Below are 141,837 nucleotides of genomic sequence, written 5' to 3' on the forward strand. Positions count from 1 at the left end.
TTGAATGCTGATTTTTTCTTTGTTTGCAGCCCATAAATATGCTGTTTTGAAATCTTTTAGTTTCAGCTTTATGTCTCTATATGCTGCATAGTTTGTCAGTACTCGAATTCTTGAGAAGCGTGTTGTTGGTCAATATGTTTTGTTGTAATCCCGACCTGGAACTTGGCTGACACTTTTGCTACGAATCTTGCCTCATACTTTTTAATCCCCCAGCTAGGACCAAACATATGGGCGAAGTTTCAGCGGCTAACAATAGGTTTATTTCCTTTTTTCTCTACAAACTACCAAACTTTATTTTCCACTAATGGGTTGTTTCCGATTTCATTGCCTGATACAAGTTTTAATCCCTAAATGCTTCATCAATTGACCCAGGTGGTTTTCATTTGTTCAGAATTTCCACTAGAAAGACTACCGGATTTAAATCTCTCTCATCGTCAGACTCTTGTTGACTATCCCCTCGTCCCTTTCTTGACTTCAAAAACATTCCTTTCTTTTTCGTTGAAAGCTACATTCCGATATTTTCTAACCTTAAGTATCCCTTTGATATTTGGAATACCTACGAAATAAGTCTTAGTATTGTCTGAAGACCCCAAAAAAAATTCCGTTTTGATAAGTTCTATCAATGTTGTCTCGGAAACTTTTTTCAACATCAGCAAAAGCTGTCTGATTTAAGTTTCTTTCTGCACATTGCCTCAAAAAATGTCTTTTGAATACCTGAATGGAATACTTAAAAGCTTTTAATTTCTTTTGAAAAAATGAGCGCGTCCAATCTTTTTTTCTAAATTTGACTGCTCTAAAACAGATCTAGCCATTGAAAATATGGTCCCCCAATTCCTCTCAATTTTTTTGTTTTCTTGTGGTGTATACCGTGCCAAAAATTGCAGTCTAACACCTTTTCGTCTACATAGTTGTTTTATGTTAATTGATACATATTCCCCTGCCCCATCACAAACTAAGGTTCCTGGTTGTTCCATATCCTTAAAGGACTCTTTGATTTTTTCAATGGCCTCATCTCTAATCCTCAAAAGTAAAGATATCCGCTAAAACTATCCACCAACCCTATTGCATACCTGTGGCCATCAACCGCTTTTGATTGGATGGCCCCTAACATGTCGGCATAGACAATTTCTAGGACTTGACTCGCTCTTGTTGCTGAGTCTTTTGGAATTGGAAGTTATTCTTATTTAATTAGATGACATGCTTCAGTTTGTTAATCCTTCTCGCTTAGTTTTAGTTGTACTGCGTGATCGTTTTGTTTGTAAATGTCTCCAACATTCAAAAGGGCCCAAGCCCTTATGCCACAAAATAAAGGGATCTCCATCTGCTAAGTTGCACTGCTTGGAGGACTCTTGGTGTTAAAATTTGTTCCATATAAACAAACTATCTCTTTCCTTAAAAGGGAAAATTGTTCCTTTGTAGTTCTTTTATCTAAAGTCCTACCAAAGAACAACTCATTGCCTGTTGCCCAAATTTTTCAAACTACACCAGATTCCATGTATTGTGGGGAAAAAAAGCAACGCGTTATCTAATCTCAATTTTTGCTTTTCACTCTGAACCACTGGAATGCAAAACTCTGATCTCAAATTTTCATTTCCCATTAAAAAAACTTTTACTGTTGTTTGCATTAGTGAGGTACCAGAAAACGCCTTGATATAAAAATGAATAAGCTTTTTGTCTTTAATCATATGACTGCTAGCAACTGAACACAAAACTAGCTCATTTGCAAGGTTGTTTACCGAAGTTTGAAAGAAGCAAAAGAAGTTCCTTCTTCTAAGTTCTGCTCCCCAACTAAACTTTACAAACCCCACTGAGTGGTTCTCCTGCTTTGACTTACAAACTGTTTCTCAGGTTTTTGTTGCTTTCTTCAAAATTCGAGTGTGGCTATATATCACCACACTTCAAACATTTCATTGGGGAAGCTTTGGTTTGTTCATGAATTGCTTTCTTAAGCCTACACTCTTTTGCTAAATGCCTCATGTCCCATCATAATATAAATATACAAAACGATTGCCACCTGGGTCGCGAAAATGAAAATTTGATCTGGCCAAGCTGTATTGCTTGTGGATTCTAGTTGCATAGTAAAGGAATTCACTTGCCAAAACTTTTTAGGTAGAGTTCAAACAAGGTAATAGTATACTCCACCTACCAGTAATAGAATATAAGCAAGACAGGGGTGAAATGATGTCCCTGCGAATTAACATTAGGTATAGCCTATTTTCATCTCATTTCCAAAGATGAACCTGAAAAGGAGAGTGAAAACAATAGATCTGTCATATTATCATGCTATACCAGGTGCAATCCGTCCAGTTGAGATAATTGATATTCCGCCCTATTGCTTTTCAGCTAATCTTTTCTACCTGAAAAAGTATCTCGGCAAAAATTTTGTTTTCATACAATTTATTTGCGCAAAATCATTTCAATTATCACGAATTTTTTTATATTAGATTACAACTGAATTTTTCTGAAATATGTTATTTTTTTAGGAAGTTTTTAACAAACACATCTTTAGAAAATTTTTTTGAAGTTTTCTTTTTTTTTCAAATGCCAGCATGCAAAAACCGTTTTTTAGCAGGTTCATTCGGTTTTTTTTGGTCTGATTCTTGGTAAATTTAGTTTCGAAAACCTGAAGTTGTAAAGCAGAATTTCAAGATAATATTGTTTTACTTGTGGTTCTTCAAGAGGTGTTGCTGTTGATTGAGTCTTTTTCCATAGAAATAATTTTCAATTTCTTTCAATATGTCTTCTTGTTTAAAGTCATTATGCATATCTATTCTTCATTTTTCTTTGTTATCAAGTAGCTTACCTTCAAGTAAAATTGTAATAACATACAGTGCGAAAACTTTTATAATTATCAAGTGTTCATATATTTATCCTTTTCATCTATGTAATCATTCTTAACATAATTGAAAATAGGATACTTTTTAATTGAAATTATTGTTATCAATTTCCTGTTTTATTTTGTCAAATATAGAGATATTGTCACTAGCTGCTATTTACAACATTGAAAAGAAATTTAACTTGGAAATTTTTTTGCGAATGATAGTCAATTTGTTTGTGTTTTGATCATAATTTTAAGACTTGGCTAGATGAAAACGTTTTGCACCTTATACACCAGTTGTAAAATCCTTCAATGTTCCCTTTCGTAACTCAATTATTTTCCTCTTTAAAAATTTGATGTTTTTATTTGACGTCGTTAAGTCATTATCACAACATTTTTTTATTAACAGCTTCTTTAAAATTTCTTGGAAAAGGTAAGTTCCTAAGACTAAGTTTTTTTCTTAATATCAATATTTTAATTAATGACTTTCATTGATAATAGTCGTTTAGATATTTTCAACATCTCATCTTTCAATCTATCATAGCCAGTTTTTGTTTCTAGTATAAGTAACTCTGACCGATCCAATAAATCGTCAGGGTTAAAACTTTAAATTGTTGTCTTTCAACCTTGTAAACAGTGTAGTCACTGTTATATTTTTTTGGCGAAAATAAGACTAGTCGTTACTTTTTATTAATATTTGATCTTTTACTCTTTTTACCTCCGTTTTGCCTGTATTCGATATCCAATAGAATTATTTTCATATTAAATTTTGCACCTGTATGTCTATTTCGCTTATCTTGTCTCTAGTAATTAACATAGTGAAATCGTTTGTGAAATCTTAAATGTTTTTTTTTTAATTTTATATCATTAGGTGTTAGAGATACGTCTATACCGTTTATTTTAAAATTTTTGAATATACATCTTCGTGTTTCGAACTTATTTCTTTGTGTGTTTGTTTTCCCATTAAGAATAGAATATCAACAAGGAGGCTCGGTAATGTACGTACGCACATAAAGTTCCGGCCCCGCTCATCCACATTCTTGACTTAATCGGCTACCAAATGATGAAGATTTTGAAAACCTTCAAAAACATACATATCGTTCCCTAAACAACCAATGGAAAACAATAATGCCACACTAGAGGGTCAGTCGACGTTGTTGATAATATAATTACTAAAAAGGACAATAATAAATATCAAACAACCAACATTTTTTACGACCAAATCTCGATTTCTATAGTAAATAAAATCAAAACAAAATCAATCTCGCATCAGATAAAATCTAATTGGAACAATTTATAGCCTAGACATCATTAGAAAAAAGAGGAAAACTGTTCTCAATGCAACCGTTTGATAGGTCGACGAAAAGAGCAAAGAGCTGGGAAGTTCAAAAAAACGTTTCCATTTTTGAAAGGAATTAGTTTCACTGAAAACCATAAGAAATTCATTTATATCTCTATAATAAGCAATTGAGACATGCCATCATCCAATTTAACTGCTCAAAAACTCAAAGCTAATTGGAACTTCGTTTATTGTCATAAATTAGAAGGAAAACAAAAATCCTATAAAATGTCAATTACAAAAAAAACTCAAACAATCTATGAAATCTCGTAGTAACAGCAGTAACAAAACACAGAAACAATTGTTCGAAGCAAAAACATTTATAGAGAGTAAATTATAGTTCATCGGAAACTGTTTGTGTCTTGCGTTTACGAATATTGAGCTACAAATTGACCTAAAAATTATTTAAAAATGACGAGCTCAAACCCAATTATGTTTTTGACAACAAATATTTTCAAAAGTCATAACAGACTTCAAAAAGATTTCAAAAAACAGCACTGGATTAATTTGCAATACTTCAGGAAGCCACTTGTTCATCTTAATAATGAGACTCAGTCACGACCCCTCAAAATAACAACACATATAAAAAATAGCAAAACCTCCAAACAATTTTGCGAGATCAAACTGTTCAAGGCACTATAATTACGAAATGTTACCTGCCAGAACTGTATATCATCACTTTTTCCTCACTTTAACATCAAAAAGAGTCGTCCTTCTAAAGGAGATTACGTAGACATGACAAAAAAATTTATCCAGAAATTGAACAGTTTAGAAACCTCGAAAAAAAATTTTAAAATTATTGGTCGAAGCAATCAGTCACAACGTATTACCAAAAATGATAACCCAATTGTATTGAAAAAAGCAAGAATTGACAAAAGTAATTGAGATTTCGAATTTTAGAGATTAAGCCATATTGTTACCAAAAAGAAAGCAAAAAAGATACAGTTGAAGAAAACCTTATTTACGACCAAAACTCGATTTCTATAATAATTAAAACCAAAACAAAATCAATCTCGCATCAGATAAAATCTAATCAGAACAATTTATTGCCTATACATCATTGGAAAAAATAAGCAACCTGCCCTCAATGCAACCGGTCGATAGGTCGACGAAAAAGAGCAAAGAGGTGCGATGTTCAAAAATACATTTCTATTTTTGAATAGAATTAAATTCATTGAAATCCCTAAAAAGTTCATTTATATCTCTATAGGAAGCAATTGAGACAAATCATTATTCAATTTAACTTGGCAAAAATTCAAAGCTAATGGGACTTAGGATTGTTGTCATAAAGTAAAAGAAAACAAGAATCCTATGAAATGTACAAATGCAAAAAAAGACAAACATTTTATGAAATCTCGTAGTAACAGCAGTAACAAAACACAGAAACAATTATTCGAAAATAAAACGTTTATATAGAATAAATTATAGTTCATCGGAAACCGTTTGTGTCTTGCGTTTACGAATATTGAGCAACAAATTGACCTCAAAATTATTTAAAAATAACGAGCTCAAAAACCCAATTATGTTTTTGACAAGAAATATTTTCAAAAGTCATAACAGACTTCAAAAAGATTTCAAAAAACAGCGCTGCATTAAATTGCCATACATAAGGAAGCCAATTGGGCCTGAGACTAAGTCACGACTCTTCAAAATAACAACAAATATGTAAAAAAAAAGACAAAATATTCAAACAATTTTGCGAGATCACCTTTTTCAAGGCACTATAATTGTGAAATGTTACCTGCAAGAACTGTATATCATAACTTTGTCCTCATTTTAACATCAAAAAGAGTCGTCCTTCTAAAAGAGATTACGTAGACATGACAAAAAAATTATCCCGAAATTGAACAGTTTAGAAACCTCCAAAATTATTGGTCGAAGCAATCAGTCACATCGTATCATCAAATGGCCAAAAACGATAGCCGAATCGTATTAAAAAAACTTGAATGGACAAAAGTTATTGAGATTTCGAATTACTGTGATTGAGCCGTATTGTTACCAAAATGAAAACAAAAATGATACAGTTGAAAAAAACTTCTTTTTTCATTTCAGTTTGAAAGTCGTTAAATCAAACATCTGTGAACTAAATTCTTTGACTAGGTTCAATTAAACGTCCTTGGGAAGCAATTGAGACTTTTCGTCATTAGCTATATGGCGCATAACAACAGAAATAAATGCAAACATAGGCAACAACAAAGAAACAAGAATCCATAAAATTTTAAGAGAAAAATGTGTCTCAGCCCAAAAGGCATAAACTGTATAACAAAAACGTTTAAAGATTCAGATACGCAATTTTCTATCATTTTGTTTTTTCCCTAATTTTCTTTTCTTCAATTGCATTTGTCAATAAAGCGATAATAAGACAGGGAAACAAACAACTCAAAAAATTTGCCGTTATGCACAAAAAATTGAAAAGGCGTAGTATCAAATTAAAAAGACCAATAATAAACGACGAACATAAAACCGTTAAGGACAGTAATTTGTAACCCATCGAAAATAAATTGTTTTCTACTTGTTTTTACTAAGAATGCTCCGAAGTTGAGATAAATAAGATAAAATAGTGACAAATTTCAAAAATTAACCGATGTTTTCTTAAAACAAATATATATTCAAAGTCATAACAGACGATAGATAGCAACTGAAAGAAGTGTCAAGGTTCAATTATACCTACTAAAATTATTTGGATTGTTGACTGGGAACAATCAGTTATTGGGCTTAGAGATTGGGCAAAAAAGATAGCAAAAGAAAGCAGATTTCAAGAAAAACATTAAAAGTTTTTTTACGAAAATAATTGGTCATAGCCAGAGAAACCACGCGCTTAACTCTGCAACCGTAATATAATCATGCTGGGGTAATATAATCTCGTTTTCTGGAAATAGTATCTGTTATCAAATGGGCCCTGCTTTCAAATTTTTGTAAAAAAAAATTGACCATAAAATAATTTTCATAGTGGAAATATTTTGAATAAAAAGCCGCGCCCCTTTAAAATCCATAAACAATTTAATCGTAAGGATCCATGGCGAGAAGAAGATCAGGCCACGTGTTGCTGCCCGTCTAACCAAATACTCATTTGTTCAAATGGTTGCAAAATAGATCAGATTTTCTCACAAAATCTTTCTGTTTGTCAAAAAAAAATGCATTTTGTAAATTTATTGAGTTTAAATTTGCAAAAAAAATGGCTAAATTATAACTCGAGAAGACCCTTAAAGCCAGTGGGTGTACAGCTATTTCAATTGTCAGCTTAAAAAAGAGTATGACTGCAGTTTTAAGTTATACTGCAGGTCGGCTGAAAAGCAAATTTGGTCCCAGTTTTGGTCCCACAAAAGTAGAATTTTGAAAAATTGAGCACAAGTTCTAGCCAACAAACTAAGACCCAACAATTCAGCAACCCTCCTCTATCTTTAGAAATAAAATTTATAACCTTACAGTTGACAATTTGAGCACATTTTATCAAAATTGACGAAAATTAGGTCAAAAATACCGTAAAAGTGAACTTCTTTTTTCTAATTTGTTTATTTCTTTTAGTGTTTCTGGTTTACTCATATTTTAATCAATCAAAAAATTTTGATTTAATTTCTTAATCTCATAAAAATCAATCTTCGTTTTACCATATTACTCTTGTTCAAACAAAACATTTCTGAGTTGTGAAATAAAATATCTGCGAAGCAGGTTCCCTGAAAATCATTAACCAAGAATTAGATTCTCATCGTAAGAAGAAATTTGAGAATGTTTTTGTGACTAATGTACCCTATGTCAATTTGCAAAACAACTTCCTTGGACAGTTTCATTGATCTGCTCTGATATACCGTCAAATTTTTTGACTGATATATGCTTTGATAGCTTCTGTATCGAACTGAAGCTTATGTTAAACGATTATAAACAAGGGCACATAAAACGTCTGCTCAAACAAAATTGTTTTAGAATTTCTTTTCTAGAATGTTCTGAATATTCTAGAAGAGATTTTGAATTTAGTTTTTTTTGTGCTACAAGTATGCTTAACTTTTCTTTTATCCTGGAACACATGTTGCGCAGTTTTCTTTTCATTGTGTTTCAGATTTTATTACACCAATAAGTGTTTCATTTAGTTAACTTTATTTATTATTATGCGTGAATCTTCAAAAGTTCATGGTAAAAGACCTTTTTATTAGAAAGTAGTGAGTAATAGTACATTCAAGAGGTCAAAGTTGGGAAGTTTGCTGTTTAAATAAATTTTAGCATATTTTGTTATTGATGAACAAAGTATTTTTGTCTGCAATATTTTTTTTTATAATTCTATCTGCTCCTCTCTTAACGCTGCGTCATAAATCAGCTTTTAATGTTGATATTGGGGGAAACAGAGGTTTCTACGGCAACCAATCGGGTGAGCTGAGGGACTGTATCAGCGACTCTAAGTTTTAAAATTTTTCCTCCGTTGAATATTGACTTTTCGACAATCTGAAAATTGCATAAAGTATAAATATTGGGCCATGGTGGAACGAAAACTGACAAGAAGCACATGAAAAGGCACATTTGAACTCGAGGGGTCCTCCACTACCAGCTCTTTTGATTTGCTGTTTACTCTGGTCGACCTTAGGAGAGTGAATTTTCGCAAATTTGTTTGAACTATGAATTTTTTGAAAAGTAGGATTTGACTTGGAAATCAACTTTCAAGTGTAATCAAACTCTTGTCCAGAACATGTATCAATTATAGACTTCCATTCAAAATTTCCCATTACTAAAAAAAATGGATCAAAACTTGCATTTACATCTGCCTAGTACTTATATTTGCCTGGCTTTGGGTCCTCGTTTAGTAGTAGTACAACAGGCTTCAGGAATCATTTTAACCATTGGTTTGTAACCAATTGCTCAGTTTATTGAAGTTTTTGAGTTGTCCACTGGCATTGGTTTGCATGAGCCGCAGTAGCAGTTCATCATCCAAGTACACGAGTTCGTTTCACTGTATTTCTCAAAATATTTCTAGTACAAACAATTTCGAATTTCTTGCAAATTTCATGCATTTTTTACAAAGGCTTTTGACGTTAAATTAACAAGAAACGCAATTCTGATAAAGAGGTCTGAAATTGATTTCTTAAGTCTGGTCTTTGGTACAACCAACTCACTTCGGTTACCTTGTCGCGTGTTGGTCCCAGTTTATTATCCAAGGACACGAGTTCGATTCGCTGTATTTCTCAACGTATTTCCAGTGCAAAAAAGTGAAGTCTTTCTTGGAAATTGCATGCATTTGTTCTCTAAAAGCTATTAAAGTTATTTTAACAAAGAACGCAATTCTGATAAGGAAGTCTGAATTTGTTTTCTAAAAGCGGGTCTTTGGGACGACCAACTCATTTCGATCACAGATGGTTGAGAGAAATCGCTGATATTGATATTAAAGTTGCCTCTAGAAAAGGATATGAGCTGTTGGATGTCGTCCATTTCAACATAGAGAGACGGTGGCAAAAGTCCTAATTTTCTGAGTCGTTCTTTGTAGCTTAAATATGCTCTTAGTAACCACTGCGTAGCGTTTCTCTGAACTTTTTCAATTACTCGTAAAATCGAGTTATTATAGTGAGACACAGGGGACCGTAAACCGTTATTGGAACCACGTACCTGGTATAAGCATTTAACTTTGTCGTAATTGGACAGAACTTCGATAAACTACGTCTGATTGAGTATAGAGAGCCAATAGCTTTCCTGCATCTTTCATAAGTATTTCTGTTCCAAGACCGATAGGCGTTTAATATTAAACCCAAGTCCTTTTGAGAAACTTCTGGTGTAACTGGAGTACCGTTTAATTCCGCCTTGACTGGTTCCTTGAATTTTGCTGGTGCGCATTTTCCTTCATTTAATCTCGTGCAGCTCACAGAGCACCACAATGCAATGTTTTAACAAATTTTGCATTGATGTCTGATCTGTAGATATAGCTCTAAAGTCGTCCGCGTAGCCGGAGTCGTTGTCCTCATAGCCTTTATAGTCGTCCGCATAGCTGATTGTTGTCACATTTATTAAGCTGGCTGTTGATGTTAATCTATCGTTTACTATTTTCATTTGTTTTTGACCATCTTGCAATCATTTATGGATTAGTTATCTTACACGTTACCGGAGGTTTTTGAGTGTGAACTTCACCTCACGCTAGTAAACAGTAATTAACTATCTCGAAATTTAGCTTACAATATTTGAATGCAAATTTTCGCATAACAAATTGTAACTCTTACAAAATGAAGTTTTCTTTTTTATTTTCAGTCGATCCAAATTTGGTCGGCAACATTACCTTTGTCGAAATAAAACATACGAAATTTTAACGTCACACATTTTTTAGCAACATACTGTGATGAATTGTTTTTTGAGTTAAGGCGACAATTTAAAAACAAGGTGAAAGAACGAATTTAATTTTTTTTGAACAAATATGACAGTTCTCAGACTGAGATCTCAGACCAACGCTGGCATTTCCACACATCCCAAAAACACAAAGATCCCTATTATCGTGTTTCCAAAGCATATCGTGCGTTCTCCATGCATTCAAAGTCACCTATGACCCGATTTTCGTGCGCTCAATTTTGCCCATATTCAGACCTTCGTGCGTTCGTTCAATTTTCCAGAATGTGTAATTTTGAACGCACGACCCCCCTTCTCTAATGCATTCATTTCTCTCACGGCATATCAAAATTTCGTTTTGGGGCAGCAGCCTGGGTTTCTTATAACAAATTTGTGATTGTAAGGGAAAGATTTAATTGATCAGCTTGGGATTACTTTGTAGAATTTTTAAAAGTGATGCTAATATTATTGAAGTCAACCATGATAATAAATACGATACTTCTAATAGTCATCGTCATAGTAATTGTAATCGTAACAGAAATCATAATCGAAGTATATATCGTAAAAATAATCGTAAAAGTAAACGAAGTAGTAATTTTGTCTCTTCAGAATGTAATCACACCCAGGAAAGCCGATGTTCCAGATGTCGGGATATTCATTGACATAAACGCCCGTGACGTTATTGACGTCAGGTCCAGGCGGATCTACTCCTTTCGTATTCTTTTTATTCAAAACTGGAGCCAGAATTGCAACCAGCCCTACCAAACCGACCAAACAACATGTTGCAAATATTCCCCTTTTTGAAAGTAGGAACTGCTTGGTTCTCCTCTTTTCTCCCTCAGAAATTTCGGGTTGGCCTGTGGGAACGGCAGGAGCGATTGATGTTTTTTTATCTTTTGTTGGCGCCACAGTCGATTGTTTTGGAGATTTTCCATTACCGCCGGTCTTGTCCATATTAACTATTATATTCCAGCTTGTTTTAGCAAAAAAAAGTTTGTGAATATGCTGTTTTGATGCATGTCGCGAGTTCTGCCTAGATAAAATAGCAAATGTATGTCGAGATTTGCCTGGGAAAATGATAAAAGGCAACGTGCCGACAAAAGTAAACACCGTTGGTTTGACGACATCAACTTAAGACATTCTATGTTGACTTATTCGTGGTTTTTGCAGATAAAATGACTTACTGCTCCAGGCTTTAGTCAGATTTTCTCCCAAATTGTGCTTATTTAAATTATATATGCTATGATCATTGCATGAATGTGAACTAATAACATCTTATCAATTCAAATGGGCCACTGAAAATCTGTTTTTGGTACATAACATTAAGCCGGAGAAGAAAAATATTTAAATTTTTTCTGATAATTTTCTCAAGAAATCATTTTGCAATCGGTTTTGGTAGTTACCAACACTTCTGCAGTTCATCGCCCTATTTTTGTCAACACTGAAACAGCATCAAAAATATTTTTTTAGCTGTTCTTCTTTTGGACAAAACGATAGGGGATGGGTTTTTTAAATAGTGTTTTTGTATCAGATTTTCATTTTACTAAATAGAATCAAATAATTATCGGGAAAAAATTTATATCATAAACATTTTTTCTTGCTTTCAAAACGAGCGGTTACTTTAACGCACTATAAATATGTTAAAAAAGAACTCAAAACAGCTCTATTTTTGCTTGTGATACCTACTCCTCCTTCGCCGACATTTATGAGCGACATGTTGCGTCAAAATTTAATCATCACTCGAGCTGATTATCGAGATTTCTAATATTTCCTTGAGTTTTTTTGTGCGAGTTTCCTCTCAAATGTGTCATAATAAAGATCCGACATTCCAATTGTGATATGATTGGAAGTCATACTTCAGGAAGAAATGTTCAAGGAAATTGTGACAATCATAGTTTTTGTTGTCCTGAGTTTTGTTTTTGTTCGTTCCATTGAAAAAAAAACAAAGCAGGCAGATGTTACTTAGTTCACTCAAAAAAAAGCCAGAAACCAACTGAAACACCCTATTTGTTCCACCAAGTTCAGTGAGGAGTAACTATCTACTCAACTGATTCTTGTTTTTGTTTGCTCAATTTTCGCCGATTGATATACACATCGTAGAGGATTGTGAGTGGTATCATTAGAAAACTTGTCAAGCGTAAAAATTCAAACAATTTTTTTTTCGAATTTTACCTTTTTCCGAGAAGTTACGGAGGTTCAAAGTTTTGTGAACTTTAGGATCACTTCCGTTGTTTTGTTTACATTTCATTTCTGGTTTCAAAAAGTTGCATCAATTATGCCTATTTGTTCCGCTTTGTCCATTTTTTCTGGTGTTGCAGACGTGAAATCTTACATAATAAGATATGTGCTAATTATACCTCCAATTTTTATGAAAGTCTTCTGGGAATAAACTTTTTACGGTTTTTCGCTGATTTAAACCGATAATTATAGTAAAATTCATAGTTTATTTTTTATATGTTATATTTTTCGTTTGCCAAAAAAAACTATTACCCAAGTTTTTGGTACAAATGAGAATTCTAAGAGCCGTGCAGTGATAGTAAAGTTTTTTCATTAAAGAGTTCAATTAATAAGAGTCCATTTATCCTCCAATAAGTTCCGGTCGGAGAATAATTTGTTTTATGAGAAAGGCTCTTTCTATTTTATGGTTACGAAACTTGTTTTGTTAATTTTTACTTAGTTTTAGATTATTGCCATCATTTGATTAAATTTTTGGTCGTATGGCTGCGTCTATATTATCAAATATCTAGTCTGGAGCTTTTAAAATTTTTTTAGCGCTTTCAATTGATAAATAATGTTAGTATTTCTCATATTCAGTTGATACATAATATTTGTTTCTTAACAATACTCGATAGGTATCCAAATTTAATCCTTTTTTATGTCAAAGAATTTTGGTCAAATTAACTCTTTGCGCAACATTTGGAACAATTTTTTATACTGGCGATGGAGCAACAGCAAAAACACTTTTGGTTCAGTTGTGGAAATTTATAGTTCAAAATATAACGGGATTGTAATGCGGCGCTTCATAAATTATTTTGAAACATTTTTGCCTTTGTTTTTTATGTTGATTACAGAGCAGAATGATTTCAAATCAAACCTCAATTATTCACTAATCAAATTTACGCACAAAAAGAGGCCAGTGAACATTCACGTTAATTTGATCGGAAAGCTTATTCTTTTTTGGGTCATCACCAATTGCATAAAGTTGTTCTTGAAATTTACCGTTTTGCTTGTTTTTGGTGATAATGTGTAGTCTTTTGAATTTGTCTCACCAATTACATGTACAATTGGCCTCATAAGCATCAAAAAGTTAAACTATCTGCCATCTTTAGATTGCATGCTTACAGTTGTTAAGTCTTAAGCTTTTCTTAAAAAAATTCGGTTTCAAAAGAAAAACAGTAAAATGAGATTTCCCGATTTTCATCTTTTCTCTGCAGTTTTCCAGCCTAGTTCCAACAAAATGAAAAGCTGCATTTTTTATAGTGAATCATAATGTAGTTCTCGGTTCTGGTTCTTTAAATAATGATTTTTCGGCATTGAAATTACAAGTTTTTGTGAATTTTTTTATAATATTTTCCATCCAACAATTGATGTTCTTATTTGCGAATTTTCCGGATCATCACTTTAACGGCTCATTTAGTACAAGTTGCATACAGACTTATTGACGCTTTAGAAATGCAAAATTGATTATATTCAACAATTTATTTTTTTTCACACTTGGTGAACATTTTTTGATCTTAGAGGTTTTGACACGTTTTCCTCGCAAACTTGAAAAAGCTTTTTGTTTTTTTACTTGTGTTTGCACTTTTTAGTAGTGCAAAGTTTTCAAAAAAAACGAGTCTCAACGTTTTCTATTTTAAAATTTTAACGAAACCAATGAATGGTTTCAGTTGATAGCTAATTGCTTTCATGACTTTGGGTATAATTGGAAAGTGTGACCGGATTTTTCTAAATTTTAGCTTTCTGTTTTCTGTCTATTTGTTTGTTATTCTCAGTATTAGAGATATTATTTAGTTTTATTTAGAGGAAAAAATCTCAGCACCAGTATCGACTAAGTAAAACTGTTTGGAAAAACAAAAAAAAATTGGTTTATAAGCAACAAAAAAAATGGTTTATAAGCAACGAAATTTAGTTTTTCATGAAATTCAAGTCATTTGGTTAGTCTTATTATCATTTAATTTTTTTTTATTTTTTCATTAGGTTTTTAATGTAAGAATAGATAGACATTGATTTTTATTCGTGAATAAAACTAGTTTTTTATTTGATTTTGTTGTTTTTGTTGTCTTATACTCTCCTTAATGGCAGTTAGCATTGCTTCTCAATTGAGGTATTGTTTGAGGTATTGTTTCTTTTTAGTCGTTAGAGCCTCAAGAGAATATTTAAATCAGTACACCATTTTTTCGAAGTGATTTTTTAAAGTTTTCTATATCTTCATATTTGTTGGACAATTATTTCACTTGGCACAGCAGGGTCGGAATGTTAGGAGTAAAAGCGCATTACCGATCCTCCTCTTAACTTGTGAAAATCAAATCAATCGCAGATACTATAATTGAAAAATGTATAGCTAGGTCATCTAGTTCTCAAGAAAACCAATTAAATAGGAATTAATACCTGATAGTAATTTTGATTGAAATTCTGCTATTGACAAAGCATGAACAACAAAAGACCTTCGGCGATCCAGATGTAAAGGAAAAAACGGAGCTTTCGGACCGCTGATACCCTGATACATAGTAGAAAACCGCCCCCCTCACCTCTGCAAATTAGCACAGTATTAAATGGCCTTCACTTTAGACAGCCGAACATCTGTTTAAACGCAGCTGCTGTTCAAAAATATGCCTCTCCTGCGTTCGTGAATGTAATTCGGAAATAGCGTGTCGGTGATTGTGGCAAAAAAACGCTCGTTAAGCGCGCCATGTGGACGGCCAATCGGATTTTTTCTTGTTTTGCATTCCAACCTGGGTAATTGCTATAGCGTGGCCTGTTATTTCTGTTCAGCTTGACACAGTATGCGCAATTGCTGAAAATTTGTGAAGAATTATTAATCTGCTGGCCTATTTTCTTTTCAAATCACGCCCCATTTTCAAACCAGGGCGTGGCTTGTTGGAAAAATTTCGAAAAAAAAACAAAAATTGGGCTAGCACGGAATAATAATGCAGTTGATGGGCTATCACAAAGAGTTTTTGAAAGATCAAGATTGATTTGAAACGGTGGTGGGAAAATTGTTTTTTGTTTTTGATGTCAACTGCGTACAAATCACCCTGTAGCGTATCTTAACCTTGAGCAAATGTTCATCACTCAAATACTTCAACCTTGTATTCTAACTTACCTCCCTTTAACCAATTTTTCCTGATCGCTTTCACTTACAGCCATACCATGACAGAAAAATCAGTTTTTATCAGACAATTGCGGAGGACAACAACTCTGTGCTTTCATCCAGTAGCGCTGCTTCAGATTGTTAAGTTTAACTTTTCAACAGCAAATTGACAGCGTAGGGGGAAAATTTCAGCACCAGTATCGACTAAGGAAAATTGTTTGGAAAAAAATCGTTGAACCGAACATCTGTTTAAACGCAGCCGCTGTTCAAAGTCATGCCTCTCCTGTGTTGTTGAATGTAATTCGAAAATAGCGTGCCGGTGATTGTGGCAATAAAAGACTCGCTAAGCGCAATATGTGACCGGCTAATAGGATTTTTTTGCATTCGAACCCGGATACTTGCTATAGCATGGCATACTTTTTCCTTTCAGCATGACACAGTATGCGCAAATGCTGAAAACCCGTGATAAAATACTAATCTGCTGGCCTAATTTTTTCTCAAATCTCGCCCCCATTTTCAAAGGAAGTCGTGGCTTGTCGAAGAAATCCGAAAAAAAACAAAATTTGTGCGAGCACGCCATAATAATGCAATTCATAGGCTATCACAAAAAGTTATTGAAAGATCAAGGTTAACTTTAAACGGTGGCAGGCAAAATTGTTCTTTGTTTTTGACGTCAACTGCATACAAATCACCCTGTTACCTATCTTAACACTGAGCAAATGTTCATTACCCAAATATTTCAACATTATATTCTATCTTATTTTCCTTTAACCAATTGTTCCTGATCGCTTTTGCCTACAGACATAACATTACAGAAAATTAGATTTTATCAGAAAACTGCCGAGGACAACATCTATGTGCACCCATCCAGTAGCGCTGCTTCAGATCGTTAAGCTTATTTTTTCAACAGCAAATCGACAACCTAGGGGGAAAAATCTCAGCACCAGTATCGGCTAAGGAAAATTTTTTGGCAAAGCAAAAAAAAGTTGAACAGGATAGCCAACAACTTGAAACAAATGGGAGGCTGCGCTCAAAAAAATGGTTCATAAGCAACAGAATTATAGTTTTTTGCAACCCCATACAAGTGGACTGATAGAAATTACGTTCCTTGAAGCACCTTGAATTTTTTCTTTCTTTTTCTTTTATTTGCAGAGATTGGGTGTATGATTGTAGTCAAAAATTTTAACCAGAATATCACATTATTAGAGGAAATGTCTTCATGATTGACAGGTTGCCTTAATATGAAGCGGACCTGAAAGCGAGAGCGTCAAGAAGAAAAAGAATATTTTCGTTAACTAAGATTTATCAAATAAGTAATCCTCATATATGCCTGTGGACAACATTGCAGACCTCGAAATACTTGATCCAAAGCTGATAAGAAATCATGCAACAGATAATCTACAGCCTACAGCTAAGAAAGTTGGTAAAAACTGAAAAATGAGCTGACGGTGAGGAAAAACGCGACTTGTCTAAAAACATGACTTATATTTTTTGTTGTCCGACTTTCTATTTCAAAAAAAGTGTTATATTTCATGATTAATAATAGGAAGAAGCCTTGAATCAGTCTCCCTACTACCATTTAAAACTTTTTATGTAGGAAAAAATTAAATTTCTTTTTCCTTTCAAACAGAGTGACATAAAGCAGCTCTGAAAAAGCAGCTCTGAAATTAACAATTTTTTGTAAGGTATACTTTCATAATAGTGTGAGACTTTTTTTCATGCGATGTACTCAGTTGCTACAAAAAAAATTGCGTTTTTTCCTAATTTGCTGAAGGCATGATGTTTCGAATCTTTTGGAAGAACAATCAAAAACTTAATGGTTATAAATTTTCTGAGTGAAAATGGGGTTTTGTTAGTATTTATTATGTTAAATTATGTAAAATTGTATCAACCAAAACAATTTATTGTTTCCTAGAGAGTAAAATTTTATTTGCAAATCAAAGATCTTATTATAAGCAAATCTCCATCAAAACGTTAGATCAATACGTATAAAATTTGATTATTTTGTGGCATTTTTATCAGTTTTACTCGTTCAAGCTTTAGTTATATGTCTAACTGAAACATGGGTGAGACAATGCAACATTGACAGTTTTGCACTAAATGGCTATCAGAAACTGAAACGAAAGAGAGGCGATCCGCATCTAGTTTTCAGAATTGTACCAAATGGCACATAAAGTATCAAGCCTTAGCTAAAGTTTTTATCAGGTTTTAACTCTAAAACAGGAAGACAAACTCATGAATGTTTCAACAACAAACACTTACCTGAAAACAAATACTTCTAAATAATTTCAGCGATACTTCAGGAAAAACTATACTAAGTTTAGTTTAAACCTCTGGATACTCATTTCCTATTTCTCGACCTTCATATCGACCATACCCCAGGCGAGACCGGATGGTTATCTTGCAAGATTCTGCCAGAATCTTGCAAAAAACGGTTATCTTGCAAGATTCTGGCAGAAAAATGGTTATCTTGCAAGATCTGCCAGAAAATGGTTATCTTGCAAGATTTGCAAGAAAAGGGGTGTAATCTTTAAAAAAGTCATAACAGTGTAAAATTTTCTTTAAATAGAGGCACGAGAGACAAGATACATTTTTACTACTACTATTCTGAAGGAAATTACTATTCTGAAGAAGCCTTCTATGACTTTGACACTACAAAGGCAGGACAAAGGACAAATCACCAGCAAAAGCACCATCTATGTTGCATTTGGTAGTCAAGACAATAAAATAACTGTCATTGGGACTATTCTCAGTGACCATTATACGGTCTGATTCCAATAAAAGATTCACTCCAAACAACAACTTGATTCAATGCAACTCTTTATTGTGCGAATTTGGTAAAACTCTAAACGATTCGGCAATTTTGACAAACACGAATTATAAAATTTTCAAGCAATTCTCTCGAATAATCTCCTGGCGTAGATGTTTTATTTGCGGACTTTCTTTACGAATTTTTTTGGCTGGTTTTATACAAACAAACAAGCAAGCAACCAATTAAATACTCGAAGCTGGGTTCGCAAATAAGATACATATTTTGTTTCCTGGGAAAACCTTTATCTTAAACGTTCTTATGTGACAAAATAAAATTAAATTAGGAGTTTAAAATATGATCGGGTGAAAATCTGGTTAAATGTCATTTTGAAAAAGTAACGTAATTTAATCAATTCATTTTATCGAATATCAATTCAAACCCATAGCAAAACATTGAAAATTTTTCCAGGCAGTTGGTGACAAGGAGGGAAACCCAAAACCTACATTAAGCATTGAATAGAGCCCTGTTGAATTGTTGAATGGGATTCTTGTAAAGTTGTTTTTTAGATGACACCTACTTGCGCCACTCAAAACAAAAAAAATGAGTTCCGATGGATTTGAAAAAAACAATGGTGTTGATATATGTAAAAGAAACAATTGTGTCAGAAAGTGTTCAAAAATTGCCTAAGAAATTTTCAAGCGCTCAAGTCTTTGTCAATACTTTTTTTTTCTCAACAAATTTGAAAAGCTATCTTTGGGACTATTTTCAGCAACCATCATACGGTTTTATTCACATAAAAATTTTACTCAACACTGCATCTGGATAGAAAGCAACAATTTATTGTTTGAACCTTGTAAAACTCTTAAAGATTCGTCAGTTTTGACAGACACGAATTATAAATTTTCACGCAATTCTACCAAAAAACATCTGGGCGATGATGATTTAGACGCCAATTTTCTTTATGAAGTTTTGTTTGCTCACTTAGGCTATGCACAATTTGGTCAAATTCTAAACCAGTTTTCAAACAAGCAAACCAACAAACAAAGAACCAATTAAACAAGCACTCGAAGTTGGGTTAGTAAAAAGGTTTTACTTTTTGCTTTCTGAAAAAATCCAAACATTAAACGTTTTTACGTAACAAAAAAGAAATAGTTCAAGTAAGTACAATCGGATAAAAATCTGGTTAAATATTGTTTGAAAAAAGAAACTTAATTTTATCAATTCAACTTAATGTAACTCAAAATCAAACGCAAAGCAAAATAGCAAATGTTTCTTCAACGCAGTTGTTGAAAATTAGGGAAACCGAATATTAACATCAAGCTTTGACCAGAGCCCTGTTGAACTATTTAAAGTTCTTTTTGTAAAGTTGCGTATATGTTGACCCTTACTTGCACCGTTTTTTTGCAAATGAACACAAAAAGGTCAAACGCTCAAGTCTGATTCAAAATTTTTTTCTTTAAAATTTAGATTTTCATTTGTCCATAGACTGGCTGTACTCTTCAATGACTGCATCAGCACACGCAAGTTACTGTAATGTTTGAAGTTATTCCACTCCACGAATTGACTCAATTTGTTGCTCCGACAATTTTAGGATCATTTTTGTCCTACATACAGACAAAAAATTTTATGAAAGAAATGTTGTTTGCTCAAATAAGCAGTTTCATTTCAAAAATTATGTTTTCTTTATGGCTTGTAGAAGAAAAGCGTCCGCAGTTAAAGGTTTAGTCAAGCTAAAATCTGCAAAAAAAACGTCATGCAATATGAACAAACAGCATAAAGGCAACAATCTTGAACATACAGATGGCCTTTGATATCGTAAATTAAAAAAACTTGCGAAATACAGTTATGGGATCTGGGCCTCGGATTGGCGGCCCAGGAACACAACAGAAGTCAGAGAGGTGAGGTAAGTAATCTAGTATCATCATGAGAGACCACACAGATTGTGTGCCACACGGTTCAGTTCTGGGGGTTCAGTTCTCTTCTACTTTTCATATTATTTAATAATGAGGTCACTCATTTTTCCATTCATCAGAAAATTGTAGTTTCGGCTGAAGGACAGTTCTTCTGCATTGTGTGCAAAAAAACAAAACTATACAATATCGTTGTCGGTTCAATGAATTACAAAATCAGAACCATAGACTGCAGGAAAAACTGGAAGTTGTCTTCAGTAGAGGTAACAGGATTCATAATTATGTCGGAAAACTATTGAAAAACTACTTTATGTAGAATACATTGGATTAGTTATTGATAAAAACTTGAAGTTTAAGGAGCATATGCAATACTTTACTGAATTACTGAGCAAACTCAGAAATCGTTTTCATCGTACGGAAAAAATACTGGCTTTTTCCGATTTACAAATTTTTATATAATCTATACACAATCGTTATTTCACTATGCTGTGCTTTTATTTGAAAAGGAGTGTAAACAACGCTGCGGCCGCTGGAATATAGATTGAATCAATTGACTGGAACCATATGCGGTTCGGAAAAGGTCAACCCTGTTGGCACTCCGGGAGAAAAAAAGTCAGAGTATAACTGCAAAGATGCTGCATTTGATTAAAATTTTTAAATTTTTAAGCTCATTGTTCAGGAATAAGAGCCACTGAAAGAAACTAATCCAGAATAACTTTTGTTGAAATTGAAAAGCTGTCGAAATTTAGAAGAACAGGTATATTCCTCAAACAATCGATTAACGCAGTTGTGTGTAGTTCCAAGTCTATTGGCGTAAGGTTGAAGACAGTTTTCAATATCATGCTCAAATACCATTCCGAATTTTAAAAAAGCGTTGGACATTATAAACGGGATTGATTTTTTTTCTAATGATGGTCTGTGTTACATTGAAGGCAATACTAACTTACTTTCTGTTTAATGACAATTTTTTCCTATTTCATTTAGCTTCCGTCAACTGATTTTTTGTTCTTTTTTTAACAAATAATGGAGAATTGATGTTTTTGAAAAAAATTTTGGCGAAATACCCTTAAACTGACTTTAGTCATTACTACACTATGTGTCCCTAAAGCTTTTTCACTTCCTCCGGAACTGATTGTTCTGTGTTTGTTGAGTGAATAGCATTTCCTTAGATTTTGAATATCAATATTTATTATTTTATTTCAAAGGCTGACGAGCGTTTTTTCGACGGACGAACAAACTATTGGTAAAAAACTTTAGGAAAGAAAGGAATAAAAACTGAAATTTGGGTAATTACTAAGGAGATAGACAATTTCACGACAGTTTCAAACGTTTTTTTTAACAGAAAATTAGATTCAATTAGTGCCTGAAAACTTTATGTTTTTTTTATTTGAACCAAAGAAAATTACAAGTTTCCTATAAAAGGAATCCTAAACCGAGCAAGACAAGTTTTTGGTCGGGTCACACTGTGAACAAAGCTCCTGGCCTGGTCTCAGTGCTCTAGTGTTTTGTTTTTTTTTGCAAAGTTAAAATCGGTTGTATATGAATAAGTAGATAAAGCAGGAAATTGAAATTGCAGACTTAATTGAATTGATTTCATCAAATTCATTGTGGATTAGTTAGTGAAAATAAAGCAATGCTCCTCCGCAACTTTTGCAACTTTGCCAAATCGTATACCGTTCAATTTCATTCAAATAATTCAAAATCAAATGACTTGGGACCACATTTCGTGATGGTAAAAAAACGTAGACGAAAAAAACTGATGAAGTCAGTCTATTGGATTACAGGTAGCAGTAGATAACTGATACTGTTTATAAATCTATCACTCTCCTAGTAGTCGACACGTTTAATGAAATGTAGCAAATTACTGCTCAAGCGGGTTATAGCACCTTGAGCACAATTTATATAAAATTTGTTTTTTTCTTCAGTCATTTTTCTTTTATGTGTAGCAAAAGAAAACGAGACGTTTTCCGGTTATGTCCAGATAAATGTGTGATTTGAAAAGCACAATGTTAATTTTTTTTTGCAAGTTAATTTTTCGCACAACAATAAGAAATTTTTGAGTCTGAAGCCTGAATGTTTTCCATCTGCATAATTTAATTTTGTGAGTGTAGGCTATTACGAGTGAATTATTTTGCAGGTTGAGGTTTACCGGAATTGTTGAGGTTTACCCTGTTGGCTCTTGATACAGTAAATCATAAGCCCCCCCCCCCCCCGTATTGTATTTCGTAATCTGCGCCTCCGATTGCGGAAACTCATGTCCTCCTAGCTATCTTACATAAGTCAGGAATTGATGAAAAGTGTTCTACTACCATCGTGATAGAACATTTAGATGGTGCGCCGGAGGTTTCAGTTCTGGGGGTTCAGTCCTCTTTACTTTTATTTTATTTAATAATGAGGTCACTCAAATTTTTAGTGGTCAGGAATTTTTACTATTCGATGAAGGACAGTTCTTCTGCAGAATGAAATAAACAGAAGTGTACATAATCAAAATGCGTAATTGATATTGTCGGTTAAAGGAATCATAAAATCATTATTATAGACAGTAAAAACTTGCTAAATTGTTTTTAGTAGAGGTGTTACTATTCATCAATATATCGGAAAAATATTAAACGACAACCTTATATAAACTACAATGGAGTAGTTATCGATAAACACATGAAAGTTAAGAGCCTTGGCAGTACATAATTAAATCATTGAACAAATTCAGAAACTAACTTTCATCTTTCGGAAAAAATAATGGGGGTTTCTAAATTACTGTTTTTAAAGTTTTATACAAATCGATATTTCAGTATGCTGTGGTTTTTTGCACTGGAGTGCAAACAGCGCCACAGCCGCTGGTTGGTTTCTAAATTGAGTCATTCGATTAAAACTAAATCTAGTTAGAGAAAACACAACCCAGTTCACACTGTGGGAGAAAGAGTCATAGTAAATATGCACAGGAGCTGCATTTGAGTAGAACTTAATAGTCACATTGTTAAGCGTCAAGAACCAATGAAGGAAACCAATCCAGAATAAGTTTTGTTGAATTTGAAAGCTCTTGAAACTCAGAAGAACAGGCAGATCGCTCAAACCATCCATGTAAAAAACTGTCTGTAGTTCCAAATCTATTGTCGTACTGTTAAAGAAACTACTCAGTATCATGCTCAAGTACCATCCCAAATTATGAAAAAAGAGTCAAAGCGTTGGATGTTAACAAACGGGATTTTTTCCAATGATAATCTGTGTTACAGTTAAGGCAATGCTGACTTACTTTCAATTTTCTGACAATTTCATTAAGTTTCTTACATCTGAATTTCTGCTGAGTTGATTTTTTTAGCAATAATAGAGAGTTGTTAGATTTGAAAAAAAATGGCAAAATACTCTTAAACTATTTCTAGGCATCACTATACTAGGGGTCCCTGAATCCTTTTGACGATTTCTCGCAACTGAGTGATATGCTTGTGTTGAGTGAATAGCATGTCCTTAGATCCTGAAAGTAAGTTTGACTTAAATTAAAGTTGGACAAGCGTGTTTTCAGCGGACGAAAAATCTGTTTGAAAAACCTTTTTTTATTTAAAAAAAAGAATCGCTGAAATTTGGGTAGTTGTTTAGAGAAATTACAAAATTTTCAACAGTGTCAGCTAGTTCATCTTTTGAAACCAATCAGATACTTAGAACCAATCGACCCCTTAAAATTGCATGTGTCAATTACAAATTTATAGAAAAAAGAATCCAAAATCCAAGAGAACAGTTTTTTAGTCGAGTCAAACTGTGGGAAAAATTAATTTCCTGATACTAACTCACTCTTCTACATTTTGTTTTTTGGCATTAATGATATTTTTTGCACCTGACTAAGTGAATAAAACAAGACAGTTAAATTGCAAGACTTATGTGAAGTGAATTCATGAAATTAATTGATTTTGTTTGTATAAATACAGTTATTAATAAGCACCCGAGTAAAGTGTTTCGTAATTTGGTCCTCCAGTTACCGCTCCAGGAATTTATTTTTTCCTGCCTTTCTTGCAGAAGTCAGTCAATTGATATAAGTTTTTTACTACCAACATGAATAAACATTCAGATGGTGCGCCAGTGGTTTCAGTTCTGGGGGTTCAGTACTCTTTTACTTTTCATTTATTTATTAATGAGGTCAATAAATTTTCCACTGGTCAGTAATTTATACTATTAGCTGTAGGAGAGTTCTTCTGCAGAACTAAATAAACAAAGGTTTACATAACCAAAATGCTTAATTGACATTGTCGGTTAAATGAAACACAAAATCGTTATTAAAGACTGAAGAAAATTGCTAAGTTCTTTTAGTAGCGGTAGTAGGATTCATCAATATATCGGCAAACTATTAAAAGACAACTTTATATAAAATACAATGTAGTTATTATCGAAAAACATATGAAAATAAATAGCATGGGCAACATATAACTAAATTATTGAACATATTCAGAAATTCATTTTCATTTGTTGGAAAAAAATAACTGCTTTTACAGAATTCCTTTTTTTAAGTTCTATACACAATCGATAATTCAATATGCTGTGCTTTTACTTATAACGGAGTGCAGACAGCTCTCCATACGGTGGAATCCAGACTGTTTACGGTTCGGGAAAACACAACCTATTTTGCACTGTGGGAGAAAAAATCAGAGTAAAAATAAATAAGAGCTTTATTTGAGTGAAATTTAATAGTCAGATTTTTAGGGTTGAGAGCAACTGAAGAAAATCCAACCGTAATAAGTTTTGTTGAATTTGAAAGCTGTTGAAACTCAGAAGAAAGGGTAGATCGCTCAAATCATATGTTAAGGAGGTGGTATGTAGTTCCAAGTTTATTAACGTACTGTTAAAGAAACTGCTCAATATCATGCTCACGTACCAACCCAAATTATAAAAAGAATCAAAGCATTGGACATCAAGAAACGGAAATTTTTTCCAATGATGTTCTGTTACATTTAAGGAAATGCTTTCAATTTTCTGACGATTCTTTTCTATTTCCTTTAGCTTCATTCAACTGATTTTTTGCTCAGGTGATATTTTTTACCAGTAATGGAGAATTGGTAAGTTTGAAAAAAGATTTTTGGCAAAATAACCTTAAACTGCTTCTAGACATCACTATACTAGGCGCCCTTGAAGTCTTTTGACGACCTCTCGGAATTGAATGATATGTTTGTGTTGAGTGAATAGCATGTCCTCAGATTCTGAAAATCAATTTGACTTAAGTTAAAGTCGGAGGAGCGTATTTTCAACGGACGAACAATCTGTTTGAAAAACGTTTTTTTGAAAGGAAGAAATACTGAAATGTGGGTAGTTGTTTAGGAGAAAAGACAAATTTTTCGAGAGTTTCAGACAGTTTATCTTTTGAAATCAATCAGATAATTAGAAACAATCATTGCCTTAAAAATGCATGATGTCAATTTTTCAGATGAACCAAAAAAATTTACAAATTTGCAGAAAAAAGAATCCAGAAACAAAGGGGATAGGTTTTTGGTCGATCCACACTGTGAACCAAACTACTGGCCTGATACAATCTCACTGTTCAACATTTTGTTATTTTGCGTAAGTAATATCGGTTTTTCTACTTGACTAAGTGAATAAAACAAGGCAGTTAAGTTGCAAGACTGGATCTTTTCAACAATTGCCCCCCCCCCCCCCCTTTGGTACCTAGTAGAGAATTGCCACCCCTTTTGTGCTATACTTTACCACAACATTACCTGGCCTACAGTTTAGATAGCCGAATAACAGTTTAAGCTCAATTGTGGACCACTGTTCACGGCCATGCCTCTCACGCGCTGTGGGATGTAATCCGAAAATCGCGGGTCGGTTATCGCGGCAAAGCCGCGACGCGCGCGAAGCGCGCCCACCGACCCGCCAGTCGGAAATTCTTTTCGCTTTGTATTCAATTCGGTTAATTGCCCTAGCATGGCGCATTTTATTCTATCCAGTTTAACACAGTATGAGCATACACGGAAAGTTTAGTCGTCTCTGATTGGTTAATAAATCGCTCGCTTAAATTCTATTCAAGAATAGGCCCCCCTTTTGCAAAGGGGGGGGGGGCAATTGTTGAAAAGATCCGCAAGACTTATGTGAAATGGATTCTTGAAACTAATTGTTTTTAGTAAAAATAAGGCAACGCTCCTCCGCAATTTTAGGGGACAAAACGAAAAGATCCCAACTTCTTGCTATCATGCATCGTTTGACATGCTTAATGACGCGCAAGTATAATCTGATTGTCTATTATAGCAGAACTCGTAGCATATATATTGCTTATGGTGACAGTAGGTCGCATGGCTCCAGTAATGAGACAACTCAATCAAATTTCAATCTTATTTCACATCAAACATTTTAAATGCTGCAATTTGTCAGTGCAAATGTCGATAACATTGTTGCGCTGGCCCTCCGGAACAAACCCAAACAAAACTCTCAACCTCACCCATGAAATCAAACAGACCTTGAAGCTATAATAAGCCAAGAGTTAATAATCCAGCAATTTGGTTTATAATTATAATTACTAACCATATCTGTAAATTAGTTCTCACCCCTTATTATCTTTATGTTTATTTTGGTTTGATGCCAAATCCTAATTCGGAGACTATTGGCCGACGGTGGGTTTAGCCGATTACCAAAACTGCGATTTATTTGATATTCCCATTAAAAATCTTATCAACTATCGCCCCTAACTTACAACAGGCGGAAATATTAATTTTAGCTACAAATTTATTGACCAATCACATAGCAGAATAAGAGCGTGTTCGCATTCTAATCAATTGAAGCGATAAGAATATTGGCCGACTTATTAATTAGCCGACAGTTCAAACTAGAAATTTGCACTATAGTATTACAATAGTTTTTAGCAAATCTGATTGCTATCAATAAATCACTTGTCAAATAAATTCAAACGCGCTAGCGATTATTAACTTTTTACATTGAGCCGAAACGTAATGAATGTTAAAATAATATCGGTAGCTCTGTGAAATTTGGCAATTTGAAGTGCAGGCTTAGTAACGAAAATTGAAAATTATTAAGCATAAGTGGGGGGGGGGGGGGGGGGGGGTAGTAGTGCATGTAAGCGATAAGCGAGCTGGAGGGAGCAATTTGAATTAGATCTTTTAATATATAATATATAGTTTTAACCAATTATAGCGGTATTTTCTAATTCTGGCCGCTCAGCGCTCAGAAGCGTGAAATCGCCTAAATGCATCATCCCCCTTTATCTGCTTTAAACATAATGTCGGCCAATAGTTATTGCGGTGCTATGAATATCTAGCCGACAGGGGGGTTTAGCCGGCAAGAGTAAAGTGCGCAACTTAGCCGACGCTTAATCATGATTGTCGGCTAAACCCCTTGTCGGCCAGTTCGTCGATCCTCGGCTAGCACATACTTTTTCTGCAGGTGCTAGGAAAATTGGCCGACAGGGCGTTTAGCCGACAACCAAAAATGCGAAATTTTAAGCGGACAGTTTAAGTAAATTGAGCGATAAAATATTGCTCATTTTACTTAAACTGTCGGCTAAATTTCTCATCTTATGGTTGTCGGCCAAACGCCCTGTCGGCCAATACGGCGGCCACCCTTTCTGCATCTCAGGTTTTCATCCTAAAAATTAATCATTGATTAGTTTTAATTATTTATAGACTGAAAAGTAAATAATGGTTAAATTGGCCCTAATTTAGAGCTGTCTGTTTGAAAAACTTCTGAAAAATTGGCTTTATGTTCCGTTACTGTTATCGGTCAATAACCTCTCTGCCAGTCAAGATCTGTTGTGAAATATTAAAGTTCGTCTCTTTAATTTCATGCTCATTTGCGTGCCGCCAAATTTGAGCTCAAATTCTCGATTTCTTTAGTTTTTTAAGTGTACAACTTTTATAATTTTTTGATCAATAACTTCTTTTATATATCTTGCAGAACCCTGAAAATATCCTTTTCTGCTATTGCAAACATCCCGTTTTACACTTTTTTTTCAAATGTGTTAATATATTGCTGCAGCGTATTTGTCTATAATTTGGTCAAACTTTGCTAACCAAGTGAAAAACAAGAATTTTCATCCACAAAAAAATTGCGAAGTTGTTTCAAATAATTTGTTGATTGACTAGGGCGAGACGCACTGACCGTTTGAAAACCGTTATAATCTGATACCTCTGTTATATTTTACTATTCACCGAATCGTTATTTAACATTGTAATCAATGGCGGTGGATGTGTCAGATGAGAGAAACGGAAGTGTAATCCACCTGAGTGGAACCAGGTGGCAGGACTGGATGACAGTTTTCCTACTTTTCCTCACTTTTGGACCCTGCAACGGAATCCTGTAAGTGTTCAAAAGCAAGGACAAAATCATTGAGTTCCGATGTCTCTTTGTTTATTGATTTCACACATTCCCTTTCAGTCCCCTTAACGGAGAGCATTTGAGCCACCCCGCCGCTGATGTCCGAGTCCAGATGTCAATGCTGACTATAGTTTGTGGTCAGAACAATTTTAATCTCTGGATCTTAAGCATTTTTTCTAGGTTCAGTTTTTCTAAGTAGGAACGAGCTTAATGCTGGATCAGAACTTTTCAGTTTTCATGTTTTTTCTTGACGTTAACAAGCTAAATTCGAGCATTTTGATTTGCATTAGTGTTTTCATAAGGAATTTTTAACGAGCACGAAGATTTTGAAGGAGCCGAACGCTTGATTAATGGTCATTTTGATCTGCTGGATTAGAATCCTAGAGAAATTATGAATTGTTGAAAAAAATTAAAGTGATTTAAAAACGTTGTCTTTACTCTTAACGCAATTTTTGCGGGATCCTTGGACGGTCTTCAAAGTTGGTAAAAATGTGTCTGTCGTTGATACAGAAGATATTTTTGGTTTTATTAAAACTTTGCTGTTGAAACCTTCAATTTTATAAAAATGCATTCATATCTCTAAAGAAATTTATAATTAGAAAGTTTTTGGAATTGGAATGGAATTTTTTTTTGGAAAGCAGTTGGATATTTTCGCGTAGCCAATTATTTAGTTTCCATCATAATCAATTTAAAGAAAGATACAATTATACATTCTGTTTTAAATTAAATATTGTTTAAGCAATTTATCATTTCTCAAAATATTTTTGGTTCATTTAGTTTTGGTTCCTAATTGAAGTAAATTTAAAGTTTTCTGATTCAGTCAAAAATGGAGCGTTTTCATAGCTAGGACAGAGTTACTAGTTAGTGTATAATTTGGAAAATCTTGTTTTCAACTTCTAGAGGGCAATTATAACATTAAGATGTGAAAAGTGGATAGTTCTTTTTATTTTCTCAATTTTTCTTTCGCCAGTCTTTAAAGAGTGATGTATAGATATAACATTCCAATTTTCCTTATCATACTATAATTTTTATAGAAGGGGCTGAGAAACTATTTCATAGGTATAGGCGGAAATGAACTGGAAATGTTTGGGTTCAGACGTTGACCGATTGATTAATTGCTAGCGTCAGAAGTCTGATGCCGCTTTTATTTGGTTGAATAGCTTAAATGAAAGTCAGCAAAAATTAAAGATGTCGTACAGGTCAACTGATTCTTTACTTGAGGTCAACAAATTCTACGTAAGAAAAGCTGAATTGAAGTAGTCCATAGTTGCAATGTGAACAAATTCTTTTGTTATTGTCCATTATTGTACATTGTTGATTGATAATTTACTAAGGAGTGGAACCGTAGCATTACAACAAAAGGGCCATAACAGCGATGTAGTGTAGGAGTTGATCTGTAAAGAACTTGTGAACGCAAAAACATTGTCGAGAGAGTTGAACCAACTTAACAGAACCAGAACACCGGAAAGCGACGATGAGATCAGGCGGCATAATTCAGAGATTTGGTAGAGAGATTTTGTTCTGATAAAGACAAATATCAATCTTTTGAGTGAATTTGGTTACAAAGAAAAAATTGTGAACCATCTTTAATAACTAAAACGTTGTGGAATTTTCGTTTCTTTCAGTAATAATTTCAGAAATAACTTCTGCGCTGGCGCTTATGGAGGTGTTTGATAGACTTCTGGACATTTGGAGTGGTTTGAAGGCAGTGATGGTTTCAGGTAACTTTGCAGGAGAAGCGACGAAGTAAAGTAGAGTAGAATAGGCTAAAGCGACAACGAAAGAAAAGAAACCTGAGGACCGAGTCAAGTTTGAGCTTGACCAAGAAAGAGAGAGAGAGAGAGAGACTATGTGTGAATGTGTACGTGTGTGCAGCAGTTTGGGAGTTGAATTCGAGCTCGAAGCTGGTATTGTTATTTTGTTACAGTATAGTATTAGCGTTCTGAGTGAGAGAAACTTGTTACAGGAGCTCGGCCAAGATTATGCGAGGCAAGTTTGACAGAGAGAGAGAGAGAGAGAGAGAGAGAGAGAGAGAGTAGTTAGAAATGAGATTTAGTGCTCGGTAGAGTACAGGGAAAAGCAGAGTAAGATAGTAAGATAAGGACTGTCAGTGTTAGTAATTGGTTTTCTTGAAGGAAGAAGACCAGTTCAGAGTATCTAGAGTTTTGGAACAGGAGGTTGATAAGCTGATATTTGGCAGGTGGCAGATTCAAATGTAAAAAAATTAGAGTAGAGCAGAGAGAGACATAGAAGGTCTGAAAGGTTTTATTTTTCTTCCAAACTGGAGGAGCAGAAGTCTGAGAGTTTGACTCTTAGGGAATGAGCAGGGAGAAATTTCAAAAGTAATTGTGCAACAGCAACGAACCGATAGATTTCACGGGGCACGAGTCAGTGAATTTCAAAGGCCGATAGTTGTCGATAGAAGAGGGTCAAGGCGAACCAGTAGTGAAAGATTGAGAACTCTTCTCAGGCGAAAAAGCAAGTGAGGGTAGCATTAAGTAAGCGTTGAAGGAGGAATAGAATTATTAACATGAGGAATAGAATTTAGTAGGAGAAAGTTGGGGAGTATGGATCAGTGTTATTCCCCATTTGCGGAGTATTTTCCGTCACACCTGAAATGGGCGGTATGGAAAATATACTACCCTCCGGTTGTAGATGTTTTACAATTGAGTGAGGAGCAGGCGATGAGGTCTATGTTTTGCTTTCTTAGAGTTTGGGCGTTAAATGTAGTAAGTGACTTGCCACCCTGTTTTTGGAGATGAGCATCAGCTCAGATCAGTACAAGATAGTAAGAGGCACAGTAATGGGTTTGCAGAACCATCTGACAGACAGAAGGATGAGGTACGCGGGAAGATAAAAGAATGTGTGTTTGGTTGAAAACTTTGTCGAAATCATTGAGGCCAGTGAAAGTGAAGTCGAGTAAGAGAAAACAGGTTGTTGTACTAAAATTTCTGAGATGTAGACCGTTAAGCAAATTGTGGAGTAACTACAATTGAACGATGAGCAAGCAGAGAAGTATGTTTGGAGAGATATGCGGAGAAGGGAATGTAGCATAACATAAGGGTTGGTGGGAAAACCGGGCAAGAATTGATTGTACTCCCAACTGAATGGTCGACAACAGATTGGAACTTGAATAATTCCGAGCGAGAAAAGGAGCTAATGGATCATAATACTGTGGAACAACAGATTGAGGGAAACAATATTGGATGGAGAGCAACATCAACTCTAGAGGAAGGAGCGAAAATTAAGGGGTTCGGTCACAAGAGGGTGAAAAGGAACGAGAAAATAATTACTCCTGATGATTTTTTGTTTTATGTGAACCGCTCATCACCGTCTGATGAAGAATGGCTCCTGTTTTTTGAGAAATTCTGAATTTGAAGGTTCTGATGATGAAGATGAGGAGGTTGAGTTTTCCTCTGGGCATAATAGGTTGGTTGGATGTTCTCAGGAGACAGGAAGCAAGGACTTAATTTTTCTGGAAACTGGGTTTTTGTCTCTAGACGGTGGCCAAACTGGTAGGAAGATTAGGTACATCCATAAGAATTAGTTCCTCATAGAAAACAGACGAAGAGGGAAAACGAAACCTTGGGGAATTAACGTATTCAATGAAGAGCAACATTGTGTTGTTGAGATCAGAGGCCGTGTTGCGAATAGAGTCGGAGAAATTTCTTTGAAATCAAATGACAAATTTGCGAGGCAATTGATGGTTGTTCTGGTCACAACCCAAAGGAGGGGTAGAATCTTAACCAGTCTAGAATAGTAAACCTGTTGGACACGTTCAGTGGAGAAGCAACTCGGTGGTCATGTATTACAATAAATCTGTTTTCTCTTCTGATGAACTGCAGGTGGATCAGATCACACAAATTTTGGGCCATCGGAGAGAAAAACAGGGTTCCAAATGCTATAACTCGTTAGGACTGCAGATGCGCAGACTGCAAACTTCTTTGCGTCCAGCAGGAGCAGTTCGTATTGAAATCAAGAAGTTTTGAAGGGATTGCGTCTTAAAATACAGAAATGCTCATAAGACCCAAACCACCTTGGGAATTCCTTGATATGATATGGTATTCAGATGACTGTATGTCGATGGAGAAACTGTATGTCGATGGTAAATAAAGATAGAATTGAAGTGCTTACGTGGGCTAGATTTGATTGTTTTCATGTAGTGTTAGAAATATCCTTAGCTGAGAGTACTGAAGTTCTAATTGTTGAACATGTTCTAACAGATGCCCTAATCGAGGAGAACGCAAGGCCTGTAAATGAGTTTGAGGCACTTGATAGAGGGAAAATTCAAAGTACTAGGCAAAGCTTGTAATGCCCTTGTGTTGTGGGAAGGCTACATCAGATCTCATTCCAATCGGCACAGTTGGCGTCAGTTCACAGACAGGGTTCTTAGGTACAATGAGATAGTAGAGACTGTCAGTCCCGTTCATTGTGTAGAAATGGGGGGAGTAGAGAGGATACAGGTATGCACACCAATGCAAAATGCAACGTCCAACCCTTGACTTGTGTGGTCTGTGTTCGTAAGTTTTGAGGTTTATTTAGAGATTATTTAGATCTTGCTGGTTCTGATCGTGGGTATATTGAACACTTCTCGGAAGATGAAAATAGTAGACGAGTTTCACAACGTTGCAGTAAGACCGCATACGCGGACTAAGTAACGTCAATACCTTGCAATAAGAACGAATACGAGGACTAAGTTTAGGATCTTGCTTGGTAGAGTGAAGACAGTTGGGACAAGAGGCAGGTTTGAACCAGAGTAATCCAGAGTTTAATGATTACGTTTCTAAACCTCAAAACGAACTATTATTTCATTAAGCGTTAGAGACATTAAAAAATTTTACATTTACTGAAAGTCTGCTAAGATGTGAATCTGAATTCAAACGACCAAATCAATTTGCAGGTAGTAATCAGAGTTTTGGATGCGCGGCAGGCGTTGATCCTAACTGGGAAAAGCTTGGATGAGGCAGAAATGCGGATGAATTAATTCGGGAGGTGTCAGCGATATCGATCTGTTGGAGGAAAAAGACCCAGACTTTAATGCATTTAAACTGGGAGCGGCTTGTCACTTTCCCAGTCAGGTTTAACGTCTAAGAGCCAGATTTCAGGCATTATGATCGATTTATCCACCAACTTTGACATCAGAAGGAAGTACATTCAATTCTGGATGCGTGATTTCCACTAGTTGACTTGAGTGGTAGAGTCTACTGCAGAAAGGAGGAGACGACTCAGCAGTCTAATCGGTTGATGAGTGACAGCATCGATTATCTAAAGAGATTTTCTGGCGCGGGTGAGGGTGGCTTAGAACTTGTCGGAGGGAGAGATGGAGTAGGCTGAAGCTGACGAAGAGAAGTTGCTGGAGGAGAAGACTACCCCATTTGAGGTGGCAGTCAGGTCCGGATATTGGAGTTCATTCATTTTTGGTATCGGAGGAAGAAATCTTTTTGATTTCAGTCATTTTAAACATCCCTTCTAGTCATTCTACTAAAGTTTCTTTGGTACTGAAAGAAAGGAATCTTTTTCAGTCATTTTAAACATCCCTTTTAGTCATTCTAGTATAGTTTCTTTGTTTCCTTCATGTGCTTGTGTTCATTCACTGACCCATAGAGTTATATAGTTAGTTTAAAAGGCAGGTTTGAAGAAGAGTAATCCATAGTTTAATGATTACGTTTCTTAACCTCAAAAGTAACTGATGGAGACATTGGAAAGTTTCACATTTACTGGAAGTGTGCTAAGATGTGAATATTGTTTCAAACGACCAAGTCAGTTTGCAGGTAGTAATCCGAGTTTTGGATGCGCGGCAGTCGTTGGTCCGAGCTGGAAAAAGAATGTGTGACATAGCGAAGAACAGTTCTTTGCGAGGAACGTCAAGTGAATGATGTTTTAAGTTCGGTAAACGGCGATGTATTAGCTGGGGGGAAGGTATACAAAAAGATACTTAGTGAAGCTGGGGAAGTTAGAGAATAGGAACAAAGTAGTTAGGCCTGAATTAGCTGAAGAAACAGAACTGTGCTTTGTTGACGAATCTTTTGACTATGGGGAAGTAATTCGATCAGAGGCCTTGATAAACAATGACTTCTGTGTCTCCACAACTCAAGATTTGCCACATCTGCTGGACCTCGAGCGTGAAGCCTGACATTTGTCGTAGGACTCAGAAACCATTGATGACAGTAATGGGGGGAAACTGAACGACAGACTTGTAGACCCTAACTTGAGTGCTTGGATGAGGAAGAGAAATGTGGATGAGACAATGAGGGAGGTTTCGGCGACATCGATCTGTTGATGGAGGAAAAAGACCCAGATTCTAAAGCAATTAAACTGGGAGAGGCTTGTCTCTTTCCCAGCCAGAGTCAACGTCTAAGAGCCAGATGTCACGCATAATGCTCTGACTTCTCGGCCAACTTTCACAACAGAAGAAGTACATTCAATCTGGATGCGTGGTTTCCACTAGTTGACTTGAGTGGTAGAGTCTACTGCAGAAGGAGGAGACGACTCAGCAGTCTAATTGGTTGACGAGTGACAGCAGCGATTATCTAAAGAGATTTTCTGGCGCCGGTGAGGGTGGCTTAGAACGTGTCGGAGGGAGAGACGGAGTGGGCTGAAGCTGACGAAGAGATGTTGCTGGAGGAGAAGACCACCCGATTTGAGCTGGCCGTCCAGTCAGGAGATTGGAGGTCATTCGTTTTTGGTACCGGAGGAATAAAGATGCCAAGATATGATTTCAGTCATTTTAAACATCCCTTCTTATCCTTCTAGTATAGTTTCTTTGTTTCGTTCATGCCCTTGTGTTCAATCAATTACCCATAGAGTTATATAGTTAGTTTAATGAGTTGCGTTTGTCTCATCGATTGTAACTTGAACATTTCGTATTCAAAAGACAGTTGTTGAGAGCAAGAACGATTACCAGTACTTGTATACAGGAACTTGTTTTCGTTAGTAATATTTTACTATTAATGAGAACCAGATATTCACATTGTTTTATATGTACTTACCATGGGATACTCATAGAATTATACGTTTAACCAAAATAGTTGAGTTCATGGTTATCGGTATTTTTTAAAGTAGAATTTCTGTTGACATTGCCAGTGTAAACGTTGGAAGTTTGTTGTTTCAACCAACCAAACCGATGTTGTTGAGAATTAACGAATGAAACGTTGAGTTGTCTCTTTGTGTGTAGATTTTATATCATCACCACATGGATAAATTTGTAATTCGAGTAATCATTTTAAAAGTAGTGTTTGGATTTATTGATTTCTTTTCAGTTGCTGTAAATTGATAAGTGTGGCGCAGTAGTTGTTTAATGTACTAATTTTTGTCATTTATTATTAGCGATGGTTCGCAAGGTAGCATGATAGGCGAAATTTGAGAGGAAACAATGTGATAGTTTGTGTCTAGGACTAAATAGTGAGTTGGTGAAACTAAATAGTGAGTAACTAAATAGAGTAACTAAAATAGAAACTAAATAGTGAGTAAGGTGTTATTGAAACGAAACTGTATCGTAACAGGAAAACTTATTAAGCCAAACAGAAGTACTATAGAATACAGAGTAGTTGTTGTTTCGAACGATAGAGAAATAGATTTTGGCAATTAATCGGGAGAATAATAGTGTAGAAGTGAGGAGTTTAGAATTAGGAAAATCTGATTTTCAACGTCCAGAGTGGCAGTTGAACCGTTTATATGACAGAAATTGGATAATTTTTAATTTCTCAATTTTCTTCAGCCCGATATTAGAGAGTGATGTATGGATAAAAATACCAAGTTTCCTTATGATACTACATTTTTTAAGGAAGGGGACTGAAAGTAATTCATAGCTATACTCTGAAATGAACTAGGAAATTTGAGTTTAGAAGTTGGCAGATTGACTAAGTGTAAGCGTCAGAAGTCTGATGCTGCCTCTGTTTTGGTTGAATAGCTTAAATAAAATTCAACAGAAGTTAAAGAAGTTGTACAGGTCAACTGATTTTTTACGTGAGCTCAACAAACTGTACGTGAGAAAATTTGAACTGAAGTGGTCCATAGTTGCGACGTGGACAAATTTTTTTGTTATTGTCCTATTTTGTAAATTGTTGCTTGATCAGATACTGAGGATTGGAACCATAGCACTACCATAACAATACCGTAACCGTGTTGGAGCTTAGGAGTCCATCTGTAATGAACACGTGAAAGCGAAAATATTGTTGAGTGAGTTGAAGCCGAACAAAACCAGAACACCGGAAAACCGCGATTGGGTCAGACGGTTTAAATCAGAGATATTGTAGATAGAGTTTGTTGTAATAGAGAACTGTATCTATCAATTGAGGGAATTTGGTTACAAACATAAATCTATGAACCGTCTTTAATAATAAAAACTTGTTGAATTTTAATTTCTTTGTAATCCTTTACGTTTCTTGTGTACACATTTTATGATGATTACTCCAATCACTTCATAATTTCAACTTTGTTTTCCAACAGTTGATAAGTGCACTATGGGGACTCTAGTGCCTTCCAATAGAAGTCTGAGAGCCATCAAACCACCTTTCAATTTGTTAGAGTTTTGGGCGCTAGTCCGTCCGTCCCCAGCTAGTCAACCTAAGCAAAAATTATACGTTAAATGCAAATTTTTAAATGCTGCTGTTTGATGTCATTGCTATGTTTTTGTTGCTATATAATCGTTCAAGTACAGTAATTGCGTGAATAGTTCTCCATTACGATTATTTTGTTGTAGTTTGAAATTAAAAAAATTATTTTTCAGTAATGTTTTTGCAGATTTGTAAAAGTTCATTCCAAGATGTGCAATCTACTTGAATGTGTTTCAAACAATCAATCTAAAGAATGAATTTTTGCCAAAAGTTTTTAAGGTCTGTGTCTGCTCATGTATTAAATTTCAAATAGGTTCTTCGTTGTACTTGATGTTCTCATTTTTTGTTTAAGATGCAGCTTACAACCCAAGATGTCTGAAAACTCGCATATCAGGATGTGCAAAATTCTGTCTGCGATAATTTTGAACATGCATTATCTTCAAGTGATATAGTAGTCAGTTTTTCACAAAGAAATTATCAGTCGCATAGTCTGTCAAAAAAGACAAGTCAAATTGAACAAGTTTTCTACGTGAAACTCTAGATTGAGTTTCAAATATTGCTTTTACAGGTTACAAATCTAAGTTGAGAGACCTATCTGTTTCACATTGCAATAAGTACCTTATTTTTGAAGGCTATCTTCATTATCTTTGACGGTCAAATTCTGGCTAATGTAATTTTTTTGTTCATGGTTAGTAAGTATTGTTGGTTTAAACGTTAATGGTTTGTACATTGTAGGGACATCATAATTGAGGTCTTGTTAAATGAATCGGAAGCCGAAAAACACTATCGTTAAATTTTTGATTTTGTTATTTTTCAATTTTGTTAAAAAGAAAATTTAGAGTTCTCCGGTATGCTATATAGGTTTTGAATATAAAATGTACACCATAAACTAATACGAGACTAGGAGATGATAGTCAACGGGACCACAGGTCCGCAAAACTATACACCGGACGATCAAATCACAAAGCGAAAATGTAATATCCTTGTATTTTAATATTCTAATAATTTGTATGAAAGTTTTAATGAAAATATAGCTCTCTGAGTGAAATATGAAATTTTATCAAAGGCGAGAAACTGAAACAAGCGTAAATCAGAACACCATATTCAATAACTGAATCCTGGATCAACTGGTGGCTAGGTAAGTAATCGCTTAGCTTACAAACAATTCCACGCTGCTTCGCGAGTCTCCTAACTTCCTTATCAATATGGATAATCAAAGATAACTTACAGTCCCAACGTATTCCTTAAAAAGGTATAAGTTTTGCAAACAAGTTGGACAGAAACTGAGCAAACATTTTTTGGGATACACTGGCTCTTCTATTCTATTGAATCGTTTGTTCTGAACTTAAATCTAATCAGTTCACTACCAACCAATTGTTTGCTGCATTAAATTTTTTTTGTCTGTTTTGGGTACATTAGTGCTGGTACATTAGTGTCATCGGCAAAAAAATTTATCTCTGTAATTTTGCAACAGTTTAAAAGGCGATTGATTTCTATAATGAATAAAAGGGGCCGAGAGGTAAGCCTCAAGGAACAGCAGGAGAAACTTTAAGCCTTTTTGAAGATACTTTATTCAAATCAACTGTTGATACCTATTTGATAGATTTGATACAAACGGTATATGCTTAACGTATAATTGCGAAAAATTTACGAGTCACGAAACGACACGAGGCCCGTGTTGGTGATCGCAATGGAGTTTTTCTTTACTTCAAGCTCGCATGCCAATTTTCTCATTTATGACAACTAGAGTCAAGCGACAGGGTATTGGATAAAAAAGATTTCATAGATTCCCAGTTGTTTCCGAGTTTTGAAATTTCGAGCAAAGTGGCCTTGAAGTCGCTTACACGTGTCTCAGACTTCCACAATCGAATAAGCACTCTTTTCTGGAAGGAAAACACTTAGAAAATAAGTTTAAGTTTTGTGGGAATTGGTCGTAGAAAATTACTTGTCACAATTTTTGTCTGCATTTTATTCATTTCTTCCCCAAATAATTGATAAAGGTAAGCTGTTTTCTATGCAGTTTGCCTAATGCTAGCATACCAAAAAAAACTTATGTGTGAACCATGGGTTAGTTGAATATGAACAAATTGGTTTAAGTAAAATGGTAACACTAGTTTCCCCACATTTTTATGATTTCTAGCCAAATTGTCTTTTGGTTTGTCTTATTCGAAAAGCAAGCAGCAGTTTTCGCATTAACAATGCATTTCAGAAATACGCCGGCTTGTTTTTAAACTGCTTTAACAGAATGGACAAATCTATTTAAAAATAAATGTTTTGATTTCCTGACGTTATTGTTGAATATTGTTACAATCTTAAAAATGTAAAATTGCTGAAAAAAAGTACAAATCTTAAGGATGTTTATTAGAGTTTTCCTGTTGTATCAGTATACTTATAAGATATGCGAGCTCAAAGAATATTTTCATGTTCATGTTTTGTTTTCGCGTCATTTCTACGGCACTATGTAAATTGTTATGCTCAGTGTTCAAAAGTTGTTTTTCCCAGTTTAAAAAGTAACCTCTTTTTGCAGAAAACCTCTATTGAAAAAGTTCTTCGAGTTTTTCCAAACCAAACAGATATTTTTCTTTAAAGTTAGATTTCATCATTCAGTTGGTATCACAGATGCTGATAGCTAGGCTGTTTTCAAAATCTTTTTTAGTGATTTTAGAGCTGCGGATAAACCATTCAGCAGCTCGTTAATTTAGCACATTGTAAACTCTCTGTGCATGATTGTTGTTTCTGGAGTAACTTTAATTTAGCAGAATAATGATTTTTTTCGAGTGAATTCTTGATGAGTAAAACGATGGTAAGATGCTATTGATAGTATTCAATCGATGTTAGATTTTTACTCAACATTTGTAAGCAATCAGATGGAATTACACGCAGCCAATTTTTCTACTTCGTGAAAAAATGTTTTCTGGAAGCAAATTAGTTTACGCGAATAGAAAATGTACGCAGTCATTCAAAATTATAACTATCAACAACGCACATTGCGTATTAGTTTTTCTTTGTTATCAGTTTTTAGCACTTGGAACGTATTTTCGCTTAGGTGTTTGCTCTTACACCAAAACCGCGATTAATCAATTTTTGAGTCACCCGTACATAACTCCAAGTGCTTTTCAGTATAAATGCAATTGCTCATCATTACTGAATCATTGTCTGATTCATATCACTTTTTTGACTTGACAGACGTGCGTTCATCCTGATTTTACAATGGCCAGACTTGCGCCAATTCTGATTTGTTAGATGACAGACTGCGGCCAATTCTGATTTTAGAATAGCCAGACTTGCGCCAATTCTGATTTTTTATTCGCCAGAAGCGCCATTTCTGATTTTTTACATAAAAATACGTCAGCAATAACCGGAAAAAAACGGCAAAAATAGCCGGAAAAAACGTCAAAAATACCCGGGAAACGTCGAAAATAGCCGAAAAATTGTCAAAAATAGCCAAAAAACGACAAAAATAGCCGGGGAATCGTCAAAATTATCCGAAAAAACGTCAATAATAGCCGTTAAAAAACGTCAGAAATAGCCGGAAAAGAAACGTCAAAAATTGCTGGGGAAACGTCAAAAATAGCCGAAAAAACGCCAATAATAGCAAAAAAAACGACAAAAATAACTGGGCAATCGTCAAAAATAGCCGTAAAAACGTCAAAAATAGCCGGAAAAGAAACGTCAAAATAGCCGGGGAATGTCAAAAATAGCCAAAAGAAAATGTCAAAAATAGCCAAGAAACGACAAAAATAGCCTGGGAAACGTCAAAAATAGCCGTAAAAAACGGAAAAAAACAGTAAGTCAGCACCCCGGTGAAGTCCATTTGCCCAAATCTGGACCGATTCAGGGTATTCAGGTGTTCTGAGCCGTTTTAAAACGGCGCAGAACACCTGAAATACCCTCAATCGGTCCAGATTTGGGCAAACAGACTCCACCCGGGTGCTAACTTACTTTTTGGTATGCCCCTGGCATCATTTCATAGCACCCCGGAAACGTGACCAAATTAAATGCGAAAATCATGGCACGTTATAAGATTTTCTGGAATTCGAAATTTTCACTTGATTTTTGTTCGAAAAGTTAATTTTTGAAAAGAATTACACTTGGCAAGTGGGAATCACTTGCCAAGTGTAATTCAAGTCTGATCTGACTAATACACTTGATATTGTAACGATTCCGTCTTGATCTTTTTAGAAAGACTTGAATTTATACTGGCCCAGTACTGAAACACACTTGGAGTTAGATACGGGAAAGTTTTGGTTCAAATTGAAACTTGAAGTTTTTGAGCTTTTGTAGAAAGCTGCTCGAACACAAATGTGTATAACAGTCCAAGCCGCGAGTTTCAAAAAGTTGATTGAGATTGAACACCAAAGCAAAATAACTAAGCTTGCTGAATTTTCTTAGATTAAGTTGTTAAGTTTTGGAAACGGTGGTTATCAAATAAGTTCACCTCAAACTTGAACTAAAGATTAGATAACTCGATGCTCTTTCTGAAAAGTCGGCATCTTTTGAAGGCAATAGTTGTGGCCTCGTTTTATGCGAGGATGATTTGATTGGAAATCTTTGAAATTGAGGACAATTCTAAGCCGCAGGTATATATGCAATCATTCCTCAAACTCATACATACATCAAAATATGACCTCTAAATGAAAGGATAAAAGACATTCCAAAAATTGGAGTATAGCTCGTCTAATAATAGTTGACCGAGGAACCAAATTGGACATAATTAGCCAGAGTTCATCATTAGGGAAAGTCATAAGATACTCGAACTAGAGTTGATAGTTAATATTACCTGAGAAAAGCATTTTTAGTTCAAAACCACACATTTTTGATTTCTTTTTCGGCAAACTATGCGATGAGCACTATAATCGTCAATTAATTCTTTTATTTTGTGCCCTTAAAATTGCTCCTTAATTAAAAGCTATGTAAGGTTTTGAAATTCAATGGGCGATTTTATTTTGACACAATTAGCGTAGAAATGTTCTTTCCATTATATCCCCTCCGTCAAATTATTACATCACTTCCGGGACTGTTTGTTTCCCCTCATGAACAAAGTTTTTGTTTTCATAATCATCGGTTTGCTTAGCTAATAAATGGCTCGGCTATCTATAACATTTTATATCTGATTAATACTAGTTATGATTGGGAATAGTCGTACGGGGGTGGCGGGTCAACAGTTCCAACTCTCCTTCATAATTTGTACAACGGCTTTTGTTTGGACTCTTAAGTTAAACCACTATAAGGTGGAGGGAATATAATGAGAAGCAACTCGTGATTCAGAATGGTCTCAGAATCTTCAGATATTTTAAAGCAGCGATTTCGGCTAACGGGATACCCCTTACACGACTGGGTCACTGTTTTTACTATATTCCTTATGTTCGGACTCTGCAATGGAAACTTGTAAGTATTCACACAAACAGAAAATTAGGACTTACAAATAATAGAGGCTTTTATACTACGTTTTTCTGGCATTACTATTCAGGAACGTAGATGACAGAGGACGAGCCCCAATTTGAGTGTGTTTAGTGCGGCTTTATATTTTGAGCACCCCCTGCTCTCTTTATGATGTACTAAGGATGTGCCCGAGGCACGCGAAAAACTGAATAAGACTTAATGCCGGTTTTTCATTTATGGTTGGAAATGGAGTATGTTTTCTCGATAAAAAAGATTTGTAGAGCAAAACTCACGGAAGCAGCTAAATTATCGATATAAATCCAGGATTAGTCAAATCGAGACAAAATTTTTAGAGAGCCAAGACAAGGTCAGCATCAACGGTCAGAAAGTTTTGGTGTGTTAGGTCTTCTACGCATAGTTGTATAGCAGCGTAAGCTTGCCGTTGTATTGTGAAAATATCAACTTTGGCTGTTAAATTTTTCATCAAATCTTTTAATTATGTTAATTGTAAAGGGCTACTATCGCAACGGTACAATTTTTAAAAAAATCTACTTTCGAGAGGGTTTGAAAAAGCTATCTATTGTTTTAAGTTAGTCCAATAGCTTACTAATTTGTACGAGCGTGTTAAAAATTGAAGACTCCTTCTGTATTGCGCTGTTGAAATACGATGATACCACAGCCTTTATCAGACAATGACCTGGAGTTAACCGAAAGTTGTAAACTTAGAACTTTTCATTTTTGGATCATTAATTTCATAGCATAAAAATTTATACGAAATTGGTAGGGTTAAAACTTTGCCATAGAACGAAGTAGTGTGATTAAAATTTTTCAAAGATGGGATTGAAACTTTTTAATAACAGGGAAGTTCTTTGATAACAATAACTCCATAAGCCATATTTTAAAGAGGTCTCGTAGATCCTCTTGAAATTCTCAGCCCACCAATTGTTCCGGATAAACAAGAAGAAACACAGAGCACCAAGATCACAGTGCAAATGCACAGATATCACATGAGCAGCCGGCCCATAAAAAGCACAAGGGTGGTGAAAAGAACGTCGTTTTGAAATTTCTTTTTTTCAAGTTTCAATTTTGCAACAGTACGAAGCGGAACGAAAGCGTGATTGACGGCACGTCGAGCGAGCAACGCGCGGCGAAAAGGGATCGGGACCGACGGTTCGCTGAGTGAGCACTGTGCGACAAAACGGAAGCTCGCCGGACGGGACGTCAAGCAAGCAACGAGCGACGGAACGAAAACAGCACGGATTGAACCTCAAGCGAGAACCGCGCATGCAAATGGAAACATCGCAAGCAAAGGAAAGATGATTATTTTAACCAAAAAACAATTTTGGACAAATTTTCTACCTCTCACTGAATCCTGCTCGAAGTCAAATTTGAAAACGGTGATTGTAAAACACTGTTACATAAAATAATAATATTCGTGGAAACGAGAAATTTTAAGATATTTTAATAAGGACTCAAAATGCATCAATACGCTTTTTTCTATCAAAAGCAATTATCCAATAATTTTTTCAACTCTTACTAACTATTGCTCATGGTTACACTTCCAAACATTGGTTAGAACACAATAGTAAATTAAACCATGGGATAATTTGGTATTTGAAATTTGACTCAAATTTGAAATTTGACTCAAATTGCGGTATTTGAAATTTGACTCAAATTGCATCAACAAGTTTTTGTAATAAAGAAAACTTTTGAACAACTTTTTTTCAACTGACTAAATATTGCTCAGGATCACGCTTTAAACGGTTGGTACTAACACGCTTATACCTTAAAACAAGAATATATTTGCATAATTTGCGACATTTTTTGAAAAGGACTTAAAATGCGTCTATAAGTCAGATTTTAAATCAGAAAAGTAATTTTTGAACAAGTTTTTGAACTCTGACTAAATCATGCTCACTGTTACACTCGAAAACATTGATTATTACAGACTATTACATAAAAATGTGAGTATACGTGAATAGGAGATAATTTAAGAGATATTTGGAAAAGGACTCGAAATACTCCAACGCGTTTTTTTAAATCAGAAAATCAGTTATTGGACAGATTTATCATTTGACTATTTTTTTTCACGATCCCATTGAAAACCGTTGGTGCAAACACATAATGACTAAATGTTGCTCACAGTTGCACTTGAAAACGTTGATTATAACAGACTAGTAAATTTACACACGAATATCCATCAAAAGGGATATAATTTAAGAGATATTTGAAAAAGGATTCAAAATGCGTCAACATTTTTTTCAAATCAAAAAATCAGTATTTAAACAACGTTTTCAACTGTTAAAACATTTTACACGATCCAACTGGAAAGTATTGGTACTACCACACGATTGCCTTAAAAAATGAACATCCTCTTTTATGAACTAAACAGTTTGAAAGAAATATATAACACGGGACTCAAAATGCATCAAAACGACTTTTTTAAATCAGAAAAGTAATTTCTGGAAAAGTTTTTCACCTCTGATTAATTCTCGCTCGCATTCGCACTTGAAAACTTTGGTCATAACAGACAAGCGCATAAATTTTAAAAGATTTTAAAGTTCTTTAGTGGGCCCTCTTAAAATTCTTAGACCACTAATGGACGGTTCCGCAGCTAAGGCTTCTACATTAGCAGTCTAAGAAAAATTTACGTTCTAATATAGCTATTAAGAGACCAAAATTGTTCCAGATAAGCCAGAACTGTAAAACAAGGAGAAGTAACACATATAGAACCAAGATCACAGAAGAAGAGAAACAGAGACAGATATCACACGAAAAGAAGGCCCATAAGGGGCGCAAGAATGGGAAAAAACGCCGTTGCGAAAAATCATTGTTTTCAGGGTTTTGACTTTTTTTGCAGTAGGATGAAATGGAACGGAAGCGTGATGAACGGAACGTCGATCGAGCAACGCGAAGCAAAAAGGAAGCGAGACCAACGATTCACTGAGCGAGCAACGTGCGAAAAAACGGAAGCACGAAGGAAGGGATGTCATGTGGGCATCGAGTGAGGGAACAAAAAACGTTACAGATTGAACGTAAAGCAAGCAGTGGGCGTTGAAGTGGAAAGAATGCAAGCAAAGGAAAAATAATTGAAGGATAATTACTAACGAGCTAATACCTAAGATCACAAAATTCGTGAATAAGAGATAATTTTAGAGATATTGGAATTAGGACTCAAACTGCACCGACAATTTTTTTTAATCAGGCAAATTTCAACTCTCACTAAATTCCGCTCTTAATCACACTTAAAACCGTTGTTTTTTTGTTAACAATTTTTTCAATTCTGACTAAATATTGCTCATGATCAATCTTGCAACCGTTTGTTAACACTTTAGTGCAACAAATCACCAGTAACCTTCACTAGTGCAATAAATAACTTTTGGAACAATTTTTTCAATTTAACAACTCTTTCAACTCTGACTAGATATTGCTCATGATCAAACTTGCAACCGTTTGTTACAATGCTTTAGTGCAACAAACCACAAGTAACCTTCACTAGTGCAATAAATCACTTTTGGATTAATTTTTTCAATTTAGCAACTCTTTCAACTCTGACTAAATTTTCAAACAACTTTTTTAACTCTGACTGATTATTGCTCACGATCAAAATTGCAACCGTTTGTTACAACACTTTAGTGCAACAAATCACAAGTAAACTACATTAGTGCAATAAATCACTTTTGGAACAACTTTTTCAAATTAACAACTCTTTCAACTCTGACGAAAATTTTAAAGATATTTTTCAACTCTGATCAAATACTGCTCATGATCAAACTTGCAACCGTTTTTTACAGCACTCTAGTGCCACAAATCACAAGTAACCTACACTAGTGCATTAAACCACTTTTGGAACGTTTTTTCTGCTCTGACTAAAAAAAGCTCATGATCATACTTTAAACGGTTGGTACTAACACACTTAAACCTTAAAACAATATACTTTCATACGAAACAATTTTCAAGGTATTTTAAATATAACCAAAATGCATCAGTACTTCTTTTGCTAATCAGAAACGCAATTTTCGAACAATTTTTCCGACTCTGATGGAATCTTGCTCATATTAGCACTTGAAATAAATCTGACTGAAATTTTTTCGTGATCCAACTGGAAACCGTTGATACTAACACACCATTGCCTTCAAACTTGAAGATTATTGTTTTGCAAACAGTTTGAGATTTTTAGAATAGGACTCAAAATGCAGCAAAAGGACTTGCGTAAATTAGAAAGGCAAGTTTTGAATAAGCTTTCTAGCTCTGACTAAGTCTTGCTAACATTCGCACTTGAAACCTTGGTTTTAACAGATTAGTACTTAGAAACAAGAATATTTAATGAAAGGGAAATTATTTGAGAGATATTTGAAAAAAGACTCAAAATGCATCAAGACTTTTTTACATCAATTTTACATTCAAATCTTACTGTGCTTACGAAACATTTCTGATAGCATCTCAGACAGGACTCAAATTGCATCCCTACGACGTTTGTCAGAAAAGCACTTTTTGAAATTTCTCTGTTCTCTTTAAATTTTTCCCACAGTCACGCTCTCAAAAAGTTGCAAGTGATTACAGATACAAATATCATCGAATAGGGTCTAATTTAAGAGAAATTTGAAGGAGGACTCAAAATGCATCAACACGTTTTTAGTAAAAAAATCAACTTTGGAAAACTTTTTCAGCTCCGACTAACTTTTGTTCACAATCACACTTGAAAACATTGGTACTAACTCATCAATGCCTTGAAAATGATCATCATAGCATACGATGAAAATGATTCTAGAGATATTTAAAAAACACTCAAAATGCATGATTGCCTCTTTTTTTAAATCAAAAGCAATTTTCGAACAAGTTTTTCAACTCTGACTAAAAATTGCTACAGATCACACTCCGGAACATTGAACCTAATACACAAATACTTCAAAACATGATTTTACTTGTATGCAAATTAATTTTAAAATAAGAGTTAAAATGCCTCAATAGATCTTATTTAAATCAGAATAGCAATTTTTGAACAACTTTCACAGACAAAACCTTGCTCTGCGATACTGGCAAAAGTTTTGTAACAAATTTACCTACAAACACGATAAACTGCGATTACGAGATGAATTTTAAAATATATGAAACAGGTTTTCATCAAAACGATTTTTTAAATCAAAAAAAGCAAATTTGGTAGATTCTCAACTGTCACTAAATCCTGCTCACTGTCACACTTCAAACGTTTAGTAATAACGCATTTTTTCTTTAAGTTGAGCGTAATATTTTATTTGCAAAGTTTCCACCATTCGCAATAGCTTCTGCCCTAACTTGTTGTACTTGTTGTTTGTCATATGTAATCCCATCTTCTTTGAACTCTTCAGGCATTTAGAACGTCGTATAATTAGGCTTCATTTTTGTTTTTACTCAACCAATTGTTCAACGTTATATTGACATCAAAAGACGCATCCATAGACGTTAGACAATTTAACACCCTGCAGATGATGAGCCTCGAATTGTCAAAGTTGCGAAACTTCTGAAGTTGGATTTGTTGCCCTGCACTTGTTTTATTCCCTCATAATTTCGAAGAGTGTCTCATGAATTCGCTCTCAAATTATTCCCACCGCTGAAAATCACACTTTGTGACATCAAATGCGTGATTTGATCTCGAGTCGCAAAATCAAATGTGCCCCGCCTCTTGCAATAAATGTGAAGTTATTCGGGAATTCAAAGATTCGACTCTTTTTCTCCAGATGGGAGTCACCCAAAACCACAACACTCGACATCTGAAAACTGCTTCTCGAAAGTGCACCTATGTAATATATTTTCGAGAAGCACTGGGGTTGGGAGAATAATCTTAACGTTGGTCTACTTAGAGCCATGGCGGTCTCCGACCATTCTTTTTTTGGCGCTGCATCGACCCTGGAGGTTGAAGTGATCATTTGCAGGGCCAAAATTGACCACCTGAATTTCTGAAAACCCCACAGAAACTATTTTTGGGGAGCATCATTCTTTCATATGGGGTTAACGCACCTACAAACGAGTTCAACTTATCGAAGAAGGATAAAAGAAAAAATACGTCATTTACTGGGTTTTAAGCAGAGTTCAAAGTGAGTTAAAATCAATTTTTTCAATTTAACAACTCTTTCAACTCTGACTAAATATTGCTCATGATCGAACTTGCAACCGTGTTTTACATCACTCTAGTGCAACAAATCACAAGTAAATTACACTAGTGCAATAAATCACTTTTGGAACATTTTTTTCAATTTAATAACTCTTTCAAATCTGAGTAAATTTTCAAACAACATTTTCAACTCTGACTAAATTTTGCTCATGATCGAACTTGCAACCGTTTTTTACAGCACTCTACTGCAACAAATCACAAGTAAATTAAACTAGTGCAATAAATCACTTTTGGAACAACTTTTTCAAATTAACAACTCTTTCAACTCTGACAAAACTTTTCAAGAGCTTTTTCAACTCTGATCAAATACTGCTCTTGATCAAACTTGCAACGGTTTGTTACATCACTTTAGTGCAACAAACCACAAGTAACCTCCACTAGTGCAATAAACCCCTTTTGGAAAAATTTTTTCAATTTAACAACTCTTTCAACTCTGACTAAATTTTCAAACACCTTTTTCAACCCTGACTAATTATTGCTCCCGATCAAACTTGCAACCGTTTGTTACAACACTCTAGTGCAACAAGTCACAAGTAACCTACACTAGTGCAATCTATCACTTTTGGAACACTTTCTGCTCTGTCTAAATAAAGCTCACGATCATACTTTAAACGGTTGGTACTAACACACTTTAACCTTAAAACAATATACTTCCATATGAAACAATATTCAAGGGATTTTAAATGTGACTCAAATTTTATCAGTATGTCTTTTTCTAATCAGAAACGCAATTTGCGAACAAGTTTTCCGACCCTGACTGAATTTTGCTCATATTCGCACTTGAAATAATTCTGAAATTTTTTTGCGATCCAACTGGAAAGCGTTGATACTAACACACAATTGCCTTCAAACCTGAAGCTTATTGTTTCGCAAAAAATTGGAGATATTTAGAATAGGACTCAAAATGCACCAAAACGACTTGCGTAAATTAGAAAGGCAGGTTTTGAATAAGCTTTCCAGCTCTGACTAAGTCTTGCTCACATTTGCACTTGAAACCTTGGTTTTAACAGACTAGTGCTTAAAAACAATAATCTTAATTGAAAGGGAAATAATTTGAGAGATATCTGAAAAAGGACTCAAAATGCATCAACACTTTTTTACACTAATTTTTTGTTCAAACCTTAAACCAAAAGTATCTCTGCATCCGAAACATTTCTAATAGCATCTCAGACAGGACTCAAATTGCATCCCTACGACGTTTGTCAGAAAAGCACTTTTTGAAATTTCTCCACTCTCTTCAAATTTTTCCCACAGTCACGCTCAAAAACTTGCAAGTGATTACTGATACAAATATCACCGAATAGGGTCTAATTTAAGAGAAATTTGAAGGAGGACTCAAAATGCATCAACACGTTTTTAGTCAAAAAATCAACTTTGGAAAACTTTTTCAGCTCTGACTAACTTTTGTTCACAGTCACACTTGGAAACTTTGTCACTAACACATCAATGCCTTGAAAATGATCATCATAGCATACGAAATGATTCTAGAGATATTTAAGAAACACTCAAAATGCATCAATACGTCTTTTTTAAATCAAAAGCAGTTTTTGATTAAGTTTTTCAACTCTGACTAAATATTGCTACAGATCACACTTGAGAACATTGAACCTAATACACAAATACTTCAAAATATGATTTTACTTGTATGCAAATTAATTTTAAAATAAGAGTTAAAATGCCTCAATAGATCTTATTTAAATCAGAATAGCAATTTTTGAACAAGTTTCACTGACAAAACTTTGCTCTAAGTGATACTGGCAAAAGTTTTGTAACAAAATTACCTACAAACAAGATAAACTGCGATTACGAGATGATTTTTAAAATATATGAAACAGGACTCAAACTTCATCAAATTTCTTTTTTAAATTAGCAAATTTTGTAGTTTTTCAACTGTCACTAAATCCTGCTCACTGTCACACCTCAAACTTTTAGTAATAACGCACTTTTTCCTTAAGTTGAGCGTAACGTTTTATTTGAAATGTCTCCACCATTCGCAATAGCTTCTGCCCTAACTTGTTGTACTTGTTGTTTGTCATACGTAATCCCATCTTCTTTGAGCTCTTCAGGCTTTTAGATCTTCCTATAATGAGGCTTCATTTTGTTTTTACTCAACCGATTGTTCAACGTTCTTTTGACATCAAAAGACGCATACATAGATGTTAGACGATTTAACACCCTGCAGATGATGTGCCTCGAATTGTGAAAGTTGCACATTTCTGAAGTGGGAATGGTTGCCCCGCACATGTTTTGTTCCCTCCTATTATGCAAGACTGTCTCGTGAATTCGCTATCAAATTATTCGCACCGATGAAAATCACACAAATTGTGACTTTCATTGCGTGATTTGTTCTCTCCGCTTGCAATAAATGTGAAGTTATTCCGGAATTCAAAGATTCGCCTCTTTTTCTCAAGATGGGAGTCACCCAAAACTACAACATTCGACATCTGAAAATTGATTCTCGAAAGTGCCACTGTGAAATATGTTTTCGAGAAGCATTGGGGTGGGGAGAATATTCTTAACCTTTGTCTACTAAATTAGAGCAATGCCGGTCTCCGACCATTCTCTTTGGGCGCTGCATCGACCCTGGGATAGAAGTGATCATATGCAGACCCAACACTGACAACCTGAATATCTGAAAACCCTACAAAAACTATATTTGGGGAGCATCACCCTTACATATGGGGTTCAACGCACCTAACAACGAGGTCAACTCAACTTCTCGAAGACGGATAAAAGAAAAATACGTCATTTACTGGGTTTTAAGCAGAGTTCAAAGTGAGTGGATAAATCAACAAACAGATCCAGAACCGGTTTACTCTATGACGTCGAAAGCGCAAAACCCAGTAGGATACCAAAGAACAAATTTGACTTATAGCGATTGGGGCTTCGATAAAAGATACTATCATTCCTCAGTAACGCCTGAAAGAAACCACAGCAAATTTACCAGGATTAAAGTTGGGCTCAGGTTGAGCTGAATTCAGCAAACAGATGGAAAATCGGTTAACGATATGACAAGATATTTGCAAAACTAAGTAAGGCACGGAAGTCCAAAAGACCTATTACGATTGACGTTAGGCTAAAACACTATTTTAAGCTTATCCTGTTTTGGATCACTATAGCAATTTAACAAGGCCCCAACTCAAACCAAATCGACGTTTATTATCATAACCAAGATTGTGTTGATCTCCCCAAGAAGCCAAGCCGGCTGTATATTTACTGGCCATTCGCTCAAAAACGGCAAAACAAAAAAAATGCTATTTGTACAATTTCAAGCACTGCATAAAATTCACCATTAAAAATGAGCCCAATCAGTGCCTTCTACAGGGAGGTATAGCAAAAAAGGTACGGTATCAAATGACCATACAGGAGAAAATTGACAAAATACACCATGTTCTGAGTCGAAATTGAACACCTGAACCTTTAAAAACGCTATATAATGTAAACATATTCGGAATCTACGTCAAACGAGCAATTTAAAACACTAATTCTTCCACCCAAAATGATACGCTTCAAAAAGTGACCGGATGGCGTCCTGCGTTTCTAAGGGGCAAACTCGGGAGGCATCGCCTTAAAAATGAGCACCATCGATGAAATCTAGGAGAAGTGATAACAAAGGTGTCTAATCTCATCTTCTATGAACTCACGCATTTAAAACTTCCTCTAATGAGGCTTTTTTGATTTTACTCAATCGATTTTTCAACGTTCTTTTGACATCAAAAGACGCATCGATAGACGTTCGACGGTTTAAAACCCTGCAGATGATGTGCCTCGAATTGTGAAAGTTGCAAAAATTTCCGAAGTTGGAATGGTTGTCCCGCACATGTTTTGTTCCCTCCTAATATCCAAGACTGTCTCGTGAATTCGCTATCAAATTATTCGCACCGATGAAAATCACACAAATTGTAACATTCAATGCGTGATTTGTTCTCTCCGCTTGCAATAAATGTGAAGTTATTCAGGAATTCAAAGATTCGCCTCTTTTTCTCAAGATGGGAGTCACCCAAAACTACAACAATTGACATCTGAAAATTGATTCTCGAAAGTGCCCCTGTGAAATATGTTTTCGAGAAGCATTGGGGTTGGGAGAATATTCTTAACCTTTGTCTACTAAATTAGAGCAATGCCGGTCTCCGACCATTCTCTTTGGGCGCTGCATCGACCCTGGGATAGAAGTGATCATATGCAGACCCAACATTGACAACCTGAATATCTGAAAACCCTACAAAAACTATATTTGGGGAGCATCACCCTTACATATGGGGTTCAACGCACCTACCAACGAGGTCAACGCAACTTCTCGAAGACGGATAAAGGAAAAATACATCATTTACTGGGTTTTAAGCAGAGTTCAAAGTGAGTGGATAAATCAACAAACAGATCCAGAACCGGTTTACTCTATGACGTCGAAAGCGCAAAACCAAGTAGGATACCAAAGACCAAATTTGTTTTATAAAGATTGGGGCTCCGATAAAAGATACTATCATTCCTCAGTAACGCCTGAAAGAAACCACAGCAAATTTACCAGGATTAAAGTTGGGCTCAGGTTGAGCTGAATTCAGCAAACAGATCGAAAATCGGTTAACGATATGACAAGATATTTGCAAAACTAAGTACGGCACGGAAGTCCAAAAGACCTATTTTGATTGACGTTAGGCTAAAACACTATTTTAAGCTTATCCTGTTTTGGATCACTATAGCAATTTAACAAGGCCCCAACTCAAACCAAATCGACGTTTATTATCATAACCAAGATTGTGTTGATCTCCCCAAGAAGCCAAGCCGGCTGTATATTTACTGGCCATTCGCTCAAAAACGGCAAAACAAAAAAAAAACGCTATTTGTACAATTTGAAGCACTGAATAAAATTCACCATTAAAAATGAGCCCAATCAGTGCCTTCTACAGGGAGGTATAGCAAAAAAGGTACGGTATCAAATGACCATACAGGAGAAAATTGACAAAATACACCATGTTCTGAGTCGAAATTGAACACCTGAACCTTTAAAAACGCTATATAATGTAAACATATTCGGAATCTACGTCAGACGAGCAATTCAAAACACTAATTCTTCCACCCAAAATGATACGCTTCAAAAAGTGACCGGATGGCGTCCTGCGTTTCTAAGGGGCCAACCCGGGAGGCATCGCCTTAAAAATGAGCACCATCGATGAAATCTAGGAGAAGTGATAACAAAGCTATCTAATCCCATCTTCTATGAACTCACGCATTTAGAACTTCCTCTAATGAGGCTTTTTTGATTTTACTCAATTGATTGTTCAACGTTCTTTTGACATCAAAAGACGCATCCATAGACGTTCGACGATTTAAGACCCTGCAGATGATGTGCCTCGAATTGTGAAATTTGCAAAAATTTCCGAAGTTGGAATGGTTGCCCCGCACATGTTTTGTTCCCTCCTAATATCCAAGAACGTCTTGTGGTTTCGCTGTCAAATTAGTCCCCTCGATGAAGGAAGGACCTACACGCACATTGTGACATCTTATGAGTGATTTTTTCTCTAGCCACATACTCAAGTGTGGCCCGCTTCTTGCAATAAATGTGAAGTTATTCAGGAATTCAAAGTTTCGACTTATTCTCTCAAGATGGGAGTTACCCAAAACGACAACAGCGGACATCTGAAAAATTAGATCTAAAAACTACAACAATAAAAAAATTCGAGAAATAGTAGGGTTGGGAGAACAATCTTAACTTTCGTCTACTAATTTAGAGCCGTGCCGGTCTTCAACAATGCTCTTTGGGCGCTGCTTCGACCCTGAGGATCGAAGTGGTCATATTCAGACCCAAAATTGACCACATGAAATTCTAAAAAATCCATGAAAATTTAATGGGGAGCTTCACCATTACATATGGGGTTCAACGCACCTAATCGTGCAACTACGATCAACAGATTTTGCTACTGTGAAACGTGAAAGGTACCGGTCGCTAAAGTCAAAACAAACCTCTGTGTCTCAGTCAATTTCTCGAAGACGGCTAATAGAAAAAATAACGTCATTTACAGGTAATAAATTAGGGTTCAAATTGAGTTCGAATAAACAAACAATCCAGATCCGGTGTACTCTATGATTGGAAAGCGCAAAACCAAGTAGGGTACCAAATACCAATTTGACCTATAAAGATTGATGTTTCGCTGAAAACACTTTTTTTAGGTTATCCTATTTCGGACCACTATACCAATTCAACAAAGCATTAATTCAAACAAAATCGACGTTTATTATCATAATCATGGTGGTATTGATCTCTCCAGGAGGCTGAACTTGGTGTAATCTTTTTTGCCATTTTCTACAAAACGACAAAGCACGAAATGCTCTTTGTACAATTTGAATCACTGCATGATCTTCACATCATATTAAAAAATGAGCCCGAACGTTGCCTTCTACAAGAAGTTATAGCAAAAAAGGTACTCTATCAAATAACCATACAGGCGAGCTAAACAATAACACGTTCGGAGTCAAAATTGAACACCTAGACTTTAAAAACGCTATTTAAAGTAAATAAATTCGGAATCTACGTCACACGAGCAACTCAAAACACTAATTCTTCCACCCGAACTGATAAGTTTCACAAAGTGACATGATGGTGTCCACCGTTTCTGAGGGGTCAAACTGGGGGCAACTTTCGGGGTCAATTTCCCCAAGGCTGCACAAAACACGCCCCTGGTACAGTTTGTGGCGCTGGTTAAGACACGCATCGTGTTCAAACATTAGCACAATCGGTGAAATCTAGAAGTTATAGCAGAAAACAGTTATGTAATCCCATCTTCTATGAACTCTTCAGGCATTTAGAATTTCCTATATTGAGGCTTCTTTTTGTTTTTACTCAATCGATTGTTCAACGTTCTTCCGACATCAAAAGACGCATCCATAGACGTTAGACGATTTAACACCCTGCTGATGATAAGCCTCAAATTGTGAAAGTTGCAAATATTTGGAAGTTGGACTGGTTGCCTCGGCACATGTTTTATTCCCTCCTAGTATCCAAGAGCATCTCCTGGTTTTGCTGTCATATTATTCCCATCGATGAACGTGTCTCACACACATTGTGACATCTAGTGACTGATTTGTCCTCTAGCCACATACTCAAGTGTGCCCCGCTTCTTGCAATAAAAGCTATTAGGGAATTAAAATACTCGACTCATTCTCTCAAGATGTTAGTTACCCAAAACAACAACACTGGACATCTGAAAATTTAAATCTCAAAACTACAACAATAAACAAAATTTTCGAGAAACAGTGGGGTTGGGAGAACAATCTTAGATTTTGTCTACTAATTTAGAGCCGTGCCGGTCTTCAACAATGCTCTTTGGGCGCTGGTTCGACCCTGAGGCTCGAAGTGGTCATATTCAGACCCCAAAATTGACCTCATGAAATTCTAAAAAAATCCGTGAAAATTTAATGAGCTTCACCATTACATATAGGGTTCAACGCTCCTAATCGTGCAACTACGATCAACAGATTTTGCTACTTAACAAAAAAAATGTGAAATGTACCGGTCGCTAAAGCCAAAACAAACCTCTGCGTCTCAGTCAATTCCTCGAAGACGGCTAAAAGAAAAAATTACGTCATTTACACGTATTAAATTAGGGTTCAAATTGAGTTCAAATAAACGAACAGATCCAGATCCGGTTTACTCTATGATTGGAAAGCGCAAAACCAAGTAGGGTACCAAATACCAATTTGACCTATAAAGATTGATGTTTCGCTGAAAACACTTTTTTTAGGTTATCCTATTTCGGACCACTATACCAATTCAACAAAGCATTAATTCAAACAAAATCCACGTTTATTATCATAATCATGGTGGTATTGATCTCTCCAGGAGGCTGAACCGGGTGTAATCTTACTTGCTATTTTCTACAAAACGACAAAGCAAGAAATGCCCTTTGTTCAATTTGAATCACTGCATGATCTTCACATCATATTAAGAAATGAGCCCAAACGTTGCCTTCTACAAGAAGTTATAGCAAAAGAAGTACTCTATCAATTAACCATACAGGCGAGATAGAAAATAACACGTTTGGAGTCAAAATTGAACACCTAGCCTTTAAAAACGCTATTTAAAGTAAACATATTCGGAATCTACGTCACACGAGCAACTCAAACACTAATTCTTCCACCCGAACTGATAAGTTTCACAAAGTGACCGGATGGCGTCCTCCGTTTCTGAGGGGTCAAACTCGGGGCAACTTTCGGGGTCAATTTCCCCAAGGCTGCACAAAACACGCCCCTGGTAGTTTGTGGCGCTGGTTAAGACACGCATCGTGTTCAAATATTAGCACAATCGGTGAAATCTAGAAGTTATAGCAGAAAACAGTTATGTAATCCCATCTTCTATGAACTCTTCAGGCATTTAGAATTTCCTATATTGAGGCTTCTTTTTGTTTTTACTCAATCGATTGTTCAACGTTCTTCTGACATCAAAAGATGCATCCATAGACGTTAGACGATTTAACACCCTGCTGATGATAAGCCTCAAATTGTGAACGTTGCAAAAAATTGGAAGTCGGACTGGTTGCCTCGGCACATGTTTTATTCCCTCCTAGTATCCAAGAGCATCTCCTGGTTTTGCTGTCATATTATTCCCATCAATGAACGTGTCTCACACACACCTTGTGACATCCAATGACTGATTTGTCCTCAAGTCACATACTCAAGTGTGCCCCGCTTCTTGCAATAAAATTTATTAGGGAATTAAAAGACTCGACTCATTCTCTCAAGATGGGAGTTACCCAAAAGAACAACACATCTGAAAAATTAAATCTGGAAACTACAACAATAAAAAAATTTTCGAGAAACAGTGAGGTTGGGAGAACAATCTTAACCTTAGTCTACTAATTTAGTGCCATGAGGTCTCCGACCAATCTTTCTGGTCGCTGCTTCGGCCTGGGGGGTCAAAGTGGTCTTATGCAGACCCAAAAATTCCACCCACCTGAAATTCTGAAAACCCTATAAAAAGTTTATGAGTAGCTTCACCATTACATATGGGGTTTCAACGCACCTATTTGTGCAACTACGATCAACAAATTTTGCTACTTCACAAATAGAAACGTGAAACGTACCGGTCGCTAAAGTCAAAACAAACCTCTGTGTCTCAGTCAATTTCTCGAAGACGGCTAAAAGAAAAAATTACGTCATTTACAGGTATTAAATGAGGGTTCAAGTTGAGTTCAAAAAAACAAAAAGATCCAGATGTGGTTTACTCTATGATTGAAAAGCGCAAAACCAAGTAGGTTTTCAAAGACCAAATTTGAACTATAGCGACTGGGGCTGCGATAAAAGACACTATCATTCCTCAGTAACGCCTTTAAGAAACCACAGCAAATTTACCAGGATTAAAGTAGGTCTCAGGCGGAGCACAATTCAACAAACAGGTCGAAAATCGGTTAATTTTATGACGAGGTATTTTCAAAACAAGGTACGGCACGAATGTCGGAAATTGACCTATGACGATTGACTTTTCGCTGTAAACACTATTTTTCGATTATCCTGTTTCGGATCACTATAGAATTTCAACGTAGCCCCAATTCAAACCAAATTGACGCTTATTATCATAATCATGGTTATGTTGATGTCCCCAGGAGGCTGAATAGGGTGAATTTACTGGCCGTTTTTTTCCAAAACGGCAAAAAATTCCCTTTGTGCAGTTTGATGCACAATATATTTGATGTACACACATCATTAATAATGAGCCCAATCGGTGCCTTCTTCAAGGAGTTATAGCAAAAAAGGTACTGTATCAAATGATCATACATGAGAGATTAAATACACCACGTTCTGAGTCAAAGTCGATGAACCTTTAAAAACGGTATATAAAGTAAACATATTCGGAATCTACGTCACACGAGCAACTCAAAACACTAATTTTTCCACCTGAACTGATAAGTTTTACAAAGTGTCCGGATGAAGTCCTCCGTTTCTGAGTGGTCAAACTGGGGGCAACTTTTGGGGTCATTTTCCCAAAGGCTGCACAAAACACGCCCCTGGTACAGTTTGTAGCGCTGGTTAAGACACGCATCGTGTTCAAATATGAGCACCATCGGTGAAATCTAGAATTTATAGCAGAAAACAGTTATGTAATCCCATCTTTTATGAACTCTTCAGGCGTTTAGAACTTCCTATAATGAGGCTTCTTTTTGTTTTTACTCAATCGATTGTTCAACGTTCTTCTGACATCAAAAGATGCATCCATAGACGTTAGACGATTTAACACCCTGCGGATGATAAATCTCAAATTGTGAAAGTTGCAAAAATTTGGAAGTTGGACTGGTTGCCTCGGCACATGTTTTATTCCCTCCTAGTATCCAAGAGCATCTCCTGGTTTTGCTGTCAAATTATTCCCATCGATGAACGTGTCTCACACACACCTTGTGACATCCAATGACTGATTTGTCCTCAAGTCACATACTCAAGTGTGCCCCGCTTCTTGCAATAAAAGTTATTAGGGAATTAAAAGACTCGACTCATTCTCTCAAGATGGGAGTTACCCAAAAGAACAACACATCTGAAAAATTAAATCTCGAAACTACAACAATAAAAAAATTTTCGAGAAACAGTGAGGTTGGGAGAACAATCTTAACCTTAGTCTATTAATTTAGTGCCATGAGGTCTCCGACCAATCTTTCTGGTCGCTGCTTCGGCCTGGGGGGTCAAAGTGGTCTTATGCAGACCCAAAAAATTCCACCCACCTGAAATTCTGAAAACCCTATAAAAAGTTTATGAGTAGCTTCACCATTACATATGGGGTTTCAACGCACCTATTTGTGCAACTACGATCAACAAATTTTGCTACTTCACAAATAGAAACGTGAAACGTACCGGTCGCTAAAGTCAAAACAAACCTCTGTGTCTCAGTCAATTTCTCGAAGACGGCTAAAAGAAAAAATTACGTCATTTACAGGTATTAAATGAGGGTTCAAGTTGAGTTCAAAAAAACAAAAAGATCCAGATGTGGTTTACTCTATGATTGAAAAGCGCAAAACCAAGTAGGGTTTCGAAGACCAAATTTGAACTCTAGCGACTGGGGCTGCGCTAAAAGACACTATCATTCCTCAGTAACGCCTTTAAGAAACCACAGCAAATTTACCAGGATTGAAGTAGGTCTCAGGCGGAGCACAATTCAACAAACAGGTCGAAAATCGGTTAATTTTATGACGAGGTATTTTCAAAACAAGGTACGGCACGAAAGTCGGAAATTGACCTATAACGATTGACTTTTCGCTGTAAACACTATTTTTCGATTATCCTGTTTCGGATCACTATAGAATTTCAACGTAGCCCCAATTCAAACCAAATTGACGCTTATTATCATAATCATGGTTATGTTGATGTCCCCAGGAGGCTAAATAGGGTGAATTTACTGGCCGTTTTTTTCCAAAACGGCAAAAAATTCCCTTTGTGCAGTTTGATGCACAATATATTTGATGTACACACATCATTAATAATGAGCCCAATCGGTGCCTTCTGCAAGGAGTTATAGCAAAAAAGGTACTGTATCAAATGATCATACATGAGAGATTAAATACACCACGTTCTGAGTCAAAGTCGATGAACCTTTAAAAACGGTATATAAAGTAAACATATTCGGAATCTACGTCACACGAGCAACTCAAAACACTAATTTTTCCACCTGAACTGATAAGTTTTACAAAGTGTCCGGATGAAGTCCTCCGTTTCTGAGTGGTCAAACTGGGGGCAACTTTTGGGGTCATTTTCCCAAAGGCTGCACAAAACACGCCCCTGGTACAGTTTGTAGCGCTGGTTAAGACACGCATCGTGTTCAAATATGAGCACCATCGGTGAAATCTAGAATTTATAGCAGAAAACAGTTATGTAATCCCATCTTTTATGAACTCTTCAGGCGTTTAGAACTTCCTATAATGAGGCTTCTTTTTGTTTTTATTCAATCGATTGTTCAACGTTCTTCTGACATCAAAAGATGCATCCATAGACGTTAGACGATTTAACACACTGCGGATGATAAATCTCAAATTGTGAAAGTTGCAAAAATTTGGAAGTTGGACTGGTTGCCTCGGCACATGTTTTATTCCCTCCTAGTATCCAAGCGCATCTCCTGGTTTTGCTGTCAAATTATTCCCATCGATGAACGTGTCTCACACACACATTGTGACATCTAATGACTGATTTGTCCTCTAGCCACATACTCAAGTGTGCCCCGCTTCTTGCAATAAAAGTTATTAGGGAATTAAAATACTCGACTCATTCTCTCAAGATGTTAGTTACCCAAAACAACAACACTGGACATCTGAAAAATTAAATCTCAAAACTACAACAATAAAAAAAATTTCGAGAAACAGTGGGGTTGGGAGAACAATCTTAGATTTTGTCTACTAATTTAGAGCCGTGCCGGTCTTCAACAATGCTCTTTGGGCGCTGCTTCGACCCTGAGTGTCGAAGTGGTCATATTCAGACCCAAAATATTCCACCCACCTGAAATTCTGAAAACCCTATAAAAATTTTATGGGTAGCTGCACGATTACGTATGGGGTTCAACGCACCTAGTCGTGCAACTACGATCAACAAATTTTGCTACTTCACAAATAGAAACGTGAAACGTACCGGTCGCTAAAGCCAAAACCAACCTCTGTGTCTCAGTCAATTCCTCGAAGACGGCTAAAAGAAAAAATTACGTCATTTACAGGTATTAAATTAGGGTTCAAGTTGAGTTCAAAAAACAAACAGATCCAGATCCGGTTTAGTCTATGATTGAAAAGCGCAAAACCAAGTAGGGATCAAAGACAAAATTTGACCTATAGCGACTAGGGCTTCGATAAAAGACACTATCATTCCTCAGTAACGCCTTAAAGAAACCACAGCAAATTTACCAGGATTAAAGTAGGTCTCAGGCTGAGCTCAATTCAACAAACAGGTCGAAAATCGGTTAATTGTATGACGAAGTATTTGCAAAACAAAGTATGGCACGAAAGTCGAAAATTGACATATAACGATTGACTTTTCGCTATAAACAATATTTTTAGGTTATCCTGTTTCGGATCACTATAGAATTTCAACGTAGCCCCAATTCTAACCAAATCGACGCTTATTATCATAATCATGGTTATGTTGATGTCCCCAGGAGGCTAAACAGTGTGTGAATTTACTGGCCCTTTTTTCCAAAACGGCATCGATGAACGTCTCACACACACATTGTGACATCTAATGAGTGATTTGTTCTCTAGCCACATACTCAAGTGTGCCCCGCTTCTTGCATTAAATATGAAGTTATTCGGGAATTCAAAGACTCGGCTCATTCTCTCAAGATGGGAGGTACCCAAAACAACAACACTGGACATCTGAAAAATTAAATCTCGAAACTACAACAATAAAAATTATTTTCGAGAAACGGTAAGGTTGGGAGACCAATCTTAACCTTAGTCTACTAATTTAGTGCCATGAGGTCTCCGACCAATCTTTCTGGTCGCTGCTTTGGCCCGGCGGGCCAAAGTGGTCATATGCAGACCCAAAATATTCCACCCACCTGAAATTCTGAAAACCCTATAAAAATCTTATGGGTAGCTGCACCATTACATATGGGGTTCAACGCACCTAGTCGTGCAACTACGATCAACAAATTTTGCTACTTGAGTTAAAAAAAACAAACAGATCCAGATCCGGTTTACTCTATGATTGAAGAGCGCAAAACCAAGTAGGGTATCAAAGACCAGATTTGACCTATAGGGACTGGGGCTTCGATAAAAGACACTATCATTCCTCAGTAACGCCTTAACGAAACCACAGCAAATTAACCAGGATTAAAGTGGGGCTCAGGTTGAGCTCAATTCAACAAACAGGTCGAAAATTGGTTAATTGTATGACGAAGTATTTGCAAAACAAAGTATGACACGAAAGTCGAAAATTGACCTGTAACGATTGACTTTTCGCTATAAACATTATTTTTAGGTTATCCTGTTTCGGATCACTATAGAATTTCAACGTAGCTCCAATTCAAACCTAATCGACGCTTATTATCATAATCATGGTTATGTTGATGTCCCCAGGAGGCTAAACAGGGTGTGAAGTTACTGGCCCTTTTTTTCCAAAACAGCAAAAAAATTCCCTTTGTGCAGTTTGAAGCACAATATATTTGATGTACACACATCATTAATAATAAGCCCAATCGGTGCCTTCTGCAAGGAGTTATAGCAAAAAAAGGTACTGTATCAAATGATCATACATGAGAGCTTAAATACACCACCTTCTGAGTCAAAGTCGATGAACCTTTAAAAACGGTATATTAAGTAAACATATTCGGAATCTACGTCACACGAGCAACTCAAAACACTAATTCTTCCACCCGAACTGATAAGTTTTACAAAGTGTCAGGATGATGTCCTCCGTTTCTGAGTGGTCAAACTGGGGGCAAATTTCGGGGTCATTTTCCCAAAGGCTGCTCAAAACAAGCCCCTGGTACAGTTCGTAGCGCTGGTTAAGACACGCATCGTATTCAAGTATGAGCACCATCGGTGAAATCTAGAAGTTATAGCAAAAAACAGTTATGTAATCCCATCCTCTTTGAACTCTTCAGGCATTTAGCACTTCCTATAATGAGGCTTCGTTTTGCTTTAACTCAATCGATTGTTCAACGTTCTTCTGGCATCAAAAAACGCATCCATAGACGTTAGACGATTTAACACCCTGAGGATGATAAGCCTCAAATTGTGAAAGTTGCAAAAATTTGGAAGTTGGACTGGTTGCCTCGGCACATGTTTTATTCACTCCTAGTATCCAAGAGCATCTCCTGATTTTGCTGTCAAATTATTTCCATCGATTAACGTCTCACACACACATTGTGACATCTAATGAGTGATTTGTTCTCTAGCCACATACTCAAGTGTGCCCCGCTTCTTGCATTAAATGTGAAGTTATTCGGGAATTCAGAGACTCGACCCATTCTTTCAAGATGGGAGGTACCCCAAACAAGAACACTGGACATCTGAAAAATTAAATCTCGAAACTACAACAATAAAAATTATTTTCGAGAAACAATGAGGTTGGGAGACCATTCTTAACCCTAGTCTACTAATTTAGTGCCATGAGGTCTCTGACCATTCTTTCTGGTCGCTGCTTCGGCCCTGTGGGTTCAAAGTGGTCATATGCAGACCCAAAATTTTCCACCTGAAATTCTGAAAACCCTATAAAAATTTTATGGGTAGCTTTACCATTACATATGGGGTTCAACGCACCTAATAGTGCAGCTACGATCAACAAATTTTGCTACTTCACAAATAGAAACGTGAAACGTACCGGTCGCTTAAGTCAAAACAAACCTCTGTGTCCCAGTCAATTTCTCGAAGACGGCTAAAAGAAAAAAATACGTCATTTACAGGTATTAAATTTAGGTTCGAGTTGAGTTGAAAAAAACAAACAGATCCAGATCCGGTTTGCTCTATGATTGAAAATCGCAAAACCAAGTAGGGTATCAAAGACTAAATTTGACCTATAGCGACTGGGGCATAAAAGACACTATCATTCCTCAGTAGCGCCTGAAACCACAGCAAATTTACCAGGACTAAAGTAGGGTTCAGGCTGAGCTCAATTCAACAAAGATCGAAAATCGGTTAATTTTATGACGAGGTATTTTCAAAACAAGGTACGGCACGAAAGTCGGAAATTGACCTATAACGATTGACTTTCGCTATAAACACTATTTTTTAGGTTATCCTGTTTCGGATTACTATAGCAATTCAACGTAGCCCCAATTCAAACCAAATCGACGTTTATTATCATAATCATGGTGATGTTGATGTCCCCAGGAGGCCAAACAGGGTGTGAATTTACTGGCCCTTTTTTCCAAAACGGCAAAAAGGTACTCTATCAAATGATCATACATGAGAGATAAAATATGCCACGTTCTGAGTCAAAATCGATGGCCATTAAAAACGCTATATAAAGTATACATATTCGGAATCTACGTCAGACGAACAATTCAAAACATTAATTTTTCCTCCCGAAATGATAAGCTTCAAAAAGTGACTGGATGGCGCCCTGCGCTTCTCAGGGGCCAACCTGGGAGGCATCGCATTAGAAATGAGCGCCATCGGTGAAATCCAGAAGAAGTGATAGCAAAAAGGTATCTAATATCATCTTCTATGAACTCTTCAGACATTTAAAACTTCCTCTAATGAGGTTTCAACTTGTTTTGTCGCAACTGATTGTTCAACGGTCTTATGACATAAAAAGACACATCCATAGACGCTCGACGATTTAAGACCCTGCAGATGATAAGCCCCAAAATGTGAAAGATGCAAAATTTTTGAAGTTGGACTGGTTGCTTTGGCAAATGTTTTATTCTCTCCTAGTATCTAAGAGCATCTCATGGTTTTGCTGTCAAATTATTCCCATCGATGAACGTCACACACACATTGTGACGTCTAATGAGTGATTTGTCCTCGAGCCACATACTCAAGTGTGGCTCGCTTCTCGCAATAAATGTGAAGTTATGCGGGAATTCAAAGACTTGACTCATTCTCTCAAGATGGGAGTTACCAATAAAGACAACACTGGACAACTGAAAAATTATATCTCAAAACTACAACAATGAAAAATATTTTCGAGAAACAGTGGGGTTGGGAGATCAATCTTAACTTTAGTCTACTAATTTAGAGCCATGCCGGTCTCCAACAATGCTTTTTGGGCGCTGCTTCGACCCTGAGAAGTGGTCATATTCAGACGAAAATTGACCACCTGAAATTCTAAAAACCTATAAAAATTTTATGGGGAGCTCCACCATTACATATGGGGTTCAACGAACCTATTCGTGCAACTACGATCAACAAATTTTGCTACTTCACAAATAGAAACGTGAATTGTACCGGTCGCTAAAAAGTCAAAACAAACCTCTGTGTCTCATTCAATTTCTCGAAGACGGCTGAAAGAAAAAATTACGTCATTTACAGGTATTAAATTAGGGTTCAAGTTGAGTTCAAATAAACAAACAGATCCAGTTTACTCTATGATTGGAAAGCGCAAAACCAAGTAGGGTACCAAAGACCAAATGTGACCTATAGCGACTGGGTTTTCGATGAAAGACACTATCATTCCTCAGTAACGACTGAAAGAAGCCACATCAAATTTACCAGGATTAAAGAAGGGCTCAGGTTGAGCTCATTTCGAAAATCGGTTAACTATATGACGAGATTTTTGCAAAACTAAGTACGGCACGGAAGTTGAACAGACCTATTACAATTGACTTTGCGCTAAAAACACTACGTTTTTAGGTTATCCTGTCTCGGATCACTAGCAATTCAACAAGGCCCCAATTCAGAGCAAATTGACGTTTATTATCTTAATCATGGTGATGTTGATCTCTCCAGGAGGCCAAACTGGGTGTAAATTTACTCGCCATTCGCTCCAAAACGGCAAAACAAAAAATGCTTTTTGTACAGTTTGAAGCACTGCATGATATACAAATCATACTAAAAAATGAGCCCAATCGTTGCCTCCTACAAGGAGTTATAGCAAAAGAGGTACCGTATCAAATGACCAGAGAGTAGAGATAAAACACACCACGTTCGGAGTCAAAAATGAACACCTGAACGTTTATAAACGCTATATAAAGTATACATATTCGGAATCTACGTCAGACAATCTCAAAACACTATTTCTTCCTCCCGAAATGATAAGCTTCGAAAACTGACCGAATGGCGTCCTCCACTGCTGAGGGAGTCAAACCGGGGGCGACTTTCCGGGCTTAGTTTTCAAAGGCTGCCAGAAAACGCCCCTAGTACAGTTTGTAATGCTGGTTAAGACACGCATCGTGTTCAAAAATGAGCACCACCGGTGAAATCTAGAAGTTATTGCAAAAACATGTTTGTAATCCAATCGTCTTTGAACTCTTCAGGCATTTAAAAATTCCTTTTCAGGCAGTTAATGCCTATGACGGGGCTTCAAATTGTTTGTAATCAACCGGTTGTTCAACATTCCTATGATATCAGAAGTCGCATCTAAAAACGTTCGATGATTTAACACCCTGCGGACAATAAGCCTCAGATTGTGAAAGTTGCAAAAATTTTGAAGTTGGAGTGGTTGCGTCGGCACATGTTTAATTCCCTCCTAATATCCAAGAGCATCTTCTGGTTTCGCTGTCAAATTATTCCCAGCTTTGAAGGTCTCTCACACACACATTTTGACATCTAATGAGAGATTTGTTTTCTAGCCACATACTCAAATGTGCCCCGTTTCTTGCAATAAATGTAGAGTTATTCGGGAATTCAAAGACTCGACTATTTCTCTCAAGACGGAGTCACACAAAACTACAGCACTCGGCATCTGAAAATTAATCATCAGAACTGCCTGAACGCATCGTATTCAAGTATGAGCACCATCGGTGAAATCTAGAAGTTATAGCAAAAAACAGTTATGTAATCCCATCTTCTGTGAACTCTTCAGGCATTTAGCACTTCCTATAATGAGGCTTCGTTTTGCTTTAACTCAATCGATTGTTCAACGTTCTTCTGACATCAAAAAACGCATCCATAGACGTTAGACGATTTAACACCCTGAGGATGATAAGCCTCAAATTGTGAAAGTTGCAAAAATTTGGAAGTTGGACTGGTTGCCTCGGCACATGTTTTATTCCCTCCTAGTATCCAAGAGCATCTCCTGGTTTTGCTGTCAAATTATTTCCATCGATTAACGTCTCACACACACATTGTGACATCTAATAAGTGATTTGTTCTCTACTTGCATTAAATGTGAAGTTATTCGGGAATTCAGAGACTCGACCCATTCTTTCAAGATGGGAGGTAACCCAAACAACAACACTGGACATCTGAAAAATTAAATCTCGAAACTACAACAATAAAAATTATTTTCGAGAAACAATGAGGTTGGGAGACCATTCTTAACCCTAGTCTACTAATTTAGTGCCATGAGGTCTCTGACCATTCTTTCTGGTCGCTGCTTCGGCCCTGTGGGTTCAAAGTGGTCATATGCAGACCCAAAATTTTCCACCTGAAATTCTGAAAACCCTACAAAAATTTTATGGGTAGCTTTACCATTACATATGGGGTTCAACGCACCTAATAGTGCAACTACGATCAACAAATTTTGCTACTTCACAAATAGAAACGTGAAACGTACCGGTCGCTTAAGTCAAAACAAACCTCTGTGTCCCTGTCAATTTCTCGAATACGGCTAAAAGAAAAAAATACGTCATTTACAGGTATTAAATTTAGGTTCGAGTTGAGTTGAAAAAACAAACAGATCCAGATCCGGTTTGCTCTATGATTGAAAATCGCAAAACCAAGTAGGCTATCAAAGACTAAATTTGACCTATAGCGACTGGGGCATAAAAGACACTATCATTCCTCAGTAGCGCCTGAAACCACAGCAAATTTACCAGGACTAAAGTAGGGTTCAGGCTGAGCTCAATTCAACAAAGATCGAAAATCGGTTAATTTTATGACGAGGTATTTTCAAAACAAGGTACGGCACGAAAGTCGGAAATTGACCTATAACGATTGACTTTCGCTATAAACACTATTTTTTAGGTTATCCTGTTTCGGATTACTATAGCAATTCAACGTAGCCCCAATTCAAACCAAATCGACGTTTATTATCATAATCATGGTGATGTTGATGTCCCCAGGAGGCCAAACAGGGTGTGAATTTACTGGCCCTTTTTTCCAAAACGGCAAAAAGGTACTCTATCAAATGATCATACATGAGAGATAAAATATGCCACGTTCTGAGTCAAAATCGATGGCCATTAAAAACGCTATATAAAGTATACATATTCGGAATCTACGTCAGACGAACAATTCAAAACATTAATTTTTCCTCCCGAAATGATAAGCTTCAAAAAGTGACTGGATGGCGCCCTGCGCTTCTCAGGGGCCAACCTGGGAGGCATCGCATTAGAAATGAGCGCCATCGGTGAAATCCAGAAGAAGTGATAGCAAAAAGGTATCTAATATCATCTTCTATGAACTCTTCAGACATTTAAAACTTCCTCTAATGAGGTTTCAACTTGTTTTGTCGCAACTGATTGTTCAACGGTCTTATGACATAAAAAGACACATCCATAGACGCTCGACGATTTAAGACCCTGCAGATGATAAGCCCCAAAATGTGAAAGATGCAAAATTTTTGAAGTTGGACTGGTTGCTTTGGCAAATGTTTTATTCTCTCCTAGTATCTAAGAGCATCTCATGGTTTTGCTGTCAAACTATTCCCATCGATGAACGTCACACACACATTGTGACGTCTAATGAGTGATTTGTCCTCGAGCCACATACTCAAGTGTGGCTCGCTTCTCGCAATAAATGTGAAGTTATGCGGGAATTCAAAGACTTGACTCATTCTCTCAAGATGGGAGTTACCAAAAAAGACAACACTGGACAACTGAAAAATTATATCTCAAAACTACAACAATGAAAAATATTTTCGAGAAACAGTGGGGTTGGGAGATCAATCTTAACTTTAGTCTACTAATTTAGAGCCATGCCGGTCTCCAACAATGCTTTTTGGGCGCTGCTTCGACCCTGAGAAGTGGTCATATTCAGACGAAAATTGACCACCTGAAATTCTAAAAACCTATAAAAATTTTATGGGGAGCTTCACCATTACATATGGGGTTCAACGAACCTATTCGTGCAACTACGATCAACAAATTTTGCTACTTCACAAATAGAAACGTGAATTGTACCGGTCGCTAAAAAGTCAAAACAAACCTCTGTGTCTCATTCAATTTCTCGAAGACGGCTGAAAGAAAAAATTACGTCATTTACAGGTATTAAATTAGGGTTCAAGTTGAGTTCAAATAAACAAACAGATCCAGTTTACTCTATTATTGGAAAGCGCAAAACCAAGTAGGGTACCAAAGACCAAATGTGACCTATAGCGACTGGGTTTTGTATGAAAGACACTATCATTCCTCAGTAACGACTGAAAGAAGCCACATCAAATTTACCAGGATTAAAGAAGGGCTCAGGTTGAGCTCATTTCGAGAATCGGTTAACTATATGACGAGATTTTTGCAAAACTAAGTACGGCACGGAATTTGAACAGACCTATTACAATTGACTTTGCGCTAAAAACACTACTTTTTTAGGTTATCCTGTCTCGGATCACTAGCAATTCAACAAGGCCCCAATTCAGAGCAAATTGACGTTTATTATCTTAATCATAGTGATGTTGATCTCTCCAGGAGGCCAAACTGGGTGTAAATTTACTCGCCATTCGCTCCAAAACGGCAAAACAAAAAATGCTTTTTGTACAGTTTGAAGCACTGCATGATATACAAATCATACTAAAAAATGAGCCCAATCGTTGCCTCCTACAAGGAGTTATCGCAAAAGAGGTACCGTATCAAATGACCAGAGAGTGGAGATAAAACACACCACGTTCGGAGTCAAAAATGAACACCTGAACGTTTATAAACGCTATATAAAGTATACATATTCGGAATCTACGTCAGACAATCTCAAAACACTATTTCTTCCTCCCGAAATGATAGGCTTCGAAAACTGACCGAATGGCGTCCTCCACTGCTGAGGGAGTCATACCGGGGGCGACTTTCCGGGCTTAGTTTTCAAAGGCTGCCAGAAAACGCCCCTAGTACAGTTTGTAATGCTGGTTAAGACACGCATCGTGTTCAAAAATGAGCACCACCGGTGAAATCTAGAAGTTATTGCAAAAACATGTTTGTAATCCAATCGTCTTTGAACTCTTCAGGCATTTAAAAATTCCTTTTCAGGCAGTTAATGCCTATGACGGGGCTTCAAATTGTTTGTAATCAACCGGTTGTTCAACATTCCTATGATATCAGAAGTCGCATCTAAAAACGTTCGATGATTTAACACCCTGCGGACAATAAGCCTCAGATTGTGAAAGTTGCAAAAATTTTGAAGTTGGAGTGGTTGCGTCGGCACATGTTTAATTCCCTCCTAATATCCAAGAGCATCTTCTGGTTTCGCTGTCAAATTATTCCCAGCTTTGAAGGTCTCTCACACACACATTTTGACATCTAATGAGAGATTTGTTTTCTAGCCACATACTCAAATGTGCCCCGTTTCTTGCAATAAATGTAGAGTTATTCGGGAATTCAAAGACTCGACTATTTCTCTCAAGACGGAGTCACACAAAACTACAGCACTCGGCATCTGAAAATTAATCATCAGAACTGCCTGAACAAATAAAAAAATTTTTCGAGAAACAGTGTGGTTGGGAGAATAATCTTAACCTAAGTCTACTATTTTAGAGCCATGAGGTCTCCGACCATTCTTTCTGGCTGGTCGCTGCTTCGGCCTTGGGGGTTGAAGTCGTCATATGCAGGCCCAAAATTGACCACCTGAAATTCTGAAAGCCCCATAAAAATTTATTTGGGGAGCTTTACCATTAAATATGGAGTTCAACGCACCTATTCGTGCAACTAAGATCAACAATTTTTGCTATTTCACAAATAGAAACTGGAAACGTACCGATCGCTTAGAAGTCAAAACGAACCTCTGTGTCGCAGTCAATTACTCGAAGACGGCTAAAAGCAACGCCTGAAAGGAACCACAGCATATTTGCCAGGATTAAACTAGAGCTCAATTCAACAAACAGAAAATCGGTAAACTATATGACGAAATATTTGCAAAATTAAATATGGGAGGGAAGTGCAAAATTGACCTATGACGATTGACGTTTTGCTAAAAACACTATTTTTGTAGGTTATCCTGTTTCAGACAAATATAGCAATTCAAAAAAGCCCCAATTCAACCCAAATCGACTTTTATTACCATAATCATGGTGGTGTTGATCTCCCCAGCTGGCCAAACAACGTGTAAATTTTTTGGCTAATCTCTAAAAAACGGCAAAACAAAAAATGCACTTTGCACAGTTTGAAGCACTGCATGATATACACATCATATTAAAAATTGAGCCCAATCGTTGCCTTCCAGAAGAAGTTATAGCAAAAAAGGTACTCTATCAAATGACCATACAGGCGAGATAAATTATACCATGTTGGGAGTCAAAATTGAACACCTAAACCTTTAAAAATGCTATATAAAGTAAACATATTCGGAATCTACGTCACACGAGCAATTCAAAACACTAATTCATCCACCGGAACTGATGAGTTTCACAAAGTGACCGGATGGCGTCCTCCGCTTCTGAGGGGTCAAACTGGGGGCAACTTTTGTGGTCAATTGCTCAAGGGCTGCACAAAAGACGCCCCTAGTACAATTTGTAGCGCTAGTTAAGACACACATCGTGTTCAAAAATGAACACCATCGGTGAAATCTAGAAATTATAGCAAAAAACAGGTATGTATTCCAATATTCTATGAACTTTTCAGGCAGTTGAAATTTCCTATGATGAGGCTTAAAATTGTTTGTAATCAAACGGTTGTTCAACGTTCTTATGACATCAAAAGACGCATCTATAAACGTTCGATGATTTAACACCCTGCGGGTGATAAGCCTCAAATTGTGAAAGTTGCAAAGTTTTTGAAGTTTGATTGGTTGCCTCGGCACATGTTTTTTTCCCTCCTAATATGCAAGAGCTTCTCCTGGTTCCGCTGTCAATTTATTCCCATCGATCAAGGTCCAACACACATAATGTGACATCCAATGAGTTATTTGTTTTCTAGCCACATATTTTAAGTGTGCCTCGCAATGTTAGTCGGAAATTCAAAGACTCGGCTCATTCTCTCAAGATGGCAGTCATCCAAAACTACAACACTCGACATCTGAAAAATAATCAACAAAACTGCAGCAATGAAAAATATTTTCGAGATGGGGTTGGGAGAATAATCTTAACCTCAGTCTACTAATTTAGTGCCATGAGGACTCCGACCATTCTTTCTGGTCGCTGATTCGGCCCTGGTGGTTGAAGTCGTCATATTCAGGCCCAAAATTGACAACCTGAAATTCAGAAAAAATCCATAGAAACTTTATATGGGGTGCTTTACCAATATATATTGAGTTCAACGCACCTATTTATGCAACTACGATCAACAAATTCAACAAACATCAAAACGAACCTCTGTGTCGCAGTCAATTTCTCGAAAAAGGTTAAAAGTAACGCCTGAAAGGAACCACAGCATATTTACCAGAATTGAAGTAGAGCTCAATTCAACAAACAGATGGAAAATCGGTAAAATAAATGACGAAATTAAGTACGAGAGGGAAGTCCAAAATTGACTTATAAAGATTGACGTTTCGCTAAGAACACTATTTTTGTAGGTTAGCTTGTTTCTGTCCACTATAGGAATTCAACAAAGCCCCAATTTAATCAAAATCGAATTTTATTATCATAATCATGGTGGTGTTTAACTCCCTAGTAGTTTGTACTGCTGGTTGCGACACGCATCCTTTTGAAAAATGAGCACCATTAGTGAAATCTAGGTGTTATTGCAAAAAAGGTATGTAATCCCATCTTCTCTGAATTCTTCAGGCATTTTAAACTTCCTATGAGGCTGCAACTTGTTTTTACTCAACCGATTGTTCAAAGTACTTATGAAATCAAATAACGCATTCATTGACGTTCGATGATCGAATTTTGAAGTTTGACTGGTTATTCCGGCACATGTTTTATTCCCTCCTAGTATCCAAGAGCGTCTCATGGTTTCGCTTCCAAATTACTCCTATCGATGAAGGTCACACACACATTGTGACGTCTAATGAGTGATTTGTCCTCGAGCCACATACTCAAGTGTGGCTCGCTTCTCGCAATAAATGGAAGTTATGCGGGAATTCAAAGACTTGACTCATTCTCTCAAGATGGGAGTTACCAAAAAAGACAACACTGGACAACTGAAAAATTATATCTCAGAACTACAACAATGAAAAATATTTTCGAGAAACAGTGGGGTTGGGAGATCAATCTTAACTTTAGTCTACTAATTTAGAGCCATGCCGGTCTCCAACAATGCTTTTTGGGCGCTGCTTCGACCCTGAGAAGTGGTCATATTCAGACGAAAATTGACCGCCTGAAATTCTAAAAACCTATAAAAATTTTATGGGGAGCTTCACCATTACATATGGGGTTCAACGAACCTATTCGTGCAACTACTTTAAAAAAATTTTGCTACTTTACAAATAGAAACGTGAAACGTACCGGTCGCTAAAAAGTCAAAACAAACTTCTGTGTCTCAGTCAATTTCTCGAAGATGGCTGAATGAAAAAAAATACGTCATTCACAGGGATTAAATTAGGGTTCAAGTTGTTCAAATAAACAAACAGATCCAGATCCGTTTACTCTATAATTCGATAGCGCAAAACCAAGTAGGGTACCAAATACCACTTTGACCTATAAAGATTGATGTTTCGCTGAAAACACTTTTTTTAGGTTATCCTATTTCGGACCACTATACCAATTCAAGAAAGCATTAATTCAAAGCAAATCGATGTTTATTATCTTAATCATGGTGATGTTGATCTCTCCAGGAGGCCAAACTGGTTGTAAATTTACTGGCCATTCGCTCCAAAACGGCAAAACAAAAAATGCTTTTTGTACAGTTTGAAGCACTGCATGATATACACATCATACTAAAAATGAGCCCAATCGTTGCCTTCTACAAGGAGTTATAGCAAAAGAGCTACCGTATCAAATGACCAGAGAGTAGAGATAAAACACACCACGTTCGGAGTCAAAAATCAACACCTGAACTCTTATAAACGCTATATAAAGTATACATATTCCGAATTTACGTCAGACAATCTCAAAACACTATTTCTTCCTCCCGAATTGATAAGCTTCAAAAAGTGACCGAATGGCGTCCTCTGCTACTGAGGGCGTCAAACCGGGGACGACTTTCCTGGCCAAATTTTCAGAGGCTGCCCAAAAAACGCCCCTAGTACGGTTTTTATTGCTGGTTGAGACACGGATCGTGTTAAAAAATGAGCACCATCGGTGCAATCTAGGAGAAGTTTTTGCAAAAACATGTTTTTAATCCAATCGTCTTTGAACTCTTCAGGCATTTAAAAATTCCTATTAGGCTTCAACTTGTTTTACTCAACCGATTGTTCAGAGTTCTTATGACATCAAATGACGCATCCATTGACATTCCACGATCAATTTTTGAAGTTGGACTGGTTGCGCCGGCACATGTTTTATTTTCTAATATCCAAGAGCCTCTCCTGGTTTCGCTGTCAAATTATTCCTATCGATGAAGGTCACACGCACACATTGTGACATCTAATGAGTGATTTGTTCTCTAGCCATATACTCAAGTGTGCCCCGCCCCGCCTCTGGCATTAAATGTGAAGTTATTCGGAATTCAAAGACTCGACTCATTCTCTCAAGATGGGAGTCACCTAAAACTACTGCACTTGACATCTGAAAAAAGCATTCTGGAAACTGCAGCAATGAAAAATATTTTTGAGAAACAGTGGGTTTGAGAGAATAATTATAACCTTAGTCTTCTAATTTATCTTGCCGGTTTGTGACCATTCTTTTTGGGCGCTGCTTCAACCCACTCTGGGGGTTGAAGTGGTCATATGCAGACCCAAAATTGACCATCTGGAATTCTGAAAACCTTATAAAAACATTATATGGGGAGCTTCACTATTATATTTGGGGTTCAACGCACCTATTCGTACTTTTACGATCAACAGTTTTTGCTATTTCACAAATAGAAACGTGAAACGTACTGGTTGCTAAAAAGTTGAAACGAACATCTGTGTCGCAGTCTTATTCTCGAAGACGGCTAAAAGAAAAAAATACGTCATTCACAGGTATTAAATTAGGGTTCAATTTGAGTTCAAATAAAAAAAGAGATACAGATCCGGTTTACTCTGTTTCGTAGAAAGCGCAAAACCAAGAAGGGTACCAAAGACCAAAATTGACCTATAGTGACCGAAGTTTCGCTAAAGAACACTAATTCCTCAGTAACGCCTGAAAGGAACCACGGCAAATTTACCAAGCTTTAAGTAGGGCTCAAGTTGCTCAATTCGAACAAAAAGATCGAAAATTGGTCAATTATAAGGCGAGATATTCAAAATTAAGTACGGCACAAGTCAAAGTTGACCTACAACGATAGACGTTTCGCTAAAAAACTATTTTTGAGGTCAATTTGTTTGGGATCACTATAGCATCTCAACAAAACGCTAATTCAAACGAAATCGACGTTTGATATCATATTCATGGTGTTGTTGATCTCACCAGCAGGCCAAACCGGGTGTAAATTTACTGGCCATTTTTTCCAAAACGGCAAAACAAAAATGCACATTGTACAGTTTGAAGCACTGCATGATAAACTCATCATATTAAAAATTGAGCCCAATCAATGCCTTCTACAATGAGTTATAGCAAAAAAGGTACTGTATCAAATGACCATACAGGCGATATAAAATGCACCACGTTCGAAGTCCAAATTGAACACCTAAACCTTTTAAGAAAACGCTATATACAGTTTACATATTTGGAATCTAGTCAGACGAGCAATTCAAAACACAAATTTTTTCACCCGAAATGATAAGATTCAAAAAGTAACTGGATGGCGTCCTCAGCTTCTGAGGGTCGAACCGGGGGCAATTTTCCCGGCCAGTTTCTCAAAGGCTGCATCTAAAACGTCCCTAGTACAGTTTGTAGCGCTGTGTGAGACACGCATCGTATTAAAAAGTGAGCACCATGGGTGAGATCTTGAAGAAGTTTTACCAAAAAACAGCTAGCTTTCAAATGTCCAAAAAGCGAAAGACCGCTGAAAAGAGCCAAAATTGGCTACATGAACTATATAAAATTACCTCTAAAACATATGGGGACTATCCCCATTATTGAGGCACTCTAAAGAAGTAACAGTCGGGGCTAAACTTGTCAACTTTGTTGGTCTCTAACATGTAGAAACACAAAATCCTTCGAACACGAATCTGTCAAAATTGAGATATGTGCCCTGACCGATTTCTCAAAAACAGCTGGAAAAATCAAAAGGCCTTTTACAGGGATCTAAGTACGGCTCAAGCTGAGTTCAATGCAACAAACAGATCAAATTGTTACGAGGAGATGTTTCAAGATAAAGTCACCGTACAAATGCCAAAATAGGACAAGTACGGGAACTGCATACAAATTACATACGGGGATACTCCCCGCTAATTGAGGATTCCAAAACACTAACATTTGCTGGGTAAATCGAGTGTTTTGTGCGACGTTTTGGTCACCTATGACGAACTGATAGCTCAACTGCTTTCAAGTTTTGGCAAGAATAAATTTTGACCAGGCCGATATAAGAAAGCAACCAAATACTGGAGGCAATAAGGGTTCCGTTTCAGAAATAAAGCGACATTGTTTGTTCGTCTTTATAAACTAATTTCGGAGAAGTCATTAAACACATGAAGTGTAGCTCGATTTCGAGGCAATTAGGAGAGTCAGTTCTCTTGAAACCTTGCGCAAAACGATCAAAAACGGCAACCCTGACGTGATTCTGGAGAAAAAAAAGTCCACATCGCAGCTACTGGACAAAAAAACCTTAAAGGCGATATCGAAAAAATTTCACAAATTGACATAAAGGCCAGGGTGTTTGTGTTTTCAAAAAACAACTACAAATTCTTAAATAGACCAAAAATCGAAAATTTTTGAATTGCTCAAAACCGACGGCTCAAATAGCTTCAAGGGATCAACGGAAAATAAATAGCACCATCTGCTTGCATCAATAACGCCCTAAATTAATAAAACTTCAATAATTAGAATAACATCAAAATATACGTGGCAAAAACCAACCATGATTGTCCAATTTGGTTGTGTATTTTAGAGCAAATAATCAAAAACTGAACAGGAACTAAAGTTGTTATTGGTACGAAGCTGTTCTCGAAAAAATGTGAATAAGCTTCTGAAAGTTTTATCATATGTGTTTCTGAACGTTAGTTGGATGCGTTGTTAGGCGAAGTAGCGCCAATGCCTTTCAATTAAGATGGCTGAACATTTTTTTCCATCGACACAAATATCAGAGCATTTGCAACTCAATAAAGATTTTGAAATATATGGATAAAGTTGATCAGAAAGCTTTTTAAGTAATAAAACACATATTACAAAGTTTTAAAATTGAATCCATAGAACAATATTTACTGGCGGGAGAGCTCCTAAATAATCAAAAACGAAAGCTTCTACACTTTTTAAGCGAAGCATTTTTTTTTGAAATTTTGGAGCGAATACGGATTTTCTGAGCCCAAAACGTAAAAGTATATGGTTGCCAAAAGCTCTACAACGATAAATGTTGAAATGTTATCTTGAATAAATTTCAATAGTTGAGAAGAAATTCCTAAAGAAATAAACAGCTAAAATTTTTTTAACTTTTTGGATTCTGTTCTCGTGCTCGTACAATTTCACGTGGAACCGCTTCTAAAAAACAGCTTCAGAACTTTAATCAGAATTAAACAGCTTGTGTTTCTGAATTTAAATTTGATGCGTTGTTAGGTGAAGTAGACACCAAGGCCCTTGAGTTTAAACGGATGAAATTTTTACATCGACAAATGTGCCAGATCACTTGCAACCCAAAAAAAATGACAATTTATGAGTTTCAAGGAATTTGTGAAAAAATTTATGAAGGTCTTTCAATACTTTTATTATTGCAAGGCTTCTTTTTGCAGAACGGCAATTTTACCTGAGCTAAAACACGGCTTTAATTACAAAATTGATTTCCAAAAATTTTTTTGCCCCAAAACAGTTTTCTTCCCGGGCAGAATGTTTCATTGCACACTGATTTCCACGAAAAACGATTCAATAAATGTTTCAATCTGTTCTTTCAAAAATCACGTGTCACTGGTTTCTTCGAAATAAAAAAACGTGATAATAAGGTTTCCAGAGACTTCCAGCTTGGTGTTCAATATGGTTTACTCAATTTTTCTCAAATGAAGTAAGTTGTCGCAATAACTCCAGTCTTGTTGAATTATAAACAGGGTTCAAATATCCCAAAAATCAACTTTAAATAGCATATTGTGTTAGACCAACACAAAAAAAGATGCAGACACTAAAATCTTACGTTTTGCGGAAGGACAAATGACGGTTTTTGTGGACTAAACTTGTTTGACACTGATAACTTGTTCAATAGTATCCTTTTCGAAATACTTTTTTTAAAACACATTATCCGTACACAATATTTTTTGGAAAGAAAGATCCTATTTATACAATTGTGCGAAGAAAATGAAAATGCAACTTTTTGAACCCTTAGGCACGATACGGTCCTCTTTAAGCATCTAGTGCAAGAACAAAAATTGTTGAACTCAATTCGAGGTGAGGTAGGCATAGAGGTTTTGGTCCTAAAGAGCTCATTGTAAAGCTCAGCAGACGTTCTGTTCACAATTGTAGTGAACATTATCTTTCATATTTGTAGAGACATGCAGGTATCGATGAAGGTCAAAATCACAAATTCTGTCTATTAATGTTGAAAATCGTGAACGGTTAATTTTATTAGCCTTCCAAAACTTAAAAAGCGTTGTATGCCAGAACGCCACTTCTTCTGACAGAATTTCACTGCTTAATTTAAAAAATGGGGTTCGAGAATTGGGCTTAAAAGAGTTCTTCTCGCGGGCCTAAATAGAAGGTTTTATATGTACCGGTTATCACTTACTTAAATCAATGTTTTCCAGAAAAGTGAATCACTAAATGTTTTTGTTGTTCTTGCATACATCACGTGTGACCAGTTTAGTCATCACCATAAAACGTGATAATAAGGTCTTTAGAGACATCCAGTTTGGTGTTTATTATGATTTAAACAATTTTCTGTTCTGAAATCAATCGTTCCACTGACTCCAGTCAGGTTTAAATTTAAGTAGAGTTCAAATATTGAAAAAATCAGCTTGAATTAGCAAGTTGAGTCAGACCTAACCCATAAAAATTGCAGAAATTAAAGTCTTTCATTGTGCATAACTATAAATTGACGTTTTTTTTTGGACAAAACGTGTTTATGACCCTGATGACTGGTTAAATAGTAGCCGTTTTGAGTTACATTTTTTTAAAACACACGATCCAATCATTTTTTCGAAAAGTCATATTTTTGTAGTTGTGCGAAGCAAAAAGAAATTAACACTTATTGACTGTTTAGGCACGTTACGGACCTCTTGCAGCATCTACTGCACTAACAAAAACTGTTGAACTCAGTTTGAGGTGAGGTAGGTATAGAGGCATTGATCCCAAAGAGCCCATTGTGAAGCTCAGCAATCGCTTTGTTCTCAATTGTAGTCAAATTTCCAGAGACATGCAGGTATTCATTATGGTCAAAAATCAAATTTCTGTCTCCTCTTGTTGAAAATTGTAAATGGTCAAATTTATTAGCCTTCCAATCCTTTTTAAAAGCATTCTTTGCCAGAACGGCACGTTTACTGACACTATCACACAGCTTAAATTTAAAAAATGGGGTACAAGAAATGGCCACAAAACAGTTCTTATCTCGGGCTTAAATAGAAAGCTTCAGCTGTACACTGATTTCAACTTTTTGACCGTTTTAGCACTTTATAGCCCTCTTGCAGCATCTACAGGAGTTCTATTGCAGAACGTCACTTCTACTGGGGCTAACACAAACATTAAATTGAAAGAATGGGGTCCGAATTTTTTTTTGCCAGAAAACATTTTTTGTTTCGGGCCTTAATAGAAAATTTTAATGCGTACTTTACCGGTGATAGCGTACTGAAAACACTGATTCAATAAACGTTTTTTTGTTTTTGCATGAATCGCTTGTGATTAGTTTAGTCAGTACCAAAAAAACGTGATAATAAGGTATCCCGAAACTTCTAGCTCGATGTTTAATTCGATTTAAACAATTTTCTCTTTTGAAATAAGTTCTTCCACTGAATCCAGTCACGTTGATTTATAAATAGGGTTCAATTATTTTATCAGCCTTCCAGTCATTTTTAAAAGCACTTTATGCCAGAATGGCACTTTTACTGACATTTGTACCGGTGATAACGTATTTAAAACACTGATTCAATCAACGTTTTTTCGTTTTTGCAGTATTCACGTGTGAATAGTTTATTCAGCGCTAAAAAATGTGATAATAAGGTCTCCAGAAACTTCCAGCTTGGTGTTTAGTACAATTTAAACAATATTTTCTTTTGAAATAAATTTTTGCACGGACACCAGGCACGTTGAATTTTAATTAGGGTTCAAATATCACCGGTTTTGACCGTCTAGGCACGTTGCTGCCCTTTTGATGCATCTACTGCAAGAAAAAAGTTTTTGATTTCAGTTTGAGATTAGGTAGGTTTAGAATTATTGGTCCTAATGAGCTCATTGTAAAGCTCAGCAAATTTTCTGTTCACAATTGTAGTCTACTTTACCAGTCATGTTTTATTAGAGACATGCAGGTATTGATTATTGTCGAAAATCACAAATTCTGTTTATTCATGTTGGAATTGTTAAATGGTCAATATTTTTAGCCTTCCAATCCTTTTTCTAAGTCTTCTATGCCAGAACACACACATTAAATTTATTTAAAAAATGGGTCCAATTTCTTTTGCCACAAAACAGTTTTTCTCTCTGTCCTAAATCGAAAGTTTCAAGTGTACTTTACCGATGAGAACGTATTGAAAATACTGATCTCCAGAAAACTGATTCAAAAACTTTTTTTGTTCTTGCTTACTTTACGCGTGACTAGTTTGCTCAGCACCAAAAAAACGCGATAATAAGGTACGTGGAGACTTCCAACTCGGTATTTAGTTTTATACAAACAATTTTTCTCTTTTGAAATCAGTTGTCCCACTGACTACAGTCACGTTGATTTGTAAATAGGGTTAAAATATTACAAAAGTTAACTTTGAAAAGCAAGTTGAGGTAGACCTAACAAAAGAATGAAGCAGGAACTGGAATCTTACGTTTTGCGGAACGACAATTTTTTTCAGACTAAACGCGATTCTTTTGGACTAAGCGTGTTTATGACACCGAAGTCTTTCTAAATAGTAGCTGTTTTGAATTACACTCCCAATCCCAATTATGGTATGGTCCTATTTATACAATTCTGAGAAGCGAAAGAAATTGCCACTTTTTGACCGTTTAGGCAAGTTACGGCCCTGGCCATCTTTTAGCATCTGCAAGAACAAAAATTGTTGAACTCAGCTTCAGGTAAGGTAGTTATTGATGTATTGGTCCTAAAGAGCTCCAAATTATAGCTCATTTTAAACCTCTGCAAACTTTCTGTTGACAATTGTAATTTCTATTATCTTTCATATAAGTAGAAACATGCAGGTATCCATTATGATTTAAAATAATAAATTCTGCCTATTCATGTTGAAAATTCTAAATGGTCAATTTTATAAACCTTCCAATCCTTTTAACAATTGTTTTTTTGCAGAACGGCACTTCTACTGATTCTAACACACACATTAAATTTATTTAAAAAATGGGTCCAATTTCTTTTGCCACAAAACAGTTTTTCTCTCTGTCCTAAATCAAAAGTTTCAAGTGTACTTTACCGATGAGAGCATATTGAAAAAACTGATTTCCAGAAAACTGATTCAGAAAATGGTTTTTTTGTTCTTGCTTACATTACCGTTGACTATTTTAGTGAGCACCAAAATCGCAATAATAAGGTCTGCGAAGACTTCCAGCCTTGCGTTTAATTCTATACAAGCATTTTTTCTCTTTTGAATTCAGTGGTCTTACTGACTCGAGACACGTTGATTTATGAATAGGGTTAAAATATCACAAAGATGAACTTCTAATAGCAAGTTGAGATAGACCGAACACATGAAAGAAGCAGGAACTGGAATCCTTCGCCAAATTTTTTCGGACTAAACGCGGTTCATTTGGACTAAACGTTTTTATGACACTTAAGACTTTTTAAATAGTAGCCGTTTTGGTTTACACTTCTCGAATAACAGTATCCAATCATGATTTTGGAAAGGTCCTATTTTCTCGTACTCGTACAATTTCACGTGGAACCGCTTCGAAAGAACAGCTGCAAAACTTTAATCAGAATTCAACAGCTTGTGTTTCTGAATTTTAATTGGATGCGTTGTTAGGTGAAGTAGACACCAAGGCACTTGAGTTCAAACGGATGAACTTTTTTACATCGACAAGAGTGCCAGACCACTTGCAACCCAATAAAAAAATGACAATTTATGAATTTCAAGGAAAAAAGATCAAAAATCCACTTATGTAAGAGGACCATAGACTATAAATTTGGAAATTAGCCCAATAGATGATTGTTTACTTAAAGGACACGCTTAGGGACCATGAAAATTCAAAACTTTTATTGAATTCTATTCAAATTGAAAATCTTAAATGGTCGAGAAACGTGATAATAGGGTATCCCGAAACTTTCGGCTCGGTGTTTAATACGATTTAAACAAGTTTTCTCTTTTAAACAACTTTTCCACTGAATCCAGTCACGTTGATTTATAATTAGGTTTCAACTAATACAATAATCGATTTTAAATAGCAAGTTGAGTTAGACCTTACACATAAAAGACGCAGAAATAAAAAATCTTACGTTTTCCATAAGTACAAAATCACTTTTTTCGGACCAATCGTGTTTATGACCCTGATGATTTATTAAATTGCAGCCGTTATGAATTTTATTTTTTAAATTACACTATGAAATCATTTTTTTTGAAAGGTCACTTTTATATGATTGTGCGAAGCAAACGAAGTTGTCACCTTTTGACCGTTTGGGCACGTTACGGCCCTCTTGCAGCATCTACTGCAAGAAAAAATTGTTAAACTCAGTTCGAGGTAGGGTAGGTATAGAGGTATTGGTCCTAAAGAGCTCGTTGTAAAGCTCAGTAAATATTCTGTTCGAAATTGGAAATTACTTTATCTTTCATATTTGTAGAGACATGCAGGTATCGATTATGGCCACAATCACATTCTTTCTTCAAATTGAAAATCGTAAATGGTCAATTTTATTTGTCTTTCAATACTTTTATTATCGCAAGGCTTCTTTTCGCAGAACGGCAATTTTTCCTGAGCTAAAACACGGCTTTAATTACAAAATTGATTTCCGAAATTTTTTTTTTGCCCCAAAACAGTTTTCTTCTCGGGCAGAAAATTTCATTGCACACTGATTTCCACGAAAAACGATTCAATAAACGTTTTAATCTGTTCTTTCAAAAATCACGTGTCACTGGTTTCTTCGAAATAAAAAAACGTGATAATAAGGTTTCCAGAGACTTCCAGCTTGGTGTTCAATATGGTTTACTCAATTTTTCTCAAATGAAGTAAGTTGTCGCAATAACTCCAGTCTTGTTGAATTATAAACAGGGTTCAAATATCCCAAAAATCAACTTTAAATAGCATATTGTGTTAGACCAACACAAAAAAAGATGCAGACACTAAAATCTTACGTTTTGCGGAAGGACAAATGACGTTTTTTGTGGACTAAACTTGTTTGACACTGATAACTTGTTCAATTGTATCCTTTTCGAAAAACTTTTTTTAAAACACACTATCCGTACACACTATTTTTTGGAAAGAAAGATCCTATTTATACAATTGTGCGAAGAAAATGAACATGCCACTTTTTGAACCCTTAGGCACGATACGGTCCGCTTTAAGCATCTACTGCAAGAACAAAAATTGTTGAACTCAATTCGGGGTGAGGTAGGCATAAAGGTATTGGTCCTAAAGAGCTCATTGTAAAGCTCACTAGACGTTCTGTTCACAATTGTAGTGTACATTATCTTTCATATTTGTAGAGACATGCAGGTATCGATGAAGGTCTAAATCACAAATTCTGTCTATTAATGTTGAAAATCGTGAACGGTCAATTTTTTTAGCCTTCCAAAACTTAAAAATCGTTGTATGCCAGAATGCCACTTCTTCTGACAGAATTTCACTGCTTAATTTAAAAAATGGGGTTCGAGAATTGAGCTTAAAAGAGTTCTTCTCTCGGGCCTAAATAGAAGGGTTTATATGTACCGGTTATCACGTACTTAAATCAATGTTTTCCAGAAAAGTGAATCACTAAATGTTTTTCTTGTTCTTGCATACATCACGTGTGACCAGTTTAGTCATCACCATAAAACGTGATAATAAGGTCTTTAGAGACAACCAGTTTGGTGTTTATTATGATTTAAACAATTTTCTGTTCTGAAATCAATCGTTCCACTGACTCCAGTCAGGTTTAAATTTAAGTAGAGTTCAAATATTGAAAAAATCAGCTTGAGTTAGCAAGTTGAGTCAGACCTAACCCATAAAAATTGCAGAAACTAAAGTCTTTCATTGTGCATAACTATAAATTGACGTTTTTTTGGACAAAACGTGTTTATGACCCTGATGACTTGTTAAATAGTAGCCGTTTTGAGTTACATTTTTTTAAAACACACGATCCAATCATTTTTTCGAAAAGTCATATTTTTGTAGTTGTGCGAAGCAAAAAGAAATTAACACTTATTGACCGTTTAGGCACGTTACGGACCTCTTGCAGCATCTACTGCACTAACAAAAACTTGAACTCAGTTTGAGGTGAGGTAGGTATAGAGGTATTGCTCCTAAAGAGCTCATTGTAAAGCTCAGCAATCGCTTTAATCACAATTGTATTCAAATTTGTAGAGACATTCAGGTATTCATTATGGTCAAAAATCAAAGTTCAGTCTATTCTTGTTGAAAATTGTAAATGGTCAATTTTATTAGCCTTCCAATCCTTTTTAAAAGCATTCTTTGCCATAACGGCACGTTTACTGACATCATCACACAGCTTATTTTTAAAAAATGGGATACAAGAAATGCCCACAAAACAGTTGTTATCTCGGGCTTAAATAGAAAGTTTCAGCTGTACACTAATTTCCACTTTTTGACCGTTTTAGCACTTTATAGCCCTCTTGCAGCACCGAAGACTTTTTAAATAGCAGCCGTTTTGAATTACACTTCTCAAAACACACTATCCAATCGCAATTATTGTATGGTCCTATTTATACAATTCTGAGAAGCGAAAGAATTTGCCACTTTTTGACCGTTTAGGCAAGTTTCGGCCCTGGCCATCTTTTAGCATCTGCAAGAACTAAAATTGTTGAACTCAGCTTCAGGTAAGGTAGGCTTTGAAGTATTGGTCCTAAAGAGCTCCAAAGTGTAGCTCATTTTAAACCTCAGCAAACTTTCTGTTCACAAAAGTAATTTCTATTATCTTTTATATTAGTGGAATTATGAAGGTATCCATTGATCTAAAGTAACAATTTCTGTCTATTCATGTCGAAAATTGTAACTGGTCAATTTTATGAGCCTTCCAATCCTTTTATTATTTGGTTTATTGCAGAACGGAACTTCTACTGATTCTAACACACACATTAAATTTATTGTAAAAATGGGTCCAAATTCTTTTTGCCACAAAACAGTTTTTCTCTGTCCTAAATCCAAAGTTTCAAGTGTACTTTACCGATGAGATCGTATTGAAAATACTGATTTCCAGAAAACTGATTAAGAAAATGGTTTTTTTGTTCTTGCTTACATTACCGGTGACTATTTTAGTCAGCACCAAAATCGCGATAATAAGGTCTGCGGAGACTTCCAGCCTTGTGTTTAATTCTATACAAACATTTTTTCTCTTTTGAATTCAGTGGTCCTACTGACTCCAGGTGCGTTGATTTATGAATAGGGTTAAAATATCACAAAGATGAACTTTGAATAGCAAGTTGAGATAGACCGAACACATGAAAGAAGCAGGAACTGGAATCCTTCGCCGAATTTTTTTGGACTAAACGTGTTTATGACACTGAAGACTTTTTAAATAGTAGCCTTTTTGGTTTACACTTGTCAAATAACAGTATCCAATCATGATTTTGGAAAGGTCCTATTTTTACAATTGTGAGAAGCAAAAAAAATTGCCACTTTTTGACCGTTTAGGCACGTTACGGCCCTGGCCATCTTTTAGCATCTGCAAGAACAAAAATTGTCGAACTCAGCTTTGAGTAAGGTAGGTATTGCGTGTTTATGACACTGAAGACTTTTTAAATAGCAGCCGTTTTGAATTACACTTCTCAAAACACACTATCCAATCGCAATTTTGGTATAGTCCTATTCATACAATTGTGAGAAGCAAAAGAAATTGCCTTTTTTGACCGCTTAGGCGTGTTACGGCCGTGGCCCTCTTTTAGCATCTGCAAGAACAGTTGTTGAACTCTGCTTCCGGAAAGGTAGGTATTGACGTATTGTTCCTAAAGAGCTCCAAAGTCTAGCTCATTTTAAACCGCATTAAGCTTTGTTCTTAAATGTAGTTTATCTTTTATATGAGTAGAAGCATTGAGGTATCGATTCTGATCTAAAATCATAAATTCTGTCTATTCATGTCGAAAATCGTAGATTGTCAATTTTCTCAGCCTTCCAATCCTTTTAACAATTGGTTTGTTGCAGAACGGCACTTCTACGGATTCTAACACACACGTTAAATTTATTTAAAAAATGTGGTCCAAATTTTTTCGCCACAAAACAGTTTTTCCCTCGTTCCTAGATCGAAGGTTTCATGTGTAATTTTCCGATGAGAGCGTATTGAAAATATTGATCTCCAGAAAACTGATTCAAAAAATCTTTTTTTGTTCTTGCTTACTTTACGCGTGACAAGTTTGGTCAGCACCAAAAAACGCGATAATAAGGTATGTGGAGACTTCCAACTTGGTATTTAGTTTTATACAAACAATTTTTCTCTTTTGAGATCAGTTGTCCCACTGACTACAGTCACGTTGATCTGTAAATAGCGTTAAAATATTACAAAAATAAACTTTGAAAAGCAAGTTGAGGTAGACCTAACAAAAGAAAGAAGCAGGAACTGGAATCTTACGTTTTGCGGAACGACAATTTTTTTCAGACTAAACGCGATTATTTTGAACTAAACGTGTTTATGACACCGAAGGCTTTTTAAATAGCAGCCGTTTTGAATTGCACTTCTCAAAACACACTAGCCAATCCCAATTATTGTATGGTCCTATTTATACAATTCTGAGAAGCGAAAGAAATTGCCACTTTTTGACCGTTTAGGCACGTTACGGCGCTGGCCATCTTTTAGCATCTGCAAGAACTAAAATTGTTGAACTCAGCTTCAGTTAAGGTAAGCATTGAAGTTTTGGTCCTAAGGAGTTCCAAAATGTAGCTCATTCTAAACCTCAGCAAACTTTCTGTTCACAAAAGTAATTTCTATTATCTTTTGTTTGAGTGGAAACATGCAGATATCCATTCTGATCTTAAGTAACAAATTCTGTCTATTCATGTCGAAAATTTTAACTGGTCAATTTTATAAGCCTTCCAATCCTTTTAACATTTGGTTTATTGCAGAACGGAACTTCTACTGATTCTAACACACACATTAAATTTATTTTAAAAACTGATCCAAATTCTTTTTGCCACAAAACAGTTTTTCTCTTTGTCCTAAATCCAAAGTTTCAAGTGTACTTTACCGATGAGATTGTATTGAAATTACTGATTTCCAGAAAACTGATTAAGAAAATGGTTTTTTTGTTCTTGCTTACATTACCGGTGACTATTTTAGTCAGCACCAAAATTGCGATAATAAGGTCTGCGGAGACTTCCAGCCTTGTGTTTAATTCTATACAAACATTTTTTCTCTTTTGAATTCAGTGGTCCTACTGACTCCAGGTACGTTGATTTATGAATAGGGTTAAAATATCACAAAAATGAACTTTGAATAGCAAGTTGATAGACCGAACACATGAAAGAAGCAGGAACAGACCGAACACATGAAAGAAGCAGGAACTGGAATCGTTCGCCAAATTTTTTTGGACCAAACGCGGTTCTTTTGGACTAAACGTGATTATGACACTGAAGACTTTCGAAATAGTAGCCGTTTTGGTTTACACTTCTCAAATAACACTATCCAATCATGATTTTGGAAAGGTCCTATTTTTACAATTGTGAGAAGCAAAAGAAATTACCTCTTTTTGACCGTTTAGGCACGTTAGGGCCCTGGCCATCTTTTAGCATCTGCAAGAACAAAAATTGTTGAACTCAGCTTTGAGTAAGGTAGGTATTGCGTGTTTGACACTGAAGACTTTTTAAATAGCAGCCGTTTTGAATTACACTTCTCAGAACACACTATCCAATCGCAATTTTGGTATAGTACTATTCATACAATTGGGAGAAGCAAAAGAAATTGCCTTTTTTTGACCATTTAGGCGTGTTACGGCCCTGGCCCTCTTTTAGCATCTGCAAGAACAGTTGTTGAACTCTGCTTCAGGAAAGGTAGGTATTGAAGTATTGTTCCTATTGAGCTCCAAAATATAGCTGATTTTAAACCTCAGCAATCTTTCTGTTCTTAAATGTAGTTTATCTTTTATATGAGTAGAAGCATGCAGGTATCGTAAAATCATAAATTCTGTCTATTAATGTCGAAAATCGTAGATTGTCAATTTTCTCAGCCTTCCAATCCTTTTAACAAGTGGTTTATTGCAGAACGGCACTTCTACGGATTCTAGCATACACATTAAATTTATTTCAAAAATGTGGTCCAAATTTTTTTGCCACAAAACAGTTTTTCTCTCGTTCCTAGATCGAAAGTTTCATGTGTACTTTTCCGATGAGAAAAAATTGAAAATGCTGATTTCTAGAAAACTGATTCAAAAAATCGTTTTTTGTTCTTGCTTACATTACGTGTGACTAGATTAGTCTACGGAGACTTCCAGCCTGGTGTTTAATGTTATACAAACAATTTTTATCCTTTGAATTAAGGTGTCCCAGTCACTCCAGTCACGTTGATTTATTAATAGAATTGAATTATCGCAAAAATCAACTTTAAATAGCAAGTTCAGCTAGACGTAATGCAGAAAAGACGCAGAAATTGAAATCTTACGTTTTGTGTAACAATTTGATGGTTTTTTGGACAAACGTGTTTATGACACTGATGGCTTTTTAATTAAAAGCCGTTTTTAATTACATTTTTTTTTTAAAAAAATTTTCAATCATATTTTTAAAAGTTCTTATTGATACAATTGAACTCAGCTTCAGTTAAGGTAAGCATTGAAGTTTTGGTCCTAAGGAGTTCCAAAATGTAGCTCATTCTAAACCTCAGCAAACTTTCTGTTCACAAAAGTAATTTCTATTATCTTTTGTTTGAGTGGAAACATGCAGATATCCATTCTGATCTTAAGTAACAAATTCTGTCTATTCATGTCGAAAATTTTAACTGGTCAATTTTATAAGCCTTCCAATCCTTTTAACATTTGGTTTATTGCAGAACGGAACTTCTACTGATTCTAACACACACATTAAATTTATTTTAAAAACTGATCCAAATTCTTTTTGCCACAAAACAGTTTTTCTCTTTGTCCTAAATCCAAAGTTTCAAGTGTACTTTACCGATGAGATTGTATTGAAATTACTGATTTCCAGAAAACTGATTAAGAAAATGGTTTTTTTGTTCTTGCTTACATTACCGGTGACTATTTTAGTCAGCACCAAAATTGCGATAATAAGGTCTGCGGAGACTTCCAGCCTTGTGTTTAATTCTATACAAACATTTTTTCTCTTTTGAATTCAGTGGTCCTACTGACTCCAGGTACGTTGATTTATGAATAGGGTTAAAATATCACAAAAATGAACTTTGAATAGCAAGTTGATAGACCGAACACATGAAAGAAGCAGGAACAGACCGAACACATGAAAGAAGCAGGAACTGGAATCGTTCGCCAAATTTTTTTGGACCAAACGCGGTTCTTTTGGACTAAACGTGATTATGACACTGAAGACTTTCGAAATAGTAGCCGTTTTGGTTTACACTTCTCAAATAACACTATCCAATCATGATTTTGGAAAGGTCCTATTTTTACAATTGTGAGAAGCAAAAGAAATTACCTCTTTTTGACCGTTTAGGCACGTTAGGGCACTGGCCATCTTTTAGCATCTGCAAGAACAAAAATTGTTGAACTCAGCTTTGAGTAAGGTAGGTATTGCGTGTTTGACACTGAAGACTTTTTAAATAGCAGCCGTTTTGAATTACACTTCTCAGAACACACTATCCAATCGCAATTTTGGTATAGTACTATTCATACAAATGGGAGAAGCAAAAGAAATTGCCTTTTTTTGACCATTTAGGCGTGTTACGGCCCTGGCCCTCTTTTAGCATCTGCAAGAACAGTTGTTGAACTCTGCTTCAGGAAAGGTAGGTATTGAAGTATTGTTCCTATTGAGCTCCAAAATATAGCTGATTTTAAACCTCAGCAATCTTTCTGTTCTTAAATGTAGTTTATCTTTTATATGAGTAGAAGCATGCAGGTATCGTAAAATCATAAATTCTGTCTATTAATGTCGAAAATCGTAGATTGTCAATTTTCTCAGCCTTCCAATCCTTTTAACAAGTGGTTTATTGCAGAACGGCACTTCTACGGATTCTAGCATACACATTAAATTTATTTCAAAAATGTGGTCCAAATTTTTTTGCCACAAAACAGTTTTTCTCTCGTTCCTAGATCGAAAGTTTCATGTGTACTTTTCCGATGAGAAAAAATTGAAAATGCTGATTTCTAGAAAACTGATTCAAAAAATCGTTTTTTGTTCTTGCTTACATTACGTGTGACTAGATTAGTCTACGGAGACTTCCAGCCTGGTGTTTAATGTTATACAAACAATTTTTATCCTTTGAATTAAGGTGTCCCAGTCACTCCAGTCACGTTGATTTATTAATAGAATTCAATTATCGCAAAAATCAACTTTAAATAGCAAGTTCAGCTAGACGTAATGCAGAAAAGACGCAGAAATTGAAATCTTACGTTTTGTGTAACAATTTGATGGTTTTTTGGACAAACGTGTTTATGACACTGATGGCTTTTTAATTAAAAGCCGTTTTTAATTACATTTTTTTTTAAAAAAAATTTTCAATCATATTTTTAAAAGTTCTTATTGATACAATTGTCCGAAGCAAAACAATTTGCCACTTTTCGACCGTTTAGGCACGTTACGGTCTTCTTGTAGCATCTACTGCAAGAAAAAATTGTTAAACTCAGCTTGAGGTAAATTAGGGATTGAAGTACTGTAATTTCTGTTATCGCTTTTAATAGTTAGACATGCTGGTATCGATTGTGATAAAAGTTAGAAGTCTTTCTTTTCGTTTTGAAAAGCGTAAATTTCCTATTTTATTAGCCTTTCAATCCTTTTGAAAAGCGTTCTATTGCAGATCGTCACTTCTACTGGGGCTAACACACAATTAAATTTAAAAGATTGGGTCCAAAGTTTTTGCCATAAAACAGGATTTTTGTTCTTGTATACGTAACATGGGACTAGTTGTGTCAGCACCAAAAAACATGATAATAAGTCTCCAGAAGCTTCCAGTTTTTTTTGTAATATGATTAAAACAATTTTTTTGAAGTAAGTTGGCCCACTAACTCCAGTTACGTTGAAGTTTCAATAGGGTTCAAATATCACAAAAATCAATTTTATATATTTAGTTGAGTTGGACCTAACACATAAAAGACTCAGAAACTAAATTCTTACATTTTGCGTATCGATCTTTTGACCGTTTAGGCACGTTAGGGCCCTAACCATCTTTTAGCATCTGCAAGAACAAAAATTGTTGAACTCAGCTTTGAGTAAGGTAGGTATTGCGTGTTTGACACTGAAGACTTTTTAAATAGCAGCCGTTTTGAATTACACTTCTCAAAACACACTATCCAATCGCAATTTTGGTATAGTACTATTCATACAATTGGGAGAAGCAAAAGAAATTGCCTTTTTTTGACCATTTAGGCGTGTTACGGCCCTGGCCCTCTTTTAGCATCTGCAAGAACAGTTGTTGAACTCTGCTTCAGGAAAGGTAGGTATTGAAGTATTGTTCCTATTGAGCTCCAAAATATAGCTGATTTTAAACCTCAGCAATCTTTCTGTTCTTAAATGTAGTTTATCTTTTATATGAGTAGAAGCATGCAGGTATCGTAAAATCATAAATTCTGTCTATTAATGTCGAAAATCGTAGATTGTCAATTTTCTCAGCCTTCCAATCCTTTTAACAAGTGGTTTATTGCAGAACGGCACTTCTACGGATTCTAGCATACACATTAAATTTATTTCAAAAATGTGGTCCAAATTTTTTTGCCACAAAACAGTTTTTCTCTCGTTCCTAGATCGAAAGTTTCATGTGTACTTTTCCGATGAGAAAAAATTGAAAATGCTGATTTCTAGAAAACTGATTCAAAAAATCGTTTTTTGTTCTTGCTTACATTACGTGTGACTAGATTAGTCTACGGAGACTTCCAGCCTGGTGTTTAATGTTATACAAACAATTTTTATCCTTTGAATTAAGGTGTCCCAGTCACTCCAGTCACGTTGATTTATTAATAGAATTCAATTATCGCAAAAATCAACTTTAAATAGCAAGTTCAGCTAGACGTAATGCAGAAAAGACGCAGAAATTGAAATCTTACGTTTTGTGTAACAATTTGATGGTTTTTTGGACAAACGTGTTTATGACACTGATGGCTTTTTAATTAAAAGCCGTTTTTAATTACATTTTTTTAAAAAAAAATTTTCAATCATATTTTTAAAAGTTCTTATTGATACAATTGTCCGAAGCAAAACAATTTGCCACTTTTCGACCGTTTAGGCACGTTACGGTCTTCTTGTAGCATCTACTGCAAGAAAAAATTGTTAAACTCAGCTTGAGGTAAATTAGGGATTGAAGTACTGTAATTTCTGTTATCGCTTTTAATAGTTAGACATGCTGGTATCGATTGTGATAAAAGTTAGAAGTCTTTCTTTTCGTTTTGAAAAGCGTAAATTTCCTATTTTATTAGCCTTTCAATCCTTTTGAAAAGCGTTCTATTGCAGATCGTCACTTCTACTGGGGCTAACACACAATTAAATTTAAAAGATTGGGTCCAAAGTTTTTGCCATAAAACAGGATTTTTGTTCTTGTATACGTAACATGGGACTAGTTGTGTCAGCACCAAAAAACATGATAATAAGTCTCCAGAAGCTTCCAGTTTTTTTTTGTAATATGATTAAAACAATTTTTTTGAAGTAAGTTGGCCCACTAACTCCAGTTACGTTGAAGTTTCAATAGGGTTCAAATATCACAAAAATCAATTTTGTATATTTAGTTGAGTTGGACCTAACACATAAAAGACTCAGAAACTAAATTCTTACATTTTGCGTATCGATCAATTGACGTTTTTGTTCGGATTAAATTTGTTTATGACACTGATGACTTTCTAAATAGTGGCCGTTTTTAATTATATTTTTTAAAACACACTGTTCAATTATATTTTTTGGAAAGATCTTACTTAATGCAATTGTGCGAAGCAGAAGAATTTGCCACTTTTTGTCCGTTTAGGCACGTTACGACCCTCCTGCAACATCTGCTAGAAAATTTTTAAACACATTCGGAGGTAAGGTAGGTATGGAAGTATTGGTCCCAAAGAGTTAATACATAGCTCATTTTTTTTGCACAGCAAAATTTGGTTTGCAAATGTATTTGCCGTTATTGCTTTTATATGTAGAGACATGCATCAAAACCATAAATTCCTTCTATTCGTGTCGAATATTGTAAAAGTCCTATTATATTAGCCTTCCAATACCTGAAGCGTTCTATTGCAGAACGTCATTTCTACTGTGGTGAACACACACATTGAGTTGAAGGCTTAGGGTTCACAGTTTCTTTGCCATTAAACAGTTTTTCTCTCGGGCCTAAATGGAGAGTTTCATATGTACTCTACCGGTGATAACTTATTTCAAACACTAATTTCAAGAAAACTGATTCAATGAATGTTTTTTGCTTGTATACATAAAATGTGATTAGTTCAGTCAGCACCAAATAACGTGTTAATAGGGTCTCTAGAAGCTTCCAGCACGGAGTTTAAAATGATCTAAGCAATTCTTCTCTTTTGAAATAAGTTGTTCCACTTGCTCCAGTCACGTTGAATTATAAATAGGTATCAAACATCATAAAAATTAAATTTAAATATCAAGTTGTTATAACCAACACACAAAAACGCAGAAACCAAAATCTCACGCCTTGCGTAACGACAAATTGAGGTTTTTTTTGGAATAAAAGTTTATGGCACGGATTACTTTCTACGTAGTAACCGTTTTAAATTACATTTTTAAAAAAAATATTTTTCAATCATATTTTTGAAAGGTCTTATTGATACAACTGTCCGAAGCCAAAGAATTTGTCACTTTTTGACCGTTTAGGCAGGTTACGGTCTTCTCTTAGCTTCTACTGCAAGAACAAAAATCGTTAAACTCAGCTTGAGGTAACTTAGGGATGGAAGTATTGGTCCTAAAGAGCTCATTCATAGCTCACTTTAATGCTCAGCAGACTTTCTCTTCTCAAATGTATTCTCCGTTATCGCTTTTATTAGTAGGGACCTAGAGATATCGAATACGATCCAAAATCGTAAATTCTTTCTAATTGTGTTGAAAATTGTAAATGTCCAATTTTATTAGCCTTCCAATACCTTGAAAAAGCGTTCTATTGCAGAACGTCACTTCTACTGGGGCTGGCACACAAATAAATTAAAAGAATGGGGTTGCAAGTGTTTCTGCCATAAGACAGTTTTTCTCTCGAGCCTAAATAGCCGAGAATTTCATGTGTACTCTACCGGTGATAACGTATTTAAGACATTGATCTCCAGAAAACTGATTTTATAAAAGTTTATTTGGTCATGTATACTTGACATGTGACTAGTTTAGTCAGCACCAAAAAACGTAATAAGTTTTTCAAAAACTTTTAGCCCAGTGTTTAATACGATTCAAACGATTTTTCTCTTTTGAAATAAGTTGTTCCACTTCTTTCAGTCTGGTTGAATTAATAATAGGGTTCAAATAACACAAAAGTCAATTTAAAATACTTAAAAGACGCAGGAATTTAAATTCTTTGGTTTTGCGGTGCGACAAATGGACGTCTTTTTGTCCAAACGTGTTTATGACACTAATGGTTTTTTAATTAGTAGCCGTTTTAAATTACATTTTTTAAAACAAATTTTTCAATCATATTTTTGAAAGTTCTTATTGATACAATTGTCCGAAGCAAAAGAATTGGCCACTTTTTGACCGTTTTGGCACCTTACGGTCTTTTTGTAGCATCTACTGCAAGAACAAAAATCGTTAAACTCAGCTTGAGGTAACTTAGGGATGGAAGTATTGGTCCTAAAGAGCTCATTCATAGCTCACTTTAATGCTCAGCAGACGTTCTCTTCGCAAGTGTAGTTTCCGTTATCGCTTTTATTAGTAGGGACCTTGAGGTATCGAATATGATCCAAAATCGTAAATTCTTTCTAATTGCTTTGAAAATCGTAATTGTCCAATTTTATTAGCCTTCTAATACCTTGAGGAAGCGTTCTTTTGCAGAACGTCACTTCTACTGGGGCTGGCACACACATAAATTAAATTAGTGGGGTTGCAAGCGTTTTTGCCACAAAACAATTTTTCTCTTCAGCCTAAATAAGCCTAAACAGCCGAGAATGCCATGTGTACTCTACCGGCAGCGGAAGAATGGGAACGTTTTTTTTTATTTAACTTAACCGTTTTTTGAGAAACTTAAAAAAGTGCTGGACATTGCGTGATAAATGTGTAGTAACACTTTATTAATCGAAAAACCAATGCCAAGAGGTAACATTATCAATGGTAGTGTAAGGTAATATAATAATAGTTTTACAGATAAAAATACAGATGAGTCAACAACGGCAAGTATTAATTAATCTTGTAATGCACTAGAGAAGGATCAAAGAAAACGCACATTACGCCAAGAAACAACTGCTTTTGCCACGTGGTACGTTTCGCAAAAGTCATTAAAGAAATGCTTTGTTATGTTTTTTTTTGGCATCAAGTAGGGATATTTTTTTCATCACCGAAGTTTTTGAACGTAGAGATATATAAGGGAACAGATGTATTAAAAAACAGTTCTGCATGTATTTAGTTTTTGGTATCATTTTGCTGAAGTAGCTGTTTGTTCGTTTGTTTCTAGTTACTTCGAAGGTTGAGTATTTAATTTTCCGAAACGCTGGTAAATGACCGCTAAATATCTCCCACATATGGAAGTTCCTTTTATATTTCAAAAATTCAGTTGCTGGCAAAATTTCAAATTTTAATTTCAGATCTTTCGATAATTTATGTTTTTTGCGGTCAGTAATGGTCTTTAAAGCCCAATTATTTTATTTATCAAGTGAAATTATCAGTTTTTGACTTATTCCTGAGAGAAGTACTGAAGAATAATGCAGATGGCTAAAAACTAGTGACTGTAGAAAAAGTAAGCGAGTCTGAATGTCGAACGGTTTTTGAATTGCGGCAATGGTTTTATTTCGGCATGCTCTTTTCCTAAGAACTTTCTTAACTTCATGGAAATTTAAATGACTATCAATCATGATCCCTAAATCTTTTACTGACTTTTTGGTTTCGATTATCTTACTGCCAACTTTAATTGACCCTCCGGTGGTGTTTTTTTTGTTAATTACAATTAGTTCAGTTTTCAGCATTAAGGTTTAGTGAATGTATATTGAAATGTTGATGAGCTAATTTGCAAGATTCTTCAATATTTTGTAAGCATTGCTTCAAATCCTCATGTTCTGTGAAAAGTAGAGTGTCATCTGCGTACTGAACAGTTTTACAGTTACTTGGTATGTTTTTTTGGCATTTTCTTTATGTAAAGATTAAATAGAAGTGGGCCCAATACTGTACCTTGAGGCACACCTTGATAAAGTTTTATCCAATCAGATCTGACGTTGTGATCAATGGTTTGCTGCCTATGATCTGTTATGAAATCAATCAGTAATTCAACAGCATTTTCACTGAAATTCAAGGAAATCAACTTTTCTTTCAAAATGTTATGCTTGATTGGAATCAAAAGCTTTTGATAAATCAATAAGAGCAGCCGTGATGATTTTGTTATTGTCAACAGTTAGTCGAAACGATTCGGTGCAATACAGAAGAGCATCAATTGTTGAATAGTTGTATCTAAAACCGAATTGTGTTTCTGAATAGGAGCGTTCGTTATGCAAAATTTCTACGATTTGTTTTTGGAGCAGTCTCTAAAAAATTTTGGACAGAGAAGATGTCACTGAGATAGGCCTATAGTTTTCAGGGTTATCAGGGTCATCTTTTTTGAACAGGGAGTAACATATGCGGTTTTAAGGTTAATGGGAAACTTTTTTTCGCTGATTCACTGATGAAACTGTTAATGACGTTCGTCAAGTGTCCCACAATTATATCACAACCATCTTTTAAGGCCCAGGGAGTCATACTTGAGGGTGCTATTGGTTTTTGATCATTTAAAGACTTTAGATCTCTTTTAGCTCGAATTCTGTAATGAATCGGAACTGAAACTGATTTTGTGCGCGTACTAGATGCAAGCTATTGAAGGAACTTTGAAAATTTGCTGCTGCTAGCGTGTTTGTTTTACAGAAGAAGTCACCTAACCTGGAAAATTTGTAATTTGATAAATTTGCCATTTTAAAATTTTCCGACATGTAATTACCAAAAAAATCTCTTGGGCGGAAAATTTCTATTGATGTCTGAGGAAGTGGACATTTCGAATAAATCTTTCACCAAACTATCGCTTTGAAACTTTAAATTTTTTTTATCATTTCTTATGAAAACGCGTTTAATGGCTCATTTGTTTTTAATAAAAGAGTCATCATGCTGTTGAAGTACTCGAGTTTATGATAAGCATTGTCATGACAATATATATACGTCCAATTCAAGGATCACAAAGTTGCACAAAAATTTTACTTCGAGTAATGTTTTTTATCAAAAAGTAACATCGTGGTGGGCAAACTCTTGAGCTGCATTCTAAATTAGAACATAGTATCGTCGCAAGATGATCGTTTTTTATATAAGTTTTGAAAATTTTGGTTCTATGTTTGTCTGATGTATCGTCTGTAATGAAATAATCTATTAATGAGGTAAATTTTTGCATAGTTGGCACAGATTGATTACATGGTTGGAAGCTATATGGCGTTAGATTTGTATTTAAAAAAGATTTTTCGTTCATATTTAGATAATTAATATTGAAATAGCCCATCAGGACAAATTTACATCCCATAGTAAAAACTTTGTCAATCTTGAATACTAATTCATCTAAAATTTCAGAACTTAAATGTTTTTGTGGACTGTAGACTACGCCGACGATTAGTTCGATATTTACAAGGGAGATTTCTAAGAACAGAGCTTCGAAGCTGGTGTTCATCTTCAAATCGTTTCGAATTCTTGGGTTCAAACTTTTAGGCACAAGGAGCTTGACACCACCGCCTGTTTTTTGATATTTCGCTTAAATTGCGGTCACGTCTAAAGGATACAAGCTTTTTACCGTCTATTTCCCATAATTTGGAATCATTTTCCGAGGAAAGCCAGGTCTCGGGCAAACCTATGGTTGTATTATGCCCAGAATCTCCTAATAAAATTTTTAGATCTCCGCGTTGGCAATTTAGACTCCTGCAAATCAAATTTTTGAACTTCAATTGATCTTCTGTCTGTTTAACATGTTTTAACACATCAGTATAATAACTAGCGGGGACTAGATTTTTCTCAATATCCCTGATAAAATTGGTAATAGTGAAACAATTAAACTTAGATTGCAGCAAGATGTTGAGAATGTTTATATGTGTTTTTTTGTACCAAGTGGCATAAAGAGGGAAAACTTATATATGTCTGGTTTCGCTCTTTGAGAAAATTTATACGCTCATTATCTGTTACAGAGCACAAGATATAAATATGTAATTTGAGTGCTGATATTTCGAAACACTTCATCTCAAAACAATACGAGTTATCATTGAAGCGCAAGCCAACAAAAACTAACAGCCTCTCATGTAAGTGTAAGTCTGCAGGGGTTTTGTAGAGAAAGCATGGATATAACATTGCAGATTATTTTCCAAAACAATGTAACCAGCTCTGGATAAATGAATGCGATCTCGCGCAAAAATTGCGTCTAAGAACATCTTATCATGACAAAGAGTCCATAAATTGAGTTAAAGTGACACAGAGCTTAAAAAAATGCCAGGTTTATTGCATTAATCTTGAAGGAAATGTGAAATGGTTAGAGGCACTAGAAATTTCGTCGGCTGAAACTTTTCTAACAAAATTGAGATCAATTTTATCCATTTTTGTTTGATATGGCTCTCCATTTTGTTGCTGTCGTTGAAGCCTGCCCCTAGTATGACCGTATTCATTTTCTTTTTGGGATAATCAGCGCAAACTTGAATCAAATCGTCAAGAGTAGATCCTGGATAAGAATGAACCTTCGTATCCCGGCCTCCTAGTTGTCTTGGGTGCAGGTGTCTGATTCTTCTGATTCTTGATGTACCCAAAACAAAATTTCGTGACCCAGTTTTGATTATTTTTGTCCTAAATTGAGGATTTTTTGCTAAACTACAGTTTGGTTTCATAAGCTTTTTGTGGTTTGCTCCTGGTTCGATGGTAGGTGTTGCACCTGCTGAAGTAATCTCACTTCCACATTCATCATCTTTTGATTGAAGTACATCAGGTGTAATTGCCCTCCTCGGTCGATAATTGGAAGATGATGAATTATTTTTTTTGTTTAATAATAACTTCAAAGAATGTATCTGCGGTTCAAGATCTGTAATCTTTTTAAGCAATTTTGATAATGTTTTAGGCTTAGAAAGATTTCGAGGCATTGCGCATTTAACGTTTTTTTTTCAAGTTCAAAGAGAGTGACTGTTTCATAGCGTCTGTTTCATAGCGTCTCTTTGAAATAAAATTGCTGTATGAAATAAAATGTTCTCCTAACAACTACACCTGAACTCGTTCAGGTAAAAATTTACCTGAACTACAGTTCAGGTGTGTTTCAGTTCTCTTTACACCTGAACATCCGTTTACCTGACCAAGGTTTAGGTAAATTTGCCTTAATTTTTTTAGTGTGTTGTTTCAGCCCTAATCATAATTTCTCTAAAAATTTTTTCATTGACAACTTTCATTTAGGAATGTTCTAGAATTACAACTTTTCGTAGACGACATTATAGGAAGTTGTAATTTTACAACTTTCTCAATTATCAGGTCAACCCTGGACGTGTTCATCTCAGACCTGAATAATTTGTTTCACTATCTGTTGAAACTCGTCATTGTTTGGTAGCCTGTCAATTTTTTTAGTGTCGTCTTCCGTAGCGTAGTTACCCAAAAGATTAATCTTTTGTGGGGTGTGGCCATTAAGATTGCCTAAACTGTTTCTTGGTTAAAGTTCCTCATAGTTCAAGTTTTCGTTATTTTCGAGAAATTATAGTATAGTCTGATTCGGTCCAGCAGCCTAGTTGACATATAACATTAACCCCCTTTAGGTCAGTGAGCTAATTTTTACATTGCAACTTGCTATATAACAAAATAATAAACAAAATTTGGTCTCCTTCAGATTGGTTCTTAACCCAGGTCTTAGCTACTAGTGGGATCAAAAGGTGGAGATTTTAGCAAATGCAAGCACCAAAGCGTCAAAAGTTGATCACTTCGGGGCACTATTAGTAATATTAGCCCATTTACTGCAGTTAATCGCTGTAATGGGGGGTGTAGTGTTCTATGATGGCGGCTGTAGTGGGGGAAAGACCCGAATTTTTAGTGATAACGGCTGTAGTGAGAAAGACCCGATTTCAAGTCTGTAAATGATTGAGTATTTGAAAAATTTCAGATGGTTTGTACTAATTTTGTAATTTATGAACCAAATTGAACGACCATATTTGAAAAGTTTGCAAAAAAATTGAAGCAGGCACTTGCAAATTTTATAATGCCAGACCTCTGAAGTGTCATGTCAGATTTTCCTATGTTTTTTTCCGATTTTCGTTTTCAATTTTCTGTGGGGGTGTGGGAAGGACTGATGAGATCCGAAACTTCGATGCAATGAGTAGACAAGACATTGAAGTGAAATTACAGTGTTTTTCAATACCGAGAAACCGACCTCCGGAATTCTCTTATATAAATAGTAATGAGATTCCGGATGTTCTGAGCGACCAAATTCTCTTATCGCCCATGAGACGTCTTTTTTTTCTGACGGTTGAGATTGTGTTTCTCATCAGAATTGAGCTCGTTTTACATAAATGGCTAAATCGTCAGTTCTCCCCTTACACTTTTTGTGATGTACTTAAGATGTGCCCGAGGCACGCGAAAAACTGAATGAGTCTTAATGTTGGTTAACTCCCCACAATAACCAAAAACATTTCTATGATATATGGCTGTAATGGGACAGACCCGACTTCGAGGCTTTAACTAATTGAATATCGGACAAAAAATAAATTTGTATTAATAAGATGTCTGACAACACAAATAGATGTATGCAGAAGCTGCTGACGGAAAAGCAGTTTTAAACAGGTCGCTTTATAAAACTTAGAATCGTGACTTAAAACATAATGCCGTATCTTAACTTTTTATTAGGTGTTTGTTATTAATAATATATTGTTTGTTTTTAACATTGCTTTTTAAAAATTCAATTTTTTTAGAGCCTTCTCACAAGTATTTAGAAAACAAACATCTATACAGGGCCGAAACAGAATAGATCCTTGTAATTTATAAACAAAACTGGATAACCAGATCTGAAATATGGCAAAAAAGATCTGCCATTTTTTTTGCCAAATATGGCAGATCTGAAATATGGCGAAAAAAATTGCACGCACGTATTTCTGAAATATTGAAAAACGCACGTGCAATATTCATAATGCCAATTCTCTGCAGTGCCATGTCAGTTTTTCGTATATGCAGTGCCAGATTTCAAAGTTGCCTGTTGTTGTTTTAAGCATGCTTTCGGGACACTTCAAAAATCTGACTTATAACTCAAACCGCTATTGGTTCTCGATTAATGCCAGATTTTTTTCACTGACCCCCCCCCCCCCCCCCCTGTTAATGGGCATATAATTTTACGCCCCAAAGCGCAAATGCTTTTTTGCATAGTAACCTGCTGTATAACAACTCAATCTGCAGAAGGGGGTATGAAAAATCTGGAGGGGGTGGGGAACAGAAAAGATCCGACAAAATCAGCCAGTTTGCCTCGAGCTATACCACTTGAGTGTATCATGAAGTTCTCTTTTTCGTTTTACAGGTACACGATGGGTGTGTACCAGGCATACTGGGTGCAAGAGTTGGGAGTGATGAGTCCTACTCGGGCCTCTCTGGTATCCAGTACCCTGTTTGTGATGACATGTGTGCCCTCTCCTGTCATCAGCATCCTCATACACAAAAGTGGCCGATTCAGACCCAGTCTCATGGTCGCCATGGCCATTCCTATGCTCACCAGTAAGAATTGTTCGATTAATCTATGCAGGGCGCTTTTTCCACAAGTATTAATGGAAAAATTAGTCTTTCCCATTGTGGACTTCGATCTTTGTTGGGTGAAGTTGCGAACTCCCGCAGTTATATGTTGTTTTTTTTATAGGAACAATTCCAAGAGGGCAGAAGACCTGCTTAATACTGTGATTGCTGCTTGAACATTTACGCAAGTGCATGTTGCCTCTACGTTGCAATTTGCATGCCAAAACTTTTTCAAACCCAAAGTTTAAAAAAGAATTCATCTTGAAGCCCTAATTAGCTAAGCAAGCAATTGAGTTTGGAACTTTGCTTGTTATTTTCCGACATAGTACACTGCCGGAGATCAAAGATAATTGTAATCCCAACTCTTAATTGGCACTTAGTAAAGTAGCATGGATCTGTGATCTGAACTTTTCAAAAATCAGGCAACAATTTAATCGTTTCCCCAGGGATTATAAAATTCAAAAACTTGCAAGAATCTTGCAAGCTATCTTGCAAGAGAAAACATACTTCTTGCAAGGTTCTTGCATAATTTTTAATTTAGCTCCTTTTTCAATGTGTTTAAAAATGTTTAAATTCTGTTTGTGAAGTATTTTTCAAAATGCATTTAGCAATAGTTGTCCCATCACTTGGGTGATTAAATTCCTTGCAGCTAAATTTCTTACAACGTAAATCCCTAACCACTTGTTTATGATACGTTTTGTCGAATTTATATATTCTAGAGTTATTATCAAACTAGTTATTGTGGATATTCGCTAACAAGGAGCCATAAAGTCCTGCCCAAATTTTCTGAAATTTGCAATTTTGTTTGCTTTTTTTTTTTAAAAAAACGACTTTATCTGCATAAAATTAAGGCTTATTCTATAAATTTCAGGAAAAATGACCCGATGATTCTGTGAACTCAGTTGTTTTTTAAAAAAAGAGAAATGCTTTGTAAAACTCAATTGAGATATGAGGTAGTTTATTACAAATACAGATGTCGACAAAAAATTTTAAAATGCTCCCGGAAATAATATTCCAACCTATATCATTGGTTTACAAAATAACAGGATTAACAATAAAGGACATTTTTCGCCATATTCTTTTATGGTAGCTTTTAAATAATTTTTGATATTTTTGTTCAATTTTTTCCATTCTTATTAGAACAAATATTGAGTGCATAAAACAAAACAACGCATTTAGGGTAAATTTGAACAGCACAATCACGCAGAATGAGTGTACAATTTTGAACAATTTTGGAAGAAATTTGGTGGAAAACAGAATCAACAATTGCTCCCAGAAAATCCAGAATATCCCGCTCGATAGTTTGGTGCAAAAAATGCTTGATTGACATTGAAGAATACTTCCCGCCCTATTTTTTATTCAAACTAATCAGTTTTACGCGAAGTTGATCACTTTGGGGGCACTATTAGTAATATGAGCCCTTTTACTGCCGTTAATCGCTGTAATGGGGGCTGTAGTGTTCTGTGATGGTGGCTGTAGTGGGAAGGACCCGAATTTTTAGTGATAACGGCTGTAGTGGGACTTCGAGTCTGTAAATGATTGAGTATTTGAAAAATTTCAGATGGTTTGTACTAATTTTGTAATTTATAAACCAAATTGAACAACCATATTTGAAAAGTTTGCAAAAAAAATTGAAGCAGGCACTGTCAAATTTTATAATGCCAGACCTCTGCAGTGTCATGTCAGGTTTTCCTATGTTTTTTCCGATTTTCGTTTTGCAATTTTCTGTGGGGGTGTGGGGAGGACAGATGAGATCCGGAACTTCGATGCAATGAGTAGATAAGGCATTGAAGTGAAATTACAGTGTTTTTCAATACCGAGAAATCGACCTCCGGAATTCTTTTATATAAATAGTAATGAGATTCCGGCTGTTCTGACTGACCAAATTCTCTCATTGCTCATGAGACGTCTGCTTTTTTTTTCTGACGGTTGAGACTGTGTTTCTCATCAGAATTGAGCTCGTTTTACATAAATGGCTAAATCATCAGTCCTCCCCTTACACTTTTTGTGATGTACTTAGGATGTGCACGAGGCACGCGAAAAACTGAATGAGTCTTAATGTTGGTTAACTCCCCACAATAACCAAAAACATTTCTATGATATATGGCTGTAATGGGACAGACCCGACTTCGAGGCTTCTTGTTTCTTACAACGTAAATCCCTAACCACTTGTTTATGATACGTTTTGTCGAATTTATATATTCTAGAGTTATTATCAAACTAGTTATTGTGGATATTCGCTAACAAGGAGCCATAAAGTCCTGCCCAAATTTTCTGAAATTTGCAATTTTGTTTGCTTTTTTTTTTAAAAAAAAACGACTTTATCTGCATAAAATTAAGGCTTATTCTATAAATTTCAGGAAAAATACCCGATGATTCTGTGAACTCAGTTGTTTTTTAAAAAAAGAGAAATGCTGCGTAAATTTCAATTGAGATATGAGAGGTAGTTTTACAAATACAGATGTCGACAAAAAATTTTAAAATGCTCCCGGAAATAATATTCCAACCTATATCATTGGTTTACAAAACAACAGGATTAACAATAAAGGACATTTTTCGCCATATTCTTTTATGGTAGCTTTTAAATAATTTTTGATATTTTTGTTCAATTTTTTCCATCTTTATTAGAACAAATATTGAGTGCATAAAGCAAAACAACGCATTTAGGGTAAATTTGAACAGCACAATCACGCAGAATGAGTATACAATTTTGAACAACTTTGGAAGAAATTTGGTGGAAAACAGAATCAACAATTGCTCCCAGAAAATCCAGAATATCCCGCTCGTTAGTTTGGTGCAAAAAATGCTTGATTGACATTGAAGAATACTTCCCGCCCTATTTTTTATTCAAGTTAATCAGTTTTACGCGAAGAAAACACGGATTTAGTTGAAATGAGATGGAAATTGTTAGAAGTCATTTTTCATCAATTCAATTCAATTTTTCCGTATGACCAAGCAAGAAGTCAACACCCAACCTATGATCTAAAACTGTTGTTTTTATGCTCTTTCAATTGATTTGGTAATAAAAATCAGGCTCTAAAAAGTCAGTATTTTTGTATGGCTAGAAAGATTAGTTTTACGCAGAGGAAATGAGGATTTAGTTGAATTGAGATGGAAATAGTTAGAAGTCATGTTTTGACAATTTTTCCCTTATTCTGACAGAATCATACAAGTTTTAAATAAAATATCCGTTATTAACTATTTATCTGTAACTGTTGGTCCACAAAAATAGTAAATCGATTCCGAACTCCGATACCGATATTTTAGTATATATGCAAATTTAGATCCTTACTTTAGCATTATATTGAACATTTTCCTTCCCCGAACACCTAGGCACGCCTGATTTTGTCGAGTATCGTCATTAGATGATTTGATGGATATGCCATTTTTTCTCATATTGAATTTTTTTCTTAAGCTCTACAGATGTGTTTGAGTTCCTCTCCTGTGACAGGTTTTTTTTTCGTCTTTTTTCAAACGTTTTTTATTTCATTCAAATGTAGGTCATTCACAAATAAAATCTGGTTTTTTTCTCTGACATAAAGAACTGAGTTGGGTTTTCATTATAAAGCAATTTTAAGTACGTTTTTGATTGCTCTCGAACATAATTTGAATCAATTATTGTAAACCTGTCTTTTTTCATGCAAAATGCATGCACGCTTGATATTTTGAATTTTCTGGAGCGATTTGAACTGCGCGAGTTTAGAAAATAAATCTGTTGCTAAAATAAAAGCGATTGCGAGAGAATAGTGTATATAGCCCATGTAGCGTATTGGTTAATGTCCTCAACTCTCAACCGAGATGACGAGTTTGTAACCCACGCTAGTCAGAACTGTTTACACAATAAGCGTTTCTTTAGCCTCGCCAGTCGTTCGAGAGCAATTGGTCCGACGTTGGTCCGTTTATGTTAATTTTAGTTCAAAAAGTGGCAAAACTAATCATGATTTTTATTGCAGCTGGTGTATTGTTGAATGCGTACAGCACTGACTTCTGGATACTTTTGCTGGCCAGTGGTGTATTTCTGGGTCCTGCTCAGAGTCTGATGGATGTGACCTCAATGACAGCTGTCTATCACTACTTCAGGTCAGTCGAATTATATCACATTCTGCAATTGTTAAGTGTCTAAATAAGTTATGTCAAGTAAAGCATGGTTTTAAGTTATAATAAGTTATAAATAATCTTAAAAAGTTCAATATGGAACAAACCTGGCATCTGTTCCCACTTTTTTTCGGTGAATAGATCTCGTCTGTTTTCTTGGAAAAAAGGTTCAAAATCACAAATAGTCAAAATGACGAGAATTGATGTAGTTGCAATAAAGTTTTTAAGCTGGTACTTAATTTTTGTTTGTCTCTTAAAAAGGACATGATGATAAAAAGTGTAAAAATGATTTCAGAATTTATTCATCGTTGGACCAAACTTCGTTTCAATTTAACATTGTGGGGGGGGGGAGGGTTAGGAGGGGCGAGGTATGATGCGAGTTCCATGTAATGCGAGCGGTAAAGGGAACAATTTAGTTTCGTTTGTCAAAATTGTTTATTCATTTTCAAGTTTACTCCCCTATTTGTTTTCAGGGACGAGCAGGTGTATCTGTTCACGAGCATAGTCTCCTCAGGTGTGGGAGGGGGGATGATTTTATTCTCAACCATGTTCTTCCTCCTCGAACCCTCATTAGGTTGGTACTGAAGTATATCATTCATATAAACCGAGAGATCATATTTTAGACTAATGCTTTCGAGTGGAGTTGAAAATAGAGTGTAATACACTATGGTACCAAAAAGCTACGCACACCTAAAGAATTATAAAAAAAGCGCAACAGACATCAAATAAGACACCATTTTGAGTTCAAATCATTTCTCCAACAATTCAAAACGTTTTTTATGTTTTTTAGACGATTTGTATATTTTCAATTAGACAGTCTGTATAGTTTTCACACAGGATTCTTACGAGATCTCAGTCAACTTTCCGACAATCTTTCTTCCAAATTCTCTCAAAGAAATGTTGTTCTCTTGTTTTCGTAAATGTTGCTTCGGAATTGCCTATACATTTTAGTTTGATTCACATCAAGACTAATTGTTGACCACTCCTATACCTCCCGCTTTTTGTTGAAAAAATGGCTGAAAATCTTGATTTATTCATTTAAGCATTAATTTGTTTTCAAAATGAGGCGTTGAAAATGCTATTTTTCTTCACCATTTTTCATATTTTGAAGTAAACTAGAACCTCTGGCTTGTTTGCACATCTCAAAACAGTTTCAGTTCCCACCCATCCGATTGTATGGTACCCCAAAGCATAATTGATTGCCTTTCCAAACTCGAAATCGTTTTTTTTTTTAAAAAAAACTCCAGTTTTTCGAGGAACTCGCACAATTTCTTTACAGAACACGCCTTGAGTATGTTACTGTGTTTGTAACGTTTGTATGCATGCTGTTTACTAGATCTTGATTTGAAGCTGAGTAGCTTTTGTTTTGGTCCTTGAAAATTAGACATTTCGGACCACAACAGAGTGGCAAACACTGAAGGAACAAAGCAACTTAACTATCTTTTCTTCGTAAACGGAGAGAATGAAAATCAAATTTCGTTTGAAACTTCAAAATTTTTGTCGTGTTAGAGCAAATCAAAAGTACGCTTAAGAGCAAATCAAAAGTGATCAAAAATTACGCTTAAAAAAAGAAATTGGGCTGTATGCAGATTTTTGGTACTATATTGTTGATTAAAACGAATTTTGAGCACCGTGAAACCATTGATATAGCCATGGTGGTTGAGGTGCTTGTCTCATGCCCAATGCCATTTCATATCGCTAAACATATGTTGTTTAATTGCAGTTGTGCAAAATTTTTGCTTCACCGTGCTCTTCTAGAACACTCTTTCAATTTTACACCGAGTTCTTTTTCACGCTTGACTTCTTGATTTATACCTGACTTAGTTTGCTGACGTGGTTATACCTGACTAAATGCTCTAGGCTACAGTCCCATTTGAATTAAATTCCCCAACGTTCGTTCCAGAGCAATTTGTTGAACGTTTGTGGGTTTATATTCTGAATCAGCACTGTTAAAGAATATATGTATACAATTTTAAGTAACACATTTAAAAGCAGTTTGTGAGATAAAGATTGTGAGAAATAGATTTGGAACTGTTATTATGCATAAATTTTACGAATGCTACATTAAATCGTTTTATGCTAATTTTCACTAACAAAAATGACAACTGCCTTACTTTTCTCAATTAGGGTCTCAGATGAAATTCTATTGGCAACATTTTTAAGGTTCTGAAGCAGAAAGTGAAAAAAATTATTATCGATGTTAAAATTTGCTATCGAAAACAAAATTTAATTTTCCGGTATTAAGAACATTTCTTATGCTCAAAGGCAAGCAGAGCTAAAGCTTTTTCAGAGAACAACCTAAGATTAATCAGCAATTTTTTGAAAAGTAAGTGGAATTCCCGTTTATTACAGTAGAAATAAAAACAAAATTTTGACCGAGCAAAAAAGCAAAGTTGATTTTCTTTTATTTAGTTTCAACAACTCGGAGAACTTAGATTGTGTCTGTGATCTGCTTTTTTCCAGAGTCATAGCAACGCTTTTTTCTGTGACTGTGTTTTCGAATCGGGATTAGTATGTTATATTGGCACAGTGGTGTACAAACAGGCCTTTGCTGAAAACGAAGTACAGAGGGTGGTGATATTGGTTGGAAGGAATGATGAATTCTATATGAAACTATCAGTTTTTGAAATTTTGCTTTTGATATCTTGTCGGTTTTTTATAATTTCGGATATCTTCGGTTTGTGTCCCCCCAATACGTTATGCGCCCCCAAGTTACACAACACGTGCCATTACATAGTAAATCATTATGTAAAAATATAGCACGTGCGCTTGAGGTGTGCAAATAATATGTACCCACTAAGTTTGGGGGCACAAACGGAAAAGATCCCTAATTTCTAGTGCGGAATTCGCGTATTGCTCCTGGCTTGTCGTCGGGTGCTGTTAATTTTGGATCTCTGCAACTATTATTTCTGCTGTGATTTTTGAGTTTTTTGAAAACGTTAACTCTGACACAAAGATGCGTGAACAAAGTTTTCAATATTTTTCAGGTTTTTTTTGAAACTTATGTCTCGTTGGTTTTTGTTCAATGGGGCCGCTAGAAATGTTTTTTTTTCTAGATTTTAACACCCAAATGGATTTTTGGGAAAACAATGGAGTTCGTACCAACTGTTTTTATTTGCTCTTTAATGAGAAGCAAAATATTGTAAACGTGTGAGTATTTTTTATGCGACTTTTTTGCTTCAGTGTTCTGCACTTTCAGTGTTCGCCTGTCATTCGGGAGCAATTTTTCCGACGTTAGTCGGTTTTTGTTTGTTTTTGTTTTTTTGTTAAGGTTTTCGGTAATAATTTGTAGTTAGCCTGCAAGTGGGTCAGTAATTTTGTAGGGCTAGGTAAGAAGAAGGTCGTTTTAAACACATCATTATCAATTTTTTTTAAAAAAAAATACATTACCGTGATGTTTGCACTTATTTTATTTCAGCATCCTTAAACGAGAAAAAGAGTTTGAATAGATTAAAAATTGAACGTCAGGTATATTTGGTCTCCTGTTAAAAATTTACAAGTAACTTAATTTGGAAAAGTTAATTGAAATCGATTAAACTTATACGTATTACGCTTCAACAGAGTTCAAATTGAACCAGTAGTCAATTTTAAGAAAATTTCTGACAAAAGCTTTGGTCGCAAAGATTACGCCGAACATCTTTACCACTGTGCTGTCATACATGGTTAAGTTCTAATAATAACTTCAGTCTATTTGCAGTTTTCCCAAGTTATTGACAAGCTACGCGATTATAAAACTCAGGGTTATTGTTGATGACTAAATCAGTTTTTAGATTCGATTCAATAGCAGTGCAACTCGTGAAACGATTCAATAATTTACGACGGCAGCATAGCTAAACAAAGCGGGTCTTCAGTTGTAGCTAAAAAACCCACACAATAGGTTTTTCAATTTATGGGTGGCACTGCGGCAACCCGCTGATTGATTATAATTTGTATCTGGCAACAAATAATTATGTCTAATTTTTAGCGATGCATTAATAATTAGCACCTAAAACAAAACTTAAGGTAAAATTTATCGGGGATATTTTTTTTACCAATTTCGTTAATTTTGAATCTAAGTATTTAAAGAGACAAATTATCTCATTATCTTCAGGATTGCGTGGAATTGGTTTCGTGCAGCTGTCTGTCGCCTGGTTCATATTCATAATCGCCATTCTGCTCTTCTCATTCGGACACAAAATAGGAATGAGAACAAAATATCAACAGAAACGACTTCGTGGAGAGGCAGGCAAGGAACTGCTGGGCGAAGAGAGGTGAGTTCAAGCGGAGTGGTGTATATGTTTAAACCTAGCAAGAATTAGGATTGTGTGTATCTATGCATGACTTCACGTTTGAACGGGGTTTTTCGTGTGATCCACGCAAATAAATGTGAAATTTATGCGATTTATCATGTGATAAGGAATGAAAAATAATTTATCCCAGCCCTAAATTCAATAATTATAACCAAGTGAAAAATTTAATTGAATAGATGAGGCTCAAGAAAGGGTAGACAACGGGATCATGTGACGATCTTTTACTTTTTTGTGCTGATCAGTATTAAGAATTTTCCATTTTCAAATACGAATGAGAAAAACTTATTTAGCATGAAATATTCAAGTGATCCAATATCGCCCACACTTTCACGCAATTAAAGCGATAAGGCACAAATCATCACGTGAACGAATTTTGTGTTACGAGGAAGTTTTGTTTGGAGTGTTGATCAATTTTTTCCACTTGTTTACAGATGTGAGGTTTGTGCCACCAACGGCGTTCTAGTGAGGAGAAGCAAGTGTCCGTGTGCTCTACACGCACAGATATCCCACTCAGAGGGAACTGTGACTCATCAAGACCACAGTTCAGGGTACACCTCGAGGGACTCCCTGTCCAAACATTTAATGGACAACCAGGAACAGCACAGTCGCACCAACCATGACTATGCATACGATAGCCAGACTTCACTTATTATGATGTCAAGGAACACTGTGTTGTCTGATAGGTAAGTATTGTCTCTAGCTAAAGTCCACGTGTTGACTGGGACATAGATTTTGCTAATTTTTGTTGATTTGAAGCCATTTTGTTACTCAATTTCAGCTTTGCTTTTGAATTAAAAAATTATTCTGAATCATGTATTCAATTCCCTTTGTTGTAATCTGAATTGTTCCACTCTGATGTTTTTAGCGTTTTTTGGCAGCATAAACTTTTTATTTTGGTCTAACAGTTTTTGTCCATTTATTTAGCTAGCAGTGTTTGTTTGCTTTCAGAAGAAATTAAAAACAGCATTGGTAAAGTTTATCAAAAATACACCTCAGCGTAAATCTAAATGATTCTTCCAGTTAACCATCTGACAAGTTATTGACTGATTGATTTAGCAAACCTCCTTTTGTTTGTAGAAATGCAGTTGACATTAGAGAGCTTTGAAAGTAAAATATAAAAACGGCATTGCGTAAAATTTGAACTACATTTTGTCGTATTCATCAGAACTACAAGTCAGGTATTCTCCCTCGTAAAACCAGTTGGGTACAAATTTGATATGTCTCTCCGAAATTTATGTTTTTCTAGTACAATCAGATTTAAAAATCAAGTCACAAGGAATAAAACCAACATCTAACGAAGATAATCAATTTTAATATTTCCTGTGAACTGGTGAAAACAAAAAAATCATTGGTTGGCTTAACATAGATAGTATTTTGTTCATAAGGTTGCAATTAAAATTGTAATAATTAACGGTTTTTATATCATTGCGTTTGAGAAAAATGGAAAATTAGCTGAAATGGCTAATCGCTTGCTGTTACTTTTAAAAAAGAGGAAGACTAAATTATTTGAAGTTCTGACAAGATTTTTGAGGGACGAAAGACGCCAATTGATTCAGAAGCACTTTTTCGGATGAGTTTAATCCAAAATTGTTGTGCGAACAATTATAGATTTTTAAAGCAAAATAGAACAAAAATTTAAGCAAGAAGTACTGAAAAAGTTGACAATAAGAGTGACAAGCGGCTGTTTTGTACAAAACTGCAATGAATCCCCAAAAAAGTTGAAATACAACGCTGGACGGGCTTCTCAGTAATACCAGTTATAGCTTTCTACGCAATTTATATCGAAGTCGATCGACTGATATTGACTGAGCTAAACACCCAAGTTGAGCATATAGCCCCCCCCCCCCACAGGGGGCTCGGAACTACAACCTTCATAACAGCAGTTAAAGTTCGCACAACAAACCGATTCAGATATTTTTCTTGCGAAAATGCTGTATGCCGTATCCAAACGAAGGAATTCTCCAATCGATTGTGGTAGATAGGGGCGAGCGTTTACTTTTAGCTTTTGTGTCTTCATATTTTTGACACCTGGCCTGCAAATTGTTTCTTCCTGCTTTCTTAAGATATGGCTGTCAAATTATGAAAATTTGTTTTCCGTTGCGCCACCTTTGGCAAGCTTTGCCCCTTTTTGGCAACAGTTTGAAAACCATATTTTGAAAATGTGAAAAAAACTTTAAAGCTTTTCATCATTAATTCTGGAGTAGCAATAACCTAAAGCTGCCGTCGCGTTGCCTTTTTTTGGTTTTCAATGAAGTGAAATTACCGTTTTAATGGATTTGCTAATAGGTTAATTAGCGCAACCATTCTTTTTCATTTTGTCATAAAACAAATTGCTGAAAATAAACTGATAAAATTGCTCTAACGGGTGTCTTCACTTTTATTTTTTTTGTTTGCTGAAAAAAAAGTGGCATGAGCCACACTAGGAAACATTACAGTAGCGTATACAAGTTTACCACAATTTGTGGAAGATGAGATAAATATAATAATATGCTCACCCGTCCTAATATGATATAAAAAGATTTTATGTTACTATGTGAAAATGTGTTAGATGTGATATATCCAACTAAAAATTTATCTTGTAGCAGTCCTTTCTAGATACAGGAAGTTCCCTCAAGTAAATGTATATCATGAAAAAACTCATAAGTATCTCCTGAGTTGGGGTAAGATATTAGATCAGATAAATCTACTGAGTTAATTGAATATACGGTTTTTAAGATAGCTTTCGGAATTTCGGAGTTTTTGGAGCTGCTGTTGCTTTGTCTTTTTTTTTGCATCTTTTCGAATGAAATTCTGACCGATACGAAATAAATGTTTGTTTACCTACGAACTAGTGTTCGGGACTATTTTTCTACTTCATTAAAAACGCTACGAACTTGATTTTTCCACTAAAAATTATCAAGGGACATTGATTTGGAGGGTGGTACAAATGTTACATAAAACATTTGTACCACCCTCCAAACCAATGACGCCCAACACAAAATGGTTAATTACCAAGTTGATTGACTCTCATTTGTGCAACACAGAATGGTTATTTAGCTAGTTGCGTGGCTCTCTACTATGCCTGACTCCTTTTCTTAAGACTTTATTGTCAAGAATTGTCAGGTGTCGGGCTAAACGATAATGTCTTAGGAAAGGAAGGAACATTTACGATTCACTAATCGCTGAAAGTACTTCATTTTTTTAAGCTTTTGACCGAAAGTTTACTCACCTAAAGTTTTAATGGGTTTTATTCTCTTTTATGGCCTAATCAATGACGTTTTTATAGCTGCAAAGCTGTAAGTTGTTCATAGCTATAAACCGGTGCTCTCAGTTTTTTGCGATTCCAGGAATTTGTATTACGTTGGTGCACTCTCTTTTGAAGATCCGTTCACATTTTTTTGAATATTTGTTGTTATAAGTCAAAGTAGAGTAATGGTTTTTGTCACCAGAGCGTAGTAAAGGGAGCGAAAAAGCGAACAGTTTAGGGCATAAATTCTTTTCAAAATGCATTGGAGTGAGAAAGTGGTGTGTCAACAGATTTTTAGTTTTTGAAAGCCCATTTTTTACGAGCAACAATTTGACTTTTTTGCTGTTTTTTTCCTGATTTTCTTTAGTAATGGTTTCAAGTTGTTTCAAAATGTATAGTTGTATTTGTTGTATAGGGCAAACGGCAGTTAATATACATCTTTAAAATATGTCTTTATATTCTTTATGTTTACATATCTTAGACACTGAGTGTTTTTATAAAATATCCGTAGCTTTTAGTTTTGCGAGTTCTAGTAGTTTTTTGTTGTCATGTTTCTTAGCTTCATTAAGAGGACGGGTTTCATTGGCTCTTCAATGAGTTGTATTAGAAGCTTTGTTTTTCATAAATTGTTTAAGTGAGTTTTTCAGTTTTGTAGGTCTTGTTGTTGGCCGGTGGCTTTCGTTTTTTCTCGTTGCTGGAGGGTATCACTGGCTCTCTAAGGGGGGCAATAAAGGGGGAAATGGGGAAATTTTTAATTAATTTAATTGATATGGAAATTTTTTCAACGGCGTTGACATTAATTTTAAAATGCTATCTTACATGTTAGAGGTTTGTCCGTATCTGAAATTACTTTTTGTCCTACGACTCGGCCCTGCTTTTACAGGTCGTTGTTTTTGTGAAAGGTATTTAAAATTTGTGAAATGTAGGAAATGTAAGTCTTATTTCATTTGAAACGAATATAAAGATGTTGTCACTACTTTGTTAACCATGCCAGTGGTTTTATTGCTCGTTTTGTCTTTATCAGTCACTTAGTCTTGGTAGCAAAAAGTTTGCTTAGCTCTCTGATGAGGAATAGTTAATTTTCGTTGATTTTTTTTCTTAAATTTTTATAAATGTGTAAAAATATAATTAAAATGTTTTAAAATTTCCTGCTGTCTTGACTAGATTCTGATCATGCGTGACTTACCCCACTCAGCAATATATTTTTTTAAAACTGAATTTTATTTTGCATAAGGGTCAAATTGAACAAGACATATGAATTCATCGCTGAAAGTTGTTTGATACTTGTTTGAAGCGATGATAAATTTTTCAGCTCGTTTCTGTATCGGCTTCTATCTTTAATTTACGGTTTCCAAGTGTATTTTGTTGTTGTTGTGGAAAAGTTCAGGCTGTGGTTTTTCAGCTTTTATGCTTTTTTTGTAATTTAAGTATTTTAAGTTTATTTTTAGATGCATTTTATGATTTTAATTTTATATTTTAAGATGTATTTTTTAAAGTTGTAATTGGTTTTTGTTAGCCCTGAAACATTTTTTCTCTATCGTGGAAGAGGTGAAATTTTCGCGAAACTTTGACTCTTAAAGTTGGTGACCTGGTCGGTCGGCACTAAATTTACAAAGCCATTCTAGCTCAATACAAAAGGGATCGCCCAGTACTGTATTGCAAAAAACGATCCAATATTATCCTTGGATGAAATGAAGAGAAGTTATAACAAATTGTAAAAACTATAGGATGTCCAAAATAACACTTGCAATTCCTGATGTCTCGAAGGCGAAAAATTCGGCGAACGAAACCTCAACTGGATTTTAAAATCGCTTGCGTTCCCTACATTTTGGGCGAAAATAACAAAAACCTTCTAAATCATTTTTATATTGAAGTTGTATATTGAACTAGACTGAATATTTTCAGCCATTAAAGTTAACATCGGAGAAAGTTTGTGATTATAACAACATGTATTTGACATAGAAATAGCCTTTTTCAGATCCCACAGACCTCCAGACGTCGGCCATCTAGTCAAGTCCATCTTCTCCAACAGTCGTTTTATGCTGATGTTGTTGTCCTACTTCTGCAGCACTTCAGTCTTCAACACTGTCATGTACCACCAACCAACTCGCCTACTCGCATTCGGGTTCTCTCTTAACAACGGGGCACAGTCCATCGCCATAAATGGGTTTGTTCAGATGGTGTTCAGGGTTCTAGCTGGGGTGCTAATTGCGTCCGAGAAGGTGTCACCGTTCAGGTAAAATTACTGTGGTATATAGTCAGTAGCATAAAGTTGAAACAATAACGAACGTTTCAGAGACCCAAATTCAGTTTTAAAACGTTCAGTTATTGACATATAGATTTTCATATGCATGCCCAGATTTTTTCAAACGTTCACTTGCCTTGCAACTTTATGACCCTTGCTAATTTGAAATCTTGTTTTGTTATTATGCATTATAAACTTTAATAGTTTGGTCTTTCCCATTGCAGCCGCTGCAGATTAGTTTTGAAGGAGCTTCTCGCCCCCTTCCCCAAGTATCGTAAATATACCATAATGGGCTATAATTCCAAGGGCAAGCAATAACGGACCTATTTTTTAGAACAAGATTCGTCGATCTCTGAAAACATTATTGCATGCGATTTGCGGCTTGCAGAAAAAATTGCTCTAGAGAAACACACACATCTTTTCCGTTTGTGTCCCATCCCCAACGATCAATGCTTAGTAGGTCAGTAAATTTTATCCACGCAGGAATTGGTTTCAGTTGTGCTCTACAGGTTAAGTGAGCTGTCCAAGTTGGGACTGGGAGTGTTGACAATAGTGAGTACTTTCCTACCTCACTTGTGGTGTCAGTTGTTGTACATGTTCCTCATTGGAGTCACAGGCGCATTCCTCAACACCACAGACTTCCTTCTAGTTAAGGTACGACAAAAAACGTCTCTTAAGTTTTCAATCAATTCTTTAGAAAGACTGAAGACATTTATTCTTGTTTCGGGTCTTGAACATACTATCTGAAACAGCAAGAAGTACTGAAATACATTGAGCCTAAGTGTCAAATTTTGAACCATGTCGAATGACCATTAATTATAGCCTTTAATTATAGCCACGAAATTCTTGCCGAATGCCCTTTTTAACTGATCAGAACAATACGTCGAATGAGCGTCCTCGCAGGCTAGAAATAGAGGTAATTGTTTTTCAGGATTTCAATCCTTTTTGCAAAAGGTAATACCTGGAAACGTATTTCTGGCCACCCTTCCATTTCAATTAGCAACAAATTATCTACACATAACGTCATTAGTTAATATCAGCAAAAGATTTTATTTGTTACTGGCCGATTATTTATTTTAAATTTCCAAATAGCAAAGTCTTGTGAACTGATGGTGTCATTGTTGAATTGTAAAGGAATGAATATTACCACAGGGTTTGTTATTGCCCAGGAGAATTTATCAAAACGCGAGGCGAAGCCCAGTATTTGACTAACTTACAGAGGGCGATAAAAAGTGGGAGAATATTTGTAGCCAACACTCGTTGTAATTTCAAAAATAAATTTTTAATTTTTTTTTACCGAAAGCTGTAAAATATTTTTTTTAAAAAAATTTTGGCTGAACTTTTGGAGCTGCTTTTTCTAGATTTATGAAGGTTGTATTGAGTTTCGGATTTTAAGTATTTACTAAACTCGGAATTTGTCTAATGCAGTGAAGTAAATGAGAGGTGATAGGAATTTGTGATATGACGGTGGGATGGGGTTCGGTGCCCATATCGCCCTAAAAGAATCATCTCAGAAAAACTTTTTTCGTGTTGTCAAAAGAAGTCGCGTAGTTATTAGTTAAATTTCCTGTATTGAGTTCACTGCTCAAAATTTGTTTTCAACAGCAGAAAACAGCTTTTAAGTAGTCTTCTACGAGGAGAAAATTGTTTGTGTTCTCCTTGGGTCTGGTTATGGCTCATTGGTATTATTGATAAAAGTTTATGTCTTACAGGCTAGAGGCTTGGAACTTGGATTTTTGTTGAGAATGCTTATTCCCAAAATTGTATAAAATGGATTTTGCACCATTAGAGCACGCTCAAAAAGTAGTTTTTGTTGACTTGGTTTTTCCTTTTATTCGGTAAGGGCAACTTCAGAATTTTTCATTCAAGTTTTCTTTTCGTGGAAAAGTTTGCATCTAAAATTATCTGAAATGGATTTTGTGTTAGTAAGGACCCCTAAGATGTCAATTTTTAATTTTTAAAATTTAATCAATGCAATCAGCGCACTTTTTCAAATTATAAGTTTTCTGAGGAAAAAGTTTGCTCCTGAAATGGTCTGAAATATATAAGCGATACGAAATGGCGCTCAAAGGTTATTTTCTGGGCTTGGTTTTTGTACCTACGCTGTGGTTGATCTGAAAATTGTAACAAATTGTTGAAGAATTTAAGTTTTCCGAGGAAAGAATAAATCAATACAGTTTATTCTGAATATTGAAGGGTAAATCAAAGGCACATTTCATGTGAGATGACACCCTCGTTTGGTTAGTTGGAAACTCTTTAGATGTTATTTGGTTACTGAAGTATCGAAAGAAGCTTTAGAAAAAGATAATGAGTTTTTCAAAAAAAGGTTTGAAAAAGAAAATTTGGTGGATTTTGTGTAATTTTTTCTGCTCAGATAGTAATTACCAATAATTAATCTAAACCTTTCTCTTTTCACACTTTCTATATCATTTTAACGAATTGATTCTGAGGTCTTCTGGTTGTTCACTGTTTGTTTTTAATAGCCGCACAGCGATAGCTGGGGCTATTATTGGCCTTCTCTTGGTTTTTTACAATTCAAAGAATTTGAATTGTATTGGGGCGCTGTCTTTTTTTTTAAAGATCTGTTCACACATTTTCATGATTTTTGAAGTCAAATTGGAGTAGTGATTTTGGTCACGCCGAAACAGGAAGTGGAGCGAAAAAGCGAGTGGTTTTGCGGCGTGAAATTTTTTCGCTCTAAATTTAAAGTAGAGTGAGAAATAGGTGTTTGAACAAAAATTGGCTTTCTCGCTAGTGGTTTTTTGTTCACATGCGGCAATTTCACTTTGATTTTTACAGTTTTTTCGATTTTTTGGATCGGATTTTTTTTCGAAATGGTTTTCCCAATCCATTCATAGTACGTTCTTGGTCTAGTTTTCTGTTTAGTCAATAAAAATTCTTTGAATTGTGTGTCAGGACTTGTCCTGCTATGTTTTTTATTTCGTCGTCATAATTTTTGTTACGACCATATGACGTCACAGCCACTTTTTGTTCATTTATTCATGCAATTTCAACTGAATTGCATGTGTGACGTCATTTTTCGCTCTAAATGGAGCGAGTTTTTCTGTTCATGCGCGTGATTAAATTTTTGGTCACACTTGACTTACCTCACTCTCAAAAATGACTTCCTCAATTTGAAATTGACTTTTATTTACTTTACTTCAAAGAGATAAGGTCAAATGGGTGTGTGTCACTCTAAATGAAGGTTATTTGAGATCAGCTAATAGAGGCAGCAATAACTTATACAGATTTTTAATCAAAATAACAGATCAGCATTCAATGAAAAGACGAATTTTTTGGTCTGTCTTTTTTACTGTTTTTTTAGACTGCATATCTACGAATCTATTGCGGCTATTTTCTGGCAATCTGCCAGCTATGTTTGCATTTGTAGGCTGAATATAAGATTTGTTATACATAGAGAGATGTTTCAGATCAACACCTCGGGGTTTTTGCTGCTATGTAGAGCTTAAACAATGAAAGCAACAAATGCAACAGCATCAATTGCCTTCTTTTTACAGTTTTCATGTTAAGAAGGTGGATGAAAATTTGAGTTTCAGAAGTCGGATAACTTAAGAGTTAGGTCTTCTGCTTAGTACTTGCTTTTGTATCATTAGAGGCGTCAACTGGTACGATTTTTGATTAAATTCACTTTTTATAGCCGTTTTTTAATTGCTCTCAAACGAATTTTGTAGCTATTATATTAGTCCTGTTGGTCTTTTTTATGCAATTTTTCGCTTGACCGACTTTTCGTCTGACCCATTTTATTTTTCGTCCTTGAAAGCGGGATAAACAGGTAGAGCACAGCGGGCGTTAAGTTGTCTTAGAGCCTTTCATCTCACTATTCTCCAAGCATGGGATTCACAGAAATTGTTTCGGAGACTTATACTTATGGTGTTAAGGACGGTTCCTAGATGTTTTCCGATTCGATTAGGTCATCGCCTCAAAATTGTGCTGAATGAAAAACCATGGTCTTGATCATTAGATGGTTTATTGTTAAACGTATGATTAATGGTTTTAGGACTATATGCACGAAGGGAGGGAGTTCGGAATAGCCCTGCTGTTTCTAACAGACGGAGTGTCAACCCTGGTAGTGGACACATTAGTGGGTCACTTGTACCAAATGTTGGGCAATTACGACCCAATCTTCATTGGTTTGGGTATCCTATCCTGCATCGGAAGTGGATTGGTTCTAGTTTCAGAGATCATACACCGAAGGCATTTGCTAGCAGAGTTGAGCAACTCTTTCTACGAAAGCTTGTAAAACTGCGAGCAGTTTGTTATTATTATTAATGTTTTTTAGCCTCTTTCCCTTGTTATATTCCCTCGTGCTTAATGGGACTGCACCTAATAGCTCAAGTTACCAGGAAGGGATCAGTTTTTTTTTGCTCTGTGTTGTATAGGCTGGTTATGCTGAATAAGAAACTATAACCGACCCTTGACTGTTTGTTAACTGCGAAGTATTAACTTTTGGAAACATCTTTTCTCATTCATTCTCAATCACTATGGATTTATAATTAAACTAAAATTAGTTTCGAAATAATCCCCATAAAGCCTGTGCACACTCGACAATAACAGCTCTCTCATTGTTGTATAAAAACTTTAACTGGCAAGCTTGTAGGTTCTACATGCATCAATTGTTGGGGGGGGGGGGGGGTGATAATGGGAAAGACTTCAATTATTGATCACTTAAATTATTGATCAAATATGGATCTATGGTTTTGCGAGTTATAATGTATCGTCTTGATAGACAGATGTTTTACAAACTTTTATTTGCATTTATAGTAGTGGATGAGTTCATAATCTAGATTAGCTGCAAAAACGTCTATTTTATAACCAAATTTAACTTTGAGAACTTTGACTTTTCAACCATCTGTTGCTGTTCGACCTAAGCTAATAGTCTGCGCAATGATTGTTGCACTTCTCATGTGTGCCCACAAATGATTGTGGTCATTGACCCACTGATTTTTTGTCTGTTCGGTCTAGTGCATACCCAGCAAGTTTCCGTCTGTTAAATAGTTGATTTTGGTCATACTTACCTTTTTCTAGACTTGGCCTCGGGTCTGATGGGTATGGGCCATTATGGTCGTAGTCTTGCCAGTTTGACTCAAGGCCCATCTTTGGGTCTGTTCGGTGTTGATCAGGGTCTAACCTTGGGTTTGTTTGGTCTGGCCCAGGTTCTGAGTCTGTTCGATCTGTCACTGGGTACGTCTTCAATCTGTGACCACGAACTTCTTTGGTCTGTAAAACCTTGCCTGCCTGCTGCATGTTATATACAGCTCACTGCATATTAGTGGAGATTCTGCACGACGTTAGAAATTCCTCCGTTCCAGTGTGAAGCTTGTACGGTACTTACGATCTGCTCAACGAACGCTTCCATAATAGCTGTAATTCCATAATGGACAGTCTGGTTGCATGACTAGCCACGACTTTTTTGCTATGATTTCGCTTTATAGACATACAATATGATAGTAATGTCAAAACACGCAAAATTGCCGCAAATTTACTTAACTGCCATAAAGTGCAATAGCAAAAATTGATAGCCACTCAACTGTTATTGCAAAGAGAAATGATTCATGCAAAATTTTTGCATATAATTGTTGCAAAAAACTTCCAAATCACTACGATATCATTTTTACTAAGCAATAGATTTTATTTTTCCAATGGTTTTCAAAATAGTCGTTATATCTGTGGTATAGCATCAGTTTGGCTTAGTGAATAGCACGGCGGGCATGCTTGTATAAACTCTGAAATGAAATTCACGTTGCGAATGATTGCTATAATCTCTACTAAGTCTGAAAACGATTGGCAAGATTAAGAATGATTTTGCCAATTATTCAAGAGTAAAAAGTAAAAATGAAAAGTAGGTTGAACTAGAACTATGTATGGAATGTATTTCACATTGCGGGAAGAGTAACCTTAAACACTTATATGAACTGCTTACCAGATCATGAGTAAAACATTAAAGACTAATCTCCGCAAAAATTTTACACTGAACAGGAACAGTCAAAACTATCAACATTATTAAGTATTCAGCTGCTAAATAAGATCTTAATTATGAATAGGCAACGACATTAGTAAAGAGGTTTTCAAGTTTGAGTAGAAGTTTGAGCAGTATTCGAAAACTTTGACTCTGAAATTAGTGCCATGTGATGCTGCTGGAGGAAATGATAGACTCCAGACTGCACGACAAAATCTGAGGTCTGTAGGGCGAAGACCAACCAACTGCAGTTGAAGGATGATGCATTTTCTGCTGTCGAATACTTAGTTGGTTTCATTGTGTTTGAGGGACGATATTGTTCAATTCAATGTCTGCGTTTTGTTTTTAGCGTTTCGGGGGTAAGCAATTCAGGAGAACAAGACACCGCAGAGAAAACAGTTTTCTAAGAAGCCGCAATGCTTAGTCCCTTCTCGTCACCGTTTAGTGGCAGTGTTAGATTACTCTTTCGTAATCTTTATTCGTTAATGTTAATTCATCGGAATTTCAATTCATATAGATAAGCAACTGTAAATCCACAACGTTTTAAAGGCAAACAAGCCTCGTTTACTTGTAGGCAAATCTAGCTTGATCTTTTTTAGCAGGTCTTAGTCTAGGTCACCGATTTAAACTAATCTGTTCAAAAAACCGAATTTGTTAGGCTAAGCGATCAGTTTTGAGCCATTTTGGAAGTTATTCTTAGTGGGAAATCGGCCTTTGTATTTCTCAGAAATAATACGTATGTTGCATTTAGAACGGAAAATCTAAGCGAAAGTTTTGATATAATACGCACAAAAATTCTCTATCTAGTGATATAATTTATTCAATTCAATTTACTCGGTAACATCCTCCGGCCCGGAAGAAAATGTTGGGAGGATTGGTACAAGCTTAACGAGTGGGCGGACGAGCGATCCGGATGACGTGCGTAAGACGGCGGAGCGGGCGACGCTGTCGGAGCCGTACCGAAGTTCTTCAATCCGAGCAGTTGGATAGTAACCCCTAGGGTTGCTTTCTTCGACGATCCAAACTAAATCACCGACCTTGAGGTGCTGCTCGGCAGGCGTCTGCCACTTAGATCTACGGTTCAGTGCAGGTACATACTCCTTGAGCCAACGTGCCCAAATTGCATTGGCGTATGACTGTGCACGGGCGTACCGCTTACGATGATCAAACTCGTCGACGCCAACGATGGACGGAATTCTGGTTGCTTGGTTACCGAGTAGAAAATGGTTAGGTGTTATTGCGCCTAGGTCGGACGGGTCGGCACTTACGGGCGTTAAGGGACGTGAGTTTAGTGCGTATTCGACCAGACAAAAAGTAGTGTTCAACACCTCATCTGTGAGGCGACGCGTACCGAGGATAGTGTACAGTACTCTTTTACGAACTAACCTCTCCCAGATGCCACCTTGGTGTGGCGCACTGGGTGGATTGAAACTCCACTTAGTGCCCTTATGTCCAAGTTCGGCAGCGATGTTAAGCGTATTCCATTTTTCCACACATTCACGGAGCTCTTTCTCCGCTCCAATGAAATTCGTACCGTTATCCGACCAAATCATAGCAGTAGTACCCCGACGGGAGACGAACCGCTCAACTCCCATTACACAGGAACTAGTGTCCATGGACGGGACAACTTCAACATGGACAGGACGAGTAGTGAGACAAGTGAAGAGAAATCCCCACCTCTTCTCGGTAGTCCGACGAACTGTGACGTAGAATGGGCCGAAGTAATCAACCCTGGTGTTGGTAAAGGGAGGAGACTGGTATGCGAGTCTCTCCTTTGGGAGGTCTGCCATGATAGGTTGAATGGTTGCTGCACGGAACTTTCTACACAAGACGCAGTTTGATTTGATGGAACGCAGTGTGGAACGTAGTTTTAGGATGGCATAACGTTCTTGTACCTTTGACCTTAAGTAATCGATGCCCTGATGATGGTTCTTCAAATGAGTATGCCGCAGAAACAGTTTAACAAAAGCATGACGCGCATCCAGCACGATAGGATGCTTAGTGTCAAAGTCAATTTCCACTAGCCGTTGGAGTCGACCAGAGGAACGGATGAGACCATGAGGTCCAATAAACGGAGTAAACTGAGCAATGCGGCTGCTCTTCTTAACTGATTTGTTGTCAAGAAGATCTTTTCTTTCAGTATTAAAGGACTCTCCTTGAACCAAGTGCTGGAGATGACGCTCGGCTTCGTCAAGCTCAACAGGGTCGGCTATGCTGCCGTCTACGGTACGGTAACTTTCATGAGATGGTAAAAGACGGAGGACATATGCGGTGACACGAAGTAATTTTTGATAAGAACTGAACTTATCAAACGGGATTAGATTAAAGCTTTGTTCCTTAGGCGGCTTGGTTACGGATGCAGCTAGAGATGAGATGGAGTCATCATCTTGTTCCTTGGTTACAACGCCGAGTTTGATGTTATCAACGACGTCAGTATTTGGCACAAAAGGGAATTGCTTATTTCTCAAGAAGTCAGGACCCCTCACCCAGCTACTTGATTGCAAAACTTCAGCGGACATACCACGCGTGCCAGCATCTGCCGGATTATCACAAGTGGCGACGTGGTTCCATTGGTCAACGCTGGTGTTCTCCAGGATTTCACTAACACGATTTGCAATGAAAATGGGGTGTTTGTTTGTTGAGTTTATCCACTGCAAGACGATGGTACTATCTGTCCACATAAAGACTTTGTCCACAGTAACAGTTAATGCTCGACAGATTTCCCTTTTTAAACGGGCAGCGAGGAGAGCGGCTTGTAATTCCAACTTAGGAACTGTCATTACCTTCATAGGTGCAACACGGGCCTCGCCCAAGACAAACGCCAGCTCTGTTATAATCTCCCCGGAGGTGCAGGTTACTTGAGCCCTAAGAAATCCTACTGCACTGAATACGTCTTGCGAGCTATCACCAAACATGTGGAGTTCAAGATGTTGGAATGGTCCTGAAAAGTAACTTCTCGGTATAGTGATCTCAGCTAACCGCGGCAGTTCAATACACCAGGCAAGGAATCTGTCAACTGTGTCTTTAGGTAACTCGTCATCCCAACTTTGTCCATTGACACGCCAAATGTCTTTCAAGATCAACCGAGCACCAACAGTGAACGGTGCGACAAGACCAATTGGGTCGTAGACCTTTGACACAAGACTTAGGACCAAGCGCTGTGTTAAACTTTTCGTGATGGTGCTGTTAGTACCCCTGCTCACAACCAGAGTATCGTTGTTGTGATCCCACTTAAGCCCAAGCACGTGCATTGATTCCTCTTTTGATGAAACGATGACCTTCGGTTCAGTGGATTGAGCAGACCCATCAATTCGGTCAGCCAGATCTGGTACATTGCTTACAAACTTAGTAATCTTGAACCCACCTAGATGGAGAAGATGTACCAATTCCTTCGACCTAATGAGGGCCCTCTCGGGGGATTCCACAGAGTCTAAGTAATAGTCCATGTAGAAGTTCTCAAGGACGGCTTTCGCAGCTTCTGGGTACTCCTTAGCATTATCGCGTGCCGTGCGCTGAAGTGCGTAGTTGGCGCAGATGGGCGAATCTTTTGCCCCAAAGATGTGGCGCGTATACTGGTGTACCACAACATTTGATGTGGGGTCCTCCCGCCACAAAAAGCGCAATGATGGTTGATCACATGGCAACACTCCAACTTGGAGGAACATTCCCTCGATGTCGGCGGATACGGCAAATGGATGTTGTCTGAACCGTAGGAGTACATAGATTAGGTTTTGCAGTAGGTCAGGTCCGGTGAGTAATGATTTATTAAGAGATGCGCCATGGAATTTTGCTGCTCCGTTTAGTACCCTACGAAACTTGCCCGGCTTGTTCGGGTTAACAACCGGATGGTGTGGTAGGTACCACTCTCGTTCCGAGCGACTTTCCACCTTATGAGCATCTTTGACCCTTACTACGTAGCCTTTGTCTAAGTCCTCTTTGATGGTATTCGAGTACTTTTCCCTTAAAGTCTGGTCTTTCGTAAGCCGCTTTTCCAAAGATTTCAAGTGAACCAGCGCTGAGAAATAATTGTTGGGCAGTTCGATGTTATCTTCAGCCCATAGCATTCCTACATCGTACCTTTTTCCAATATGTACGGTGGTGTTTTCAAGAATTTCATGCGCACGTGCATCCCAGGCGGATCGTGGGTCTACTTGCTTAAGTGCGCCGTACGACTCTATGTCGTACCAAGATTTTACCTGACTAGCGAGTTCAAAATCCTGCTCCATATTAGCTTTGAAACAAGTCGAGACTAAACCTGAAGACGACGGTAGAGGGCCGCTTAGAACCCAACCTATGGGCAAGCGAACAGCAAAGGTTGAGGACTTCTCGTCGGCAGCGAAGTACTCTAACGGGCGGATGGCATGATACACATCCTGTCCAAGTATCATCTCGATGTTTCCATAGCAATATGTAACTGGGTCTAGAACTGCTAGGTGCGGGTATGTTTCCTGAAGTGCTTTAATGTTAATGACATCGGCGCCTACATTCAAATCTTCCTTTACGTAAGGGCTGACTTTAAATGGTTCAAATGTTTGGTGGTCGCGTGGTGTTAGAATTAGTTCAACTAACTTAGTGTCTACAACCTCCTCAGTATTTATACCCTTGACTGTTAGTTTCAATGCTGTACCGTGCAAACCAAGTCTATTTGCAAGATCATTGGACACCCAAGAGTTACTGCAAGCGGTATCACACAAAACTAAAGCCGTGGTATCTTTACCGGAGGAGCTCTTCAACTGTAATTCAGTCACCTGAAGGAGGCCTTTCACATTACTCACAGATGACAAAGTAGTGGTCTTACTCGATGATTGGACACTAGAAAGTTTACTTTGATTTGCGCCGGCATTAGAATTACTATTGTTATTGTTTGAAGGGGATTTTGATGGATAAACCCTCTCAGCTCCATGGAGAAGTGTATTATGGGAGCTGTTACATCCGTCCTTCCTGCATTTCCTGGGATTTGGGCATTGCCTAAACATATGCTTTTCTCTCAAACATGAGAAACACAGTTTTGCTTCCGCCACTACCTTTGCTCGCTGAGTGGGAGACTTTTCTTTAAATACCCTACACTCCCAGATGCGATGATTGCCTTTACACACGATGCAGCGAGGGGTTGCAGGCGTTGCCGATGTTGAGGCTGGTCTCTGAGTGCCCTTAGTTTGTGTATTAGCAGCAAAAGTTCTTGAGGCAACTTTGGTCTTTACTACTGAGTTGGTGTTATCCTCAGTTCTTGCCTTCGATGAAGTTTGTTTCATTAAATCGTGTGCCTCGGCCTTCTCCTTCAACCAATCGTTGAAGTCAAGGAGTGTTGGCTTAACCCAATGTTTCTTCACTGTGAAGAGTGACCAAGACTCTTTTAGATTGGGCGGCAATTTTTGCACAGCCGTGTTGAGAAGTGAGGCGCTCTTAAGGTCTGCGTCATATGAAAGTGATTTAAAGACCCCAACAAGACTTGAAATTGTTGCAGAATAGTTTATGAAGTTGTCACTATTGTGCATCTTAAGTGGAGGAAAAGAGCTGAGTTTGTCTGAGTGTGCACTGACTACTGCCTGTGGTTGGCCAAATTTACGTTCGAGTGTCTTAAGTGCGTCCTTATACATTAAACCACAGTATGCGAACTCAGCGATGGCGGTTTTAGCTTTTCCAGTTACAAGCGTTTTTAAATATGTTAACTTGACATCATCAGTCAAGGACTGTGCGTCTATGGCGCTTTTAAATTGTCCGAACCATTCGTGCCACTGCAGTGGATCACCATTGTACTGTGACAATTTCCACTCGGGCAGTGGATCGTTCTTCTTACAAGTAATTGCCTCCGCCAACTGCTTTATCAAATCCGCAGAGTCCAAAGAAGGAGCCGAAGGTATGGGATGCGGCGGGCCACCCCAACACAACGGGTTCGGAACGGTAGCTCCATACGTTGGCGGAATGATCGGAGTGACAAAGGTGGGGGCGGTACCTGTGGAAGAACTAAATGGATTCGCTTGCATGAAGTCTGATGTTACGTAACTTTGAGCGCCTGCTGCTGCTTGTACTTGAGAGGAGCGGAGCGATGTAGTGATATGAGGGTTGATTAACGGGGCCGGCTGTGCGGTGTATAAGTTTGCAGATGTACGTACAAGTGGTACTGCATTAGATGGGACTGCTGCCGGAAAACGCCAGACATTTGCATCCGGAGGAGCAGGAGGTGCGTGGTTTATAGGGACAAAATTTTGGGGCTGAAAACTCTTTTGTGGGGGTGGTGGATGAATTAGTTGAGGTACAAAAATGTTTGCGGAGGAAATGATTGGTGCAGGCGGAGAATGGGGTAACAGATTGACATTATTCGCCACGGGGTTAGTGGCGTGTAGTGGGAGTGCTAGTGCTTGTGGCGGCGAAGGAGGAAAGCGGAATGCTGGTGGGATTAACGGGAAATGCGGTGGTGCGGGGTTTAGAACGGGGGATGGGGGGGGGGGGGGGTTGGTACATTTATGTGTGCTTGTTGCGGATTAAGTGCTAGCGGAGCATTAACAAGTGTGTTTAAAGGTGGTGAACGCGGAGGGCTGACTAAATTCAACTGTCCCGGCATGCTCGACCTGCGCGGGAATTGATGATCTAACTGTAAACCATCGAAGTGCATTGTTGCTTGAGACAGTTGTCGGGCTGTGTTTGGGGCGTTTAGTTGAGTTGGCATACCAAAGTTTATTGGTGATGGAGGCGTATATTGAGGCTGCTGCTGCTCTTGCATGATGTTGTTTGCAACATGTGCATCATTGGTTACATTGGTTCTACTACTTGGTTCTTGCGGCTCATGGACAGGGAGGTTGATGTTGGCCTCAACTTGACCATGTGTATTGAAATTGGAGTGTGAGTTTGGAAGTTGAGTTGAAGAAGGTCGTTGGACAATTGCTTGGTTGGATTGGGCGATGGAACCAGAAAAGTTCAAAAACTCGGTTCATTTGCAACATCTGCCATGTTCCCGGCCGGTGACGAATTAACCCAATCTTGAACAAGTTTCTTGCTCTTGACTGAACTTCTTTCCGTAAAGAGCCCACTCATTTTGCCCGTACCAGACCCGTCTGCTGATGATTTTGTCATCAACTCAATTTCCTCAAGTGCTGCAGCAGCTACTTCCTTGCGATGATCCTCCTCAAGCTGCTCAATTTCCAATTCCCGCAATTTCGTTTTTTTTTCAATTTCGAGACGCTGTCTAGCAATGCGAAGCTTTGCTTCATGTTGTTTCTCAAGTTCCTCCCTTTTGAGTCTTGATAGTTCTAAGTCTCGTTGACGCTGACTTGATCTTTTTGAGGAAGTCATATGTGAACTTGATTTTGAATGGTGAGAGGTATACTGCTCTGCTGTCTCTTTGTCATGGACCGAATTGATATACCCTCGAGCAGCAGCAATGAACTCATCAGTTTTCTTTGTTACAGTCTCTAACCATTTTTCAAGGTTCTTACAGGCAGCGTCTGGATCTTCAGTCTTTTGTGCCAGATCAAAGAGCTCTTCATTCTTATCAACTACTCTAGTAAAAGCATCTTTGCACTTCACAATCAGACGTTCGATCTTAACTTTCCTGTCTTGCTTATCAACAGCATTGTTAATTTCACCATAGATGTTTTTTAGTTCAGCCTCTAATTTTGCCCTCGCACTATAAAGTTTGTTAAATTTGTCCTGCAAAGTTGTCATGATCTTAAGAAAAACAGGAACCACAAGTTTAATTTGGTACTAATATAAAGTACACACACATGCAACAGAAAACACAAAGGGGTTATACCGAACCCTAGTGTGACGGTTTGGCTAGCAAACCGCGAGAGAGCAAAGATGTTCGTCGAGTACAATAGTACCCGGCGAAAGAAAGAAAGAACGGTGCGCAGGAAGCGCGAAAAGGGGCAGAACGGGAGACGGGACGGACGGGAAGAGACGCCGAACGAGTAACGCACGACTCAACGGGAAACCGGACGGACAAACGGGAGCGTCGGGCGAAAAGCGCACAACGAAGCGGGAAATTGGCACGGGCGGGGCGGAAACGTCGGGCGGATGGCGCGCGACGAAACGGGAAAACGGCACGGGCGGGGCGGAAACCACAAGCGGGGAGGCGGGAAGATCGATGCTAACAGACCACAGCAACAAACTCAACCAAACAAGCTAGCCGTAACTCCAGAATAAACTTAAGTCACACCCTAGAAAGAAGGAGAGCAGCTACTGCCAGGTAAACTAGCACAAAACATTATGGGGGCTTTATCAACGGCATCAAAACATCAAACATGAAACAATTTACGGCAACGGTGTAATATAACCAAAAGTCGAAAGGGTCAGGAACTTTACTAGCCGTAACTCCAGAACAAACTTAAGTCACACCCTAGCAAACCACCCTACCCAGACAACAAAAGTGCATACTACAAAAATTAATAAAGCTACAACAAATTGCTAGCAAACCAGTGTGGTGAAAGTCACGAAACAAACCAGCCGTAACTCCAGAATGAACTTAAGTCACACCCTAGCAAGGAATGAGACTACACAACAACCCAGCATACTAGCAGAGAAATTTTACTACAGCAGAAACTCAACATACTACATCATACAACAGATAAACGGGGGATAGAAGGAAACAAAGTGACACGGAAAGAAAAGGACGGAAGCGGAAAATGAAACCAGATAACCTGCGGAAAACGGACGGTAGTGAAAAAATCGAAGAATGAGGAGAGCGAAACGTTTAGTAAAGCGCTGTCGGAGAGAACCAACCACAAACTAACCCGTAACTCGTGAGTTAACTAAGTCACACCGCCAGTCAGCGGGTAGACTCCCACAACAGCGCAAGACTAAGTGACATTCAGGTTATCAAAGGCTTGTGTGAGTTCCGCCTCCTCGAACGCGTGAAGGGTGCGAAGCGTTTTACGACGGCGCTTTGAAAGTTTCTTCAGTCGGGAGCGTGTTATCAAGGACCGGAGGTTGTTCTTATGAGCTAAGACTATAGTGAGCGTTTTCAGCTCAAGCGCAGGCCTTTGGTGTAATGCTCTGTACTCTTTAAGTAAACTAAGATCTTTCTGTTTACGTTTAGACACAATGTCTTTCACTAAATGGATGGTAACTAGAGTACTACGCTTGAGCTGATTGTAAATATCAGGAGTTCCCTCTCTGGGGCAATACACTATAGCTTCTATGCGCTCCTGATATTTTTCAAGCACTTCAATAAGCTGCGAAGGTGTTAAAGGCTTATTGTTGTTACTGCGATGACGGGACAATGAATTGTTCACCACATCATTCCATATAACTAGCCTCTTTTTATCACGGAAGAAGTGAATCAATTGAAATTGCGCGGTTTTTCGGGCTTTCAAAGCGTTAGGATTAAAACTCAGACCCGGTAATGCGTAAATTCCTTTTTTATAATGGCCTTGTAACGCTCGAGGCAAAGTTTTTATGGCGTGATGAAGTGAACTTGCAGCTAATATGAAAACCATATAATGTTTTTACAACATAATTGATTTGAGCTTTGCTCAAACTCCGAACCTTGACGTTAAATGCACGATTTTCACGAGTTACCAAGAATAAGCGCTTATTTGTAAAAAAAATCAGTTATTTGATTCTTTTTTTTCAAAATTTGAAAATCTTGACCAAACTCTTAATTCTACCCTTTTTTATACAAGTGCTCTATCTGCCATCAGTAAACGCTTTATATAAATTTTTGGTTTTATCAAGTTATAAATTTTATCAAGTTTGATCAATTTTTTCAAACTTTTTTTTTGGTTTTGCGTTTATGTCAAAAAAACTGTAAAAAACACCGCAATTTGACTATTTCTGGATTTGACAAAAATTTGTCAAAGTTATTGTTATTCAAAAAACAATTGTAAGGGGTAGGTTATCGGTGACCGGGTAGTGCTGAATGGTTTTTTGATGCAACACAACAATAACGATTAGGGTGTTTTTTGGGGGGTTCTAGATTTGCCGGTAAAATAAATCAATATACTGCACCAAAAATATAAATTTTGGAAGAGTCTTACAGTTTAGATATAAGTCCTTGCGTCATCGAAGCACATTGAGTTCCCCCATCTGGTTGGTTGAGCCCAAGCCACAAGCAGGTGGGAAAATTGGAGCATCGATGTGCACTAGTAATACTGGTAGGACTGTTTTTCCCTCGTTATACGCATCCCGCTAGGACTCCCGTGATCCACGTCTCTGGTGTTGTTATGTTCAATGTCCTGTTGTGAACCAACGGGGTAGGATTCGGTTTCAGAACCTACTATGGTGCTCCCTCCTGCCCCTCAGGAATGTCAGTAATCCGGCCCCGACCGTCAGCTGTGATCGATGAGCAGGGAAATTAATGCCTCCAACTAACCAGCAAAAGTCCAATGAAATTTTGGTGCTAACTCGGTTGACTTGAATTCGGTTACATTCAATTACTCTATTAAAGACGTTTATCACAACAAGTAGGTTAATTATTATAGCAATCGTCGCGCAGTAATGTGTCGCTATTGAAAGGTTAAACTTAACTTATAAAGTTATAACTTCTCGCCTTCTTCAGGGGTTGAAGAACAGATTTTTTAACAGTTAAAGAAAACTAGCGGCACCAGAAATAAAGGTGACGGAAACACTCTTTCGTAATCTTTATTCGTTAATGTTAATTCATCGGAATTTCAATTCAAATAGATAAGCAACTGTAAATCCACAACGTTTTAAAGGCAAACAAGCCTCGTTTACTTGGAGGCAAATCTAGCTTGATCTTTTTTAGCAGGTCTCTTTAGTAAAGAGGTTTTCAAGTTTGAGTAGAAGTTTGAGCAGTATTCGAAAACTTTGACTCTGAAATTAGTGCCATGTGATGCTGCTGGAGGAAATGACAGACTCCAGACTGCACGACAAAATCTGAGGTCTGTAGGGCGAAGACCAACCAACTGCAGTTGAAGGATGATGCATTTTCTGCTGTCGAATACTTAGTTGGTTTCATTGTGTTTGAGGGACGATATTGTTCAATTCAATGTCTGCGTTTTGTTTTTAGCGTTTCGGGGGTAAGCAATTCAGGAGAACAAGACACCGCAGAGAAAACAGTTTTCTAAGAAGCCGCAATGCTTAGTCCCTTCTCGTCACCGTTTAGTGGCAGTGTTAGATTACTCTTTCGTAATCTTTATTCGTTAATGTTAATTCATCGGAATTTCAATTCATATAGATAAGCAACTGTAAATCCACAACGTTTTAAAGGCAAACAAGCCTCGTTTACTTGGAGGCAAATCTAGCTTGATCTTTTTTAGCAGGTCTTAGTCTAGGTCACCGATTTAAACTAATCTGTTCAAAAAACCGAATTTGTTAGGCTAAGCGATCAGTTTTGAGCCATTTTGGAAGTTATTCTTAGTGGGAAATCGGCCTTTGTATTTCTCAGAAATAATACGTATGTTGCATTTAGAACGGAAAATCTAAGCGAAAGTTTTGATATAATACGCACAAAAATTCTCTATCTAGTGATATAATTTATTCAATTCAATTTACTCGGTAACAATAGTGTCACTGGATGTATAGCGGTTTTGGGATCTAAATCCGCCGCGAGAATTAAGGCTTAGTGAAGCGATGCAGCAGTTTGAATTGACGATTTCACTGGTGGAGCAGCTCGCTGTGATCTTGTCAGCATGCATACCTCCACCGCGCTTGAAATATGTGATCAATTAGATGATACGCTGCTTGTGTTATCGTTGTGTTCGTTTGCTCTTTTTTATGTGAGTAATTTTTTAATTTAATTTTGCTTCTATAGTTCATCTTATGGTATGATGTCCACGTCAACCTACAATTTCTTTGAGAGATCTACTGCATTTGACACAAAGTTAATTAATGTTTCCCGGGTCGAGGTTTGGTGGTGAATTTTCGTAAGAAATGCGGTGAAATGTGGTGAAAAAAATAATTTTCACCGCGTATTTCGTACATCTTTTTGCGGTGAATGCGGTGAATCGCGGTGAATTATTTTTTTTCACCGCGTTCTCGGTGGCGGTTAATTTTTTTTTCACCGCTTAATGCGATGAATTATTTTTTTTCACCGCATAGATGCGGTCGAAAAAAAATAATTCATCGCATTAAGCGGTGAAAAAAAAAATTAACCGCCACCGAGAACGCGGTGAAAAAAAATAATTCACCGCGATTCACCGCATTCACCGCAAAAAGATGTACGAAATACGCGGTGAAAATTATTTTTTTTTCACCACATTTCACCGCATTTCTTACGAAAATTCACCGTGTCTTCTATGAATTCACCCTGTTCACTTTTCTTACCTGAATCAGCGCTTCAGCTGATTTTTTTGTCAAACCAGGCATCATCAGACAGCTCACTGCAGACAATCTCCATCAGCAACAATTTTTTACTGTTCAGCAACTTTTACTCATTTTTTTAAAATTATTCAAGAGTTTCAAACAAAACCGCTAGTTTTGATTAATTTCCCATTTGAGCCTCTACGCAACAACGCTAGCGCTGTTTTCCTCTTTTCAAAAACCGAAAGAATCAATCAATCAATCAATTATCAATTCGAACAAAATTCAAAGTCGGCAATATAAATAAGTACAATTCGTTCGTAAAACAAACTTCAAAATGAGAAAATCAAAAAGAGACAATGTGCAGCTAAAAGGCAAACAACAAATGAAAATGCGAAAATATAACGCGGAAAAGAATTAGAATGTTTCAAACAACCTTGGAATTTCTGCAGTTCAGTGTCCAGTGTTTGTAATTTTTTGCGCTTTTTTCTTCTTTTTTGAACTTCTCCATTACAAGACGGACTGGGCTTCTGTTCCATTGCTTTTTTACATAAACCTTCTTCATCTCGAATAGTGGCTGCCGTTCAAACCCATTGATTTCAATTTTAATAAATTCCATATAGCACAATTTTCTCGACTTTTTGCGTTGTATTTTTGACTGTGCCAACATCAAGTTGATTTTCCAATCAAAGAAGATCCAACCGTTGAAATGGTTTTGGTTTTTGCGGGCTGTTAGAAATGTCACTGCCAAACTCCCTTGAACACTTTCCAGATGTGCGACTTGGCCGTTTTCATATCCCGAGCAAGAAGACTTTTGAATCGCAACGCAAATCTGTGACGAAATGTCGACTTTTTCTTTTGAACTTTGCACTTAGGTTGTTGACATTTCAGCTTCGTTGCGTTCAACCTTTTCTTGAAATCATCTTTTTCTCTTATCATGGCCAATAATTTTGGTCCTTTCAGGCGAGGTCACTTCCATAAACAAAAACCTGAAAATATGAAATAAAAACCAAAATGACTGCTATTTTATACAAGATAAAATCCAAAATACAAGCACACAAGGTAAAATCCAACAATCCAATAGTGGCACTCAATTTGAACACTCTACCTACACAGGCAATACTCCATGCCAAGTTTCGTTCGAATTGAACAACTTTTTGACCCAATCAAAAACAACTATAGTTAAAATTCGCTGAAAACGAAATTCGCAAATTTCCGTATGAAAAACTCAATTTTTTCCTAGGCAAGCTATAGCAAAAATTCTTTTTCTTCTACTCTCTAACTATACATGGGATACTTCATACCAAGTTTTGTTCAATTTGGACAACATCTTGACCCAATCAAAAACAACTATAGTTAAAATTTGCTAAAAACGAAATTCGCAAATTTCCGTATGAAAAACTAACTTTTTTTCCTAGGCAAGCTATAGCAAAAATTCTTTTTCTTCTACTCTCTAACTATACATGGGATACTTCATACCAAGTTTTGTTCAATTTGGACAACATCTTGACCCAATCAAAAACAACTATAGTTAAAATTTGCTAAAAACCAAATTCGCAAATTTCCGTATGAAAAACTAACTTTTTTCCTAGGCAAGCTATACCAAAAATTCTTTCTTTTTTAGACTCTAGGCACCCATGGTATACTCCATACCCAGTTTAGTTCACTTTGGACAACTTCTTGACCCGATGAAAAAGACCTATTTTTAAAATTATTTATTTGAAATACTCGCAAATTTCCGTATGAAATACCAACTTTTTTCCTAGGCAAGCTTTACCAAAAATTCTTTTTGTTTTATACTTTAGGTACCCACGGTATACTTAATACCAAGTTTGGTTCAATTTGGACAACATCTTAACCCAATCAAAAACAACTATAGTTAAAATTCGCTAAAAACGAAATTCGCAAATTTCCGTATGAAAAACTAACTTTTTTCCTAGGCAAGCTATAGCAAAAATTCTTTTTCTTCTACTCCCTAACTATACATGGGATACTTCATACCAAGTTTCGTTCAATTTGGACAACATCTTGACCCAATCAAAAACAACTATAGTTAAAATTTGCTAAAAACGAAATTCGCAAATTTCCGTATGAAAAACTAACTTTTTTCCTAGGCAAGCTATACCGAAAAGTCTTTTTCTCCTACTCTCTAACTATACGTGGAATACTCCATACCAAATGTGGTTTAATTTGGACAACTCCTTGACCCGACGAAATTTCTATATTTTTGAAAATAGAATAAGCGAATAATAGGCGAATAAGTCGACATTTCCGATTGAAGTACGAACTTTTTTTCTAGGCAAGCTATACCAAAAATTCTTTTTGAATTACACTCTACGTACCCATGGGATACTCCATACCGAGTCTGGTTTGATTTGAATTACTTCTTGACCCGATAAAAAGACCTATTTTGAAAATTACTTATTTGAAATAATAGCAAATTTCCGTATGAAAAACTAACTTTTTTCCTAGGCAAGCTATACCAAAAAATCTTTTTCTCCTGCTCTCTAACTATACATGGAATACTCCATACCAAATTTGGTTTAATTTGGACAACTCCTTGACCCGACGAAATTTCTATATTTTTGAAAATAGAATAAGCGAATAATAGGCGAATAAGTCGACATTTCCGATTGAAATACGAACTTTTTTTCTAGGCAAGCTATACCAAAAATTTTTTTTTGTTTTACACTCTAGGTACCCATGGGATACTCCATACCGAGTCTGGTTTGATTTGAATAACTTCTTGACCCGATAAAAAAGACCTATTTTGAAAATTACTTATTTGAAATAATAGCAAATTTCCGTATGAAAAACTAACTTTTTTCCTAGGCAAGCTATACCAAAAATTCTTTTTCTCCTACTCTCTAACTATACGTGGAATACTCCATACCAAATGTGGTTTAATTTGGACAACTCCTTGACCCGACGAAATTTCTATATTTTTGAAAATAGAATAAGCGAATAATAGGCGAATAAGTCGACATTTCCGATTGAAGTACGAACTTTTTTTCTAGGCAAGCTATACCAAAAATTCTTTTTGAATTACACTCTAGGTACCCATGGGATACTCCATACCGAGTCTGGTTTGATTTGAATTACTTCTTGACCCGATAAAAAGACCTATTTTGAAAATTACTTATTTGAAATAATAGCAAATTTCCGTATGAAAAACTAACTTTTTTCCTAGGCAAGCTATACCAAAAAATCTTTTTCTCCTGCTCTCTAACTATACATGGAATACTCCATACCAAATTTGGTTTAATTTGGACAACTCCTTGACCCGACGAAATTTCTATATTTTTGAAAATAGAATAAGCGAATAATAGGCGAATAAGTCGACATTTCCGATTGAAGTACGAACTTTTTTTCTAGGCAAGCTATACCAAAAATTCTTTTTGAATTACACTCTACGTACCCATGGGATACTCCATACCGAGTCTGGTTTGATTTGAATTACTTCTTGACCCGATAAAAAGACCTATTTTGAAAATTACTTATTTGAAATAATAGCAAATTTCCGTATGAAAAACTAACTTTTTTCCTAGGCAAGCTATACCAAAAAATCTTTTTCTCCTGCTCTCTAACTATACATGGAATACTCCATACCAAATTTGGTTTAATTTGGACAACTCCTTGACCCGACGAAATTTCTATATTTTTGAAAATAGAATAAGCGAATAATAGGCGAATAAGTCGACATTTCCGATTGAAATACGAACTTTTTTTCTAGGCAAGCTATACCAAAAATTTTTTTTTGTTTTACACTCTAGGTACCCATGGGATACTCCATACCGAGTCTGGTTTGATTTGAATAACTTCTTGACCCGATAAAAAAGACCTATTTTGAAAATTACTTATTTGAAATAATAGCAAATTTCCGTATGAAAAACTAACTTTTTTCCTAGGCAAGCTATACCGAAAAGTCTTTTTCTCCTACTCTCTAACTATACGTGGAATACTCCATACCAAATGTGGTTTAATTTGGACAACTCCTTGACCCGACGAAATTTCTATATTTTTGAAAATAGAATAAGCGAATAATAGGCGAATAAGTCGACATTTCCGATTGAAGTACGAACTTTTTTTCTAGGCAAGCTATACCAAAAATTCTTTTTGAATTACACTCTACGTACCCATGGGATACTCCATACCGAGTCTGGTTTGATTTGAATTACTTCTTGACCCGATAAAAAGACCTATTTTGAAAATTACTTATTTGAAATAATAGCAAATTTCCGTATGAAAAACTAACTTTTTTCCTAGGCAAGCTATACCAAAAAATCTTTTTCTCCTGCTCTCTAACTATACATGGAATACTCCATACCAAATTTGGTTTAATTTGGACAACTCCTTGACCCGACGAAATTTCTATATTTTTGAAAATAGAATAAGCGAATAATAGGCGAATAAGTCGACATTTCCGATTGAAATACGAACTTTTTTTCTAGGCAAGCTATACCAAAAATTTTTTTTTGTTTTACACTCTAGGTACCCATGGGATACTCCATACCGAGTCTGGTTTGATTTGAATAACTTCTTGACCCGATAAAAAAGACCTATTTTGAAAATTACTTATTTGAAATAATAGCAAATTTCCGTATGAAAAACTAACTTTTTTCCTAGGCAAGCTATACCAAAAATTCTTTTTCTCCTACTCTCTAACTATACGTGGAATACTCCATACCAAATGTGGTTTAATTTGGACAACTCCTTGACCCGACGAAATTTCTATATTTTTGAAAATAGAATAAGCGAATAATAGGCGAATAAGTCGACATTTCCGATTGAAGTACGAACTTTTTTTCTAGGCAAGCTATACCAAAAATTCTTTTTGAATTACACTCTAGGTACCCATGGGATACTCCATACCGAGTCTGGTTTGATTTGAATTACTTCTTGACCCGATAAAAAGACCTATTTTGAAAATTACTTATTTGAAATAATAGCAAATTTCCGTATGAAAAACTAACTTTTTTCCTAGGCAAGCTATACCAAAAAATCTTTTTCTCCTGCTCTCTAACTATACATGGAATACTCCATACCAAATTTGGTTTAATTTGGACAACTCCTTGACCCGACGAAATTTCTATATTTTTGAAAATAGAATAAGCGAATAATAGGCGAATAAGTCGACATTTCCGATTGAAATACGAACTTTTTTTCTAGGCAAGCTATACCAAAAATTTTTTTTGTTTTACACTCTAGGTACCCATGGGATACTCCATACCGAGTCTGGTTTGATTTGAATAACTTCTTGACCCGATAAAAAAGACCTATTTTGAAAATTACTTATTTGAAATAATAGCAAATTTCCGTATGAAAAACTAACTTTTTTCCTAGGCAAGCTATACCAAAAATTCTTTTTCTCCTACTCTCTAACTATACATGGAATACTCCATACCAAATTTGGTTTAATTTGGACAACTCCTTGACCCGACGAAATTTCTATATTTTTGAAAATAGATAAGCGAATAATAGGCGAATAAGTCGAAATTTCCGATTGAAATACGAACTTTTTTTCTAGGCAAGCTATACCAAAAATTCTTTTTGTTTTACACTCTAGGTACCCATGGGATACTCCATACCGAGCCTGGTTCGATTTGAATAACTTCTTGACCCGATAAAAAAGACCTATTTTGAAAATTACTTATTTGAAATAATAGGAAATTTCCGTATGAAAAACTAACTTTTTTTCTAGGCAAACTATACCAAAAAATCTTTTTGTTTTACACTTTAGGTAACCATGGTATACTCCATACCAAGTTTGGTTCAATTTGGACAACTCCTTGACCCGACGAAATTTCTATATTTTTGAAAATAGAATAAGCGAAAAAGTCGATATTTCCGATTGAAATACGAACTTTTTTTCTAGGCAAGCTATACCAAAAATTCTTTCTGTTTTAGACTTTAGGCACCCATGGGATACTCCATACCGGGTTTGGTTCACTTTGGACAACTCCTTGACCCGATGAAATTTCTATATTTCTGAAAATAGAAAAAGCGAAAAAGTCGATATTTCCGATTGAAATACGAACTTTTTTTCTAGGCAAGCTATACCAAAAATTCTTTTCGTTTTACACTCTAGGTACCCATGGGATACTCCATACCAAGTTTGGTTCAATTTGGACAACTCCTTGACCCGACGAAATTTCTATATTTTTCAAAATAGAATAAGCGAATAATAAGCGAAAAAGTCGACATTTCCGATTGAAATACGAACTTTTTTTCTAGGCAAGCTATACCAAAAATTCTTTCTGTTTTACACTCTAGTTACCCATGGGATACTCCATACCAAGTTTGGTTCAATTTGGACAACTCCTTGACCCGACGAAATTTCTATATTTTTCAAAATAGAATAAGCGAATAATAAGCGAAAAAGTCGACTTTTCCGATTGAAATACGAACTTTTTTCTAGGCAAGCTATACCAAAAAATCTTTTTCTCCTGCTCTCTAACTATACATGGAATACTCCATACCAAATTTGGTTTAATTTGGACAACTCCTTGACCCGACGAAATTTCTATATTTTTGAAAATAGAATAAGCGAATAATAGGCGAATAAGTCGACATTTCCGATTGAAGTACGAACTTTTTTTCTAGGCAAGCTATACCAAAAATTCTTTTTGAATTACACTCTACGTACCCATGGGATACTCCATACCGAGTCTGGTTTGATTTGAATTACTTCTTGACCCGATAAAAAGACCTATTTTGAAAATTACTTATTTGAAATAATAGCAAATTTCCGTATGAAAAACTAACTTTTTTCCTAGGCAAACTATACCGAAAATTCTTTTTGTTTTACACTCTAGGTACCCATGGTATACTCAATACCAACTTTGGTTCAATTTGGACAACTCCTTGACCCGACGAAATTTCTATATTTTTGAAAATAGAATAAGCGAAAAAGTCGATATTTCCGATTGAAATACGAACTTTTTTT

The 141,837-nt window shown here is 36.2% G+C and overlaps 1 protein-coding gene across 6 annotated transcripts; it reads left to right on the top strand.

Annotated features, from left to right (window-relative positions):
• The first annotated feature begins 26,849 nt into the window (after positions 1-26,849).
• On the top strand, positions 26,850-121,294 carry LOC142339144 (uncharacterized). 6 transcript variants are annotated; one of them, XM_075388901.1, is made up of 10 exons: positions 26,850-27,005; positions 28,491-28,704; positions 102,653-102,846; positions 106,815-106,941; positions 107,430-107,530; positions 111,047-111,206; positions 111,677-111,928; positions 116,450-116,707; positions 117,226-117,370; positions 120,735-121,292. In XM_075388901.1, exons 2-10 carry the CDS (start codon positions 28,583-28,585, stop codon positions 120,975-120,977), a joined length of 1,602 nt encoding a protein of 533 aa, XP_075245016.1. In that variant the 5' UTR covers positions 26,850-27,005; positions 28,491-28,582; the 3' UTR covers positions 120,978-121,292. The 6 variants fall into 6 exon arrangements, with proteins under 6 accessions (XP_075245016.1, XP_075245015.1, XP_075245020.1 ...); XM_075388905.1 differs by lacking the exons at positions 26,850-27,005; positions 28,491-28,704 and adding exons at positions 41,968-42,245; positions 42,528-42,665 and having other exon boundaries at positions 120,735-121,294; XM_075388904.1 differs by lacking the exons at positions 26,850-27,005; positions 28,491-28,704 and adding exons at positions 41,968-42,245; positions 42,531-42,665 and having other exon boundaries at positions 120,735-121,294.
• The last annotated feature ends 20,543 nt before the right edge of the window (positions 121,295-141,837 follow it).

This window comes from Convolutriloba macropyga, chromosome 5 (genome assembly GCF_964194025.1).
Source record: "Convolutriloba macropyga chromosome 5, txConMacr16.3, whole genome shotgun sequence".
Lineage (NCBI taxonomy): Eukaryota > Metazoa > Xenacoelomorpha > Acoela > Convolutidae > Convolutriloba > Convolutriloba macropyga.

Coding starts and splice junctions, on each gene's coding strand:
- LOC142339144 (XM_075388906.1), top strand. CDS start 42,209: ATGGGCGATTTTATTTTGACACAATTAGC. Junction 42,238..42,545: donor TTTATTTTGACACAATTAGC/GTAGAAATGTTC, acceptor CTCGTGATTCAG/AATGGTCTCAGAATCTTCAG. Junction 102,847..106,814: donor GGCCATTCCTATGCTCACCA/GTAAGAATTGTT, acceptor TTTTTATTGCAG/CTGGTGTATTGTTGAATGCG.